General features: G+C 38.6%; 3 protein-coding genes and 4 pseudogenes across 4 annotated transcripts; 6 read left to right on the top strand and 1 right to left on the bottom strand.

Moving 5' to 3' along the window:
* Positions 1–3523: 3523 nt before the first annotated feature.
* Positions 3524–8695, bottom strand: LOC140925663 (uncharacterized; annotated as a pseudogene).
* Positions 8696–10531: 1836 nt separating this feature from the next.
* LOC140926650 (contactin-associated protein 1-like) lies at positions 10532–12678 on the top strand. The gene is made up of 2 exons (XM_073376368.1): positions 10532–10595; positions 12064–12678. The coding sequence occupies exon 2, from the start codon at positions 12174–12176 to the stop codon at positions 12672–12674; it is 501 nt and encodes a 166-aa protein (XP_073232469.1). The 5' UTR covers positions 10532–10595; positions 12064–12173; the 3' UTR covers positions 12675–12678.
* Positions 12679–47565: 34887 nt separating this feature from the next.
* LOC140925662 (neurexin-4-like) lies at positions 47566–58793 on the top strand (annotated as a pseudogene).
* Positions 53166–56920, top strand: LOC140927295 (uncharacterized; annotated as a pseudogene).
* Positions 58794–67684: 8891 nt separating the features above from the next.
* Positions 67685–68302, top strand: LOC140925661 (contactin-associated protein-like 2; annotated as a pseudogene).
* A 10995-nt stretch (positions 68303–79297) lies between these two features.
* On the top strand, positions 79298–124094 carry LOC140927774 (ficolin-1-like). Of its 2 annotated transcripts, none has more exons than XM_073377456.1 (4): positions 79298–79552; positions 80815–80929; positions 111244–111627; positions 123167–124094. In XM_073377456.1, the coding sequence occupies exons 1-4, from the start codon at positions 79316–79318 to the stop codon at positions 123430–123432; spliced, it is 1002 nt and encodes a 333-aa protein (XP_073233557.1). In that variant the 5' UTR covers positions 79298–79315; the 3' UTR covers positions 123433–124094. The 2 variants fall into 2 exon arrangements, with proteins under 2 accessions (XP_073233557.1, XP_073233558.1); XM_073377457.1 differs by lacking the exons at positions 79298–79552; positions 80815–80929 and adding exons at positions 89809–89891; positions 108049–108157.
* Positions 124095–138086: 13992 nt separating this feature from the next.
* LOC140925660 (ficolin-1-like) lies at positions 138087–143266 on the top strand. Its single transcript, XM_073375571.1, has 4 exons — positions 138087–138173; positions 139303–139420; positions 139755–140135; positions 142266–143266. Exons 1-4 carry the CDS (start codon positions 138087–138089, stop codon positions 142529–142531), a joined length of 852 nt encoding a protein of 283 aa, XP_073231672.1. The 3' UTR covers positions 142532–143266.
* The last annotated feature ends 913 nt before the right edge of the window (positions 143267–144179 follow it).

Raw genomic sequence — 144179 nt, 5'->3', positions numbered from 1 at the left:
CTGCAAGTAGAGTGCGTAATAGTCAGGTACAAAGATACCCGTAGAAACACATCCGTGACACATACGTAACGTTAGGGTGGATTTCCACTAACGCGTTTTTTGGCTCCGCACATTAACGCACTTAAATTATAATCACGTAAATAAAATAGAGGCACGATATTAAGTGTTTAGTTTAAACGTGAAGTTGGGCGAGTTTCTACTTTTATTTTTACGTGCAACCTTTCATGCATTGCCTCTATTTTATTTGCAAACGTAAATACTTAGTTTAAAAAGTCGGCGGATTAAGAGCGCAAATTGAATGTTATAACCGAGTGACTTTGCAACAATAAAGAGTAATTGAGATAAGCCTTATATTGTTTTCGTTTTTTATCACCTCGTCTCCTTCGTCTGGGCAAGAACAATGCAACATGCACGGTAGATTTCATGATTGACAGTTTTAATGACGGTCCTCCATTAAGTTACGCATGCTCTCTGTTAACTTTTTCTCTCCTTTGCATTTTCACGATCGACGTTTTTTTATCAATGGGCGCGTTTTTGTAATGACGCACGTAAAAATTACGCGGCAGTGTGGAAATCAACCATTAGACAGGGAGTTGAAGTTGCTTCAAGTGCAACACGACTTCACATCTTAACAACTGCAAAAATCTATCAATTAGATACATACAACAAAGTGAATCTATTTAACCGTACAGTTCGGTAATTGGGACAATGTTCTGCGAAACGTAACGCCTCAATACACCATAGAACGGGATTTCCCCGCTATAATATTTTCTCATCCTACGTGGTATTAACTTTAATGCGCGTGCATGTCATACATAATCACACGGAAATCAAGGGCCTCGGTTCGGGGAAAATTACATCATTGCCAAACTTACCTGCGTCATTTCAGTCATAGCCGAAAATAAACCGCATGCTCATCACGAGACGTATTTGCATACAATGAAAGTCGTCACGATTCTTATCCCCAGTTTCCACGGCCTCCGCTAGGAACACGTGGCCTACAAACTAGTGCCACACACCGACAAAAAAAAATGAGAAACGCCTGCATTTTTAGAGTCGCGCTCTGCTAAAGCAAGCTCGACTAATAAGAACCCGCAGTTGTTCATTTCATCTTAAAGATCCAATTTATTAGCAGTTCATTTGTGTAATCCACTCTTTTAGTTTTTGGTTCTCGACTTTCACGATTTTTGCAGGAAAGAAATTTGAAATAAATAAATGGCATAACAAATATTTAGAAATTTTGAAAGGCCTTGAAAAGAGAAAGTCAAATGATAAAAGCAAAATGTTTCTTGGAAATCACTGTTGAATAGAGTCAGTCTTTTGTGTTTTCAGTCAACATAATGTGAAAGCCCGATTTTGCCACCATTTAACATTTGTCCCAGGAATAATACCAGCAAATTGAGTAATTTAAAAATTACTCCCCCTTCTGAAAAGAAACGTAGAGCTTTATTTGCTTATGTCAACTGACCGTGAATGAGAAAATTTTTTGTCGCCTCTTGTCGATCGAGGTGATCGTTGTTTATCTGCTTTGTTCGCCTTGTTAACTTGTTGGCACGTACAATTTTCTAAAATATTTGCTTTTCCTATTTTTTTCTCCATAAACTAACTTCTATTTCTAGGCAAAATTGGTCTTGTGCGGAAATCCACAGTTCACAAAACAGTGAAAAAGCGGCCTCGTTTTCCTCTGCACGTAGTCGTTAACATTGCTTCGTCAGCGCATAAAAAGTCAGATACAGTGAATCATTTAAATTTCTTGTCTTGAGATATTTGTTATTTTATTTAGGCTCTAGTGTAAAGACTACCATTGATTATAAAAAATCTCTGTGAGTGCAACCTAAGATGATATGATATAATATATTGATAACCTCCATTAATGTCTTAAAACTGTTATAAAGTGATTTTTGTTTTGAAGTTTTGCATCGAATCTTAGCTTGACGCCTGTGTATTTTAGGTACTTTGTATCCTTTTTCAGATGCGGAATTTTTGCATATTAACTAGATGCAGTCAATTTTAGGTATTTTGCATTAAATTTACCAAATGCAGAAGTTTTGCATTTTAACTGGATGCAGTCGCGGATCGATTTTAGGTATTTTGTATTAAATTTACCAAATGCAGAATTTTTGCATCTTAGCTTGATGCAGTCAAATTTTGATATGTTGTATTCAATTTACCAATGCAGAATTTTTGCATCTTATATATAGCATGATGCAGTCAAATTTTGATATGTTGTATTCAATTTACCAAATGTAGAATTTTTGCATCTTAGCTTGATGCAGTCAAATTTTTATATGTTGTATTCAATTTACCAAATGCAGAAATTTTGCATCCTAGCTTGATTATTTTTTATTTATTTATCAGATGTAGAATTTTTCTAACTTGGATATAGTTTATGCAGAATTTTTATACACATATACGAATAATACGGCCTGTAAAATTTTGTTGGTAAAAGAAATACATTTTATGCTGTATTAGTTTTGTTGTTGTTGGGAATACGAGATCTACAATGAGTGAAGAATACACTCAGAGCAATTTCCATGAGGCTGACGGAAAATTGCAAGTTTGCAAAAACACATTTTAGTTTGGAAAGCGTTAAATTTTTGAAAATACAAGAATATCCTAGTTTTAATGATTTTGAAGGTACAGAAAGACTTCATGGTATTTAAACAGCATAATTTATTGTGAAGGAAGCTTCACACACAACGGTTTTTTTTTTTACTTTAGGCTGTTTTTTCTCTGAACATAACAAGATTGATTGACATGATTCTCAAAGCTCAAGGAACTGCAAGTCGGTTTTAAGGAATGGTTTTCAAGTCACTTGAAACTTTCTTGCATCGTTTTAACTTTCCGACTTTAATGAGATGTAAAAAAAATAAATTTAGATTTTACTTAGGCCTTCGCACACGTATCTTTGGTTAAGTAAAACTTAGCAGCTGTTAAGTCTGACTTAACGGCCTAGTGTAATATGGTTGTTGTCTTTGAAGAATTTAAGGTTATTTGTAATGTGTAGTTCCAAAAAATATCCATACCCCCCCCCCCCCCCACCCCCTTCTAGGGAGCGAGTTACACCTGCGAATCCTAATTTCTAAATATGTGCAGACTGATAAAGTGAGACCTCTAACCGCAAACCGCGGTTTTCCGTTTGCGGTAAGATGGCCAAACCTTGATCTTAAGGTCTCTAATAATGGTGATTAAACACCACCATTTTTTAGGGAAGCATACGTCTCCATAAGGTGCCTTCTTGTAGTGGCCTGCAGCTTAACAGTCCGTGAGGTCAAAGGAATGAAGGAGGACACAGGTTTTGGGAAGCTCCTCTCTGTCCATGGAACCTTTCTATAGGGGACGTTTTGAGGTGACCATTTTCCTCCATATGTTCCTTTCCAGTAATGGATTTCACAGGTGGTCTCACTGGTTATATTTTCATGATAACACCAATTATATAATTACTGGCTCATCGTGACAATTTGACAGCACCACTGCCACAAATTTTCCAACTGCTAGCCCCTCAAAGAAAGAGTCGACTTGTTCAACTGGATTTAGTCTGTTCCTTGGGGCAACAATTATGTTCCAATCTTCCAGTGTAAAACTAAAAAAGAGTTATGAGAAATTATAATGCAACTGATCTTTATGTCCCCTAGAGAAAAGAATTTGTTCCCCAGAGATATACCCAATCTTGAAGTATGACCTGGAGAAACAGACCCTTTTTCTATAATATCAGTATCAATTATTTGTTGTACACAAAGTAAAACTGACAGCTCAATAACGATTACAGTGTACTCAGTACTGCCAACTACACTGTCCGGTAACTATTGAAATCTTCTGGTGAAGCTGCTATGTATAAACTGATATCTCCTCAAAGTCCATTAACTTTAAGATTTTGAAGAATGCTATTGGGGTTTTAATAATATGTTCAAACTTTAGTAGTAATGCTGATTTATAAAGGGGTGAATATATTGTCTTCGGAGTACATCTGTACATGCAGATCCACCTGTGTGCATGTGTTACACTATGAACTATGTAAAATTTAATTTCAGGTGAAACTTGGTTTACCCACATGTGCTGGATTGCATCTTAATGTTAATAATTTCCTTAGTATTCTGAGGCTAGGGCAGGAATCACGAATCAACCTTACGGTAACCAGTTTGTCGAAATTGTTTTACCAATCACTCCAGAAGGGGAATGCCTGCTCAGTGTAGTGCTCTCTGAACTTATCGATGTCACGTTTTAAGCCTTCCACATCAATTTTGTTTAAAGCAGGTGTAACCAAACTACATTCTGTAGGTTTGTCACTTGGATGACTCCGATAAGTCAAAAGAAAAAAAATATGTATATATCATAAACTCCATAGCTGCACCTTTAAAATAACTACAGGACCTTTCCATGGCATGTGGGAATAATTTCGATAGAACATCTGACACTTCCCTGCAGTAGTACGAATGAATTTGAAGCACTTTGGCTGTGTGTGATCATGCAGCTGCTCTGCATGAGGTGCCAGCCACTCTTTTATGTTATAAACAGCATCCGCGCCGCCAACACAAAGGAAAGGACTCTTAGATTTTGAATGCAATTTTGCATTGCCTCTTGCATTTCTGTTAAGGGAAAAGAATAAAAACAAGAAAACAAACGTCAACAAAGCCCAATTTATAACAATAACAACGACATAACATAATTATTTATTGAATGTTTTTCACGACCATGTTAAAATTTTTGAGTATCGTTACATACTGAATATGGGAGGTTTGCTAAGCACTCAAGAAGCTAGAGTCGTACTCGGCTATCGCCTCGTGCGACTCTTACGCTTCTTCAGTGCTTAGCAACCTCCCGCGTGCATCCATAATTCCATGGTTGCACGCTGCACGTTTACCATTTCTTAAATAAACACAACAGGGTGTTGGAAGAACTCGCTCCAGCTCCCTCTCACTTGTATCAAAATAAATTTGTGTTATTATGATGTCTTGAAGCTTCAGTAAGATAGTTTCATCAGCACTGCTATATAAAACAAGTTTTAAAGTACTTCTTTTATACTAAAGCTATAAGCCCCCTCAGAATGATAATATAAGCACCTACTTTTCTAAGCCCTCCTGAGAAAGAATTGTTAGTCGTCACTGGACTCACCTTATCAAAAACAAGAAGCTCCACTAGAGGTGCAAACAGCCACATCATATACTCGTTCTTGTTCTCCTTCACACAATTGTCTAGTTGTAGATAGAAAATTAGAGGCAATTTGTATGATTGGCTCCATTTTTGAATCATTTTTAGAAGAACTGCAGCAGTCAAATTGGGATCCTGAGGCCACTAGTAAAAATCAAAGGAACCATAAATCTCTCTACCAGTGGTCGACTGATCAGAATGCACAATAGCGCCAACTAGGTGTGTGCCAGTTGAGGTCAAATTGCATGTTGCTTTGGTTTACCTAAGCACTCTAGGAACGCTGGTGGTCTTTTGATTCATTCCATTACACTGTTAAATACTTATTCGGAAATTTTCTTGCCTTGTAGCGGTGCTTGTAGTACACTCTTCTCTCTTGCCTGTTAAATTGAAAAGTGAGAAAAACCAGTGTGTTCTTATGAGCACTTCAATCATGCAGAAACAGGGAGTCAACTTACCCTAACAAGTAAAAAGTCTGATACACACATGTAATCTCATGAAAATGTACATGTAACTATATGGACTACAAGTTTCTAGCAACTTTAATTGTATAAGTGACTTTCCAACCTGTCCACAGAAATTCGGTTTTGTTAGACGTGCAGGAGCATACGGATTCACTGCTTGCAGCAAGGGGGGGGGGGGGGGAGGGTGGGGGTGGGTGAGAGTTAACATATAGGTAGTCTGTAGACCTACAATCGTGCCTTCTTTGGGAACATGCATGTACAGCTTTAGCACATGCACAGGTTATTTGATCATCCCCATCTCCCATTTGACAGAACATGGACATATAAGCGAGGGTGATTTTCAAAAATATTAGATTGCGATTGAAAATAATACTAGAATTTTATAACTTACTACAGTCTTACATAAACAATATTTCTTTCAACGTCATTTTACAAACACTTACTAAATTAGTTCTAAATGCTTGTTTAAGAGTGTATCCACCTCATTTCGAACCTTCTTGTCCATTGTTTTTTCCTTTTGTTCTTTGTACTTTGTACAATCAGTGCATTTGTGAACCGGTTCTCCTGTTTACAAAAGGATATATAATATAACTATATCATCATCATCATTTGAACCAATAAAGAACATAGTGCTTAAACCACAGTAAATGATTGATAATTGAAAATTATCCGATGGGCCTTATCTCAAGGTCTGGTTCCGGCACTGAAGTATTATATCACACAAATAGGTTGAAAGGTAAAAGTCTTTAATATAGCTGGGTACTTTCGCTGACAAACCTTAAGCTACAGTAGATCAAGAGAACTTGAGAAATCTAAACAACTGAAACAGGATTCATCACTTGGAGTCAACATTGATGGTTATAACTTTGTTTACAAAAATCGCTCTGCCAAAACGGGTGACGGTGTGGGTTTGTATGCGTCAGACAATCTTGATTTTAGAATTTGCACAGATATTTATGCTTATGAAGATGAGGTGATGGAATCATTGTTCATAGAAATCATTCGATCATTCATATCTCTCACAATGATCCTGTTTACCTAATTAATACATTAAATACAGAATTAAACAAATTGTCAACCTGGTTTGCCGCAAACCGGCTTTCCTTGAATTTATCCAAGACTAATTTTATGGTATTTAAGCCTTGGCAAAAAAAGCAATCGTTTGAATTTCAAGTTTCTATAAACGAGCAGCCTATCCTTCGTGTTTCTGAAACCATGTTCTTGGGTGTCTGTTTAGATGATAATCTGACCTGGAACCTCACATATATCTATTGGCCAGTAAACTATCAAAATCCATAGGAATCATTCATTAATCTAGGTTTTTTCTCTCAACTCAATCTCTCTGTACCTTATACAATTCAATGACACTTCCGTACTTATACTATTGCAATCTGGCTTGGGTGGCACTTATAAAGCGAACCTTCAAAGAATGCCTTTTTTTGAGCGACAGTTGTTCACTCAAAAAAAAGGCCTTAAACAGTGCATAGGAGGTCTGAAATGCAGTCAGAATACAAAGAAAAACAAGAAGACGCTAAAGGGAAGCTTCAAAGCAATATTCAATGTACATTTTGCTAATTTAGTGAGCAAAGAATATTTCTCCATACAACGTCTTATAATTTTCTTGCTGTATGAATAATTAATTAGCTAAGTAGGATAATGTTGTTCTGGGCTCTCATAGTGAGCTTGGGCTACCTGTGGATGAATAACCAATTTACTAAATAAGCTTTGCATGCAGAAACATTAACATAAATACAAACAGTGTGCTTTTTGAGAGTGGAACACTTTGTCTCCAAACTTGACGTCCCTCGGAAGATACTTATCTTTTAAGTGAACATTTCGACCTTTTTAGTAATTAACTAAGGAGGCATAAGTTTTCGTGGCTCGCTTTTGTTGGCAGATACACCCATCCTACGCATTATTATGTCCTGTAAACCTGTTATCAATGACATCAAACAAATAAATAGCGTGCCGCTAAGGAACTGAAGGAGGAAAAGAGTATGCAGTTATAGAGAGAGAAAGAGAAGAGAAAGAAAGAAGCACAGAACTGTTGAAGATCAATGAAGGTTAAGTTGAAGAAGAAAGCTTAAAAGCTTGTAATAAAGAGTTTAATCATAAGACGTATTTGGTTGAGTCACTCGCGTCAAGCGGATTTAGTTTATTAATCAGCGGTTTCCAAAATCTAGGGAGCTTGCCGTCTTGGTCGGTACAGCTGGACAGCCCAGGGACAGCTGCCCTAACAGTGGGTGGGTGGATCAGGCCTGGGGGGGGGGAGAGGGGAACAAAACTATCGGGCAGAGAGGGGATTTTGACACAACCCCTTCAGAAAGCCACAGTACGTGTTCACTAGAGGTTTTGACTGGCAAGTACCTTGTTCTTACTTTGCCCTAGCCAGCTGAATCAGGCCTCTGCTGAGGATAATTATCATGTTAATTGCAGAGCTCAGTGGGAGGCGCAGACAGGCACCCAGTGTCCTGGGTGAGGAGGGTCAAAGTCTTGGTACTCAGGACATACTTAGCATAGCACCTGTATACACTCACGTCACTGAAGCCATGTTTATATTACATAAATTCAGTCAGATATGCACTTGCCTAATTAGTTCCCCGTGATTAGGCTAGTGACATATCAAGCTACAATGAGGGACAAAAGTGTTTAGACGCTTCAATCTATAAAATGGCCCCTTTTGCATGGTAGACATAACTATCCACACGCCCTGTGTACCCCCACCCCTTCCCCTAAAATAAATGTTGTAGTTTAGACCCTCAAGTCTTATTTTTACTACAAACATTGATTCGGGGGTGGGGGGATTTACGGCGTTTAAATACAATGAAATAATTGAGGATAAAAGCACCCGTTTTAGACAAGTGTGTCACTCTACTTTTGTCCCTGATTGTAAGCTATTATGACTCTAATTTTCTTACCCTTTGCTTCATTTGAAGCTAAAATAACTTTCACGGGGTGTTTGAAATTGCAGGAAAATATTTACTCCTTCCCTGGAAGAGTGGCCTTTTTTGCATGTTAACTGGAAGATTTGTTTTTGTTTTCCGAATCTGAAGATGAGCTTTTTTCAAGACTTTGCAAAGATCCATAGTTCTTTTAATTAGTTAAAAAATAACTAGAATTGATAACAAAAAAATAAAACAGCGCCAGAATATTTTATGAATATGAATATTTTATCATTTAGCGATAGCAAAACAAGTAAATGTCCCACACCTGTCTTTCGGACCTGCTTTCGTTCTTGACCAAGTCTGATAAGATCGTTGCTAGCTGTCTAGCTATGATTGGCTGCCGTTTCTACTTGTTAAGGTACTTGCTAGTGGACGCTGTTTTGAGAGTTTGCCCGAACTGCATCGCCACTGGATATCAAGGTAATGAATGGTAGAGCTGGCGCAATCTAACCTTTATTTTTCTTTCACTGCAGTCCAACGAGAGAGTTTTTCGAAATCTAAGCAACACATTTCAATACTAACAAATAACAGGCTGATAGTCTCGCTGATCAAAGTTTAAGATATCATAAAATGCTGTTAATTTATCAGGCTCTTTGAAAGTGTAACAGAAAAGTTCCAATTTTGTGAAAGCTGAAATTTGTAAATACAGTTGTTATTCCAGCATTAGGCATTTTCAACGAAAACAAGCTCAAAATTTAGAGGAAAATGCTAAGATCACTGATAAATAATCTTTCAAACATTATTCATATGATCATATATTCATTCCATGTTCCCACTTAATAAGTGTTGAAAGAAAATAATAAAAACCGGTTATCAGAGCATTACAATTATGGGAACGTTTGTTTTGACGGAGCGGTTATTATGTGAATGTTAAAGTCAATGATTTACTAAGCGGCTAATATACAGAAGTAAAATCTCGCCGATGAACAGCGGTGAGTTAGTTCCTAGTACATAAAAATGACACGCCGATGATCAGCGGCGAGCTGGTTGTACTACACTTCAGATTTATGTAAGCAGTTGAAAAACTACGAATCATCATGCGTGAGGTTTAAAGTATGCTATAGATAAACATTTCGCCTCTTTTCATGCTATTTTGCCCCATTTTTTCTGTAGAGCAATTTTCTTTTTCTTTTAAGACAATAATTCAAAGTAAAACAAAGGAAACAGGAGCATAATAAAGTGTGTTTTTGTTTTCTTTTTCGCTTTTTCGCAATTTTTGAGAAACTAATTTGGTTTCTTTTAATGAATAAATTAGACTGAGCGTATGCGCAGTTTTTCGATATCATTGTTTTGATTTCTTTTTAGATTTCAACAAGCTGAACTACTGACCCACTTGTACTATTATTTTGTAGCTGGTTGTCGACGCCTTAAGTTCCTCCCACTGGGGAGTGGGTATTATTTGAGGAATCACGTGTTTTTGAATCTCACTATTGGAGTGTACACGCCGTGTCATCACAGGTGCGCTATAGAGAGTAGATGTGTGTCAGTAAACATTGGTCCGCTTGTGAACGACAAAGTTGTATGTGAGCTTAGTGATTCAGATCACATGCAGCACCCGCAAGATCTTAAAACGAGAGAAGGATGGACCTACAGGGGCATCGCAGAGGTAGGAATCACTAGTAGTGTTTCGCGTGGACGATAGCTAAGATAATAATGATAAAAATGATGCTGATGATGATTTGACGACGACGATTATGATAGTGATGATGATGATGATGATGATGATGATGATGATGATGATGGTGATGATGATTATGATAATGATGATGACAGGGAGACGGAAGAAGAAGAGAATACTAACAAACATCATTTTAAGATATTTCAGTGTTTTTGCCCTAATAGAACCGATGAAGTGGTCAAACATGTCTGGGTTGACCTCAGGAGATTAAACTGAAAAAAATTGAAAGAGTTTTATATTTTCGCTAGAACCCCTGTGCCAGTAACCCTTGCCTTAACAACGGAACATGTTTCACTGGATATACGAGCAAGAAATACCTCTGTCATTGCACTTCTGGCTTCACAGGAGAAAACTGCGAGACAGGTAAGAACACACACATAGGCCACTTGAAAAACATCAAGCCTCAATTTGAGAATATCATGGTATTTTTTGCAGTGGCCTATATAATGCCATTGTTTCGTATCGGTCTACTTAAAATATCTTTATTTTGGCAAAATAGGAATACTCATTGTTTATAATAAAATTGACTATCCATGAGTACCTCACGAACCAATGTTTGACGAAGCGAAAGGATATAGAACTGATAGAAACTATGAATAACAAAAGATTTTTCCAAAATCATCGCTGAATTTCGAACCTTCTAAAATGGGACATTTTCGCCGTAAAAACGGAAAAATATAATTTTAAAAATATCGGTTGTGAGTTCATTTCATTCATTAATTCGTTTATTTATTTTTGCCATTAACCACAAATACAACAACAATATACATACCTCTTATTAGCCGAGTTTTCGGTCCGTACTGTAAATTACGGACCGAGTTTTTTTCCATCGATTGATGGCGGCGAGGCTAATAAGATGTTTATTATATGGCTTCTTCCTGTTTGGGGGACCGGAAACAAGTGCAGGACGCACGATTTGACAGTCATTTGACAGGCGTCAAAAAATAAAGTTTTTATTGGCGCACGAAAACAATAGCACATAACAAAGGCTTTCTGAGAAAGTAAAAACAAATTCGCCATGTTGAAAAAGTTTATTCGGTCAAACCTAAGAGCACTGTAAGTTTTAGCTCTTTAATCTAACGCTGGAGTATTTTGGAAACCGGACACTGTCTGTCTAGAAGTCGTTTCCGTCTTTCCTCCGTTTGTCCTTGTAAACAAAACACTGCAAAAGGCAAAGAAGCTTTTCAAGGTAAGTTTGTTGTCATTGTCGAAGGATTCGCTCGTTAATAGGTTTTGGGAAAATCTCTCGTTCTGCCAGTTCATTCTCGTCTTCAATTGTGATCTGCGTTAAAATTTCCAAACACATTTTCTCTTCCTCGGTGAGGTTACGATTTAGTTTCACATCAGCTTCGTTCTCATTAAAACAAAGCTAGGTTAAAATTTGGAAAGGCAAAGTCAACATCCTAGTCCTCAGGGTTTACAGACATATTTCAAAGTTTATTCGATCAAAACTAAGAGCACTGTAAGTATTCACTCGTTAATGTGACGCTGGAGTCTTTTGAAAACTGGACATTGTGTCTGGCTCGAACTTGCTTTTATCTTTCTTTCGTTGGTCTTTGATAAAACACTGGAAATGGCAACGAAGCTTGTCCAGATGATCGGGTGCAGGTATGTTTGTTATCATATTTGCCGAACGAATTACTCATTTTCCCTTAGGCAAAACATCTCAAACTTTGCGGTGTGGCACCTGTATGAATTATAGGATGCTAATTATTTTCTATATTTTACGCAATGAACGAAAAGGGAAAATTCAAACACTTTTGGCAGGAATATGTGTAAAACAGGTGAACCGTAAATAACCGAGTATTACATGTTAGCATTTTCTTTTCAGGAAACTCATGCAGTTCTTTCAAGAAATTCTCCCTTGAAGCAGAAAGTGGAAATTACGTAATTGATCCAGATGGCGAGGGAGGTTTGGCACCATTTACAGTGTACTGTAACATGATAGACAAAAATGGTGTGGGTGTCACAGTCATCAGTCACGACAGTGAAAGCAGAACAAAGGTGCGTGACGGCTTCGGTTGGGGAGGCCGTGGAAGCTACAGACGTGACATTTATTTCACACGAGCGAGTCTGTCTCAGTTGGCCGGTCTGACCAGTGTCTCCTCACACTGTGAGCAGTTTATCAAGTATGAGTGTTATCACTCAATGATATTAAGAAGTGGATATGCTTGGTGGGTGTCACGTGATTCTTCTAAGATGAGGTATTGGGGTGGAGCATTACCTGACAGTGGAAATTGCGCATGTGGAATGAACAACACATGCGCAAATCCCATTTATGGCTGTAACTGTGATAAGAATGACCCAGTATGGCGTGAAGACAGCGGTCTCCTGACTGACAAGACAAAGCTACCAGTAAAACAGCTCGTGCATGGTGATGCAGGAAACAGCAACCAAGGATACCATACTCTTGGAAAACTGAAGTGCTATGGCATAGCATAAAATATAACTTAATTTATTCCTGCACTTTCTCACTAGGAATCCATTTTACTGGCAATTCGTTTTTTTCAATCCAAAAATTGTGGCACTCGGATCAGCAGCATGTCTGAAACTGCGTTTTTGGCCATGGGCTCTTGGTGTAAAATCGTATTTTACAGATGTTAGATAAACAAACTCGCCTATCTTGCTTAGTCTAATGGCTTGGTGCTTCCGCGCTTGGATTATACGGACACCATTTGGGGAGATCAGCCTGGCTTAACATTAGAAATGCAACAACTACAGGCTTTCCAAAATCGCTTTGCCAAGAAGATCGCAGGTGGCAAATTGTCCGTTGCGTCAGCCGAGGCCCTTACATCGTTGAAATGGTTTCCATGGAAGGCGCTTTGGACGTCGATATCTTACAGTTCAGAATGCAATCAAGAGAGATGTTCCAGAACACTTTGATGTTTTAGGACTCCCTCTGAGTCAGTTACATAACTATAATACTGGGAATAGGTTTCCACCTAGACTCGCCAACCCGCGAACGGAATGGGGAAGACGGACTACGTGTTTTAGAGCTTTCAACAATTGGGCTTCCCTGACTATTGAACATAAAAGAGACCAATGCAGGACATGTTTTTAAAAGAAATTTGGATAGGTTTTTAGGTACTTCTTCTTAGGTTAGCTGTATGTAAAATATTAGTAACGAAGTTCTTAATTTTCATGCTACTCACTTTTAATATTTCAGTTTAGGATTTTTAATGCTATTTTTAATTAGTTTTAGTATTCTATTTTAATAGAGGACCCCCCTGAAAACCACTCTTAGTGATGGAGGCCTCCTTTTAAAACATGTATTTTTAATTATTATTATTATTATTATTATTATTATTATTATTAATATTATTATAAACTACCTTTGTAGCGAAAACTGCAGGATGAAAGAACTTTGTTTTGCCAATATTTGTGTGATTCTGATGATACAGACCCAAGATACCCCATTCAGGCGGAGCCTCCCCGTATAGGTCATCATAGGGAGTACCCCCCTTCCCCCCGCCAGGGAAAGGAATAGCTTTCATCAATAGAAGGTACACCAAAGCGGTGCCTTCTCTGTCAAAATGGCATATAAATGGCTAAGATGTTGGACCTTGAAGCGAGCATCCCGGTATAAAACTCTGTTCATCAAAAGCAGTGGCGTTCTGTATATAGCGGCGCGCGTCAACCCGCCGAATTAAGGCTTTTTCCCGGGAGTTTCACTACGCCATGCCCGGCTACCAAATTTTTTATTGCTTAAGTTTCTTTTCTCTGACAGAGATGATCGGTAAATAAATATAAATTAAGAATTTGTTCACGCTTAGCGTGCGTATATCGAGTTATGGATGCACGCGGGAAGTTTGGAGAGCACGAAAGAGGCGTAAGAGTAGCTCGAGGCGCAGCCGAGAGCAATTTTAGCTTCTTTAGTGCTCTCCAAACTTCCCGCGTACACCCATAACTCGTGCATCGATATATGCACAGCTAAAAGCATGAGAAAATTCTTTTATAACATATATGACATGCTTGCTTTTTGATTAACTGCAAAATTCTCGTAACGCATGACACAGAAACACATACGCTTCTACTGGCTGGTTACAAACACACGCCAATATTATCGACTTTGAAGGAGTTCTTTGAAAGAAAATTATCTCTGTAAAACTGAGAAAGAAAATTTGCTTATTTATTTGTTAACGATCATTGGAAACTAAGCAGAAACAAAGGTAAAAGAGTCTTAAAAGTCCACCTAAAGTTAATTAAAAATACTCACATGTTCGTAAAAAGTCGTGGAGTATGTTTTGGACTCGACTCAAAAGATGTTTATGCTTTGCTCGGCGAAGAAAACTGTCATTTTAGGGAAGACGACTGTCATCTTACTTTATATTTATTCACGAACAATGACTGGTCATTACGGCTTCTTGAGAAGACCTGGCAGCAGTTGTTGTTTTTGTGAGTAATAAATTTATGTATCAGTTCTTGTATAATTTGTCTTGTTTTTGCAAGAGAAATTTTCCTGCTTCAGTCGGATTTTTCGACGCTTAAAGAAGTGCATAATTCTTCGTTCTAATTAACTTGTTTTGTAAAGGATAAAAAAACGTTAAAAACGGAGGACACTTTAAACAAATTGGATATTTCGCGACACAGACCAATTTGTGGTCTTTTTCTCACTCTTTACGGCAGAGTTTTCAACGAGTCAGGCTCTATTATTTGCGAAACATCTTCACCGCTTTTGCTGTTTGTTTGAGTCCGTAGATTTTTGGGTACTTAGTACGTACGATAAGGAGAAGAAAAACACAGCTGAACACATCATCATGAAAAAAATCTTTATTTACGCACGAGCGTTCGTAAATAAATTAACGATTTTGTTCATAGCGGCTCAATAGGACTCATGTAGGGCAAGCACGCGCGCCATGTTATAACGTTCAGTTCCGGTTGACGCGCGTCTTTCAAAAACGTTTTTTCTTAGGTCTCATAGGCTACAAACGTGCACTCGTGGTAAAAATTAAAAATGGCATTCACGTGAACCAACTTCCAACCTTGGGAAAAAGTGTAATAATAAACCCTGATATTACCCGAGAGGCAGCTGCTGAAAGTCATTAAGCATTCAAGCGCAAGGGCAGTATCCTTTATTAGTATATACACACTCAGTGATCTTGGTTATTCAAGAAATCTGATTGGTTCGCTATCACGGACTATGACGTTAAATTCACCGCGCTAGACCATGAATGTTAAGCAAAACAAAATCGCTGTCATGAACTGGGTGTTTTGCCAAAGTTTCAGAGTAAGAACTTTTTTAAATACAAGTATATCCCAGTGTTGATGATTTTGAAGGTAAGAATTGACTTCACGGTGTTTAAAGAGCGTGATTTACTGTAGCTGACTTTCATACGCTCGAAGCAATGTTTGCCACTACAGCGGAAAATGTAAGGCCACTTTGTCGCTGTTTTGTTAACTCGGAATTTCCTTGCGGACTAATTTTGTCTAGAAATAAGATTTTAATTTCTGGAGAAAAAAAGGAAAGCAAATTTTTTCGAAACTGATACTTGCCAGCAAGTTAACAAGGCAAAGAACACCGCAGATAAATTACGCTCGCCTCGATCAACATTAACTTCGCCTTCTGCGAATAATAGTTGAATATTTTCCTGTGTTGGTCCTCCAGCCTTGAATTCAAGTTAAAGTGGATTAGTGTATTTTTGGACTTGCCCGAAAAAGAAATACAGTAAAAAAAATGAGATTTATTTCTAAAAGAAATAAATGGTTTTATGCTTAATGTGACTGATCATTATTGTATTTCTCCAGCTACCAGCAAAGGAGGGTTTCCTGTCATCCGGGTGATTTGTCACGAAAGTGTCATTTATGTCACGGGTCATGTAGGTCACAGAACCGAGGCACAAGGCCTCCTTCCTCGCATTACAAGACAGTCAGAAACATTTTTGATGGCGACCGGATTTAGATGCAGGATGCTTGCGATTTATCAGTCTCTTTCGCTCTTCTTGGGTCTTACCTACCGAGCATCACCTCTTCTTTGAGATAAGTACTAGATTATTGCCCGATGGCTCACCGCTTACTCTCGGTGCTGTATTGATGTCCACAGTCATGTTCGTGCACATGATCGTCTTGTTGATTGCGGGAATTCATACACGTTGCGGTCGTTTATGCTAATGAAATGCCATTGCTTATTGGTAACATCGAATTTTACATCCGATCGACCATTAATTTTTTATGTTTTCAGTTACACTGGCGTGTATGCTAGTCCGTTCGGTGTGCGTAGCACAGTTTCGTTGTCCCTCAGACCGGTTGTGCCTCGTGTTCTTCAGCTACTTGTATCGCTGGTGCCAACTGGCGCTATATTTGAAATCAGTAACACTCGCCCGATCTTCAGTTGCCTGGAGCTGGGTCTCTTTGTTTATGATCTTGTTTTGTGATTTGGAAAGACACTTTATTTATTTATAATTATTTTGAGTTTACCTTTATGCAATTTGAGCATTTTTGACCTTTGGACGCAGCTTATATGTATAATTAATATTACAGTATTATAAAAATACAAAAAAAAAAAAAAAACAACAGCAACAGCAACAACAAAACAAAGCCAAATAAAACGATGCGTTATTAAACCCTACAGGCTAACACTTGCAACCATTCTAACAAAGTTACCTCAGAGGTACAGTGTACTGTATCAGCATATCAGGTTTATCGTTTGCTGTTCATATGTCAGTTTTGTCTGCATATTGTGTTTTTTATCCTGTTGCATTGTGTATCGTTGTGTTCTGTTGTTTTCCTTTAGTCGCTGTCGGCGACATTCTGTCTGCCAGTGCTTACTTCTGGGCCGTTTTTTCAGTGTGAGGCTTTGTTCCTCCACTTGTATTTGAGGCGTTGACCTCATTTTGTTGAGGTTTTGTCCTCATGTTGTATCAAGGCTTTGTCCTTGTTTTTTATATTGAGGCTTCGTCCTCATATTTTATTTTGAGGCTTTGGCCTCGTATTACATTATTTATTATTTTGGCATTTATAGGGGAGTTTTTTGCGTCGACTTAATGTCTGACAGACTTTCCCTGCCACATTTTTATTGTGTTATATAGTGGATTCGTCCATTATTTTTATTTATTACATTGAGGCTTTGTCCTCATATTCTATTTTGAGGCTTTGGCCTCGTATTATATTGAGGCTTTGTCCTCATATTTTATTTTGAGGCTTCGTCCTCGTATTATATTGAGGCTTTGTCCTCATATTTTATTTTGAGGCTTTGTCCTCATATTTTATATTGAGGTTTCGTCCTCATTATTTTATGTTGAGGCTAGGTTCCTCAGTTTGAGGCTTTGGTCCTCATTGTTCTAGGCCCCTGTTCCTTTGTTTGTACTGCTTATTTGATTTGTTTGCAGTGATATGTGTGTGGTTCTGTTGTTGTATTTTTGTCTAGGGTAACCAGATGCCAATATTATTTGGTTTGAATTTCTATTCACATTTTTTGCCTTTTTTGTCTATTTTTTAGTCTTTATTCATGCAATCCGTTATTTTGGTTTACATGCAGCTACATTAACTTTAATCTCCGGTTTTGTTGGCTCCCCTGTTTTGATATGTGTGGACATTACAGTCCTGCATTTATTGTGATGAGACACTGTTATACGTTGCTTTATGCTTTACTCTCCACGTCACATCAGTGCTTTTAGCTTTGTTGTTTCTGAGGAATTTACGGTTTATTTGTTTTGTTTGGGAGATCCTGATTGATTTATTAATTGGTTACACATTGTTCTTTAATGGTAGCACATTCTGGCTTTTTTAAAGAAGTTGTTTTTATAGTTTTTTTCATTTTACTGCAGGTGCTAAGGTATACACATGCAGCTCCCTTTCATGAACGCCTTTTGAATGAAGCCAGTCTTGAGCAGAGTACCAACCAGCTTTATCCAACCATCTTCAGCTTTCCCTTGGCATCTCTCTTAAGAAAGTCAATAGCTCTGCATTCTCTTTGGTTCCTCAATTCAGTTCAACATAGTATGCAAGAAATGTTCCAAAGAGTTGTACACATTCTGCTGATCAGTTTTCCAGGAGTTGCATCTCTAGTGTCGGGCTACTCAAGAGCAGCTGCTGCGTCCCTTGGCACGTGGCACCTACGTGTACATCTACTTGGGCAGAACTTTCCTCAGGCAACTTTGGCTTGCTGGGCATTGTGATTGGGTATACATGTAGCTCAAGTGTATAGGACATGTATGTCATTTGATACTTATGTGCAGGACATATGGGCAGTGACATTGTAATATGTAGAATTCTCACCACATGAGTCAGGGTCATTCGGCCATCTTACAGTATATTGATTTTTTTCACTTTTAAATTCACCTGTTAGTTTCCTAGGTGATTTCTGCTTACAGTATAGTTTCAAGGTGACTGTGTGAGCAGGGGCCATACAGCCATCTCACAGATTTTCATTTGAATCAGTTACATCAGTGAGTTACGTCAGACTTTTTATTAGTATCATTCAGGGTGACTGTGTGAGCAGGGGCCATACAGCCATCTCACAGATTTTCATTTGAATCAGTTACATCAGTGAGTTACGTCAGACTTTTTATTAGTATCATTCAGGGTGACTGTGTGAGCAGGGGCCATACAGCCATCGCACAGATTTATTGTAATCAGCTACATCAGTTAGCTATTTCAGACTTTTGATAAGTATAATTTTGCATGACTGTGTGAGCAGGGGCCATACAGCCATATCACAGATTTCCAAATTTAATCCGTCCATTATGTCACTGAGCTATGACAATTTAGAGTAAATTGTTATTATTTAAATTCATGTTTACTCTGTGAGCAGGGGCCATACAGCCATCTTACCGATTTCATTTTAATCAGTTACATTAACAAGCTATTTCAGCTTTTTGATAAGGGAGCAGGGGCTATACAGCCAGATCACAGTTTTTTAAATTAAATCATTTCATTATGTCACTGAGCTATGACCATTCAGCCTAAATTGTTATCATTTAAATTCCTGGTGACTGTGTTAGCAGGGGCCATACAGCCATCTTACTGATTAATTTTCACTTCTAATCATTTCAACCTGGTTTAACTTTACAGCTTTTAAACACGTTTGAGCTTCGTATCGATGTGGCATTAGTGAGGCCGATATTATAAGTTGACTGTGTGAGCTGACAGGCTATGCAGCCATTTCCTTTATTCTCGCTACAGTAGTCCATTTCTGTTGGTTACATCAATCCACTTCTGTCTCCAAGACTTAGGAAAACGTTACTTAAAACTCATTTGCTTATATAGGCCATTTTATTCCCATCTAGTGTCCAGTGCTTAGTGAATAAGTGCAATTTATGATGGCTGTGTGAACACGGGCCATACAGTTATCTCATTCATTTTCACTTTTAAACTGTTAGTTAACTTAAGTGATTCACACTTTTTAATCTGTATCAGATTCAATGACAGTGTGAGCAAGGGCCATTCAAACTTGTACATTTCTGTTGGTTACACTGATCCATTTCAGTAAGCAGGGCTTGGTAAACAGCCTTACCATTCTATTTCTATATGTTTACGTGCATAACCTCCACTGAACTAAACTGGTGGAACTAAGCTGTGAGTGACAGTGACAAAGAATGTATACAATGTCCTATTGCTATGGACACACATGAGCCGTTATGGCGCTAGTTGACGCTATTGTTGTAAGGTGTACACGGTTGGATGATTATAATACATGTATATTCATCTCAGCTCTCGCACATTGACCTTTTTTATTTTTAATGTGGTATCTTTCTTACCTTTAACCCCCAGAGGTTTTGTGTGACTGCATTGGTTGGGGGATACGTTCCCAATTTTTCCCATGTGGTTTTTCGGGTTTTCGTATCAGGCGGCGCACACCTTTTTCCATTGTACATTTTGATTTGTAGGTACCAGTAGTTTCTGTTGGCGGTCGTCTTGCTTTGGCCTCGGGTGGGGCGGCCCTTTCACTCGTTCCTTGCTCTGGGCTGTGGCGGGTGTGCCCTCACCTTTGCTGGTATTATGTTCTTATGTATCTGGTTTTCCCAGCTTTATATGCTTTAATTTAATAAACGGCCACTCCCGTGGCCAAAATATCCCATAATGGGTTTGTGATTATTTGTGTCCCAGCAAACAGAGCTCACCCAAAGCGAGACTCCGCCAACATCAATAACTTTTGTAATATGTAAAGGAACATGAAGCATAAATGAGATTTATTTCTAAAAGAAATAGATGGTTTTATGCTTAATGTGACTGATCATTATTGTATTTCTCCAGCTACCAGCAAAGGAGGGTTTCCTGTCATCCGGGTGATTTGTCACGAAAGTGTCATTTATGTCACGGGTCATGTAGGTCACAGAACCGAGGCACAAGGCCTCCTTCCTCGCATTACAAGACAGTCAGAAACATTTTTCCCTCCCTTCCCTCCCGTTAGCTTTATTTTACCCTAGGGAGTGGCGGGTGTGCCCTCACCTTTGCTGGTATTATGTTCTTATGTATCTGGTTTTCCCAGCTTTATATGCTTTAATTTAATAAACGGCCACTCCCGTGGCCAAAATATCCCATAATGGGTTTGTGATTATTTGTGTCCCAGCAAACAGAGCTCACCCAAAGCGAGACTCCGCCAACATCAATAACTTTTGTAATATGTAAAGGAACATGAAGCATAAAAAAAAAATAAAATAAAAAAAATAAAACGCGGGTAAGAACCTGCATTTTTCGTCCAAAATAAACTAATAGTAATTGGCACAAAGTTAGGCTATTTAGGTTCTTAAAGTAGGTCCTTATTTGTGAAGACAAAGAAAAATACATTGCAGCTAAAAGTATTTAGTTTGGTATTCAACTCATTCCCTGGGTAAAACCTGCATACCATTACATTGCAGTTGGAGTGATAGGGTACCTTTCTTTTGTCTCTAAAAAGGGATCCACACGTACAGAATGTTTTTTTGTAGATTTTAGAAAATAAGAACCTGATTCAGATTTTAGGCTAAACAAGTTCTTACTCGCGTGCGATTTTTAATGTATGCAATCTGCTTGAGGTGGTTTTAAAAATTCATGTTGCCAAGCTTATAAGTTGTCGCAGTCATGACACGACAATATCATGCACCGGACACTTATCTGGAAGGCTGAGCATGAAAATCGTGCGAAACAAGATAGACGAATGTAGAGAATCGACTTTCCATGGGGATATATAGTTACTACGGTGAACAAAGCGCATCAAAGATAATTTTGTTCCCTTAACTGCACAAGAATAGAACGAATTCATCGCAGAACGTTGATTAAAAAATGTTAATGTGTTTACATGGACCCCTGAAGGAACTTGAAAGGCAGGTAACAAAAAAAATAATAATAATTAACGCTTTTGTGACCCTGATTCTAATACCCGCGAATGTATGTTGTCTTTTCTAGATTACTGCCTTATTACGTACAGTGGTGAAAATTAAGACGTCTCTTAATGCTTAAATTAACATTCCTCACTTCTTTTTATTTTTAAGCCAAAGATCTCTCAGGATCCGTAGAATCACGCTGATGTTAGCTGTGTCTTCCCTGAATTATTTTTAGTTGAACCGCGGGGTCAAAACTGAGATGAAATTACGTAATAAATGTTGATAAAGAAGTTGTTTGTTAATTTACAGGACCAGTCCATAACAACAGGCGAGTTGTACCCTCAACGACTAACTCGAATTGGGAAACATGGCCTTTATTACAAGGACTGTAATTGTGCTCATATGGCTTTCATTTGGCCGTATTGCCTCAGTGGTTTATGCTGGTAAGTGACATATTTCAGGGGAACCAAACGACGTTTTCCTCCTATATAATTAATACATTGAAAACACTCTTTAGGCTATCCTGAGTACTTTTAGATCCCTAGAATAAATTCATTCTAAGCGGAGCTATAAAATTTGTATCTGTTCGGTCACCCTTGAGTCTTTCGGAAATTACAAGGGCTTCAGTTTTATTTTACCGAATTACTAATAAAGTGATAATTTTACTTATTCTTCTCTTCATCATATTTTTGAATCCGAAAAATTTTAGGTTTCCTTTTTTGTACAAAAAAAAAAAACAAAAAAAAAGCTTAAACTGAAAAGTGAAATGTAAAAAATTATACTTTAGAAAATCGTAGGGGACCGGATTTATTAGATAAACTTCGAAAATTGTACGTGAATGGAACTGTCACCTATAACTAATTTTTAGCCGTCCTAAAGTAATCGAAATTTCTAGGCAAAATCGACTTCGCCAAACAGATATTTCACAGAAAGCAGTCGTCGGGTGCCCCTGATATATTTAGTGGTTATTAAGTAAGTTGAAGTATGAACTCGAAACTTCAAGACAGGAATAATGGCATTCGTGGAGAGAAAATGATAGGCGTTACAAGAAATGACTTAAATAATCTTTTTATCTAGGCATATTCCAAAAATAAGCATTCACTGAGCTAAGCTTTAACCGACTGAAGTGTTAAGAGATTGAGACAAATGAATTAAGCAACAATTACCAGTGATTTGGATAAATCTGACTATGGTCGTGGCAGTTTTAATTGAATCAATGGGTTGCATAACCTACTTGCCGTTTAATCTATAGGCTGCATTGGCATAGGAATTAAACATTTTATAGTCTCCGTGTCGTTGAAATTAAATTATTGGAAAAGGAATCATGAACACGTAGATACTTGGTGGCCGGTTTTGTACTTGCAGATGTACTATTTCTTTAAATGATCTCTTCAGCAAAGACTTCTCAAGGCACTACGGGCTCAAAACCGATTCTCACATATGCAACTCGATTGCTATAATATAGTATGTTGCAGCGTAATTTAATAACATAGCATATAACTATTCAGCCAATAAATTGGTACGACGTTGTCAATTTCATAAAAAAAGTTTAAGTTAACGGTTTACTTAAAAAATACAAAAAGTGCTTGACTGGAGAATAATTTGGGGAAAAAAATTCCCATACAAAGCAAATTCTCCAATATTAAACATACTAAAAATTAAGAAGTAAAATTTAACGCGGCTCAAAGCTAACCTAATTAAATTGCATACTTGTCACTCCTGGTTATACGTGCTTCAGTAAAACAATAATTGACAACACTACAAAATTGACTTGCTATTGTTACAGCTTTTGCTTAAACTTATGTATATTCTTCAATTTTTTCGACAGAGTACTCTCGGATATTAAAGTTCAAGGAACCAGTATATGGGAAAATAATCCCGGGTCACGTGATTATGGCTGAGAAAGTAGCCAATGAAGGAAGTTGCCGCGTAAAGTGTTTCATGGAGCCTAACTGTGTGTCCATAAATGTGGGTCCTGCTGATGAGCACGGAAAACGCATGTGCGAGTTGAAAAACTTTACGGATGAAAGTTCATCGCAATCTGGTTTGGAGGAAAAGGAAGGGCATATTCATTATACAATTGAGTTATGACTCTTTTGGTCTCTGTTTTCAGAGGGGGGAGGAACAGAGTAGGGAAGAGGGAGAAATGGCCCAAAAAATAGGAGGGAGAAATCGGAGCGAAAATGTGGGGAGGAGCCGAGAAAAGAAAATGTTGGAAGTAGAGACATATGATATCATGGCCTTTTTCACTTGCCTGTGCAAGACAAGACAAGACAAGACAATGCTTTATTTGGAGTCTTACACGGTCCTATGTATATCGACTTTATCCAAATAATTTAAAATCATAACACAAATTGCACACTAGTGGAACTATAATCAATGTTAACCTAAACAACTAATGATCTTCCTTTCTCATAGCAGTCGAATACGTATTTTGCAATTAACTTTTGCACTGGTTTGTTCTTGCTCGGAGGTTTTATTAACAACAGAAAAACATCATCTGGTGCCATTCTGTTTACTGATATTCTGTATTCTTTGTTTAAGTATTCAAATAAAGTACTTCTTTTTTCTTGATACGCAGGGCACAGAGTTAAGAAAAGTGTATTTCATCTTCTACGTCTTTTTTACAGATAGGACAGATCCTCCTTTCCGGTTTCTTACAAGGTCTTACATACCGACCTGTCTCTATTGCCAATTTGTGATTACTTAGACTGAGTTCAGTTAGAGTTATCCGGTGTCGGACGCTGGTGACCTGACGGAGATAATCTTTACATTTATAATTTTCTATTGTTTTAAATTTTCGGAAAGTTCTTAGTTTGTTCTTTTGGTTGGCGTCTTTTCTTGCGTCATTGTTTACGTCACTTGACCATCTTTGTAATTCGATGTCTTTCAGTCTTTGTTTGATAATGTTCAAGATTCCTATGTCATTTTCATGTGCTTTTGTCCAGAGGTATCCCAGCCCTATTTGGTCTAATACGCGTTTGATTTTTTGGCTCCTTCGTTCCTTATTCACTCTCGACTTCATATCATTATAAACCACCTGTGATAATTTGTGTTTTGGGTGTTTGGTTAGGAGTTAGCCAAAACTTAAAATTCCTATAATTATTGTGCTTCGATTTTCATTGGGAATCTTCCTGTTTCAGCCCTACTTGCATTATTGCTGCAGTATTTATTTACACCTAGCAACCATTTCAAGAATTTAATGTGAACTAGTTCTGCGGTACCTTTTTCTATTTGGTCGTTACAGTCAACACCCCAAATTTCATTTCCGTAGAGAAGTATGGGGTTACCAGAGCATCGAATAGCTTAATCGTCAGGTGAGCATAATATTTTCTCTAAAGTTGTCACCCATCTCTTTTCTTAGTTTATAAAGTGCCTTAAGCCCAACTTTTTTTTAACTCTTCTCTAGCTAAACTAAAATTTCCATACGGGTTCAGTGTCATTCTTAGATATTTATAAGATTTAACATCGTTTAGTTTATTTACTCCATAAGACAAGTAGTTATTTAAGGACTTGCCACAATTATTAAAGATCTAGACTTTTGTTTTGTCTAGATTTACAGTTAGTTCAGTTTTCTCAGAGTAGAATTCCAACTTGTTGAGGGGTGTTTGTAGGCCATTTGCTGACCGCGAAAAGATCACTAAGTCATCCGCCTTCTTTTCTGAGTTTTTCGAATGATTTTTGCCTGGGTAGCGATCAAAGCTTTTCTAAAATCTACAGACACGAGAAAAGCAAGTTTCTACGTTTTTGTGGTTTAGATTTAACAAACTTATCTATGAGTGTTTTTAAGGTAAAGATGTTACCTACTGTAACGTGCCTTTTTTAAAGCCGCCTTGTTCTGCTTTTAGAATTCCTTTTTTGGTCAAGTAATCATACAATCGATCATTTAGAATGGATGTGAAGAGTTTACCTAATGCAGATAGCAACGTGATACCTCGGTAGTTTTCAGCTTTTGATCGACCATCCTTTTTATGTATAGGTACGATGAGGCCAAAACTCCAGAGCGTAGGATATTTACCTGAACTTAAAATACGATTGAATAACTTTAGTAGATGACCTTTTATGATATCTTTCCCTGTTTTTAGCACTTCATTTAATATTTTATCACACCCTGGGGCTTTATTTAATTTCAGTTTTTTGATTGCGAAATCAATTTCTTCTTCCGATATTGCATAGTCCAGGGGGCCTGCCTCTTCCTCAATAACTCCAGCATCTTCTAGATCTGTCTGGTCGCCGTTCGTTGAAACGGCGTTTTGTTGTTTGAAGTATTCATAAAGCTGTCCCGCACTTACTGTTTCGGTTCCATGTGGTTGCCGTTTTCTAATATTAAAGATTTTACCCATCTGTTTCCAGGTATCTTGTGCAGGACAGTGGATGGGGGGGGGGGGGGGGGGGGGGAGGGGGGAAGGGGGGACGGGGAATTTGACGGACACTGCGATTCAAACTTTGACACCTCGCAGGTTTAAAATACCAAGTTTAAAAATTGACGAAGAGCAACACATGACTCGTGTACTAAGTCGTAAAGGAAGTTATCTTGTTCTTCAGAGATTGTTGTTGGTTTTGCATAAGGTGCCATTGAAGTTCGGACGGTTGAGGGTTATCAACCTTGAATCTTTGAATTTCCTGTTTAGATTATTCTTCAGGCTGGGTAAATCTGGGTGGTGCTGTGCAACAAACGGCAGTAGTTTTTTACGTCTTGAAGGGCTGTTTTCCTGTCGGATAATTTTACTCGTGCTCAGAGAGGTACTTTCTCACAATTATAGCGTCAGGGTAGTCTCTTTCTATCGGGCTATTTTCGACATTTTTGATATTTTCGTAAAAGTTGGTTTGAGAAGAATTATAGTACTTAGAAGCCTAAGCGCTTCTCCTTCAATGAAGAAGAATCTGGTAGGTGACGCGAGTAGACGTTCGTACACTTAAAGGTTTCTGTTGGTTTCCCATGTCTTTGCACGTCTAGAGTTTCGCTCGATTGGGAAATCCGGATCTAGATTTTGAAATCCGGATTTCGGATTTTGCAATAGAACGAGAAATCCGAAAACGGATTTCGCCTCCGATGAATCCGTCCTCAGGGTGTGGATTTCAATTAGGAAATCCAAATCCGGATTTCATGGATTTCCTTTTTACCTTTCGATTGGGAAATCCGAAAACGGATTTACAAACTTGATCTCGGGAACAGCGGTCTACTCTTTGCTAATTATGAGTGCGAGTGCAGGACTGCTGTTCTTAAGCACAGTTTCTCAAATCCTTTTTCGGATTTCCCAATCGAACGGTAAAAATGAAAATCCAAAAACAGATATCACGGCGTAGAAATCCGTTTTCGGATTTCGCGTTTGATTGCAGATCCGAAATCCGGATTTTAATATCTAAATCCAGATTTCCCAATCGAACGCACCCCAGGATAGATTCCTTGTTGAATCTGATCTAACCCCTTTGTACACTTTTGTGTCCAAGAAAGAGATCTCTGTTTTTGACATCTCAGCGGTGAATTTTATAGTACAGTGAAAGTTATTTGCCTTTTCCACAAAGCTCTCTATTTTGTCTAGACTTGTGTTCCATAGGCCGAACACATGCATCGTCAATATATGTTCTCCAAAACAGCGGTTCAATCGGTTCATCAATCATCAATCTGTCTCAATATTTGGTTTACTAGATTCTGGCCTTGAAGATATTAGCAAAAGCAACGGCTATCTCGTTTTCATGGCTGTCCCATGGGCTTGTAAGTACTTGCTACGTAGCAACAATATTGGAATGAGTTTTCTGTTAATAGAAGATAGAGTATTTCTCTTAGATACTTAGTAGGTGTAAGGGCTTTCCCTTCTTAAAAATCTTCCTATGCGTGACATACGTTCGGTAGTTGCGCCCTCTTCGTTAGTGTCAAGAGGCGAAGCTCTGAAGGTCAGATGCTTCCTTTACGATTAAGTGCGGGAGTCGTATGTTGCCCGTCGCCAATTTTTACACCAAGTTTAGGGAGGAGGAAGGAATTGGATGAACAAGTAGGGAGTGAAGTCATGTTCCCCTCAAAAACTATGAAAATCGAAAAACAACAACAAAAACATTCGATTGTTTGGAATAGAAAGGAGGCTCAAATGTACAAAAACTGTAAAAGTAGTTCCTTGCAATTGGCTTCAGTTCAGCGACCCAACATACGGGGCAAGACATGTATATATATAACGTAAAATTATGCTTTGCAGCAGAACCATTGCCACAGTAATCCTTGCCCAAGAATGAACTTCCTGTGTCAGGTAGGCTTCACGGATAAAGGCTACCGCTGTGTTTGCCGTAATGGTTTTGAGGGAGAAAGTTGTAAAGGTATAGAGCCTTACACTAATTGCTTGACTCCAGGGGTGTGGCGGGTACTCTGGATTTCAAGAGATTATGGGGATGATCGAATTGGGGCGAAATCCAAAAAATCCCCTACGGCTTCCAATAAATTCAAAAAAAATTCAATGGACTTAGAATTAACCCACCTCTACCCCGGCCAAAAAAAAAATACCATCCAGAATTACGCGGTCGGCGGTCGACATACGAGGGCACCTTGAGATTGCCAAACCACCCAAGAAAATATATGCAAAATTTTCCTACCCCCAAAATTCAGGAATCGAAAATTTCAAACCTTAAAATATCCTCCGAGTTTCCCCGTCACTTAAAATCTAGAGTAACCTCTCCCGCTCCTCCCCCCCCCCCCCCCTCGCGTGCTTGACTTTGATACTGTTGTATGCGTAAGTGCAGTGTTTAAGCTACGGCATCTGAACCCAATGTTTTCTTTTTGTATTTATTTAAGGCCACAGAGGTTTTTCATACGACGTCTCGGGGGCCATATTGGTGTCCCAAAACAATGAAACGGCGGCCATGTTGGTGTCTCAAACCAATCCTCTGGGAGTTGAACGCTTTTCTTATACAAACGCTTTCTTTTGTGCCAATAAATTTGTATAGATGCTGGCCACGTGAGTGAAAACACTAAAGGGGACACCTATTCATGAATGAACTCATGGAGAAAGATTTTTCCTATGCTATACATCTTTTAAAATGTAACTGAGTTTATCGCAGCTGTTTCAAAGGCTAGTTAGATACCATTTTACTGGGGCATTGAGGAATAAAGGAAGTTTAGGAGAGTTGCTTTCAATTAAAAGATTGCGCTGTACATAAGTGCAAATTGGAAAAAACATGACGTTATGTTGAAGTTTGCGAATCGAACTCAGCTGAGCAGCCTGTGATTTCATTAATAAATGATTAGTTAAAATATCCCAAAACCTCTGGTGTGTCATGACAGCAAAGATTTTAGATGAAACATATGATTATCGTTTGAAAATGAGCAAAATTTGTTATCCCATAAATAAATAGCTAATACCCTTTTCTAAAAGCGCTCTTTTAGAATACCGCTTCGGTCATGTATGAAGAAACACTGTCTACACTCTACATATAATTTACCCTCTGTAATGCCAGCTTGTGCAGTTCTGTATCTGCGCTGAATTCTTAGACACAAAAATTCGGGAAAAGTCAAAATTTGAGACTCCCGAAGTCCAAGCAAGATATGTACATTTGTAACTATGGTGATAAAATTCCATGCTTTAAGTTTGGAGATCTCAGATTGAGAAAGAACAATGCGTTAAAAGGAACACGTTTCCTACCTTTGAATAAACGTTTTGCTTGCGGTTTTCTCCGTGCTAACAGTTCACATGAACACCTACTTTAAAGTTTAAGTTAGCCGCCCATATCTTATACAGTCAGGAAATCTCGGAAATTTGTCGATGTTAGTCGTTGAACTTCGTGCACACGCCTATTTAAGTGATATGAATGAATGAATAAAACGCCACCAATTTGAACATTCACGACAAACTTTTGCTAAATGGAATACCTTCTTTCTACAGTTGCGTCATGCAGCCATTTAAAGAAAGCCTACTCTACAGCAACAAGTGGAAATTACGATATTGATCCAGATGGCGAAGGAGATCTGGAGCCATTCTCAGTGTACTGTGACATGGCAGACAATAATGGAGTTGGCGTTACAGTCATCAGTCACGACAGTGAGAGCAGAATTTTTGTGAATGGATTTGAAGATGCAGGCAGCTAGTCACGTGTCATTCACTACACTGGGGCGAATCTGTCTCAACTGGCCAGTCTTACCACAGTCTCGTCTCATTGCGAGCAGTTCATCAAGTACGAGTGTTTAAATGCAGTGATGTACCCGTGGAGTATAGTAAATTGGTGGGTATCACGTGATTCTACTATGATGACTTACTGGGGCGGGGCAAATATCAGTCATAAATGCGCATGCGGGATGACCGACTCATGTGCAGTCTCCAATTATGGCTGTAACTGTGATGCGAATGACAGTGTACGGCGTGAAGACAGCGGTCTCCTGACTGACAAGACCAAACTTCCGGTTATACAGCTCAGGTTTGGAGATGAAGCGGTAATGCTAAAAAACCGATAAAAGACAGGAAACAGAGAGGAGAAGAGTGACGTCAGGTTACCATGGTGGCAGTATTTCTGGATTGCAACAAAAACAACGACGACGGCGACGGCTAGGAGAACAGCAAAAAATAACATCTTTATATTAACAAACAACAACTTTACATGAGCATCACGCTATTTTATACATTCCTTTGCAATCGTTGCAGCACTACGACATGAAACTTTCTAATTTCAAAGCCCGCTTTATGGAGTAGGTGAACACACAGCACAAAAATTTTCGCTTTCATTTTTCTAAACTTAGATTACGATAGATAGGGTCCCAAAGAAAATTTCACCAAGATTTGCCAAAATAAACGAAATTGAATAAGGTCGGTGAAGTTAATTTGAAATGGTGCGAATAGACTTTTAAGTGACTTTAACGGTTTGTTATCATCCAAAATGTGGGTACCATGGGAAGGTGACGTAACGACTTCTCCTCTCTATTGTAGTATAGGGCCAAAAAGACCATTTTTGGCGGTGACGATATTTGATTACAACTGCTGTTGAGCCTCCCCACAACGGCCACCTTGGGGGCAGAAGAAAGTGGCCGTTTTATAGGAGCTTGAACAAGAATCAATGTATGGACAATCCGCCAAAAAAGTAGCTGTTGTTGTGGGTAGGTGGCTGTTGAGGAGAGGTGGCCTTTAGTGGAGGCTAGACTGTGCAAGAATTCATTTCGTTTCTTCTTTTTCATCTAAATTAGCCAATCCCGATGAGGTTTAACAGACAATTGCCCTAGTCTACACAAGAAAGAAAACAAACTGAAAGATTCTAGTAGTTTTCATCGTGCAAGTGTCCCATTAACTTTACCACTGTAATTTAGACACGTTCAGTATACCTACTCTTAGCGAATGACTACTAAAATAAATGTTTGACTGAAGAAGGATAGGACTGTATTATATAACTAAGATAGCCATTAATTACTCATACCATATATCGACATATACTGATAAGCACTTGGTTTCACAGGGACATAATTATTCTTCTGTCCTTGTTCTCAGCCCCCAACTGACACAATGAATTGTCTCAACGAAAAAGCGAATTTCCCTTCAGCCTGATTGGCAAATTGACAGTGGCATTTTTTGACAGGTCAATCATAGCTTGTACTTAAATCCTGATACATATGTTGGGGCCCAAAACAACTGAGGATTCCAGCGCCGTTTCACAGCACCGACTTAACCAGAAGTTTAGTTCCGTCTGTGGCGTTGGCTACCCTATTTTAGACCGGACCTGATGTTTCTAAGTGATTATTATGTAGCAAAATTCTTACACAAATCTAGATCCTGGTTTCAATATGCAGAGAAACTTACCCCTTTCAAACCTAAAAGTTTGAAAATTGGCACTTAGTTTCAGCCTAAGAGGGGTAAACAAATACATCCTTTGGCCCCGCACATACCGATATGGTTTATCGGAGTGATACCCTTTTACGGACCGAAAACGGGGGAACTGAGTTTTGTCTTTGTTTCGTCTGACTTTTCAAATCATAGGACCCAGCAGGGGTCCATTATATTCAAGGACAAAGAGATGTGCAGCCTTTTGCTTAAGTGACTGTTTTGGCCAAGTAAAGAATAGACAAAAGGAAGACAGGAACACAGCAGTGGAAGAGTGCCGAGAAATCACGGGTGTGGCTTCATTTTCTTAAAATGTTTTTGAAGTTTAATACCAGGTTTTGCTCCCTCATCGTTATATGATTTAGAATAATTCAAGTCTTTATTACTTAAAACTATAACTTTTGGTCTTCCGTCTTAAGGAAAGTATGTGGAAAGAATACATTGTTATATGTCGCTAGACAAGGTATGGTTTGGGTCACTTTCTCCTGAACATGATCTGAACATCTATAGGATGGCAAGGATGTTGCTAAATTGCTACTGCTCGATTGGAGCTGTTTAACTGTGCAAATACAGTGGAACCTAATTGTACGGACGCTCGCATACAACTGACAGCACCGTTTGTCTCGACGAAAAGTTCATATCTTTCTTTGAAATTAACCCGCCTAGATTGGACACGTGTAACGTTTTCGCGGTTCTTGAAAACTCTCTTTGATTACGTCTCTCACTTCTCCCAGCCACGGTGCAGAAGGGTCTCCACTTCTTTCCTGTTCCCATGCCATAACAGCTTTCAGAACTTACTCGCTTCCTTAACCGTCTAACACATTCTTTGTTCCCTTTCACCTTTTTGAAGCATTTCCTGGTCGCACCTCCGGGATCCAGCAGGAACTTCTTGTTTAGCTTTCTCGATTCCTCATTTTTCCTGCAACGTTTTGGTTCCTTTTTCGGTTTTCTCAATTTTGACTTTTCACTCTCATTTACAGGCTCGGCAGCAGATAGCCGTTTGCAAACTGCTAATAACTTTGCTCGGTTTGTCTTTCCTTTCTTTGTCAATTTATTCTTTGTCTTTAACCTTTCCATCTCAGCCTTGGCGACTGATATGTTCTTCCTAATTTTCGCCGGCCTGTAGCTCATACTTTCTGCATGTCATTTTCAATTTTTGCCGTTACATTGCGAGCGTTCCCTTTTTTCTTCCCTTAATGCTCTTAACCCATAACCCCTTAGATAAAAGCAAGTAACTAGACCAGAATTATTATGGGGAAAAGGGGTAAGGGATGAAGTACTCCAAATATGCACTGCAGGTCACTTTTCTCTACATATTGGTGTAACAGTCCGAAATCTACAAGGGGAGAGGTGATAATCCTCTCTAGGGGTGATAATCCCCCAGGATAGTGAGAGGTGATAATCCTCTCCAGAGGGTGATAATCCCCCAGGATAGTGAGAAGCTAGGTGATAATCCTCTCTAGGGCTTGTTAATCCCCCAAGGTTGTGACTAGAGCTGATAATCCCCCTTTGGTACTGGAGAGGTGGAAAGACTTCTCTGATGTCTATTGCCCCGGTTTAAGTAGTAACAAGAGTCTATAGGGCAAAGTGTGACCTGTATGGGAGCACTTCATCCCCACAAATACCCCAAAGGGGTATTACCCATAGACGAACAACAGGAATTGTAGGGCTATTTCCAGAGTCAAATGTCACTTGAAACAACAGCGTTATTCCAAGGAGCAGTATCCCCCAGGGGACAAGACTAGCCCCCCTGTTGTTTGCAATCCTCGTCAACAACCTAGTGAAGGACTGGGAAACTAGAGTTAAGTATCTGGACGATCTCTCAGTCTTAGAGATTATTCCTAGATGTTCAACCGGCATGCTGCCCTTTATAGCTAGGGATATTTGTTCTTATGCTAGTAGTCATGGTATGAAGCTAAATCCATCCAAATGTAAAGAGTTACGCATAGATTTCTTACAATATAAGCCCTCCGACCTACCTCCCTTACAGATGTCGGGCAGTATTATAGAGCAGGTGCCATCTTATAAGTTGCTCGGTGTCCATCTGTGGCACAATTTATCGTGGTCTATTCACTGCGACTATATTGTGAAGAGAGCACGCAAGCGTCTCTACGTTTTGCGTGTCTTAATGAAATCAGGCCTCCCACCAGCTGATCTCATACAGGTTTATTGTAGCCTTGTGCGGCCCATTTTAGAATATGCATCTCCGGTGTGGGCCGCGTTACCCAACTGTCTGGTTCAATTGGTGGGAGCGTGCAGAAGTCTGCACTAAGAATAATTTTTCCGGATTGCTCTTACGAATCGGTACTCGTGCGCTGTGGCTTGCCTACACTTTTGTCGTGCCGTGATGAGGCTTGCAGGCGTTTTATATCTAACATCAAGGAGTCCGGGTTCCTTTCACACCTGCTGCCGCAGCCCACGAATGTCGCTCATGGGTACGGGTTGAGGTCGGGTTTTTCTCGTTCTGAATTCCGCTTTGTCAGCACGGACCGCCTTAGTAATTTTGTTACCCACAGTTACAATAGGATTTAATTGTTTTTGCCCTCTGTGCCATGTGTAATTATGTGTTCTGCGTATTCTTGACCTCCCTTGTAATTTAGTGTTATACACTACCAAGAGGGGTTTAATAAACTGATGATGATGATTATTATTAATGGTCACATGGTACTTGAACATTGCGTGTAAAATTAGACTGGGATAATGTCCCATCGATTAGGTATCAGCAGAGGACTTAACCAGGAACAGCAACAAGTTGGTCAGAAGCCTAAGACTTCCTCCACAGAAGATGAGGAGATATGCAATAAAAAAAAAAAACAAAGGATAAGTCTGTAAATTAAGCCCAATTAATTGACTAATTACACAAACTGGATGCAACTGGTGTATCTATCAAGTCAGGGCCAGATACTGAGATGTGAGAACCCAATATATATTGACAAAATTTTAAACAATTCCTTATCGATAAATCGGAATACACATGCTCATGGTTGTTGTTTGTAAGCTACTAAAAGTAACTGTATTATTTACGGTTTCAACCCAATTATTGAAACAATGACAACAGTACATGGCGTAAGGCAAGGAGTTAGGAACAAACTTTACGCCACAACATGCATACTCTTTAGGGCTGCGATCAGACCCAGAAAAAGGTCTTCACTCCTTTCCAGGGTTACCTATCCCCTCAAAAAGGTCCTTGGTAGATTCAGAGGACCTGCAATCCTACACTCCATTTCCTATTTGGGGTAACAGTAATTTCCCTGGGAGAGGCCCTTAGTCCTTAGGCCGTTTTAGAGCAAAGAACAGGGCAAATGAGAAGGCTCGGATTATAATTTGATTACAAGTAATAGCTAACAGTTATGCACTGCAAAAAATAGACTCGGCTTTGAAGCGAAAACGGTGTACTGATCAAATGAGCATGTGAATCTAAATGTGGGAATGCTTTAAAGAAGTACACTGTTTCCTACGTCCTTAAAGAAACCTCAAACAAATAAATCACTCACTTTATTCCTCTATCCTTAGCATGATATAGAGTTGGGGAAATACAATGCACACCCAAACAGATGAACTGAAGTCCAAACAGCACAAAATAAATGCTTACAATGATCAGTAGCACGGTTCACATGTGCAAGCGAAGTTAGGCATATGAATTACAATAATCTCCAAACATTTTACAGCTACAGAGCTGTCCCTTGGCACAAAGAATAACAACATGTTAATGAACTATAAATCTGCCAAAAACCATGCATATGTATTGAATTCTAAATTTTTAAGGAAATTATGTTTTGCAAAAACGTGCATAATTAGGGCCGTCACGCGTAACATTCACATGCAGCAAGTTATCTTTTCGGCAGCATCTCATGTTTTTAAGTTAATAACCCTATACATCAAAATTATTCATAGATTTCAGGTATATAGGCAAACTTGATGAGAAAAAGCCGTTTTGGAGAAAAATGAGCTTTCTTGAACCAGTGTCACGCTGTACGTTTCAAACCACAAAATCAGAGATGCGTCCAACATTTCAAAATATAGATTGCTTTCAACCCCTGAAAATATCAAAGAAGAACAGCAACAACAGATCTGTGGGAGAAAAGGGAGAAGGGGATGAAGTGCTCGAGTTGCCAATTGGAATCTTACAGGATGACACAGGTCAGGTGGTTGGGAACAAGAGGACTCACCCAATAAGAACATTATCACTCAACAACAACACAACAACCAGGCTAAAGAGATCTCCTAATCCTCTCTCTGGGGTCTTGACCCCCAGGCCCTGAGAGGTGGTAATCCTCTCACTCCTTTCCATAAGTCCATCAAGTCCCCGGGCTACAGAGAGGTCCTAATCCTCTACCACCGCGGTCAAACGTCTAAATCGTTATTTTTGTTTTTTATTGCTGGGATTTCATTTACCAGTTAGAGAAAAATGGGCAAAGATGTATAAATAAGTTATTCAACATAACTATCTTTCCATTTTTCTCAAATTTTGAGCTTTTTTCGCTGAAAACGCTTCGCGCTAAAACAGAATCATGTTTGAAAATGGCGCCGATAATAACGTCAGCATCGGTTTTCAATCTCTTAGAACTTTTTTAGTAAACTTTTAAAAAGCTTAGTAAACTAACAGGATGTTGGTAATACCCTAAACTTTCGATAGTGAAAGAAGTAACCTTAACTTTGAAGTATTTCGCTTAACTTTTGCAAATTTCACTCGTTTGACCGCTGTGAGTAATCCTCTCTCTGGGATCCTAATTCCCAGGCCCCGTGGGGACAACCACAACAAGCAAGGTTAGCTCCTTGTTACCATGGCAACAAGGCTTCTGGGGGGGCCCATTCTTCCACAATAGCTGACCATGTGAGTCTATAGGGCAAAGGGGCGACCTGGATGGAGCACTTCATCCCCACAAATACACGAAGTGTATTCAATAATTGTTAACTGTTTTTCAACAGTTAATCCTAAAAATTTTAGCTTATTATTCCTCTTTATGATCCGGAGAACGAAGAAAATTTCTGATTCTCAAATACTGTGAAACGCGCCTTCGCAAGGAGCAGTCTGCACGTGCGAAGCATGAAACCGACTTTGATGATTTTCTGTCACGTATCATTCGCAACTCATAATATGTTAGATGTGAATAAACAATTGAAACTGAAATTCAATCCATTATTTGAAAAACCTGTAAGACCTAATCGTCACAGATTTGATTTTAACAGTCCGTATTCGTTCTTACTCCATGGTAAGAGCATAATAAACGCACGGACATGCATACTTGAATCCCCGGGACTTGAATAAGGTGAATTTCAGAGGCCGAGGCGCCAAGTCCTTCTTCTTAATACAGGAAGTGAACTCAAAAATAACTTTCCATGTCTCAAAGCGCTCAGTACAGTCACATGCACACAATATTGCAAAACCAGATGTCGTTCGAGGCACAATATAATAAGAATATTAAGTTAACTATCGATAAACGAGAAAAATAACGTACCTGAATGATGAGAGAGCAACTCTGATCCCAAATGAAGACATACTGGCCTAAGATGATTTCGTGCGGAGGAACCTTGACTCTGAAGTGCCAACCGAGAGAGTCGAAACGCCTAAAGTGCGGGTACATGTGAGGGGATATCGAAAGTTCAAGAAGAGGAGAAAGCAGTGACATTCAAGACGAGGTTTGCAGTATTGTAGATCAATGTTCCAAGGACGGAGTTTGACCAAGAGCGGTGCAACATCTCTTCGTGGAAGATCTGCCAGAAAACTCGAACGCGTAAGGCTTGTATCAGTAGGAAGATCAAGGTAGCCCTTCCTAAACAGTGATCTAGTCACTACAGCTTAGCAAAATTCCAATTCTTGAAGAAAAAATCAGGCTATAAGTAACAAGCATTTTGTTCCACGAAGAGAAGAATATGAAGTCCTATTTTGCTGAGCTAGGCGCGAGAATATAGGCATCAACTGTTCATGTGATAGCTGGCATCTAATTGGCTGAGCGAAACAATTAGCGTGACAGGGGGCGCATGCAGGAAGTGAGCTGGTTCCATTGCTGGTAAAGGCGGGTTTATGGTTATCACATTAACTTTAATTTATCCTGTTCTATAAATTAGCTACCATAAGAATCCAAACGAATTTTCGACTGGGTTGTTGGCATTGTTGTGAGAAACCATCACTTCGTTAATCACTTTGTTGACGCTTTCGATGTCGCTCTTTGTAGGTCTTTTCTTTGTCCTGGTGTGCATATTTCAATTGTTTAAGTCCCCTGGGGTAGCCATCACTTTATGGAATATTGTTAGCGGTTCTTAATTGTACAATTTTGCTTGTTTCGGTGTTAATTGCGGTACAAGAAGGTTCCTCTAGGATTTGCGATTTGGGTGACTCAATCTGCAAATCAAGTTCTTGAAACTCACCGTTTATCCCAAAATTATCTGCTCCATTGTCTTCTTGATTTTGCACAAATTTTCGTGTTTTTTTTTTTTTCATGAATCGTTCGGAATTTCTTTTTTTCAATCTTTCTGCTTGATACCTGAGATTTTAACTTGTCAAACTCAATCCAGCGGGATCAGTTTCGTCCCAAAACTCTTTCATTATTTGCATAAAACCCTTCTTTTTTCCATTCAAGTTACGCGGTGGATTGTCTGGAGCAACCATTCCTTTTACTTTCCTTTTGCAGTCCAATAAGGCTTTTTTCATCTTCTGCTCTCTCCACTTTAACCGAGTTTCTTTTTCGTTTGGCCTTTGTTCATGATCCACATCTGAAACCCTCTCTGTCATCAGTCTATCCACTCTAACAAAACAAAATGCGAAACTACTGAGTAAAATCACGTTCTAAGATGCCCATAGCTCTAAAGCTGTAGTGCTCTAAACTTAGCTAGCTCTGGAAAATCAAAATGCACATTGCGGAGCTATTCTGAGACGTCTACTCTTCTCTTACTTACTTCTGCTGTGTTCCTCCAAAACTGCTCATGAAGTTGTTTCTCTTGGAGGCACTCTTTTCTTTGTTGCTGGAACGATGCGGCTTCACAACTTTCATAATAACATCTCAGAAACTCTTCCTCTTTCTTGTACACCGCCTCCAACAGGGGCGCATTACAACTCTCAACATACCGGCTAAGACTATTGATCTAATCTTCTACCTTCCTCTGATCTAGTAAAGTAAATAAACCTGTCAACACCAGCCTGCGGATGCAAAGCATGGTGTAGAGTAATCAATTGGCGCGCTTTCCTGATCTACCCCTGTATAATCTGTAGCTCTTCTTTCGTCCACTCCACTATTCCTGCCGCATATCGCACTACTGCCACTGCCCTACAATTGATTGCTGGGACTATATTTGCCAATTCATCTTAGACTATAAGATTTTTCGTACACAACGAAAGTATCCCTTCTCAATTCTTCTTTTCATCTCGGTGTGTTTGATTTTATGTCCTTCAAGCATCCCTAGGTATTTATAAGCATCCTCATCAAAATCAATGATTGCTCGACTCAGTCTTTTACCCGGGATTACAGTTCCCTCTGCCATAACGAGCCCCCCCCCCCCCCCCCCCCCTTCCCCCCTCTTGATTAGGACTGCAGTTTTTTCAAATTGTAAAAAGCATCACAATTTTTTTTTTGGAATAGACACTTCAAGGGTGATTAAAACACTTGATTCACATTAATATTTTGTCAAAGGATTAATAGTTCCACATAATTAAGGATGTTGAACTCACGTTACGTGAGCCTGAAATTTCAGCCCAATTTTTCTTGGCTTAATTATGAATTCCGTTTTTCACAAAGCCAAGTGAGTGTGCATTGGTAAATGCATGCTCTTAACCCTTGGACGTACACGCAAAATCATACCCCCACCGAGGTACAAGGGGGGTGGGGGGAGGGGGTTGATGGAACCCTCCGCTTGAGGTTTGATATGTTGCAGTATTCCGAAGCGATTTTGCCTTAAGTGGAAAGCCTTTGATCTTCTCTACAAGATGAGGTGTATTTTATGGTTGGTGGCGCTGCTAGAGGTCTGTTACGTCACCAAACATGTGCTCTCTTGGTCGCCATCTTGTATTTTATTAAGAATTAGAAATCTTATAAAAACAGTGATAATAAATAACTTTTTTGCGCTTAACTTGTAAAATAACACATAGATCACTACTTTGCATCATTTTATCCACAGGTTGTAATTTTATTGTCGAAAAAAGTTGAAAAAACATGCCTTTTCACTCGAAAATGGCTTGACCGCCTGCTACGTATGACGTCATATCTCGTAACCATAGTATCTGACCATCACTAAACTTGTCTCAAAATGCGCGCGAGGGATAAACGAACACGAAAAGCTACAGAAAACTTCAGGTGCTGATGTTTTATCGTCTAGAAAAAAAATTGAAAAACCTTAGCGGGGGGGGGGGGGGGGTTGGCAAACACCCCCCCTACCACTCTCCTTGTACGTCCGAGGGTTAAATAATTAAACATGAAGTTTCAGCTTATATTTCTGATAACAAAATAAAAATACTGTATAAATGTATTTTAACAAATAAAAATATATTTTTGCTATATTTTCTCGTGAGAATTAGTGAGAATTATTTTTGGGTTTAAATGAACCGAAATTCCAAACCCGTATTACCACAGGTTCTATATTTTCAACGGGGGTCTTACACAAAATCTTAGTTCCACTAAATATACATTTTTGTTCTTTATTTTGTGACGGTTAAGCGCTAAGGTTGTACAACCGTCATTCCATTTGCAAACATTTTTGAGTCATTAAAAATGATCCACTCCGCCATTTCGCCATTTTTTTTTTATCAAAGCCGACAAGCCAGTGTAACAATTGCACATGTTTTATTAGAATATAAATGTTGAAAGTTGTCAATACTCAAGGTAATGTCTTGCCCAGTTGACCCTTTACTAAATTAAACTCTTCATCTTCTTTTCCATATTTTCGATTACTTACTTAATATCTCTCATTTTTTAGTTAATTAGAATCCTCTTTTTGATAATAAGAACACCCAGCTCGGAAAGTATATTTTGCTAAAACAGCAAAATTATTTTTACCCCACCCCCTTCCCCCCCCCCCCCCCCCCCACCTGTTTGGTTGAAGTTAATAGCAATAACAATAAAAATAGTAACAATTCTAATAGAAATATATAACTTTTTCAAGCCTTTCTTTCATATCACCAACATCATAAACTTTAACGCTTTGGGTCTCAGACTCGGTTTCATTTTGTGAATATTACAGACAGCCTCTACCTAAACACGTGCTAAGGGTGTTTTGGACCTTTGGTGCGGAACATCCTCTCTTGAATACACCTCTTACCGCCATACTCGACATTGCCAAAGAAATAAAAATAGTTTATACTTTATACCACTTCCTTCGTTTGAAATATCCGCAACTTCTAGCTCATAACATATCAATTAGTAAAATTATACTAGGTAGTCCTATTTTAAAGTGCAAATGTTCGGAGCTAATTTTCCAGCAGTATAAATCATTTATAAAGCGGCGCATTTTATGAATCAAAGTGATAATGATATAGTGACCCAGGCAATGACAGTAGAATCAATCATTCATGCGAGTTAATAACCAAGTGAACTAATGCTAATTGTTGATCATAAACCTCAATTTAGAAAACGCCATAATTTAGAGCATCCTAACACCCACACTCCGCAGTTGAATACCTGACGCCCAGGAAGATATACGTAGAAGAGCCGGAGAAAATGATCAACTCACTTCAGATTTTGTTTAGTATCGCCTCTATAGTTTTTGCAATCGAAGAACACTTCAAATCTGCTTATTTCATTGTTAAAGAGAATAAGCGTTCAACAGACCAAACAATTAACCCTATTCAGACTGGGGGGGGGGGGGGCTTTTCCAACCCCCCCCCCCCCTCCGGCAAAATCGTGATAACTCCTACACCGAAAGAGCTATGACGTTCAAATTTTCTGTTTTTTCCTAAAATTTATCTAGGAACATTTTGGTATAATTGTCCATGTCCATGTGATTAATCATGTTGCCATGGCAACCAGTTTCTGACACATAGGTTTTGGAAAATTTAAAAAATGGTGATTTTTTTGTTTTAAGATCGCGTTTTTACACTTATAGTGCTTTTTGTTGTTAAAATGGTCTTTGCTTGGGACCAGTTTTTGAATTACATCAAAATGTTTCAACATCGAATATTTGGGGGGTAGGGGTGGGGTAAAATTTGTCACTTTTTTGCTTTGACAAATATGCTGCTCTATTTTCCAAATAACACTTCCAAAGTCATTTGTTTGGGTAATAAACATTAGTTTGATACTTCTTTTATACATTCTGAGCTTTTTCCCCTTTGAAAGTTGCTTTAAATTATAATTTTAACAAAAAAACGGAAATCTAAGATGGCGGATCCAAGATGGCGGACAACCATTTCCAATTTTAAATTTTATTGCTTCCTATTGCTTTTTCTCGCTGTACAAGTGTTTCCTTGTTACTAGTTCATAAGAAAGGATAACAAAGAGATAGCTTTACCAATATTATTGATATTTTACGTATCTAAGTGGAAAAATAATAAGAAACATTGAAAAATCGGAATATGACGTCACTGTGACGTCATCATTGGGCGTGGCAAGTCAAAACTGGGTGTGGGGCTTCTTTGTACGGAGACGATCATTGTGTGTAAATTTCATGACCCTAGCATTATTGGTTCCAGAGATGCAGAGGGGGGGTCCGAGGAGCCCCCCCCCCCCCACAGTCACGGATTGACCAAAAAAGCCCAGTCTGAATTGGGTTAAAACAGTTTAATTTGTTCTTCTAGTTTGATGACCTGCAACCAGGCGTGCATGAGGCAATCATGGTGTATCTTTACTAACTCCCTTAAGAAGAGCAATGAAGGAAATTGTGAACTGAAGAAACACAAGTTCTCTCCAATCACCGATGACTCTAAGTTCACTGATGAACCAGGCTCTACTTTCACAATGCTTCTAAGGTAAGAAAGGTTATTAACGTTTGCTTGCCGGGACTATAGGTCATTTATGTTCAGAATTGAACGCAGACGTACAAAATGAACGATTTCGTGATGAACTTGCAAAAATTGAAAAATTTACAAATTTGTCGGTTTTTCATTGAGGTCTTAGGAAAATCTGACCAAAAATTGTCTTCTTATTTTAATTAATAGGAGCTGAGGATTTTTTATTTTTATCACTTAAGGTCGCTGAACGCAGTTTTGGCAGTTTGTGAGTATATGTCATTTGTCAAATCATGGAAAGAGAAAGGTTGAAGTTCACAAGCTGAAACTTGGCAAGTGAAAAATATACTGATGAAAGATTTTGATCGACAGGTAAAATGGGACGTTTTCGTTGTCTCCATGGCAACATGAACAATTGAAAACAACATTAAAATTTCACATTTGCTCAGTTTACATAAAATTCGCTCATTAGATTTTCCTATAAACTTGCGCACAGCTTACTATAATTAATCATTACCATTTGAAACTTATTTGACCAAATTTTAACAGACAGGTTTTCAGATAATCAATAATATAATTGTATTGTAATTATTAAATCTATCACAAAATCCGTCTGTTCAACCTTCATTTTAAAGTTCTCATTATTTAGAATACGATAAAAGTCAAAATTCTGCCAAATATCACAAAATTTTGATGATTAGATTTTGAGAAATCGTCTCCTGTGTACCATTGCTTTTTTCGCCGCCAAGTTTGTTTGTCTAATTTAAAACACGCACCCTCACGCGAGTTACCGCTGTCTGCCCGCAAAACCGTGTTCAGCCATCTTAATGGCCCGGGGGACATTACAAACTTAAAGATTTTTCATTAAAGCCTTCTGAGAATTTTTTAAAGTGTGGAGTTAGCAACATACTCGTATAGCCGTCCGTCCCGTTAGAGTTTTTTTCATTGTTTTTAGACTTGAAAACAATGAATAAAAACCTCTAACGAGAAAATGCGCTCGGGGGACCTGAGTAAACCGCGCGACCTCATAGTAACATTGCCTCTAACCCACCTGTTCTTGGGAAACCAACCAGTATAATTAATTGCTTCGTTTTATTAACATGAGTGCACTCTGTTTTTCAAAGCAGAATTAACTATTCTACTACTTTGTTCGTTTTGTTTTGTTTCTTGTTTATTTATTTGTTGTTGTTGTTATTTTTTTTTTTGATTTCTACGAAAAAACCAACACGAGTGTTTCTATTATCATGCATTACAATAACGATAGCAAGGCAAGCAATTCACCGTTAATTACTTACTCCTTACTCCCGAAATTCACTATTTCATTGATCATCTTGTTAACTAAACAGTTTCTTTTTGTATACCGAGCACACTCCATTGTGCTGCCTTATTTCAGTCGTTCTTATGTAACGCGATGCGATTTGGTTGTCGATAATTATTTTCAGGGCTGTCTGATGACCGAATGCCTAAATGGAGGCTACTGCTCTTTTAATAAAGAAAAAGCAAGTTTTTCCAGCAGTTGCAAGCAGCCATGGACTGGAGAAAAATGCGACAAAGGTAAGCCTAAATAGTTCTTTGAGGGTTTTTTTTCTCGCAGGAGAAGGGCCTAAACAAAAAATTCACTTTTAAAGAGGAAGATTGCATTTGACATGCGCACTGGGATTCACGGATCAAATTCCTTGGCCACATTGGAGGCAATTACTCTCACCTCTGCCCCTTCCCTTGCTACCCATAATCCACTTGCACTTGCAGTCGACTCATTTCTAGTGTTGAGGCTGCAGTACAATTCTTATGCGGAGTACAGGACATGTTGTAAAAATTATAACTCTGAAAATAGGTTTTATATTAACGACTGGGAATAACGAATCAAAGTAATAACTGGGATCCTTAATTCTTATTGCAGCTGCGTCATCATGCAGCGATTTAAAGAAAGGCGACCCTGCAGCAGCGAGTAGAAATTACAGTATTGATCCAGATGGCGAGGGAGATCTGGAGCCATTCTCAGTGTACTGTGACATGACAGACAAGACTAGTGTTGGCGTGACAGTCATCAGTCACGACAGTGAGAACCGATCACTTGTGATAGGATATGAACCTTCTGGGAACTACTGTCGTGACATCCACTACACTGGCACGAGTCTATCTCAGCTGGCTAGTCTCACCAGCGTCTCTTGACACTGCGAGCAATTTATCAATCTGACAAGACAAAGCTCCCAGTAAAACAGCTCAGGTTTGGAGACACTGTCCATGAAAATGCGAAGGGATACTACACCCTGATATCTTTATCACATAGTCACACACCCATTGATTTCATTATAATTAATGTATTGATTGTACAGCAAAAGTTAGAAAAAAAGACCTTTAAGTTGCTTGTGCATGTAACAATTTACAAGCAACTGCTGCTCAGGTTCAATTCAATAAATTACGTCTGCAAAGGCAACTCAATAAAAAACTGATGCGAATTAAAGTGACGCACCAGTCGTGTGTATTTTACGGGCTAAATAAATACACAACAACTCTCTTTGGGGTTCTCTGGGTCTTTATTGCCTAGACCACCGCGCGGTACCCTCCAAACCTCCAAAGAGAGAATAGGGGAGTTATTGAGTGATACCCTGGCTCATCTGTTTAACATCCTCTAAGTTGTAGCCCAGTGAATGGTCTAAGTAACGCTCATATGCAGTCAATTTCCAGTTATCTTGTAGCTTAATATAATCGCTAGGCACACCGTAATGCAAGGCCAATGAAGCACCCCCCTCGCCTGAAGGAGTGTCCAGAGAAACGCGAGCCATCGTAGCTGCAGAGATCCAGTGTTCGTTTCAGTTTAGTTGTGAATGTGGTGTATGTCAGTGTTTTAAGGACACCGTCCTCTAGGTAAGTAAAGGGGGGGTTTGAAGCAGATTTATTACTTTAATAAACACGTCAAGCTTGAAAGCGCAAGCTACCGCTGACCAAGGACACAAAGAGGAGTGAGCAATCTTAGAACTGGCCAGGAGAGTGCGATCTCGGTATTGGATCGTTTTTATAGACCAACGAACAACAAGAATGATGCGCCACGGGACCAATCGAACATTGCATTTTCGCAGGTGGTGCTTGGTGTGGTGGAAGGTGGCAGTAAGCTTGACTAACAACGGGAGAAGAAGAAAAACGCTACCAAACATGCTGCCCAAAAGGTAGCGTCAAACGAGGAATCAAGATTTAACTGGCATTGCATTTTGTGAAGAACTTCGGCTGTAATAGGTAGCTTTTGCGTCACAGGTTGTCCATTAATTCCCTCAATGCCTCCCATGAGGAGAGTTTTCTGATGCCTGAACAAGGGGTCTTCAAGTGGGTTAGAGTAGCCATATATACTGCAGGTGCAAAAGACGAACAACGTTGAAATAATTGGGAATGCTGCTAGTAGAGCGTTCTTGAGAGGAAAACAATGTAACGGAGGAGGTGGATAGCGCGGCAGGGAACTGTGGTATAGCCGAAGAAGAGACAGAATTTTCTCTGGACACTTTTGAGATGCCAGTTGTACCAATTTGTTTCGCTGACAGTGTCAAAAAAGATATTTTTTTAGTATATGCTCTTGGGCTACAGAGATCCCAGCTATTAGGCGGGCTTTTAACATTTGTAGCCTATATATATTTTCTATTAATTAGTTTTCCGTTCTTTGGAGACGTTCTAAACAAAATAGCAGGTGGCAACGCAGCCAAACCGTTGAAACACAATTTCACCAAAGAACTGTATAAATATTTCGCAGACATTGCCCCAAAAAAGAGCAACTCTGAAAAAGTCCTCAAAACAAGGAAAAACCGATATTTTTTCTCCGTAAAACGCGCCCCAATCAAGAAAAGCAACCCTACATTATAAACATTAATCAACAAAACTGATATACAATCTTTGTATTACACGCGCCAGCTTTCTATATAAGCGAACTAACAAAAATTGTCATAAATAGGAAGTTCTTTGCAGATGAACTTGTTTGTTTGTCATCGCCCGGCAAACCCCCAAATATTTTGTTTAGGCCACGAGCAAAACATCTTTTTTTTAAACTAAAAAAAGTACTGGAAGTCTTATTATTTATTATTCATTTGATATTATTTGCATAAAACGGAAAATCATTTTTTGAGTTTGATAACAAATACAAGCTAATTCACACTGATAAAAAGAAATATATATTGTCGAAAGCTGCCGCAACACTAAATTTTCACGATTCTACTGAAGAATATACGAAAATCCTTGATACTCATTACACAACAAGAAATCAATGAGTTTTATACTGGGACTAGAAAATAAACAAGAAAGAACTTCACCATCTCGATCATAACTGAAGACCACTCACTTTGTCTGGCCGGGTACTATATAACTACTGGCTAATGACCCAGATGATATTTTCTCCTTTAATAACAAACTCCAATCCCAATCGATGGCCAGGTTAATTACGCACACTGTATAGCAGGTCGTTGCTGCAAAATTCTTCAGACCGCTCCGACCAAAAGGCATTAGTAGCTAACAGCGAATTCTTTTGTTGGTCTAGTATACAGAAGGATTGCAAACTATAGAAGAGCTGTCTGTAGATAACTTAATACCGAACAAACATTTTAAAATTACGGGAGAAATTTTTAACTGTCTTTATACTCTAGTACACCACATCTAGGAAATCTTGCCCTTATCCAGGCACTGGAAATTAAGAGACTCGCCGAGCAATAAACATTGCCACTCGTTTTCGAAGCCGAAACCTCGAACTGAAAATGCTTGCTTACTTAAGAAAAATCTTCCCTTATAAAACCAAAATGACGACAGAGTATGCTGTTGAACTTTGTTCTATTTAGGCACTAAACGGTAATAACATTACTCAAGTCGCCTCGGAAAGAACAAATAATAGGAGTCTAAATTTATGGCACCAAGAGGCATAACATGGCATCCCGGCTTTAGAAAACAAATTAAAAAAAAAAATGTCGGACAAATATATATAAAGCACATCGCAGAAAATAACGGCTTGCTTAGCCTGTTTATTATCATTATTATTATTATTATTATTATTATTATTAGTTTTTTTTTTAAGAAAGCTTAGGATTCATCTCTGAAAGGTAATAAGAAAAACCGACAACTGCAAGTATTATCTTCATTATTTTTAAGTGTGATCTTTTATTTTTTTAACCTTTATTTTTTTGAGCTTCCTTTTTTTTTGTATAGCGGACCCCGAGAACGAGAATACACAGTTCATGACAAGTTTACAAATGAATTTTTAGAGCTGACGAAAAGCTAGTTAGATCTCACAAGATAGGTAAACGCTAAGAGTTCCTACTTCTTATGAATAATTTACTACATTATAAAGGAAATTTGTTTAACTGTCGTCACATTGAAAAACTTAAACGAGTCGCTTGCGGTTTGCATGGTCATTTCATAGCAACATGCAAGTCGTACCTAGGGACAACTGAAAGTGAAAAAAAGAGACCATGACGGCCTCTGCTACCAGGACAATCACTTTTCTTATGTGGATTACATTTGGAATTTGCACATTGGTTTATGCTGGTAAGTGACATACTTTGTGGTTCATATAAAGGCTCAACTAATGTTAGCTAGGAAAATCGGAATAATAGCATTCTTGGGAATTTACACTATAAATTGACTTAATAAGCTATTTATCGTAGCTACATTGAAACACCTAGGTATCTTTTTCACAAGCTTATTGTTAAGTCATAGAAATTAACTAAAACATCTTAGACACCTCCGCCTGTATTCTGAACTTAGAATTAAAAATGTCGCTGAAGGTATCATGAAATAAAACGAATCAGTGGGCTAATACAAAAAGTTTTTTTTTTCTTACGCAAAATGCATCTTTGTAGGTGTGCTATTCAAGTTCTCGGGGATGCGTTTTCTAGTATAGTATTCAATTACACCTATGGCTACGTGCCCAAAACTGATTCTTTAATATAATTGCTCTATCCGAGGAAGGCGCAAGTTTTCGAGTTCAATTAAATACAGGTTTTACTGTACTTAAAACTTTTCATTTTACAGGCCAGTTTAGGAAATCCTAAAGCTCAAATATGCTCTTTAAAATTTCTATCTGTGGGAGGCAAGACAAGATAAGACTGAAACGCCTGAAGGCGAAAAATGTCTGACAATGCAAACACAAGTTATAGCACCACCCGCAGCTAATTGACAAAGATAGTTCAAGTGCGCTAACCTGAGACTTTTTTGCTATTTGCACATCATAATACAACTTCTTGTTTGCACCCTCTCCCCCTAATTTTGCATATTATTTCTCTTCAATTTCTCCTGGGAAAACTGAAATACTCAGTAGAAATAAAAACCAAACGTTATGAAAAACTCTGTGGGGGAGGGAACAAACAAGGTGTATTATAGACCATGCGCAAATGGCAAACAGCCAATTTCTTGAAATTACGAAGTTTGCATAATTGTCTTTAATTTCTCCTGGGAAAACTTAAATACCAGTAGAAAAAAAAAACAACAACAAAACAAAGGTTTTACAAAACTTTGTTGGGCAGGTGGGGGAGGGAGCAAGTAAGGTTTATTATGGAAGATGCGCAAATGGCGAACAGCCAACTTTTTAACATGGTTTACATGTTCAGCCGGTAAGTAACAGGATTTCAGCTTTGTTAATCTCTCCCCTCCCCTCCCCCCCGAGAGCGACAGCACAAAATTTACTTAATATTAAAGCCTTCATCCCACTGTATTTATTTTCTACAGTGTATGCCACAGGATACAATCGCATCCTGATTTTCAAGGAACCAGTAGACGGGAAAATACTTCCGGGTCATGTGATAAAAACTGAGAAAGTAGCCAATGAAGGAAGTTGCCGTGTCAAGTGCTTCAGGGAACCAAACTGCGTGTCCATCAATGTAGGTCCTGACGAGCACGGAGGACGCATGTGCGAGTTGAAAAACTTTATGGATGAAAGTTCATCGCAATCTGGTTTGGAGGAAAAGGAAGGGTATATTCACTATGCAGTTGAGGTATCAGAACCCTTTTTTTTAAAATAAATTTGGTTATTAATATCAAGGGGTAAACAACTTTCGAAGTAAAGACATGAAAACATTGATTATTATTATTATTATTATTATTATTATTATTATTATTATTATTACTAGCGGAGCTCTGGCGCGCGAAGGGCGCCTGCGGAGCACCATGGGTAAGTAAATCTACCCATCGCAGAAAATTTGGTAATCACGTGACCGTACACCGCCCGCCCGCCCGCCCGTCCGTCCGCAACACAGGGCAACCAATGTTTAATATCTCACTTTCTAGCTATTTTGGGAGCACAGGAAGACTGATATTGCACACATAATGTACATCAATGTTGTGATCAATTGACAGCTGTCAAAACAGGGTATCCGCTGACCAGTATCACCTGACTGTATCGCAGGCTCAGGTATCGACCCATAGAGTTCAAGTATCTTTTTGAAGTTATCCGCTGACAAGTTACTAGTTTTCAAAGGATCGCAGGCTCAAGTTTAAGTTTTTTAATATGTGCCGCACAATTAAAATTTTGATTTCAAACTGACCTCGGAAGCTAAAATTCAGCCAGTTTTTACAGGAAGGGAAGACATGCCAGTTGCTTTTGTCTTTTCTCACCAAGTTCACGCGTTGGTCACGCTTTACGTCCAATTTTTATGCTCTGATTGGTCAAAATTCGACAGGTGAGTTCATGCGGAAAATTTATGCAGTATCTTGAAATTTGTTTTTTTTTTTTGATAGCTGAAGATGACAGAGTTTTGTATCAACTTGTGATGTTTTTAACTGTCTTTTTCCACTGAATGTACAAAATGAAATTCTGCTGCTATCAGAAGTCTTCTGTTATTCATAGCCAGTTCGTTTATTGGGTTTTGGTTGAGAAATACGTCGCTTGTCAAAGTCGGAAATCTGATTTTGGATGGCATCGTTTTCGTTTTTCACCTTGCTTGATGCGTAAGAGGGTTGAAAAGTCTGAAGCGATTCTGGCCTTACTTGATAGTTTTCAGTGCATCTCGAATGGTAAGCCTAAGTAATCATTGTATTTGATGTTTGTTTTTTTTATATCTAATTTAATGAAGTTGGGCGTAGTTTATGCGGCTATTTAGTTTATGCACGTTTTTAAGACTGATTTGAGACAATGATCTGACCGAGTATCAGGTGAGGTTTGATTACAAGCTTATAGAACTTTAAAAAGCCTTAATAGACATCTTCTCACCGCAAACAGAAAGAAAACTTTCCAAAGAATAGTTAGTTATAATTCTGGCTGTAAAAAAAAGCTTTGAGCGATTTTCTTGCCTCGAGTTCATCTTTGAAAAAAGTAAACGCCGGGAAGCCGGCTTAAAACATAAACAAGGATTTTCAGAGACACTTTAATACTTGTCTTCGTAAATGAAAATTGTTGTCTCTGTATATGTTTCACCGAATTATTTTCCTTTTATTGATTGTTAGTGGCCCGCTCTTTTGCAGTTTTAATCGCTGTGCCGTTTGTTTTCAGTCGCTCATGAACAATACATCGCTTGCAGGAGTACTCAAAATGCCGCGCGTATCAAACGCCATCGTTATAAAATCATTAGATAAAAAATAAACATAATAGATTCTTTATCATGTTGAAGCGTATAACTCTATTAATCTTGATTTAAACAGTCGACTTTGGCGCTTGTCAAAAGACTATCGAGAACCGGCTAGCCGTATAGGTGATCTCGGAAATATTTTTAACGGTTTCGGTAAAAGCCCATAACGCGTGCTTCGATCGTCCTGAATATTGAATGAGTGCAAAATGTATTGAAAAATTGTGAAATATCGCATTCTGTCCGAGGTCTGTATGATAAAACAGCGCCTTATGGTACTGTTTCACCTCAGATGTGATGTATAAAAAGTATGAAAGGTTGGTTTACACCTTCCCAGACTTGTTGGCAAGATTTTGCAAAGTAAATGATAAACTTGTCGAAAGCAAAAAAAATCGGCCTGATTTGTTTTCCAAGGATTTGTTTTCCAGGCCTAATCTACTGTGATTAAGAGCCATTATGGCTCTTAAATGTGATCGAAGATGATTGCTATTCTTTGGGTGTACATATAAGGCTATCAACTTGATGTAGATTAATTTCACTCTTAACTTGGAATGTTTGCAAATTATTTTTCTCTAAAATCACTTAACCTTTCCCTCAAAAATCACACGAATGTGCTCTAAAGTTAACTGATTTGTGGAATACAATTGCAAGTTTAGTGTTTGATTTAAATTATAAATTCGAGTTAATAGGAGCTTCGCTTTTAGCCCTGGCTAAATCTATATTATTATTATTATTATTATTATTATTATTATTATTGCTAACGGGAAGCCTCGCGGCCTCCTAATACAGCAGTGCGTGATTGTCCTAGGGGCAGAAAAAACACGAACGCGAACACGTGATACAGAGCAGAGAATCCACGAGCCGTGTGTATGATTGTGAGTCCCGTGTTCATCTCGCCTTATTTACATTTGCATTTGCGGTATTTGCTTATGGCAGCGCATTTGCCTGCTGGAATTTTTTATTGCATGCAACTAAGAAAAATAATAACGCCTCGGACTTTTTTGAGTTTTTTAAGCAAAAGAATTCGAAAGGCTTCATTGACGCACCATAATTTTCCTTGCTTTAAAAAGAGACCAAGTATAATTAAGTCTGCACGTTGAATATTCGCGGACTTCAATATGATTTTTCGAGGATTTTAAGTTTGCTTATAAGACCACTAAATTTTACGCAAAATGACTTGTGCGCAACTTCGGACAAAAACACAAACTTCAAATCTCGAAAATTTTTTATGTAAAGTCGAGATTTCAAATTCTTTATGTAGTGAACAGTTTAGGTCACTATTTTCAAAGGACAAATTAAAGCAAGGGGCACACATACACCAAACCCATGATCCGTCTTCCCCTCGCATCTCTTGGGAGAACTGCCGTGCGGTTCCCAGCCGACAGCTTCCACACGTGTTGTGTGGAGCTGTCGCTTGATAGACTGATTTGCACTTACGTCGGCAGTAGGGGGTTTTTGAGACGTGGGATTGTCCCATTCACTAGCCCCGTCCATTGTTTGCAGGTTGTTTCAATCTCATTACAACAATACCTCTAAGGAAAAAACCTTTAAACAAATCATGGAACATTTGTCTCCTCAGTACATTTATTTAAGTACGTGGTAATAAGGAATCGTCTTAACAAAGGCAGAAAAGATCACCCCTTTAATTTCCTCCTCTCCTGCGCGCGCGTGTCCTTAAAATTTCTCCAGTTTGCCCTAACAAAACCGGCGCCTGCTACGCAGGCTAGTGCTAATACAGAGGTGACTAGGTCAGGCTTTGGTTTATAAGGGTTTGTAGTACATAGTAAGAGGACGCTTTTATGTCGTATATAAAATTAAATTATCCTCAGGAGAGAACTTCCTGTGTCAGGTGGGCTTCACGGATAAAGGCTACCGCTGTGTTTGCCGTGATGGTTTTGAAGGAGACAATTGCGAAGGTATGGCTACCCTATTTAACTTTGCCTTTTCTACTGTTGTATGCTACACAGTCGTATGTGTTACACAATCGACATCCCGTTACTTCCTTGCTTTTATAACAAAAACGTTTTCACTTATTCTATGCGACTGCCAATTTAACTTTCATTGAAAGCGTAAAGCATAACAACGGTATAATGGGCATTGTTTCAGCACGAAGGAAAAATAATAATAATGATGATGATGATATTGCTATAACAGTAACTTTAATGCTATTTTTTCAAGTTCTTTTATTTAATCCTTAGGATTGAATATATACTGGAAGGCTAGTGAAAACTGAAAAGGCCTTATTAGGCTTGCCGGCTGTCTGTATCCATCATGGCTGCTCTGCAACCACGATCAGTCACTTATACTCTAATAAGGAAAAGTTAGAAGCGATGATTTAAGAATAAATCAAGAATGTTTTCAGCCTAAAATCAGCAAAAATAAAATATTTACCCTAAGCCGGAAAAACAGCATTCGTCTAAAAACAAATTATTTGAAATGAAGTTTATTATAATAATATCCAGTTTTGCTTTTTACTTCCTGTCTCATCCCGCGGGTAGACATCGATGAATGTAATGACGGATCACACAGCTGCGGGGATGCGCCGAATTGTGCAAATGTTCCTGGATCTTTTTTATGCATTTGTAAACTTGGTTTTACCAACGACGGAACACAATGTGAAGGCAAGTAATACTAACATTAATTTTAATTGACTTTATTCTATCATAAATTCGTAGTGTTTTCGTTATTGTTTTAATTCTATTGATTGTTGCCTTTTTCTCTTTATCTTTTACGCGTCAGAAGAAGTTATTTACAAAGGAACCTCGATTTAACGAACCTCTACATAACGAAATTCTCGGTATTCCCCGTACCAGTAATAGTGAATATATGGCACTCAAATTCGATATAACGAAACCCTGTTATAGCAAACTATATTTTGTCAGACCCTTGGCCCTTCGTTTGGTTATATCAAGGTTCCGCTGCCACTGTATTCAAGATTAATCTTCACTTTGGAATATTCAATATCTTAAAATGTTGGCTTTTTTTTATAAATTTAATTAACATCTTCTCCCTTAAAAGCATCGACGTCGCCAGCAACAAGAACCACTACTTTTTCAGCAGGGCCATCTGCGTCAAACCTACCTACTTCTTTGACAGGTTAGTATCTCGGTGCTAAATTTAACTGAATTGTTTTCTCCTTTAGTTATCATTATTTTTGTCATTGTTATTTTTGTTTTTCGTTATCGTTATCACTATCGTCATCATTATTATTATTATTACTATTATCAGTATCAGTATCATTATCATTATCATCATATACATTCCCCAAAAGTTGTGATAGCAACATTTCATGTTAAAACACCGTAGTTTTCAATTGCATTTTTGTCCTTAGTATTGTTAGGCCGTTTCTTGCATGAGGAAAATTTCAGAGTTTGATTTTAAGTGACGCGACACGAAGAAACAACTCTTTTTCAAAAACGTAGTGTTCCGCGCGTTTTTGCTTTTTGTTCCTTTGATTGGTTTAGGAACAACCTAGGATCGCACACTAAAGGAACTTTCTTTGCACAATAGGAACAGAGGTCGGCAAATTTCGGAACGATCTGGTCCGTTAGCAGCAAATTGGAACACAGAGTTCCTTTTCATTTTTGTCAAAAGGAACAACTGGTTCTTCTTTTATCCTTTCAGGAACAAAAGGTTCTCTTTCAACGGTTCCGATTTCGCTTCATGTTCCTTTTGAAGGGATTGGGGAACAAGTGTTCCGAATCTAACTTCTTGCTCGACACAGTAAGGAACAAATTATTCCTATTTACTGGAATATTCACTGCTGTTCGGAAAGCCCTGTTCCCTTTCGGTTCAAATTGTTCCTGTTCATGCCCAACAGGAACGGAATTGTTCCTAATCGAGGTGTTTTTTTGTTCCTCGAAATGAGTGTTATGTTCCGCGTATAAATGGGAACAGGTTCCGAATTTGTGACAAAAGAACTAGCGTTCCATTTTGTGCAAAGTGTAATTTAAAAGGAATAGGGACCAATAGTTCCTATTTATCTTAGGCTATCTGAAACTACTGTCCATCACCTCCGCTATAAAAATTTATCAAAACATATATCCTTCTACAATTAAGTTAAGTACGAGACTTGCCCGCTACATGTTCAATCGCGTTCAGGCTTGCCCGCGCAAGTTCAGGCTTGTGTCCTTGTTCCTTTTGATTAATTGTGCACCAAATACGAACAAGACAACAATGGGGTAAGGGGCATGAATGACGAAGTGTAGGCAGAGATGGGCTAAAAAATTTCTCATTGGCGAATAGGACGATCCCTTGGGGATCCTTTTGCTAGTATAAGTGCGTGCATACTTTAGAAAGATATCGATTTCAAGCTAATGCTTAAGATGAACAAACGAGGCAAGATGTCAACAGGTCAAAGTTAGCAAATGCATCGCCTAAACCAAAGAGACTTCCCATACGAGAGGATGACTGTGATGGTCTTTTTCACTGCCCAGTGCAAATTAATTTGTAACCACGAGAGATTCACTACCCAAAGGGGCTGTAGAACACAAGTAAAGAACAAACACAGTTGGTACTATTACTTCGACGAGAAGCCAAACAGTGCTCATAATCAATCCAAGAAAATTGAAGCCAATGATCGGACGATTCCACGTACAACAAGAGCAATTGTACCCTGCGAGCAGAGGCCCTTCGATCTTCCCGACTTATCTAGGAAGATCGAAGGGCCTCTACTCGCAGGGTAGAGCAATTGCCTCTTTCGCCTTGAAAAACAACATTGCAAAGATGTTTTTTCTCATGGCTAACTGGCAGCGGCGGGGGTTGTAAAAGTGATCGACAAGCACAGCAAATTGCCAGCAGGTGTTTAAAGTTTCTCAAATTCTGTTGCGAAGACGAAGAGGAGCTCACGTTTGGCATTGTTGATTTTAGCCTATGTTCACTGAATCTCCTATTTAAATTCATTGATATGATGCAGGATGAATGGAAACTCGGACACGCGGGACGCATAGGTTACTTGGAGACCATTGCAGAATTGGCGGATTTCAGAAAAGTAAATGGTGTACCAGAAACAGTATGGAGAGGCCTGTCCACAGCAGAAATGTACTTAAAAAGGGCACGAAAAACCGTCTCAAAGATGATGAGGTTGCAATGAACCAGCGAACTCGATATTGATGCTTTAGAAGCCAAGGGGCACTGGGCCACCATGGAAGAGCTTTTAGAGGTGGTGGGGCGTTACTCGCCGCGCTATTCTTAAAACCTGCTGGGATAAACCAGATACTGTTTCGCCACTGTGAGTATCGTTTGTTACCAAATTTCTGGCCGTCTATTTGTTTATCAAGGTTAAAGGCCCACACCCGATGACATACCAATATCTAACCGTAGAGATGGTCGACAAAGCTAGGACGAAGGGCGGATTCATAGACCAAAAACTGCTCAAGACAGCTGGAAGACACCATTGTGCTAGTCCTAGAAGGCTACATCAACCACATTTGCCCACTTCTCAAGCCTAACTGTGATTATGTTTTAGCCACGAGAAATGGTAGACAACATAACAAGCTAGGAAAAGCAATGAGTAAATCGAAAATTCTGATAATTTGTCAGAAAAACCCCTTTGGGGAACTATCTTCGAAAAAAATATTTTCAACTTTCAAGAATCTATAGTGTTCGAGAAAATGAGGAAAAACGAAAATAGCGGTTTTTACCTAATTAATTATGCAAAAATGAGAGTAAAAATGGCCTACTTTATCGCGTCGGTACCGAGGCAAGATTAAAAGCTATAAAACAGAAATATGTTTGTTCAAACGAATTTTATCTTTTCTTTCTATCCATGGTATGTTTTAAACCATAAACACGATTTTGAATTTTTTACGGTTTTTTAAAAACTACCACCAAGCGCAAAAATGAAGCAACTTCAGGGGCAAAAAACTCACCTTGATATGTGTGATACCTAGCCAAAATGTATACTAGGACAAAGTTCAGCTGTTATATTAACAGAATATGAAATAAAAAATCTGGTTACTCCAGATTCGCCTTTACAAAATAAACAGTTTCGTGACCACCAGCGGCAAAAGGTCACAAATTTGCATAAGTCAAATTTGTAGAGAAATGATGCCGCCTGACTTCTCTTTCTAGTTTCGGTTCATGGTATATTCGAAACGTAGGAGAAAGGATGAAAGCGTCTTTAAATGAAGCTAAAATTAAGTAAAGGATCAGAAAAAGTTATATCCCTAGTAACAAATAGCTGTGAAGGTTGGTGACACAATGTGGCAAATTTGCATAATGTATCTGCATATTCCTATCGTAACTGTCAGGATCACGCAATATTTAATTAATCGAGAGAGTGCTTTTGATTAAAAAAAAAAGAGAAAAAAAAGAAAAAGAAAAAGAAAGCCGGGTTAAAATTTAACCGCCGGTTAGCACTAACCGGCGTTCAAACAAGTAGGCCCAGTTCGATTTTGAAAAAGTTTGTTAGCATGTGCTGAAAGAGCATATAAAATTTGGTAAGCTGTGAATTTTCAGCCCTATATATCAAAAGTAGCAATTGCAACAGCCGCCGAAAATTAACGAGATTGGTATGAGAAAATCAACTTTTGCCACGCCAGTTTTCCCACGTTTACCCCGTTTAAGCATGATTATACCAGTTTATCTACGTTTTACCCACTCTAGCCATGCTTTACCCCGTTTTCCGTCTTTACACCAGCTTTTCCTGTTTGCCCATGTCTACCCTAGTTTATCCGCATTTCACACCGTTCACCCATGTTATACCCCAGTTTATCCACTTTTATCCCTGTCACGCATGTTTTACCCCGTTGCAGATACCCATGTTTTTCCCAAGTTATCCACGTTTCTTCCCGTTCTTTGTTTAGCCCAGTTTATTCACGTTTTTTTAAATTTATTTACCTAGTATGTTGACCCAAGTTTATTTGCGGTCTTACCCGTTTACCCATGTTTACTCCTTTTTACCCATGTTTCACCCCGTTTACCGATGTTTACGAAAGCTTACACGTTTAACCCAGTTTACCCATGTTTACCCCAATTTTTCCACGTTGCACCCCGGGGAAATCAATCGTGTTTACAGCTATTTGGAGACAGGTTTCCAGAGAAATGTGCACGCGAAAATCCTGAAAGGTAAGATGGGATATGATAAATATACTGTTCCTGACACTGCAGTTGTCGAACCAACTTTTTTGCTTTCCTTTAGCTTTCGCTTTCGCTTTCGCTCTTTTAGCTTTTCCATGGCCTCTCGTGTCATTCTTTCAAATTTCTTTCAAGAACATTGACAACACCTTTCAATACCTTTCCCACAATACTTTTCGGGATTGTCGCGTGCACATTTTCCAACAACCTTTCTCAAAATAGCTGTATATCATCCAAGCATCGTACTCTCCTACTTTCTGTGTGACAGCTATTGACGGCTTGATTATCGCTCAGTTTACATAGTAATGTCTGTAGCATACTATCCTTTAAGCTTCCTTAATAGTCAACACTAGTACTTGACCTCTGTCTAAGACTAAGTCTGTTAAACAGGTCATTTTAGGACCGGAATAACTAATAAAAAGAATAATCGGGATCCTTCTTTGTACAGTTGCGTTATCGTGCACCAACTTAAAGAACGGCGACCCTACAGCAAAAGTGGATATTACGACATTGATCCAGATGGTGAAGGAGATATGGCACCATTCTCAGTGTACTGCGACATGAATGACAAGAATGGAGTTGGCGTGACGGTGATCAGTCACGACAGTGAGAACAGGGCTCGTGTGGAAGGATTTGAAAGCCCAGGCAGCTACTCACGTGATATTCATTACAGAGGAGCCAGTCTACGCCAGCTGGCCAGTCTCACCAGTGTCTCCTCACACGGCCAGCAGTTTATCAAGTATGAGTGGCGACACTCAGGCTTCTGGTTTGCCAATCCATACGGATGGTGGGTGTCACGTGATTCTGCTAAGATGACTTATTGGGGTGGAGCATCGCCTGGAAGTGGTAAGTGCGCATGCGGGATGACCAGCTCATGTGCAGGCTATAGCTATCGGATTGGCTGTAACTGTGATATGAATGATTATGTATGGCGTGAAGACAGCGGTCTCCTTACCGACAAGACAAAGCTTCCAGTAAAACAGCTCAGGTTTGGTGACACAGGTGAATGGTGGGAGCTAGGCTACCACACTTTGGGAAAGTTTATATGTTACGGTACAGCATGATCACCTGGATATCACTCATAAAAAAAAAAAAACTTGTCGTTGTTGTCATATGATTTATTGTTATTGTTGTGACAACTATTAAATCAATAACGTATGTTTAATTGCAAATGAGTTGATGACATTTCTTTATTTTGTTTTTGATTTTCGTGTTGTAGCAAAATAGCAAAAGATTAACACTGAATTTGTATAGGATTGACTCTGAAAAGCTTCAACTTGTTGTATTTCTTTACTTATTTTGTTATAATTTATACTTTAACTTTGGTTAACTTTGTTGTCGAAAAAAATCAGTCAGCAGTTAACATAAAGAAAATAAATTTAAACTAATTAATTTTAAACTTCTATGTATATAGTTTTGAGTAGCGATATAAATGAGCGCAGTACACTTTGAGTTTACTAAATGTAATAGCAGTAGCTAAATGGTACTCTTTATTTTTAACGCTGCATCAGAATATCTTTCATTTTCAAGCAGCAATAGTTCAGTTGCTGTGAGTTGTTTTAATTGTAAATCATTTTCTGACAACTTTTATTAAGTTCGGTTCTCTTCAATAAACGATTTTCCCTCGTTGCCCACAAGCCCCCCATCTCTCCCGGGTCTCACTGACTGTATGATCTGTATAATTATGCATATTTCCCAATTTGTTTTCCCTGAGCAATCGGATCATTTCACTCGAGAGTGAGGATCGATACGAGGTTCGCGTAGTTAGCTAAGTCAAACGTCAGCATTGCACATATCTTAACCTTGTTTATATTTAATTTGTGTACGACCTCACTGACAATTATCACGGATCTTACGGAGACGAAGGAAGGTCCTTTAATTGATATGTAACAGTTGTGTAAACAATACATTGTCAAACGTTTCTCGCGTTCGCTGTAGAAAAAAAGGAACGTCTGTGTGCAGGCAAGGTGGGGCCACGGAAACGGGAGGAAAGCCGAGCTGAGAGCAATAGATGGGCTTGCCCCTGAATTTTCATACTCATATCGGCTTTTTACGTCGATATATTTAAATATTTATTAGATATATGCATAGACGCCGCTCGCGTGCGAACATGGACGCAAAAGGACGCATAGGGCTACGACCTTCTCGTTCACGGAGCTTCCATCCTTTTGGTCAGCGTCGCGGATCAAAACTGGCGATACGAATGGTTCCCAGGGTCCTCCCCTACTAGTCCCCAAGCCCCAGCAAACAATTGCAACGTTCCCTCTTTGCCCCAATTGGAAATCACTACCGTCATCAGAATAGATCTCTTTAGCTTTTATGTTTGTTTACCCAATAGAGGCCCCAGCGAAACTTTACCCTTTGTCTTTTTTATAAGTTATCCGCTCATATGCACGTGAATAACACGAAATTTGAAAGGAACAGTTCTCAATTATCACATGTCCTGTATTGAGAAAATGTAGCATTCAACCTGTAGAGGTCTATTGATTTGGGTAATTTACAGCTTGATATCCTCTGTCAATGATCTACAATGTATGCTTAGTGATTACGTGAGTTCTCGGTCAGCTTTACAACCATGCACTTCCCAGTTTATTTTAGCGGACAAGATTACATGCTAAAAATGTATGTCAAAAAAAAAAAAAAGAAAAGAAACTTTGAACTACAATTCCATTCTTCTTTCATGCATTTTGTCGGCAAGAGCACTCTTCCACTAATTTTAATTTTCGAGTCGCTGAATGAAGGGCTTCTTTCTCCGTTTAGAAGGTAGATCGGACAAGTCCACTTAAAGGTCGCTGCAAATTTGATTCAACTCGTCAATGGTCAACCTCTCTAATTTGTCTGAACGAACTAGATCGCACAACTGGATGATTTAGAGAAATTTCTCGTAGTACCTTTTCACACAGATCAGACTTTTTCTTTACTGCCAGAAGATCAAAAAATCCAGTTACCTTTTGTGCACTCAAAACCTCATTAGGCTTAAACCTGCATACCTCCTCTGTCTTTCGCTAAGGCCATCGCGCCTCGCCTTGGAAACCTGCTGAGGGTTGCTTTCACGTCCTGTGTCCTGTCCCTTGTTAAAATCCTCTGTCAGAGATTGTTTCTGCTTGTCTGTAAATCGAACTTTCTTCTTTAATATTGTTTTCAAAGCCCATCCCATGGGAAGTAGGGGTCCTTCACTTGCAACGGCAAAATCACTTTCCAAAATGGTAATGCGAGCGCTTCCCTTCCGATAGCTTCCTTGCATACAGTTTTCCAGCCTTGTAATGCAAATTTTCGTGTTCTATAATCTTTTCATGTCGCCCTGTATCAAGGTGTGCTCGAAGATGCCAAAAATGGCTATATGTTTTCAAGCACTCTTTCTCGGGGCAAGGGTGAATCATATACTGAGAACGGCTCTTTATGCGCAGAGGTTTTTCAGATACCTCTGCCTAACAGATCTGAACGTTGGAGCGTTACTGGCGTCATAAAAAGGTGGATCTACGGATGTCTAACTACTCAAGCGTCTGCGTGCTTCCCTCAAATGTATCCCACGGAATTAATTTACCTGGACCCCATCGAATGCTCTCCTGGCTCGTATGCCGCTCTCTTCGTACTCAAAATTATTCAGCAAGCTAATGCCATACCATTTTCAAGATTGAAGGAATGTTTGGCCTTTTGACGACAACAAAGCTTGCATTTACTCCAATTGTCCCTTTACCAGATTCAATGGCTGTCTTAAGCTGTTTTGCGCTGGTGACGTTGTTCCCCTCTTTGATATATCGTCCAACGTCTCCTTTTATTGTCGCTGCTTGACGATCACACCCTCTTTTTCTACTTTGTGGATCTGAAAAGTCATTTCGTACAACAGACGCTCCAGCCACGTTAATTACCAGCAAGCGTAGTCGACCCGACTGTGCTGCCAGCACACGACATTATCGTGGCTGAAATAAGCTCGTTGAAGCTCCGGATTTTCGTTCTATTAATACTAATACTACTACTACTACTACTACTACTACTACTACTACTACTACTACTACTACTACTACTACTACTACTACTACTACTACTACTACTACTACTACTACTACTACTACTACTACTACTACTACTACTACTACTACTACTACTACTACTACTACTACTAATAATAATAATAATAATAATAATAATAATGCACTTGAAGGAAACCTCCCCTTGAGGTTTGATATTTTGCAGTATTTCGAAACGATTTGGCCTTAAGAGGAAAGCCTTTGATCTTCCCTACAAGATGAGGTATATTTTATGGTTGGTGACGCTGCTAGAGGTCTGTGAAGTCACCAAATATGTGCTACCTTGGCCGCCATCTTGGATTTTATTAAGAATTAGAAATCCAACCTCGTCCTGGGGACACAAATAATTGTTTGCGCTTAACTTGTAAAACAACACATAAATAAGTACTTTGCATCATTTTATCCACAGATTTTACTTTTATTGTTGAAAAAAGTTGAAAAAACATGCATTTTCACTCGATATAGTGAACCATAGTAACTGACCATCACTCAACTTGTGTCAGAATGGGTGCGAGGGATAAACGAACAGCTACAGAAAACTTCAGGTGCTGATGTCTTATCGTCTAGAAAAAAAAAAAAATAGAAAAACTTTAGGGGAGTGGCGCAAACACCCCCCCCCCCCCCCTCCCCACTACTCTCCTTGTACATCCGAGGGTTAAATAATTAAACATGAAAATTCAGCTTATATTTCTGATAAAAAAAAATAATAATAATAATAATAATAAAGAAAGAAAGAAATTTTAAAAAATGACTCTATCAATGTTTTTTAACTAATAAAAATATATATTAGCTTATATTTTCTGTTGAGAAATATTTTTTGGTTTAAATGAACCGAAATTCCAAACCTATTACCACAGCTTCTTTATTTTCAACAGGGGTCTTACGCAAAATCTTAGTTCCACTAAATATACATTTTCGTTCTTTATTTTGTGACGGTTGAGAGCTAAGGTTGTGCAACCGTCATTCCATTTGCAAACATTTTTGAGTCATTAAAAATGATCCACTCCGTGCGGCAACGGTTTGAATGTTCGCCACATTTTTTCACCAGAGCAACAATTGCACACATTTTATTATAACATAATATTGAAAGTTTTGCAATAACTCAATGTAATGATTTGCCCAGATGACCCTTTGCTAAATTGAACTCTTCATTCTCTTTTCCATATTTTCGATTAATTACTTATCTCTCATTTTTTTTAGTTAATTAGAATCCTCTTTTCATAACAAGAACACCCAGCTTAAAAGTTATATTTTGCTAAAAGTTACAGCAAAATTATTTCTATCCATCTATTTTGTTAATGATTAATAATAATAATAATAATAATAATAATAATAATAATAATAATAATAATAATAATAATAATAATAAGAGAATGTGGCATATGAAAACCGTAGTGATCCCTGTGGTTGTTGGTGCGCTTGGTACAGTGAAAAAGGGTATGGTAGAAAACATCAAGAAAGTATCAGAGAGAGCTACTATGACAGAGATTCAAAAGATCTGCATGCTGGGATCTGCACGAATCCTCAGAAAGGTGCTCAGTGTATGAACAGAATGATTGACTTGAGTGACTGACGCTCTAGGTGCATGGTTTGCGCCCGGCTGATGCACCAAAAGAACACCAGCAAAGAGTGTGATAAAAGAAATAATAATAATAATAATAATAATAATAATAATAATAATAATAATAATAATAATAATAATAATAATAATAAGGAAACAATCATTGTGGACATAGCTGTTACCGGAGATAGTAATTAATATACTGCAGAAAGAAACTGAAAAGTATGAAAAGTACCAAGACCTGACAAGAGAGATTCAAAGGATCTGGAAATCAAGGACAAAATTGGTGCCAGTGGTTGTAGGTGAATTGACCACTCCAGAAAATACCATAACATACCATAATGCTCTTTGTTTGTCACTCCAAAATTTTGCATAAGCATTGTCTTCAGTTTCTCTTGGGGCCTCTTTACCTCCCAAGAGAAATTGAAAACAATGCTTATGCAAAAAATTGGGGTGACAAACAAAGAGCATTATGGTATCTTATGGTATTTTCTGTTCTGTTCAGTGTCAAAGAAGCTGGCAGGCCACTTGGAGCAACTAGGTTTTAAGAACCGAACAAGAACGATGCAAAAGTCGGCACTCCTCGGATCGGCACATATCCTCAGAAAAGTGCTGGAAGTCTGAGGTCTCGGGATGAGACTTGACTGGATATTTCTCCCCAGAGAAAATCCCCGTGCTAAATTTTACATAATAATAATAATAATAATAATAATAATAATAATAATAATAATAATAATAATAATAATAATTATTATTATTATAATAATTATAATAATAAAGGTATAACTTTTTCAAGCTTTTCTTTCATATTAGCACATCATAAACTTTAAAAAAACCCTTTCGTTATCAATTGTGCTTTGGCTCTCAGACTCGCTTTCATTTGGGGAATATCACAGGCTCCCTCTACTTAAACAGATGTTGAGGGTGTTTTGGACCTTCGGTGCGGAACATCCTCTCTTCAACGAATACACCTCTCACCTCCATATTCGACATTGCCAAAGAAATAAAAATAGTTAAATACTTTAAACCACTTCTCTCGTTTGATATATCCGCAACTTCTAGCTCATAACATATCAATTAGTAAAATATAGGCTGGTATTCCTATTTTAAAGTAAAAATGCTCAGAGCTAATTTTCCAGCAGTACAAATCATTTATTAAGCGGCGCATTTTATAAATCAAAGTGATAATGATATAGTGACCCAGGCCATGACAGTGGAATCAATCATTCATGTCAGTTAATAACCAAGTTTATTATATGGCCGATTCTCAAAAGGACTGGAAACTAACAAATTCAAGAATTTGATTGGCTAAAATCGATCTTGACCACGGTCTAGATTTTCCCATCTAGACCGTCATCTATACCGATCTTGTTGTAACTGTTGTCCTCAAAAAGTTACAAACAGAGAATATGAAAAAAAATTGGCTTGTTCCTGTTAGTAATACTAAATGGGAGAACCAGTGGACCTTCACGAGGAAGCAAGTAAAGAAAACGTGCAAACGTTGGCATATTTGAGACTTGCCGAGGAAGCTACGAGCAAAGATGAAGTCGAAATTAAGAAATTTTTGCAGGAGCAGAAATAAAAAAAAACACTCAATACAAGACTAAGAGCGATTTAAACGCATAGAAGAAATTTTGTCAGTCACTGAAAGAGTCTAGAGCAATTGAAAACATACCTGCCAATGAGCCCGACCTTCTTTTGTCCAAATTCTTCATCTCCGTTCGTAAACAAAATGACACTGAGTACGAGCCGAGTACAAAGAAGCGTTTTCTGCAGCCAAACTCGATGACACATACAAGAAGAAGGTTTCTAATCTCTCCGTCACAAAGACCAGTGTTGGACGACTTCTCGAAGCAGACGTTCAGCCAAACTTCGTTGCACAGCTAATCGGGCACAACAATTTGAAAAGCCTCGACAGCTACTTTGCATTCAGCATCTCTGAAGCGACAGCGAGAAATGTCTGCTATCCTGAATCGTGAGCCAGGTACATCCGCTCAGTCCCAAGAAAACTAAGTCAGTACCTCCACTACAACACAGCAAAATGTCTTCACAGTCCAACAAATCCGGCCTCAGGCTTTTTTTGCCGGAGCGCATATTGACAAGTTCAAAGGCTACACATTTAACATCAACGTTTTCTGTGGTGATCAGTCGAAAATCGCAAGGCTGAATGAGAACTGACCGCTGAGCGATCGAGGCACAAACAGGCATTACTTACATTGCAGTTGCACTTTTGGTCACTTTTCATAAATTGTTGTTTCAACCACAAGCTTTTTCATCGAGCCTGTGTGAAAAATTTTGTCTTCATTCATTGACGAAGTTTGTACAAAGCTGCATGAACTTTGAACAGCTATTTTTTTGTCCCGTTTGGACTGGAGACCAGTGGCAGAAGAAAGCCAGCTAAATGCATGAGCCCGCGCAAGGAAGCAAATAGAATTATCTATGTTTTTGTTCCCTTGCTTTCTTGTTTGGCCATATAATAAACATCTTATTAACCGAGCTTGGTCGGTCTGTATGGGAGAATCTTGACCTCGGTCGCCGGTACAGACCTCACTGCGTTCGGTCTGTACTGGCGACCTCGGTCAAGATTCTCCCATACAAACCTCCTGCTCGGTTAATAAGAGCTAAGAACTAATGCTAATTGCTGATCATAAACCTCAATTTAGAAAGCGCCATAATTTAAAGCATCCTAACACCCACACTCCGCAGATGAATACCTGACGCCCAGGAAGATATACCTAGAAGAGCCGGAGAAAATGATTTACTCACTTTTTACTCAGATTTTGTTTAGTATCACCTCTATAGTTTTTGCAACCGAAGAACACTTCAAATCTGCTTTTTTCATTGTTAAAGAGAATAAGCGTCCAACAGACCAAACAATTAAAACAGTTGGTTCTTCTAGTTTGATGACCTGCAGCCAGGCGTGCATGAGTCGCTCATGGTGTACCTTTACTAACTTTAATTTAAGAGCAATAAAGGAAATTGTAAACTGAACAAGCACAAGTTCTCTCCAATCACCGATGACTCTAAGCTCACTGATGAACCAGGCACTACTTCCACAATGCTTCTTAACGTAAGAAAGGTTATTAACGTTTGCTTGCCGGGACTATAAGTCATTTATGTTCAGAATTGAAATCAAATGTACAAAATAAACGATTTCGCGATGAACTTGCAAAAATTGAAAAATTTACAAATTTAGCGGTTTTTCATTAAGGTATTAGGTGAATCTGACAAAAAATTGTCTCTTTATTTTAATTAATAGGCACTTAATGGCCGGGGGAAATTACAAACTTAACGGATTTTAATTAAAGCGTTCTGAGAATTTTTCAAAGGGTGGAGTCAGCAACATACTCGTATAGCCGCCGCTCCCGTTAGAACATTTTTTTTAATTGTTTTTAGACTTGAAAACAATGAATAAAAGCATCTAACGGGAAAATGCGCTCGCGGGACCTGAGTAAACCGCGCGACCGCATAGTAATATTGCTTTTTAATCCACCTGTTCTTGGGAAACCAACTAGTATAATTAATTGCTTAGTTTTATTAACATGAGTGCACTCTGTTTTTCAAAGCAGAATTAACTATTCTACTTATTTGTACGTTTTATTTTTTCTTGTTTATTTGTTGTTGTTGTTATTTCTATTTTTATTTTTGCATTCTACGAAAAACCAAAACCCAAATTTGTATTATCATGCATTACAATAACGATATCAAGGCAAGCAATTCACCATTAATTATTTACTCCTTGCTCACGAAATTTACTACATTAATCATCTTGTTAACTAAACAGTTTCTTTTTGTTATACCGATCACACTCCATTGTGCAGCCTTATTTCAGTCGTGATCATGTAACGCGATGGGATTTGGTTGTAAATAATTTTCCCCTTTTTTTCAGGGCTGTCTGATTACCGAATGCCTAAATGGAGGCTACTGCTCTTTTCATAAAGAAAAGCCAGTTTTGCCTGCTCTTGCAAGCCGCCATGGACTGGAGAAAAATGCGAAAAAGGTAAAGCCTAAATAGTTCCAAGAGGGTTTTGTTCTCGTAGGAGAAGGACCTGAACAAATAATTCACTTTTAGAGAATAAGATTGCATTTGACATGTGCACTGGGATTCATGGATCAAATTCCTGGGCTACATTGGAGGCAAGTACTCTCACCTCTTCTCTTTCCCTTGCTACCCATAATCCACTTGCACTTGCAGTCGACTCATTTCCAGTGTTGACGCTGCAGCGCGTACAATTCTTATGCGGAGTACAGGACATGTTGCAATGAATAATGAAGCACTCGTATCTTGTGAAAATTAGAAGTCTGAAAATAGGTTATATATATTAACGACTGGAATAACGAATTAAAGTAATAATTGGGAACCATAATTCTTATTGCAGCTGCGTCATCATGCAGCGATTTAAAGAAGGGCGACCTTGAAGCAGCAAGTGGAAGTTACAGCATTGATCCAGATGGCGAGGGAGCTCTGGAGCCATTCTCAGTGTACTGTAACATGACAGACAAGACTAGTGTTGGCGTGATAGTCATCTGTCACGACAGTGAGAAGCGAACACTTGTGATAGGATATGAACCCTCTGGGAACTACTCACGTGACATTCACTACACTGGCGCGAGTCTATCTCAGCTGGCTAGTCTCACCAGCGTCTCTTCACACTGCGAGCAGTCTATCAAATAATTATGAGTGTTATCGCTCCATGCTATTCAGAGAGGGCGGATATGCTTGGTGGGTGTCACGTGATTCTACTAAGATGACTTACTGGGGCGGGGCATCACCTGGAAGTGATAAGTGCGCATGCGGAATGAACAACTCATGTGCAGACCCCAGTTATGGTTGTAATTGTGATGCGAATGACAATGTTTGGCGTGAAGACAGCGGTCTCCTCACTGACAAGACAAAGCTTCCAGTAAAACAGCTCAGGTTTGGAGACACTGTCAATAATACCACACTCTGGGAAAGTTTAAGTGTTATGGTATTGCACACTGACTTGTTTATCACATAGTCACACACTTGTTGATTTCATCATAATTAATGTATTGATTATACAGCAAAAGTTAGAAAAAAGACCTTTAAGTTGCTTGTGCATCTAACAATTTACAAGCAAATGCAGCACAGGTTCAATTCAATAAATCACGTCTGCAAAGGCAACTCAATAAAAAAAATCATACGAATTAATCTGACGCACCAGTCGTGTGTATTTTACGGGCTGAATAAATACGCAACAACTCTCTTTGGGGTTCTCTGGGTCTTTATTGCCTAGACCACAGCGCGATACCCTCCAAACCCCCAAAGAGAGAAAAGGGGAGTTAGTGAGTGATACCCTGGCTCATCTGTTTAACAGCCTCTAAGTTGTAGTGCAGTGAATGGTCTAAGTAACGCCCATATGCAGTCAATTTTCAGCTACCTTTTAGCTTAATATAATCGCTAGGCACACCGCAATGCAAGGCAAATGAAGCACTCCCTCGCCTGAAGGAGTGTCCAGAGAACGCGAGCCATCGTAGCTGCAGAGATCCAGTGTTCTTATTTGATGCTGACTGTTCGAGTAAAAACCTTAATGATCTTGAACTAATCCTAAATCAAGAGCTCCATGCAGTGGTTGAGTTAGGGATGAAATCTAATAGACTAGCTCTCAGTATTTTGAAAGAGGGGGAGGCAATTAATCTAGGGACGGCTATTATTCGAGGGAATACGGCAATTGACTTGGAGGAATCATGTTAATGACCTCTGCTTAAAACTATCGAGAACTGTAGGTATCTTTTCCACATTAAGGTATTATACTAATGTTGATATATACTTATTATGCTTTACCATTCCCCAATTTACCGCTTATCAACTTATGGTATTCAAGTTTGGGGTCTCGCATAACCAACCTACCTAAAACCAGTAACTAATTTGCAAAAGCGAGCCGTCAGAATAATGACTTTTTCCGACCCTAGATCACATTCTATGCCATCGCATTAGTCTCTCAGACTCCTAAAATTCTCTGATATGATTCACTTTTAAATGATCTGTTTTATTTATCAGTGGTACCATAGTTTAACCCTTCTTGTTTTGTTGATTACTTTAATCCAGTATCTTCCATTCATTCATATTATACATGTCAATCACAGAATGATATCTGTTTGTTAAATAGGTTCATTAACCACTCAATACGGCGTTCTTTCTCTCCGCTACACTGGTACCAACCTTTGGAATTCTTTATCTATTGATGTTAAAAAAATCAAGGCGTTTTCCAGTTCCCGTAAAATAATCAAGAATCCTATGATTGATGATTATAATACTAGGTCTCGTTTAGGGTTGTCTGTGTTTTAACATGGTCTCTCTTAGGGGTCAAAAATACTTGGGCCACGCCCAGATCGGTCTCCTTTAGGGGTTTAATTCAACATTTCCACCGAGCATCCCCACCCCTTTCATATGCGGGGTTCCCCCGAGGTTCAGAGTCATGTTGCACTCCGCATTCTACATTCAGCGTTCTGCAAAATACCCCTGCCGCTCTTGTCCTGGGATGAATATGCAGCGGCTTTCGGACAGCTTTGCATCACTGAACATAATAATATTAAAGTTTTGCTTTGTTATAAAATATCGCTACTGTGATGGAACACTTATGCTTGGTCGTCAGTTCCTTTCAGCACAAGTTTTCGATATTTTATAACAATATTTTATTTAGTTCAGCGATGCAAAGCTGTTCAACAGCAGCAGCAAATTCATCCCAGGAATCAATGTAAACAAAAATTGTTTTGTTCTTAGTTTGAAAAATCAAATTTCACGTTCAAACCACCACTAAGAATTTTATCAGTGCTTTTTTGGGGAGCCTTCTTTTTATTGGACGGTAGGTCCACTACGGAGTTACAATCACGTACAAGTACGTTTTGTTCTTAGGGTAATTAGTGCCTCTCTCTCTTCCTTCTTAAATGGCGCATTTATCGTGCTTTCATCGTACTTAAATGGCGCCATTATCGTGTTTGATATATTAAGAGGCTGTCCGCGTAAGAACCGATAAGGCAAATTTCGGTCCATCACGGATTTCCTTGATTTTTTCAGTGGAAGATAACTATCCTATCACATGAAGAAATATCACATTTATTTGGACCAACTCAAGTTTTTCTCTATTTTAGAGGAAGATTTTCTCGGTCACCTAAAACTAGCCAGTTTGCCGTCGGAAGTGGTGCGATTTTGGTGAAACTTTAGGGCTCTGTCAAACCTACCTTACATAGCCGAATAAACTGATTATTTTACACACAAAAGTTTTAACTCTGATTAATAGTTTCAAGGTTTAATAGTTGCATTTTCTAGAAAGTTGACTGAGATATGATTTTTTTAAAATGACCTTTAATTTGCTCAGCAGGAAAAGTAATTTGCATAACTAGAGCTGAACGGTAATTTCGCAAAAGTGGCACCTGACCCAGACTCAAGTCTATGATAAATCAGAAGTACTAAGACCAGTCTACTTCTTAATGCAATAAAATTTGTGGGCACTCTTCTCTGCGCGCTGTACAAAGTTCCGTTAATGTTACAAAATTCGCCATTTTGACAGCAAGGCTGGAATTGTAACGGTCCGCCTTTGATCGACTAATTTCCACAGTTTTAACGTTTCTAGTTATCACTAAATGTCATTAGACCCTTTAAATGTTGGACTTTAGAAAACATGAGGAGAAAACCTAGTTATCGCTTTTTCTTGGTTGTTTTTCCTTGTCGACGATCAGAACGCGACTTCATTCTCCGTATGCAAATTAGCCATAGATGCGTCGTTTCAACAAATTGACTGGAAACATAACTGCTTATATTTCACATTTTTAAGGGAAAAACATCTCTTCTTTCCACGAAAAAACACGAACGATATATGTCTTAGAATCCCCTTAGGTGTGTTTCTTTTAAGGGAAGAAGCAGTAAAAGAAGATATGTTTACGCGAATTAAATAATTTAATTACTTTGGCCCGTCACGCATTCCCCGAAAGTGACCGTGTATATATCGATCAGTTCTTTTATCTGATGATATTTTTTTTGAATTTAACCACTGTTACTTCCGATTCTTTACTGGGTGGGAAATACCATGCTGTTGTATTTATTCATTCTACGACCGTTTTAACTGAGTCAGTGTCCCCGGGCGCCACCGTGAGGATAGGGTTTAATATGACAGCCATGGAGTAACACACGACAATTAGCTACAAAGTAGTCACTTGGACACGGCCACTCTTATTCACGAGCACTAGCACAATATTTTCAATTACAGAATTAACAATTAATATTTTCGAAATAGCTCGCAAACAACTTCAGAAATACCGTGCGACACCACACGACCACAGCTGCAAAGTCCTTTAGGCCCCATATCCTAGATCCCTAGCTAACTATAGGCTACCCTACAAACTTTAAGGTGGTATTAACAGAGCTTTGTGTTTATCGCCAATTAACAACATTTCAGTAAAAATGAGGAATGGCATGTAGAAAAAGGCATCGTTATTGTTTGCGGTCCTTCTCCTGTCAAATCCCAAAAGTTTTTGCCGGCTGTTAATCACACTAGATTAAGGATCCCTATGTTCACTCCTGAGCTGACGGAGAAAAGCACGTGCAATTTTGTATGAAAGACGAAAGTTTGTCAATTTGGTCTCCTTTTCTTTCCCTGGATTTGAATGGTATTTCAAAGTGACACAATTTTTTGAGTAGTACCTCGTTGAAATGACCAGATTGTTCTTCCTTTGACATTACACATAGATTGAAAGCTTCTGGTTGAGGGTGTTGTGGTCTCAATTCTTCAGCGATTTCTGCAACAAGGTTTTCCCTTTCGAACTCCTCGTCTTCTTGCAACAGATCTCTATGGTCAAGTTCAACTTGTATACACTTTAATAGGACTATGTTTACGTGTTGACTCAAACGGGCCTTTTAGTCCAACATGGCCTGGCAATATGTGAGCACGGAATTGGAATGGGGGTGGGGGGAACTCACTATGATGGCCTATACGGGGAGGTTCCGCCCGAAAGGAGTATCTTTTTCAGGCTTCAGGCATATGAAAGGGTGGGCATTTCACTAGATGAAGTACATAAAAGGGCGAGTGCGCTTATTGCAGCCTTAGCAGCATCTTTGGCGGTTCTTAAAGAAAAAAGAACTAAGTTTAAGAATTTAAGGAAAAAGTAGACGGACTAAATTTTTCAGAAATTAATATACACGGGAGAAATTTCACCCCCTTAAGTACAAATGCTTGTAAAAGTAGAGGTGGAACAGTGGGGAGAGAGGGTGGATGGTAAAGTAGGTTAAAAATGGAGAGATGAGATGGAGTAAATTTTTCAAGAGGGTATAAATACAAAAAAAACCCAGCAATCTGGAGGCATTTTTGAAGACTTAATGAAAACGTTATCAAAACAAGAAAAACAGAGAAATCTTGTCCAATAAACCTCTCCGGCAAATGTGTGGACATGGTTGCTGACTGTTCAATCGTACTCTTCTCGACCCTTCGGCGTAAAGTTTTTTCAAGTTTCTTGCGACAGGAGGAGCAAATCGGCTATATAAAGTTGAACTGAACACTAAGGTACTTTTAAGTCTCACTAATTGTTACAAAACCAGAGACATGTTTTAAACACTGTTTAAGTTCAAAAAAATTATTGTTACTGCAAGAATGAAATACTTGTCATACACGTGAACGACACCTCGACCACAATCACTCCTAGTCTCGTCCCCAGGACATTCTTCTTAGAAAATGGCAGGGGCGGGAAAGCCCTGGGGATGAGGTTGAATCCTGTCTCCGTGCAGAAAGTTCTTTTTTCCCATTTATAACGCTCTTCAAACAATCATCAGAAAACTATCTTTTACAACACACGGATTAACCGGTATGTATAGTATTTTAAAGGTAAGAATTGATTAGGGCAAGATACACGGCTGTCAAAAAAATAGAAATAACAAAAACTATCTTGCAAGCTCAAATAAACTGGAAACGAACTTCAGAAAACATCGCAAGATAAAATGTTAAATAGAGAAATTAGAATATCTCTGTACGTTAAGAAAATTTTTTGCATGAAAAATAAAAAAGAATGATACTTACGTGATGGAACAAAACTTTGACTTATTTCGCTGGCTATCTGGAAATTTACGACACGTCTTCCTGCCACAGAAGTTATTTTGCCAGTATAATCCAGAGTGTGATCGGGGTATTGACAAGACCTTAGGCTCGATTTCCGCCGTCTCCCCGTTTATTCACTGAAAAAAGTAACTATTTTTCCCGTTTCATTCTGCTACCGATAAACGCTTTAAAGATCTTTGAATGAAACTGAAATTTACTGATAATTTAAGATAGGAAAAGTGTGGGGCATTTTTTTTTTATCGTAGTGCCATGTACAAAGATCTACCTTATCCTGATAAGCAAATATCATAATAAAGCTTTCGACGTTAACGCTATTTTTTAAGGCACGCAAAAAAGAGTGCCCAAAAAATTTTCGTGTGCTGACAAGAGGACTTACCTTGCAATTGAACTCTTATTTTTTATTATTATCAATAACTATCATTTAAAAAAAGATGATAATATTATAGAATTGATCAACACAACGGTAATTTCTAATCCACCACCCCTCTTTAGGAATGCGTGACAGGCGACAATAATTGAATTATTTTGAGCTACGCAAACATATACGCCTGTATCATGATATATTACTCAGCTGCTTCTTCCTCGTTAAAAAAAAAAACAAAACAAAACAAAACAAAACAAAACAAAACAAAAACAGACCTTAAGGGGATTTTAACTCATGGTTTTTTGTTTTTCTGTGGAAAGGAGAGTTATTTTTTCCCTTAGAAATGTGAAATGTAAGGATTATATTTCCTGTCAATTTGTTGAAACAACGCACTAAGGCTAATTTGCATACGAAGAATGAAGTCACGTTCATCGTCGACAAGAAAAAGACCCAAGGAAAAGCGATTACTAAGTTTTCTCCAGATGTTTTCAAACGTCCAACATTTAAAGGGTCTAATGACATTTAGTGATAACTAGAAACGTTAAAGCTGTGGAAATTAGTCGATCAGATGCGGACCGTTACAATTCCAGCTTTGCTGTCAAAATGGCGAATTTTGGAACATTAACGGAACTTTGCACGGCACGCACAGAAGAATGCCCACAAATTTTATTGCGTTAAGAAGTAGACTGGTCTTAGTACTTCTGATTTATCATAGACTTGAGTCTGGGTCAGGTGCCACTTTTGCGAAATTACCGTTCAGCTCTAGTTATACAAATTACTTTTCCTGCTGAGCAAATTAAAGGTCATTTAAAAAAAATCATATCTCAGCCAACTTTCCACAGAATGCACCAATTAAACCTTGAAACTATTAATCAGAGTTAAAACTTTTGTGTGTAAAATAATCAGTTTATTCGGCTATGTAAGGTAGGTTTGACAGAGCCCTAAAGTTTCACCAAAATCGCACCACTTCCGACGGCAAACTGGCTAGTTTTAGGTGACCGAGAAAATCTTCCTCTAAAATAGAGAAAAACTTGAGTTGGTCCAAATAAATGTGATATTTCTTCATGTGATAGGATAGTTATCTTCCACTGAAAAAATCAGGGAAATCCTTGATGGACCGCAATTTGCCTTATCGGTTCTTACGCGGACAGCCTCTTAAATGGTGCCTTCGATCATCGTGCTTTATTGGTGCCTCAAGGTCAAAGGCACGATGCACAAAATGACCGAGAACGATAATCGATTCTTGATGCAGGGATATGTGTCGTGCATTGTCAATTTTTTGCTTTAAAAATTGTTGGTTATGCAATGACCATGATCTTTCACCAGCCAATGTCAAGCTTAGAAGAAACTTTGGTATATGTGCATCTCTAAAATATTTGTCTATTTCGGTCAATGCAATTTGATACTTTATGTTTTTTTTGGTAAAAAAAATCACAAGGGCAAAATGGCGTCTTAATACCACATTTCGTTGACAACAATTCTATTTCTTCATATCGAAGGTTCGTGCAGAAATTATGTACTCGCTTTAACGCACATTAATTGCACAGCAATCGTTCAGAAAATCAAGAACTGTAACAGCGAATTTGGCGCTAGACCTTTTGTACTAAGGGACCGGTCATTACTTATCGCCGGGGGGGGACGGGGGACTGGGGCGGAGGATTTGGGGCTAAACAAGGTGAAATTTAGCCGATCCCCCCTTTGAATGTTACTTCACTAAGGTGATCCCCCCAATAACTTTGGATGACTTTCGCGATCCCCCCCCCCCCCCCCCCCCGCCATGTCTTAATTTTCTAAGACAATTTGAGTGTTCCCGCTTCTGAATCCTTCCAAAGTTTCCAGCTTTACCCCCTTTTGGGTTCTCAATTACGACTGATCCTCCCTTTTGTTCTCCTAAAAGTCAAGTGATCCCCCCTAAAATCCTCCACCCGCCACCACTAGGCGATAAATAATGACCGGTCCCTGAAAGGCGGTCACAAACATCGTACGCGAGGCCACAGTGAGTGTCTCTGAAAGTAGGCGCAATGTTCGAAGTAACTTCTTCGATTGATCAACACAAAAATGGTCTGATTTATATGGTATTCACGCGTAACTCGAATAGTCCATTTTCGAGTTCGCTATGACCGCTGAATTAAAGAAGTGAGGACGGATTTATTACAGCCTTAACCTCCATCTGAGGTAATATATTCACAAATTCCAACGAGAGAAAGACCTGTTTACTACTCTGTCTATTGTGTATATTCAAATTTCAAACACTTACTGGCTAGAATTTCTGAATATTTTACTTTACGTCCAGGCTAACCCTGTATGAATGTGTCGTTAATGTTTGTGTTCAGCGGTAATTTTTAATTCGAAACTGGACTATTGAATAGAATAGAATAGAATTGAATAGTGTTTCATGGGTTTTTCGATCGGATTCTCTTATCGTCATAATTTTGTTATTTTACTAAACCAGAACATGATGTTTAGGCAACCAAAACTGAATTATTAAAACGTTCCCGGTGTAAAACGTCATGAGTATTGTCTGTGGTGTCTGTTTTGACAAACACAGCAAAATAAAGTAGTTAACCTTCTTGTTAACAGCAAGTGAATTTTCTCTGGAGACTTTTGAGATGCCAGTTGTACCAATTTGTTTCGCTGACAGTGTTAAAAAAGATATATATATATTTTTAGTTTATATATGCTCTTGGGCCAAAGAGATACCAGCTATTAGTGCGGGCTTTAACATTTGAGGCTATATATATACTTTTTCTATTAATTAATTTTCCGTTTTTTCGGAGACGTTCTAAACAAAATAGCAGGTGTCAACGCAGCCAAATCGTTGAAACACAATTTCACCAAAGAACTGTTTGAGTATTTTGCAGGCATTGTACCAAAAAGGAGTAACTCTGAAAGCAAAAGAAGTGTATAGCAGGTTGTTGCTGCAAAATTCTTCAGACCGTGCCGACCAAGGCATTAGTCGCTAACTGCGAATTCTTCTGTTGGTCTAGTATACAGAAGGATTGAAAACTAGGGAAGAGCGTCTGTAGATAACTTAATTCCCAACAAACATTTTGAAATTAAGGGAGAAACTTTTAATTGTCTTGATTTTTTAGTACACCACATCAAGGAAGTCTTTCCCTAATCCAAGCTCTGGAAAGAAACTTGCCGAGCAATAAACAGCGCTACTCGTTTTCCAAGCCGAAATCTCTAACTGAAAATGTTTGCTTGCTTAAAAAAATCTTCCCTTTTAAAACCAAAATGACGGCAAAGTATCATGTAGAACTTTGTTTTAGTATATTGAGGCACTAAACGGTAATAACATTACTCAAGTCGCTTCGGAAATAACAAATAATAGGAGTCTAAATTTATGTCACCAAGAGCCATGACAGGCATATACCGGCTTTAGAGAACAATTTAAAAAAAAAATCATGCAGAAATATCATATATAAAGCACATCGGAGAAAATAACGCGGCTTGCTTAGCTTGTTTTTTAAAAAAGCTTAGCATTTATCTCTGAAAGTTAATAAGAAAAGCTGACAACAGGAAGTATTATTTTTATAATTTTTTTTAAAGTGTTATCTTTTGTTATTTAAGCTTTTTTTTTTTAGCTTTATTTTTTTGTTTTGTATAGCGGACCCCGAGAACGAGAAGGAAGGCATTTGAATACACAGTTGATATGACTAGATCTCACAAGATAAGTAAACGCTAAGAGTTCCTACCTCTTATGAATAATTTACTACATTCTAAAGGAAATTTGTCTAACTGTCATCACATTAAAAAACTTAAGTGACTCGTTTGCGGTTTGCATGGTCAGTCCATAACAACATGCGAGTCTTAACTAGGAACAACTGAAACTGAAAAAAAGAGACTATAATGGCCTCTGCTACCAGGACGATCATTTTTCTCATGTGGATTACACTTGGAATTAGCTCATTGGCTTATGCTGGTAAGGCCCAGTTCAGACGTCGTGCTTCTGCCGTGCCGAACTTAATGGTAATTTGGTTGGACTGTAGCACGGCAGGAAAACAACTTTGATTCACACGTCGTGCCAGAGTCGAACCAAATTCAGGATTTACTGATGCCTCGTAACAATTCTTCCCCCAACTCCCTGTGGGAACGCAATCTCGCCAAAAACATTAATATAATTTATGAATTTTGTTTAGCGCGGCAGAAGCACGACATTTGAATCGCTGCCGTGCCGGAGCCGTGTAGCACGGCAGCGCTTGTCAAAATTTATTGCTTGCCGAACTTAATTCAAAAGTTTGATTCAGACGCCGTGCTTCTGCTTTGCTTTTGTCGAACTTAATTCCTGAATTTAGTTCGGCACGGCAGAAGCACGACGTCTGAACTGGGCCTAAGTGACATATTTTGTGGTTCATTTGAAGACTGAACTAATTTTAGCTAGAAAAATCGAGATGGGAATAATAGCATGCACTCTTGGAAATTTACACTATAAATTGACTTAATAAGCTATTTATATATCGTAGATAGATTGAAACATTTAAGTGCCCTTTTCACAAGCTTATGTTTAGATATAGGCATATCATGCCATATAAATGAAAAACTAAAACATCTTAGGCACCTACGCCAGTATTCTAAACTTAGAATTAAAAATGTCGCTTCAGGTATCATGAAATAAAACGAATCGGAGGGCTAATACAAAAAGTCTCTTTTTTTTTCTTAAGCAAAATGCATCTTTGTAGATGTGCTATTCAATTTCGCGGGGATGCATTTTCTAGTGTAATATCAATTACACCCATGGCTACGTGCCCAAAACTGATTCTTTAATATAATTGCTCTATCTGAGGAAGGTGCACATTTTCGAGTTCGATTATATACAGGTTTTACTGTATGTAACCTTTTCATTTTACTGGCGAGTTTAGGAAATCCTGAAGCTCACATATGTTCTATAAAATTTCTATCTGTGGGAGGCAAGACAAGATTTGACTGAAACGCCTGAAGGCGAAAAATGTCTGACAATGCAAACTCAAGTTAGACTACCACCCACAACTAATTGACAAAGATAGTTCGAGTGCGCTAACCTGAGACTTTTTTGCTATTTGCACATTATAATACAACTTCTTGTTTGCACCCTCTCCCCCAAATTTTGTATAATTGTCTTCAATTTCTCCTGGGACAACTGAAATACTCAGTAGAAATAAAAACTAAAGGTTATGAAAAACTTTGTGGGGAGGGAATAAACAAGGTCTATCATAGACGATGCGCAAATGGCGAACAGCCAATTTCTTGACATTACGAAGTTTGCATAATTGTCTTTAATTTCTCGTGGGACTATTTAAATACCAGTAGAAAAAAAAAAACAAAGGTTTTACAAAACTCTGTTGGGGAGGTGGGGGAGGGAGCAAACAAGATGTATTATGGAAGATGCGCAAATGGCGAACAACCAACTTTTTAACATGGCTTTCATGTTCAGCCGGTAAGTACCAGGTTTTCAGCTTTGTTAATCTCCCCCCCCCCCCCCCCCCATCCCCCGAGAGCGACAGCACAAAATTTACTTAATATTAAAGCCTTTGTCCCACTGTATTTACTTTCTACAGTGTATGCGACGGGATACAATCGCATTTTGATGTTCAAGGAACCAGTAGACGGGAAAATACTTCCGGGTCACGTGATAAAAACTGAGAAAGTAGCCAATGAAGGAAGTTGCCGTGTCAAGTGCTTCATGGAACCAAACTGCGTGTCCATCAATGTGGGTCCTGACGAGCACGGAGGACGCATGTGCGAGTTGGAAAACTTTACGGATGAAAGTTCATCGCAATCTGGTTTGGAGGAAAAGGAAGGGTATATTCACTATGCAGTTGAGGTATCATAACCTTTTTTTTTTTTTAATAAATTTGTTTATTAATATTAAGGGGTAAAGAATTTTCGAAATAAAGACATGAAAACATTTACTATTATTATTATTATTATTATTATTATTACTATTGTTATTATTATTATTGCCAACGAGAAGCCTCGTGGCAGCCTAATAGAGCAGTGTACGATTGTCTCAGGGGCAGAAAAAATCTAGAATCGATGTAAAATAAAGTAATGTAAGGCAATACTTATAACGTAATGCAGAACAGAGAATGAATATTGTTTTCGAGCGAACACGTGATACAGAACAGAGAATCCAGGGGCAGAAAAAACACGAACGCGAACTCGTGATACAGGACAGAGAATCTACCAGCCGTGTGCAAGCTTGTGAGTCCCGTGCTCCTACTGGAATTTTTTATTGCATGCAACTAAGAAAAATAATAATGCCTCGAAATTTTTTGAGTGTCTGAAGCAAAATAATTTGAAAGGCTTCATTGGCGCACCATAAATTTTCCTTGCTTTAAAAAGAGACCAAATATAAGTCTGTACGTTGAATATTCGCGGACGTTAATATGATTTTTCAAGGATTTTAAGTTGGCTTAAAAGACCACTAAATTTTACCCAAAAAGCAACTTCGGACAAAAACACAAACTTCAACATCTGGAAAAATTTGCTATGTAAAGTCGAGATTTCAAATTATTTATGCCGTGAACAGTTTAAGTCACTATTTTCAAAGGACAAATTAAAGCAAGGGGCACACATGCACCAAACCCATGATCCGTCTTCCCCGCGTATCTCGTGGGAGAACTGCGGTGCGGTTCCCAGCCAACAGTTCCCACATGTGTTGTGTGGAGATGGCGCTTGATACACAGCTTTGCACTTACCACGGCAGTAGGGGGTTTTTGAGACGTGGGTTTACCGCGTTCATTACCCCATAACCCCCGTTCATCGTTTGCAGGTTTGTTCAATCTCATTACAAAAATACCTCAAAGGAAAGAAACCTTTAAAAAAATCATGGAACATTTGTCTCCTCAGTACATTTATTTAAGTACGTAGTAATAAGGAATCGTCTTAACAATGGCAGAGAAGATCACCCCTTTAATTTCGTCCTCTTCTGCTCCAGTTCGCCCTAACAAAACCGGCGTCTGCTACGCAGGCTAGTGCTAATACAAAGGTGACTAGGTCAGGCCTTGGTTTATAAAGGTTTATGGTAGATATTAAGAGGACGCTTTTATCTCGTATATAAAATTAAATTATCCTCTCCAACAGAATTTCTGCCACAATGACCCTTGCCCAGCTCGGAACTTCTTGTGTCAGGTAGGCTTCACGGATAAAGGCTACCGCTGTGTTTGCCGTGACGGTTTTAAAGGAGACAATTGCGAAGGTATGGCTACTCTATTTAACTTTGCCTTTTCTACCGTTGTATGCTACAGAGTCGTATGTGTTACAAAATCTACATCCCGTTACTTTCTTGCTTTTATACCAGAAACGTTTTCACTTATTCTATGCAACTGTCAGTTTTAGCTTTCATTGAAAGGTAAAGCATAATACCGGCATAATGGGCAATGTTTCAGCATGAAGGAAAAATAATAATGATGATGATGATGGTGATGATGATATTTCTATAACAGTAACTTTAATGATAAATTTTCTCTTTCAAGTTCTTTTATTTAATTCTAAGGATTGAATATATATTAGAAGGCTAGTTGCATGCTAAGTTGAAAACTGAAAAGGCCTCATTAAGCTTGCCGCTTGTCTGTGTCCATCATAGCTGCTCTGCAATCACGACCCGTCAGTCATATTCCAATACGGAAAAGTTAGAAGCATCCTCTATCGTTAGTACATCCTTTATCGTCAGTGTGATGGTTATGAAAGTTTACAGCTGATACAATGTGCCTGTTACAATGTGCAGTATACGTTACATTGCGTTGGAAAAGAATACGCTACATATATTTTAATTTCACAAAATAAATAGATGCGCGTCCACGCATCTATTAATGAAAGGAAGCGTTAGATTGATGTTTTTAACCTGTTGATTAAGGTCAGGCTTTTCCCACTTAAGGTGCACGGACTCCTTAAGCTTAACCTGATACCTCAGGTAGGGACAGAGTCTAACATCTTAAAGCAGTCTAGGTTACAGGAGGTACGACAAGATTCTGAAGCCTGTAAGTGTTTATAAACGTGAGATGAGATTGTACGCTCCAAGTTGGCTATAATCATCCCATAACCATCAAGCGCGAGTGGAAAAATTGTTTTATTGAAAACGCCCACAAAGTATCAAGAATTCTTCTCAATTTCATTGTAAAAACAACCGATTTTCAGCTTGCCATTTTTCAGCAGACGCGAACGGTTCGGAGAGCATGGTAAAGTGGCTCATATAATGATGGCTAAGCCAATCAGAGCTTTAGAATTCCATTATCCAATTATTCAGTTTTTAATACATGGTAATATCTCTAGCATACTATCCTTTCAGCTTCCTTTACTGTCAACACTTGTACTTCTGTCTAAGACTGTCAAAAATAGGTCATTAACGACCCGAATGACTCAAAAAATGAATAATCGGGATCGCTTCTTCCTACAGTTGCGTTATCATGCACCTACTTAAAGAAAGGCGACCCTACAGCAAAAAGTGGATATTACAACATTGATCCAGATGGCGAGGGAGGCCTAGCACCATTCTCAGTGTACTGTAACATGACTGACAAGAATGGAGTTGGCGTGACAGTCATCAGTCACGACAGCGAGAATAAGACGTTGGTGAATAACTGTAAACGGAGTGGATGCTACACACGAAACATTCGTTACAAAGGGGCGAGTCTGTCTCAGTTGAACCATCTTACCAGAATCTCCTCACACTGTGAGCAGTTTATAAAGTATGAGTGTTTAAGATCAAAGCTATTCAAAAGTGGAAGGGGATGGTGGGTGTCACATGATTCCACTAAGATGACGTACTGAGGCGGAGCATCACCTGGCAGTGGTAAGTGCGCTTGCGGGATGAACAACTCATGTGCAGGTAATGGTAGCTGTAACTGTGATAAGAATGACAAAGTATGGCGTGAAGACAGCGGTCTCCTGACTGACAAGACAAAGCTTCCAGTAAAACAGCTCAGGTTTGGGGACACTGAAAATGAAAAGGAAAAAGGGTACCACACGCTGGGGAAACTGAAGTGCTATGGCACAGCATAAGCACCTGGATTTCTCACAGAAAAAACTTGTTTTTGTTATCATAACTTACTGTTATTGTTGTGAAATCAATTACGTTTGTTTTATTGCACATCGATTGATGACATTTTTTTGGTAACTAGTTTAACAACACGAGAGTCATTAGCAAAATCGCACTGATTAACACAAGATTAACACTGATTTTGCATAAGGTTGACAATGAAATTAGCTTCAACTCGTTGTATTTCTTTACTTATTTCGTTATAATTTATACTCTAATTTTGGTTAACTTTGTAGTGGAAAAAGATCAGTCAGCAATTTCGATAAAGAAAACGATTTTAAATTAACAAGTTGGTTTTAAGAAAACTTGTTTAACTTAGGTTTGAAAGGGCGAAGACTTCCATGCATATAGGTTTGATCGAGTAACGATATAAATGAGTTTAGTACCTTTTGAATTTACTAAATATAACGACAGTAGCTGAAAAGTATGTATTGCTTTTTAACTCAGCTACAGATATCTTGAGTTATTCGAATAAGCTTCATTTTCAAGCACCAATCGTTCAGTTTGTTTGGATTGCTTTAATTGTAAATTACTTTCTGACGGCTTTTATCCATTTAGGTTCTCTTCAATAGATGCTTTTCTCTCGTTGCGCACTAGTCATCAGTAGTATAGGGCGCACAAAATTAACTGTTTTTGCGGATTTAATTAACTTTCGTGTGGACTAGATTAACGCCGAAGACGTCATAACCTTTTAAAAATGGAATCTCATTTAGATAAAGTCACTCCTATTTTCAGGTGGATGATGTCATAGTTTATTTAACCTCGGACGTACATGCAATTTCATACCCCCACCTTGGTATAAAGGGGGGAGGGGGTGGATGGAAACCCTTCCCGGAGTTTTTGATACGTTGCAGTATTTCAAAACGATTTTCCCTTTAGTGGAAAGCATTTGACCTTTTTAACAAGATGAGGTATATTTTATGGCCGGTGGCTCTGCTGGAGGCCCGTGACGTCACCAACAATGGTCTTCATCTGAGCCGCCATCTTGTATTTTACCAAGAATTAGAAATCAGGTTAAAACCGCAAGAAATAGTAATTTTTTGTGCTTTACATGAAAAATAACACATAAATAAGCACTTGGCATGATTTTACCCACAAGATTTACTTTTATGATTGAAAGAACTTTAAAAAAAAACATGTATTTTCACTCAGAAAACTGCTTGACCACCTACTACTTGTGACGTCATATCTCGTAACTATAGCAACTGACCATCACTGAACTCGTCTCAAAATGTGCGGGAGGGATGAACGAACAGCCACTGAATACGTCAGGCGCTGATGTTTTATCCTCTAGGAAAAAACTCAAAAAACCTTACGGGGGACCGGGGGGGCATCCATCATCCCCTTGTACGTCAGGGGTTAAAATTATGTGCGTCATGTCCTTATTTGGGTATGATATCATGTAGTTTATACAATCAGACCAATTTTATGAAACGCAACTCACAAATTCGCCAGGGGCGTAGCTACGTCGCTTTTCGACTTATGTGGTAGGCCTGACCTACTTTCATTTCCACATATCCTGAAAATTGCACGCGTGACTAGTACGTACTGACCTAAGCAACACTTATCTCACCTCAACAACGCATAATTTGTTACAAGTGGTAGAGTGTTAAAACCTAAAATTTGTAGGCCTGGTTATAAAGGTGTATGGGCTGGCTGCACCCCTGTTAACCATAAAAACTCTTTATTTTAACCTTCAATACATTACAACAATATAAAAATCAATCAACTCCTTCGTTCTCCTCTTTAGAAGTGGGATAAAAAGTGGTTCCCAACGTCTTTGCCTTTTTGTGTGTAATTGCTCCACAATCGTGACACCAAAGAAAGCCCTCTTTGATGTAAATTCTCTCCTCAGGGTTCTGCTGATCACATATAGGACAAATCTTGTAGTAATATCGTGCTAGGATCATTTAGGACATTTCATGATCAATGCCCCGTGCACATTAGAGTTCGCACAAAGTTCATAGGGATTTTCAATGTGAAAGGTAGTGGACGTTTCAGGGCTATTACTTTTTGTTTCCTTACTGTCGTTTTCAATGTCGTTGTTGCTCTCTTGGGTGTCTTCGGCTTTACTTCCATTCACAGAACACATTGCTCTCGTTCTCGTTCTCCATTTCGGTAGCCTTTTTCTTTGTCTATCTAATCACTTAGGACCTTTTCTTCCTGATTAAGCCCTTATCGATTCCTAACTCCGCAAGTCAATCCAGGAACGTATTCAGCTCACGAGGTTTGGTCACGTCATAGTTATGTGGAAGTCAATAAGTATTATACTCAACTAGCTCTGCGATGTTTGTCACGGGAATTATTCGTTTATTTCAAAGTAACTGTCCGCGAGGAGTCCAGAACAGAAAATCTCTACAAGTTGCCATGCTAGGTAACAAATCAGAAGCACGCGTCTTTAGACAACGCTTTGGAAAGATTACTCAAAACATCTTTAATCCGTGGTTCTTCATCCTCGCTCTCATCAGAAGAAATTTCGCTCTCTTCATTTTCACTCTAGTGCTCTTCATCAACCAAATCAATTTTTTGTCTCCATCTCGATCAGTGCAGGTGGAAGCACTAGGCTTCAAATGAGTAACTTATAGTTTCGTTTCTTCTTTTAGAGCATCAAAAAACCCTAAAGGGGTCCTGAATAAAACCACCACCCTCTTGTACAAGAATTCGACGAATTCGCTTCTTTGTTTTGTAAGGGAGGTTTGTTTCTTCCAGGTTTACTACCGAGTATCTTTATATGACAACAATTTCCGCTTATTTTCTTTAGGGACGAGAATGTATTTCTAAGTAGTATATTAAATGGGACTTGGACTAATGCACGTAGTCGTTGTGGAGTGGCTCTCTGTAAGAGAAACTGGCGCTGATGAGCTGGAGGAGTAGCTAACAGTTGAAGTAGATAATTATTGTTCTTCACTACGCAAGACATTGCTTCAAAATGAACCAGTGGTAGTACATGTAACTTGTGTTTTCACACAGAATGACTAGTAGGGAAAATGAGGAGGAGAAGGAGGGAAAACACTAAAAATGAGGAGGAGGAAGAGGAGGAGTTAACAATGGGCCGGAATTTCATGACTTGCCAAACCTGTATAAGTTCGAAACATTCGAGCTTTTCTCAGTCTGCATTCTGCTGCTGAGGAGTTGACATGTTCATTTTGCGACAAAACGTTTAGTAGAAAATATAATATGCAAAGGCACTTGATTTGATTGGTGTTTCGAGTACACATAAACCTTTGACTTGAAGCGTCTCTTCTCTGTTCAATGATCCTTCAATGACCAGTAACACTTGAGTCTTAATTATGTCTTATCTTTGAAACAGTTTGTATGGTAGTTTAATAGGTTTTCGTTATTTAATTTGGTCTGGAAGAGTTCCAAGCGTTTATTAGTTAGTACCCAGCAGCTGAATTTTTTATTTACTTTCTCCCGTTTTTATTGAAAGAAACAAAAACAATGAAACCACCAGCTTAATGTTGTCTAGTTCTTGTAGTGCAAAACATACATTGTAAAAGAACATTAGTTTTAATTCTTTTGGCAGGTCTCCTTTGCCGTGTATAAATTACAATTAGGGAAACGAATATTAATAAACAAGACTCTTAGATTGTGAGCAAAACCTTGTCAAGTTTTCCAATTCACGTGCCAACTTGCTCGCGTATAGAGCGGTTTTCACTTGACTGTCGAAAGGGATTGGTTTTGGTTTTGGTTTTGGTTTTACTACGCCCTTTGGTTGGCTAGTGTATTTACTTTGGTTTTGGTTTTACGACAGTCAAGTAAAAACCGCTCTATGAGTATTGTTGAATTTACTTTTACGCCTTATTGCGGGATAAATTTCCTTGCTTATATTGACCAGTGAGACATTATTTTCTCACATTCAACTGACACTTCGTTCTTCATATATCTTAATGTCTTTCTACCTAATTACGAGAGCTATTCCATCTGAAATCTAGTTTGGTACTTCAATAAAGTAACGTAAATCTAATTAAGCAATTTATGAATAAATATAGAGCCTAACGCAATGTAAAATGCAACATGTTTATCAACAAGGGGAAATAGCTCTCAGATTGATAAACATTAGATCTTTTCTTATTGCCCTGGAAAACAATTTCGATGATGATATAGCCAATAAGAAAAGAGAAGAAACAATATCGTTTTGCATGTGTCATAATATTGGCAGCTCGAAGGCAAATTAATATAGAGGCCTAGAGATTTTAAATCACAAAAACACCAAAAAAAAAAAAGAGGTTGACGAAACTCGCAATATCATTGTACAAATCTATAATGACTGATTATTTGAGGAATTCACTAATTATATTCGATTATGATTTGAAAAATAATTTCTGGTGATGGGAACCTTTTTAACTTATTTTAAACTTTCCAGAAATTGTAGCAAAGTAAAAAATCGACAGTGTCTGACTCCGAAAAGTAAATTTTCATTATCAAACAATACTTATCCTTTTCAAGCAAACCAACAAAAATTAACAGCGGATTAGACTGCAGATTTTAAGAGGAAACGGGAAAAAATACCTTTTCCTCTTTCTTGAAGCGAAGATTGTTTGTCACCAGTGACCTTGAGGGAGTGTCTAGATATTTAGAGACCTTCCTTTGTACCGTGCTCGTGCCTTCACCACAGTCACGACCCAAGACGGTTAGGACTATCTACCAATACGCTCCTAAACAGGACTGCTAGCTCACAAGACTGGCTCCAAAATTAAATTAAAGTTGAAGGAAAAAAACTGACTTTCTAGGGGTAACACAATAACTGTTAAACCAGTAGTTTTTATCGTGGCCCACAAGGTTAGGAATTCCCCGAACTGGCCCGAGGCAAACTCGGGGCTTAACCGATAACAAATGCAGCTAGCGGTCAGAGCGGGGATTGAACCCAGGGACGCCGGATTACAATTTCAGAGCTCTAACTGCTGGGCCATGCTACCTGCTCATTCAAAACTTGAGATTTCATGAGTTATTAGGATTCCATTCAGTTGCAGATTGAGGCAATGTTGCCATGAGTTGTAATTACGAATTCCATTCATTTGCAAATTGAACGCTTTTATTTGTGTCAAAAGTTTTTAAAATCAAGTTAATAAATAATGAAGATAAATTATTATGTAGAAGGCAAGATATTAATCTGGTCAGGCTATCCACTAGTTGCAGCGATAAACCAAGCTATTCAGGGAGCAGTTTTTTCACGGTTTCCAGTATGGCAGGCCAGGGCAGCAGGTCACTGTTTTTGCGTGTTGGCAATCGCTGGTTGTGGTTTTTGGGGGGGCTTGTCTGAGCTCCATTGTGAGCGCTCCTGAGGGCACGAACAAAGCATGTAATAAAGGTAAACGAAATCAACGCAATGATCTCGTTATAATTAGATCCTGAGTTTGGAAAAAGCAACATATGGCTCTGCATAGCTGCTAAGAACCGCCGAAAAGATGAGCTATGGAGCAGTGTTTTGCTGCAAACCTTAGGAAAGTTAAATTCGCTTCAAGGTACAGATCTTTCAGTAGTAGTTGTGATTGTTTTGGGATCGTTTTGAATTTTAACTTTGGATTCAAGGTGTTGACTGATCGAAATAAACGAAGTGAAATGTTATGAAGTGTTAATTTTTATTCAGTTATGATATGTAGAGCAGTAAGCTCATTTTTATAATGCTCTCTTGAATATACTTGCTTTCGATAAATTGGACATTTCAGTACCCAAAGACAAATACGATCGATATGCAAGAAAAACGAAGATGAATGATATGATTCTTTTTAATTTGTTAAGAATTTCTGATATCCTCTGTCGGTTCGCTTCTTGCTTCTAAAAAGTCTAAAAATATTTACTGTGGGAAAAATACTGTAATTATCCGCTGACCACCACGCTGGGTGACCGCTTTGAAAGTTGTGAGAACCTCGTTTCTCGGTCCCAGACCTCGTCTCCTACCCCCCCCCCCCCCCCCCCTGCTTTATACCCCATTCAAAACAAGAAAACATGTTTAATTATACCAGGTTTTAAGACATGAAAAACAGACACGGAAAGCTATACTAGAACAGATGTTCGTAACCAGCTTTTGAAGAAAACAAGTTTGAACCGTGTTTTGAATGAGGCCATACACTCTCAAGTTTAATGTGATCTTTACGATGCTGATACTGATGATGATGACGATGATGATGGTGATAATAGCGTCCACATTTCAAAAGAGGAAATTTCGCAATAATTGACGAATGTGATATCCACTTTTAGCATGTTTATAATATTTGTTAACCGTCCACAGCAGGTGGATGTTTGCTCACGGTAGACACGTTGCGGATGACAGTTTAATTACGTTAGTCACGTTTCACTGCAAACTGGCGGCAAACGTCACATATAAGTTCTTAATTTCTAAAAAAATGCTAAAGTAAGCAGACAAAAACTCCCTCAAACAATTCTTGTTTGTTACAGTGGCGTTTAATAGCAAACACGTGTGCAGATTAATGAACAATTAACGTCTTAACGTTTGCCGTTTGGCGAAAAAGTGATTCTAATTCTTTCAACATTGTGTCTCTTTGCCATGCAATCACCCTTCTCAGTTTTAGTGATGTGCCTTGCAATTCACAATCCGGTTTCGAAACGGTCAACGCTCGTCATCATTATCGAATTTTTCAAACAGTAGTTATAAGCCTCAAATCGTAATTGACGGTGGGCTTGATTAGAATAGACTAAGCCAATTATTTACTCAGTTGACTTAATGCTAATTGCTACCCATGGACCTTTGGAAAGCGCTTTAATGTAGAACATCCTCCCCACAGTCCACATGAACATCACCTAACGTCGCGCTCACAGATAGAAGTGCCCGGCGGAGAAAATGATGTTTTCACTTCAGATTTTGTTTAGTATCATCGCCTCTGCAGTTTTCGCAACCGAAGAAAACTTCAACTCTGCTAATTCCATACTTAGAGAGAATAAGCGTTTAACAGACCAGACGGTCAAAACAGTTGTTTCGTCTAGTTTGTTGTCTTGTAGCCAGGCGTGTTTAAGGCGCTCGTGGTGTACCTCTACGAACTTTAACTCCCTAAAGAAGAGCAATGAGGGAAATTGTGAACTGAATAAGCACAAGTTCTCTCCAATCACCGACGACTCTAAGCTCACTGATGAACCAGGTACCACTTTCACAATGCTTCTTAAGGTAAGAAACTCTTTTTTTTATTTCATTTAAACATTCTGACAATTTTTCAAAGGGTGGATTCATTAGCCGTCGCATTTCCCGTTAGAATTTCTTTTTGGTTTTTAGTCTTGAAAACGCATTACGGAATCGCGCCTGTAGATACACGTCGCTAGTAAATGCAAATTTTTCTGTCAATCAAATGTGTCCTATTATTTGTAGGTGGAAATTGGTAAAACATCGTTATTGTTTTGGAGACAATAGAAGAACAAAAGATAACAGAAAGATCAAGTTATGCGGTCTTAAAGCGTGTTGCGTGACTTAAATCAGTTGGAGCATTTCTCCTAGCTTTCCCGCATTAAAACGTTGGAATGAAAAGTCTGAAGCTTAGCTTTTAAAATCTTGATAGCCAAAATAAAAGGGGTGCCCCAAAAGGCAAGCATTTGGGAATTCAAAATCGATATTTTTGTCTCCAGCGAAATCCGGCGGATGAACAGTAATTTGCATATAAGCGTAAGTGAAGCGAAATAGATACAAATTGCCGTGGTTGTAAACACAACGTTTCCTCGAAGTTTTTTTCCTTTTGAAAGCGTAAATTCGCATGAAAGAGCTCAGCTTGCACAAAATAATATAAAATGAAACGAATCAAATCGAAAAGTGGTTAAAAAAAAGTCAGGATATTTCAATTCGATGGAAAGTAAGTGATTGCCTGTACCAAACCAAACACTATTTTTAACATATTTTTGATATATTTTTAAAACTGTTTTAATTGTATTTGAGAACTTCATTTAAACAGGTAATAAATACTATTTTTAATGGTGTTTTAACCTGTTTTTAAAGGTGTTTTAATCTGCTTTTAATGGTGTTTTAAACTGTTTTTAAAGGTGTTTTAACCTGCTTTTAATGGTGTTTTAACCTGTTTTTAAAGGTGTTTTAAGCTGCTTTAAATGGTGTTTTAACCTGTTTTAAATGGTGTTTTAACCTGGCTTTAAATGTTGTCTAACCCTGTTTTCAATGGTGTTTTAGCCTGTTTATAATGATGTTTTAATCTGTTTGTAAAGGTGTTTTAACCTGCTTTTAATGGTGTTTTAACCTGTTTTTAAAGGTGTTTTAAGCTGCTTTAAATGGTGTTTTAACCTGTTTTAACCCTATTCAGACTGGGCTTTTTTGGTCAATCTGTGACTGGGGGGGGGCTCCTCGGACCCCCCCTCTGTATCTCTGGAACCAATAATGCTAGGGTCATGAAATTTACACACAACGATCATCTCCGTACAAAGAAGCCCCACACCCAGTTTTGACTTGCCAGGCCCAATGATGACGTCACAGTGACGTCATATTCCGATTTTTCAATGTTTCTTATTATTTCCACTTAGATACGTAAAATATCAATAATATTGGTAAAGTCATCTCTTTGTTATCCTTTCTTATGAACTAGTAACAAGGAAACACTTGTACAGCGAGAAAAAGGAATAGGAAGCAATAAAATTTAAAATTTGAAATGGTTGTCCGCCATCTTGGATCCGCCATCTTGGATCCGCCATCTTGGATTTCCGTTTTTTTGTTAAAATCATAATTTAAAGCAACTTTCAAAGGGGAAAAAGCTCAGAATGTATAAAAAGAAGTATCAAACTAATGTTTATCACCCAAACAAATGACTTTGGAAGTGTTATTTGGAAAATAGAGCAGCATTTTGTCAAAGCAAAAAAGTGACAAATTTTACCCCACCCCTCCCCCCCAAATATTCGATGTTGAAACATTTTGATGTAATTCAAAAACTACTCCCAAGCAAAGACCATTTTAACAACAAAAAGCACTATAAGTGTAAAAACGCGATCTTAAAACAAAAAAATCACCATTTTTTAAATTTTCCCAAACCTATGTGTCAGAAACTGGTTGCCATGGCAACATAATTAATCACATGGACATGGTAATTATACCAAAATGTTCCTAGATAAATTTTAGGAAAAGTCAGAAAATTTGAACGTCATAGCTCTTTCGGTGTAGGAGTTATCACGATTTTGCCGGAGGGGGGGTTCGAAAAGCCCCCCCCCAGTCTGAATAGGGTTAAGTGGTGTTTAAACCTGCCTTTAAATGTTGTCTAACCCTGTTTTCAATAGTGTTTTAGCCTGTTTATAATGATGTTTTAATCTGTTTTTAAAGGTGTTTTAACCTGTTTTTAATGGTGTTTTAACCTGTTTTTAAAGGTGTTTTAACCTGCTTTAAATGGTGTTTGAACCTGTTTTGAATGGTGTTTTAAACTGCCTTTAAATGTTGTCTAACCCTGTTTAGCCTGTTTTTTCATGATGTTCTAATCTGTTTTGAATGGTGTTTTCATCTGTTTTTGAAGGTGTTTTAACCTGCTTTTAATGGTGTTTTAACCTGTTTTTAATAGTGTTTTAATCTGTTTTTAAACGTGTTATAACGTGCTTTTAAAGGTGTTTTAACCCGTCTTTGATGGTATTTTAACCTGTTCTCAATTACAAATAAAATAAAAATTTAACCATTTTCTTTGTAACAAAAATTGAAAATAAAAGCAAGTTTTCAAAAACACTCTTAAAAGCCAGCTGAAAAACCCTTTAAAAATGACATCACTTATATCTGGAGTTGTCTAAACCACGTACATGTATGTCTTGGGAATTTTCTTTGAAACTCACCATATTCACATACAGTTGTATGATTGTTTGTTAAAAATTAAAACACTACTAGAAAAGTGTATTCTAAAATTGTCTAATGAAATCACTAACTAAAGGTTTAATAAAGATTTCTTAAGGAAGATATAGTTTATTTTCTTTCCTACTATAATACAACTATTAGCCAAATTCATTTGAACAAAACAAAGGTCACAAGTTGTTGGTACAGTAATAACTGCCTAGTAAAACACTAAAGGACCCAGGGTGCAAAGAAAGTCAGCTTTACAGCCCGCCATTCGGGCAAGCTGTAGCTAGCATGTACTACAGCCCACAAGTCATTTCAACTAGCCCCAAAACCCTTTTTGATTAGCAGGATTGATTACAATCCTTCTCTAATATGAATTCTTCCCCCCCCCCCAAAAAAAAAAAAACAGCACTTGCCTGTCGGGCAAGTTAAGAACAAAAATCACTAGCCCGACGGCAAAATCCACCAGCCCTGGCCTATCAGACACTCATTTCTTTGGACGCTGAGGATCATTCAATGAAACAACAGCTACAGATCTGGAAACAGATAGGCCAAATTAACAAAAACTAGAATAGACTTCACTGGTATAACTGAAAGAAATAAGAATGCCGGAAAGACATAATTATATTTGTTTGTTCTTCATGAAGCTTGATTTAATATTGCGTAGAGGTAATTTCTTCTCTAAGGCAAAGTTTCATAATAACAAGTATTATTATTCATTCAAAATATTTCCCTGACTCTGATTGGCTAAAAGCACTCGTTTAATTCACCATAACCAGTTACTGATGACCAAATTTGGAAGAATTTTGTCTTTAACGAGGAAATGATGTCAAAAATGCAGCATTTTCGCAGGTTAAGGCTCCGTTAACCGAGAAGACCTGGGGACGGGGTTGAGTTGTTTTGATTGTCAACTTGAAAAATGGCGGACATTTCACTCGTTTCAAGAGTAAGAACTAGCCGAAAACATAGCTAAAAACAAGGCAAGAACAGCAAGAAGACAACTCGAAGGGTGACATCTGCTATTTGGAGAATATTTGTGGAGCTGGACAAACCTAAACGTGCACTATCGAAGATGAACTTAACATCGATGGATCGATGGAGGTTAGCATGTTTCAGCCATGTTTTTAAAGTAGGAATTATTTTGAATGAATAATAAAACTATTATTGAATTCGGCTTTCGTATCATATGACGAATTATGGAGATCGAGGAGGGTGTTATCCGTCGAGGCGGATAACACCCTCCAAGATCTCCATAATTCTTCATAAGATACTCCGCCTCATTCATTAATTGTTAACTGTACATGTAATTGGCAAAACTAAGCGAAATATAATAAGATGCCCTCTAGCTGCCTTATCCAACAATCATTAAGTAACTTGCACTGTTGCTGGGACCGGCAATTTTCCTCCACCATTAATTCAGGAATGAGGGTTAGGGTACAGAATATATAATCTACACTGTATTGATAGCATCTGAGTTCTTAATTGTACATCACAGGACACTAGCATCATTAAACATAACAATCTGTGAACATTGACATGATGTTTCAATTAAGTAATAGTATTATTTTTTTCAATTTGAAAACAGCACATGTACACTGCAGGTCTTATTACAGCAAACAGTTGATAAGAAAGAAACCGTATTAGTATGATTAACCAAGATTAGTTGTGGCAGAATCTGTTGACTGAAAAAAGGTTTTTGTATTCCTTAAGTTATTATTACTAGCATTGTCCTAATAACTATTAGTCAATGGGTGTCTGTATAAAATTGTTTGAATTTAGAGAAAAAAGTGAGGATTCACTCTCATCCAGGTGTAGGTCCTAAGAAAACGTTTTTTTTTAGGACTTGATAAATTACTGTTCTTTAATGCATAAGGAATATGAACAAGGCAAACAGAATTGATGCTAGATACACTGAAGTACAGGCTATACAAAGAAACTGGCAGGGATATCTGCGTAGCTTAAATAAACAACAGTTCTTTGGGATTGTCAGAAAAGGACATTACTTGTCTATTTTCAAAGAGTTAACTACAAGAATGGTGCAACAAAATGTTTGGGCGGTATTGCTTTTCAATGGAAAAGTTGGAGACGTGAATATATATTCAGTGATTTTGGTTACAAATAGTTATGGTTGGTCCTGGGACTCATCTTGTGAAAAATATTGAGTCCCAGTCCAGAAACATCGAGTCCCACGTAAAAAAAAAAAAAGTCTGTAATTGAAAATGCTTGGGTCTTTGTGTAACCAGACAGTTAATCTGACTTATTAGCTTGACAGTCTCCAAAACTCTGTATTACTGCAGTACAAAAGAGCAAATCAGGGCAAATCTATGCCTTCTCAGAGCAAATCTATGCCTTTCTTTTCTTATTTCATTTCAACATAAGAAGCCTTTCTGCTAACCATGATGGTTTGACAATGCTGCTATCAGATCTACAGCATTAATTTGATGTTATTGGCCTTTCCGAAACAAAGGTAAAAATTAACTGTGATCTAGCTAGTTAGTTTAGATTTTTAGTTATTTTGGGTGTCCCACTACTGCATGTTCTGTTTATTTATTTATTTATAATTATTTTCTTGTAAATTCTTCTAGTTGTCTACAGTAGTAGAAAATAAACTGTTGTAAACTGAAATTAAAATACAGTCCTTCTAAAGGCTAAATAACTGCCATAACATAATAACTGCCACAGAATACACAGACGGGATATTTCTACAAATACACATGTTCAGATTTTTTATGGACCTTTGCATTCATTGGAATGCAACGCCATGAATATTATTATTTTGCATCTTTGGGGATTTTTATGCATCAGGAATACAGGATGCAGAGGTTAACAAAGTCACTACATATTTTTTTGTATGGACAAGAGATTATTAGAAGATTTTGGTTTAAAATGTAATCAATGAAAATACTGGATGTCAATTATAGCTTGTGGTTGTCGCTTCTCCAGAAGCTACACTGTATATAGCTGATTAAGTAAAGGTTGGATATTGGGCATTTGGGCATACCAAACAATGCAATATGATTTCCCTGAGTCACCACCAAACAATAGCTTACTATTACTCAATTCCCGATGCCCAAAGCAACCTTTAATGAACCAGCTGCACATGTGAGTGTATGTATAAGGTCCTGATTGTTTACATGTAACAAACGAAATGTCAAAATATCATGTTCCTGAAACTTTTTAGGAATTCCCAAGCAGAAAAATAACCATTTTAGGCTTAACTGAGTCAACATAATAAGTTAAATGTCTATAATATATAATTTTATTATTGAATTTTACTTGCCAACTATACATACATTCATTCTCGCAAGACGTAACACAATAATATTTGATTCCACTAAAATCATCATGAAGCTTGCAAGGCCTAAGCCAGAGCATTCACTGTTGGTTTTCTGGTTGGTATTGCTATATGTGAGCGAAAGAGGACGGACACAAAGCTTAATCTTAAAGGAACAGTATCCCGTTACTGCGCATGCACCAAACTTTGATTTTTGGACAGGATGTCGCGAAATCAAAAGATGCGAGGAGAGTAAGAGAACCTTGAAAAATCCGTTTGCATCGCGCTTGACCGGGTTCAATACGACACTAAAACTTCTCAGGATTACAGATCAATGATATAATGTTCCTGTTAAGTTTCGATTTGGGCAAAATCTGGATTTTTTGGCGTTACTTTTATTGCCGTTGGCCGCAGAACCAAAACATTGGAAGCACTTTGATGCCGATTGAAGACTTATTTCTTCTGCTAGCTTCCATACAAGCTCAGATAATTGTGAAAAGAATACGCAGAAATGAAACGGCAACAATAACGACTGTAAGAAAGAAACCATTGAGACATTGATGTGACTGAGGAGATCTTGTGGAGGGGAGCTTCGTGAAGCAGAATGTTTGCAACGACGCGTTAGTAAACTTTTTTAAATGAATCTCCCTAACGTTCGACAAAATCAAACAAACAGGCGCTACATGTTTAGAAAAACTCGTGCCATGAAATCATAATATAATTTTTGACTAACCTTTCTGATGATTCATAGCGTTGAGATTGCATTTTTATTTATGTCTTTCAAACGTTTGAGGCTAGAACGCGAGCAAATTAGGCAGATATTACTAGACTTGGATCGGAACAACTGACCTCTGACACGAGTTTCAAATTAGAAAATATGTTTTTAAAGCGAGCGGAACGAGATTTTCGGGTCGCGAGGCGGCCCAGCTAGCGATAAAATCGCCATAAGTCTTCGAACCGCGAGCCAAATTTTTATATAAGACGAAAGACGTCTTTGAAAGTCTAAAATATTACTTGAGAATATAAACAACAAATCTCTGTCGGCGGTGCGGTCCGGAAGGAAATCTCGTCGAGTCAATATGACAGTTCTATTGTCTTTTGAAGAAAAAACAGATGACGCTCGCGCGTGCGCATAATCGGGACACTGTCCCTTTAACGTGACACATTTGGCGTGAGAGCAAGAATGTAATCTGATCAATTAACTGTAATGGAAAAGAGTCATTTCGATACGATCTTAAGCAGTGAAACTGCAAAAATATTGCCTGCGTGCAGACGTCTCCTATTTCCTTTGTTGCACGCGGAAAAGGGACGTCTGCGTAACGCCGTCGCCAATCGTGTTCCAGCGTCCCGCTGGCAGGGTATTCTATTTCGCATAAATTGTGAAATAATATCCGGTTAGAAATAAGAGTTGACAGGCCAAACAAAACATCATAAGCTCGTGATACGGGCGAAACGTGACCTTGAGAGTCGGCTTGAACAGAGGTTTTTCTTCTTTTCTCTCTCGCGCGAAGATTACTAGCACTACACAGTGCATGTAGCATTCTAACCTTTGACTGAGTAAATCTCATTTTTGCCGCGCTAAGTCTTCCATTTAGAGGTCATGAAGCAGGTTTGTTACATGCATACTGAGTAATCATTTCCTGTGGTTTATGCTTCTGTGGGTGTTCCCGATAGGATTTGATTTCAGATGCAGTTGTAAAGGGTTTAAATTTTCTTGACCTCTGTTTGTTACAGCTAAATAAAGATTTTAGTTTCTTTGGCTGGCTTTCTCCGAAATGCCTGCCTGGTGCGAAGTTCACGCCGCTTTTGTAGTTTTCTCAGACACTGTTTACAAATATGATGTGATGTGTCGTGCACAGTAAATTGTAAAGAAATAATTTCCTCGTACACGTTAAATTTTCCGCGTCCCCGCACAAGATTTCGATCGCTCTGCTTTTCGATCGACGAAAAACACAGCACACAATCGCACATGTTTTGATTTGAAAACCCCGCTTACATAAATCATTTAAATCACCGCATACATTATCAGACCACATTCGATAACAACCAATCAGCGTTAAGTCAAACAATGCGCACTGTGTGTCAGCCTATCACAGCGTGTTCCCAAGATCTTGGGAACCCAGCAGGACGCTGGAACACGATTAGCGACGGCGTTACGCAGACGTCCCTTTTCCGCGTGCAACAAAGGAAATAGGAGACGTCTGCACGCAGGCAACAAAAATATTGCGATTACCTGATATATAGTTATTGCACGTGAGCAAGAAAAACAAATGTCGCGAACTATTGGTTGTACATCTCGACTGAGTCAATTTGTATCTGAACGAGTTGCATCGCCTGGTGTATCGAAATTACTTTGTATCAAAACGACCGGTATGCAAACACTGCATATAAACAAATCCAAAATGGCTCTTGGTAATAAATTAATTGACAGCGCTCTTCGAAAGGCCAGATATCCAACTGTCCTTTTCATAACACGTATGCCTAGACGTTCCAATAACAGATTATTCTAAAATAAGGAACAATCGTACTCACATTTATTCGCATCGCGAAGACTCAAACACCGGTACAGTACGTGTATTCACCAGTTGAACTTAGATCCGTTCCTTTAACAGTAAAGGCCAGTCGCTGACAACTCGGAGACATTTTGATTCGTGATTAAAACAAAATCTGCGCGTCTGGACAGTCCACAGAGTTGACAAATACTCTTTTTGCGCAGTAAAGAGCAACGCAACGCACGTTGCAACCATCAACAGCCGTCCGCCATAATTTTAAAATACATAGATGCTTCGTTCCTTAGCACGTGGTTTTACCACGTGACTCTATTCCGCGGGAAGTCCCCGGGCGCGTGCTATTAAAGTCCAGCAAATTTTATTCATCCAGCATGATTTATAAACGTACGATAACAATGTGGGAAATTTCTTCAGCGTTTGGTTCTTCATGCAACACGGGAGGTGAGCGTTTATTTATATAATTTTGTTCAGGGCTTATTTTATCTTTGTTCACCGTAACTGCGGTTCTGTCCCAAAATCGATTGCCGGATTTTTTTTTATAATACAGTATTTAGATTACACTGCATGGTAATGTTACGTTATGGTTGATGCGAATTTTGGAAGTTTCAAAACTTAGTAACTGATCAATGATTGATTTAAAATCTGGCTGTGTAGAGATATACACAGAGAGATTCGATGAATAGTGATTGGGGATCGATAGATCTTTACACTGTCACACACTTTGACACAACGAGCGTTATCAAACCGGTCGATGCGCTCGAAATGCATGCATATTTCGATACTTTACTTGACTGATGAAGTTTAAAGCTGATTGTTCGTTTTTGTTGTAAGATTCATTAGCTCCCAACTGTATGGCAGCTCAATGTCTTGGTTTGTTAGCGGATTTAGGCTTAATAATTTTGTGGCGTTTATACTTACCTGGTTACTTATTAAGTACGCGCATGATTAGAAATCGGATGTGTCCAGAATTGAGAATTCTCATCAATTTTTTTTTGGATTGACGACGAAACACTTCTGTCGAGATGGCTTATCTATATGAATAGTGCCTTTGTAGAATGGGCTGTGTCTAGACGACGAGTTCTTATTTCTTTTGGCAGACTGTATCTGCATGTCTATTGCATTTTGTTTTTCAAGTCCGTGACTGCGGGTATCAATTTTTAAAAATACCCCGAAAACAGTATTTAAAATCTGTTTGAAAATAAATTTAGTTGACTTTTTTTCCTTTGAAGTATATTTCTTACCATAAGACAGCCGGTTTTTTTCAAAACACCCTATAGACAGCCTGTTTAAGTTAGGTTTGGAAACAGGTTTCCATTTAAATACCTTTTAAATAAGGATAGTTTGTGAAAATACAATAAAAACAGCTAGTTTTAATCCTGTTTGGAGAGATTTCAAGATGTTCGTCATTTCAAATCACAATTTAAATTGAACTGCCTCTTAAACCTTCTTCAAACATGTTTTAACTATGCTATTTATGAGCTGTTTAAGGTCGTAGACGAGGAAGTATATTCAAAATAGTCTTTAAACATCCTAATTAAAACCTGATTTTGAACTTTACTTGTAAAAACTACTTTTTAAATCTTTGATTTTAGGTTCTTCTTTCCAAAATGCAGTTTAAATACGGTATTTAAAAAGATTTTAGCAACTCGCCAGTACTCTCTTTCCGAAAATATAGTTTAAATACTGTATTTAAAATGTAGTTTTGATAGCAAATATATTTCAAATACAAGGAAAACCGGGGAAAATGTTATAAATATTATTCAAATAGATGTCAAATACAATTCAAACTTTTAACGCTATTTTGGTTTTAGTCGTGAAATATAATAAAAATACCTCAAATTGTGGTAAAAATAGTTCTTAAATAGTTTAAATAGCTTTAAACTACTTCACAAACAGTTTTAAAATACACTTGATTTGGTGCGGGTGGGTAGGTGATTTGCACTGATAAAAATAACGTCTAGCGCAGTTCAAAACCGTTCGGCTTCCTGAATTGTTTTCCTGGAATTCTATACATTCTGCTGGCCTAAATCGTTAAAATATGTTATGAAGTCAAAATATTTATCAAGTTGAGCGTTTGCATTTCCTTATAAAAGAGAGTAGCGCGAAAGCTTGGATCTATAGATTTTCTTAAGTTAAATTACCTTTGTATCGTGGAAACAATACCCTAACACTTGAGTCTTGAATCAAAGGACGCAACATGCGTCGGCTCCCTTTGTGAGCGCGCAAATAGTCATGGGACCCGCGATTTTGCGGCGGAAAAGGATCTACAGGCGCCGTTCCGTAATGGATGGAAAAAAGGAAACCCGCATGTTGAATTCGACCCCGTTAGCAATATGTTTTTTTTTCATCCACCTGCTACTGCCATGGAAACAGACACTTGAATTGCTTCGTTCTCGATTAACATGAATCCATCACAGGTGGTTTTGAAAGTGGGATTATCTTTTCTCTTGACATCTTTTGGGTTTCTTTGTACGCTTAGTTTTGATTTGTTTTGTTTATTATAATTTGTTTGTTTGTTTTTTTGCATTGTACGAAAACCAACTCGGTATTGGCTCAAAATGAGTTTTGCAACAAAGGGCAACAAACAGGAAAGGTAACACTTGTGTGTTGGGCTTCTGTCTATAAAACGCATTGTCTCCGTGGTATCGAGGCAAGCACGATTCACTGTAATATTTTCAGTATTTTTACTCTTTGCTCCCGAATCATTACTTTATTACTTTATAGCGAGGCTCCCGCGCGCGCGAAGCGCGCGTAGGACAAGGCCCATACTCATGGAATATGGTCAACCTCTTTTCGTTTGGTTGTCATGTGAATGACCAAGCGTACGCGTCTACAGATTGTACGGGTGGGGTAGGGGAGGCTATCAAAAGGAAGGGAGGGGTGTCTCAGGCGTGTCTTGGCAAGTCCACATATTTTATATAGGTCATTCACAATATGGTCAATTTACAGCTGTCAAAACAGGATAACCACTGACCAGTATCCCAGGACCATATCGCGAGCTCATGTGTCAACGTATCGAGGTGACGTGATTTATTAGGAAGCGGTCCGATGACCAGTTAATTGTTTTACTAGATCGCGAACAATGTTCAATCTCAAACTTTCTGGCTAGCGCATAGCACAGGAAAACTGATAATGCACACACAATGGACATCAATTTTGTGATCAATTGACAGCTGTCAAAACCGAGTACCCGCTGACCAAAATCACGTATCGCGGGCTCAGGTGTCGACCCATCGAAGTCACGTTTCTTTTTTTTTTAAGTTATCCGCTGACAAGTCACTAGTTTTAAGTGATCGCAGGCTCAAGTTAATTTTTTTTTTTAATTCGTATGAAATATGTTGTGTCAGTTATCGGCCCCTAGTTGTGTTTATGTGCCGCACAATTAAAATTTTGATTTCAAACTGACCTCGGACGCGAAAATTCAGCCAGCTGTTACCGGCAGGGAAGACAGTTGTTTTTGACTTTTCTCACCCTGGTCACGCGTTGGTCACGCTCTACGTCCAATTTTTATCCTCTGATTGGTCAAAATTTAACAGGTAAGTTCATGCGGAAAACTTATGCAGTATCTTGAATCTTGTTTACTTTGACAGCTGAGCTGACATACATTTGTGTCAACTTTTGATGTTTTTAACTGTCTTTTTCCACTGGATGTACAAAATGAAATGATTATTATGTTGGAACACATCTCTGTCAATGTTCATTCAAACTCTCGCCATAGCTTGCACTACAAAAGTCAGAACCGGATGGACGTATAGGTGATTTTGTAAATTTTTTTTAACGGTTTAGCTAAAAGCCCACGCGTACTTCCACCGTCCTTAATATTGAATGAGTGCAATTTGTATTGCAAAATTGTGAAATACTGCTTTCTGTCCAAGGTCTGTATGATAAAAACAGTACCTCATAGTACTGTTTCACCTTAAATGTGATGTATAAATGGCATAATAGGTTGGTTTACACGCACCCAGATATGTTGGCAAGATTTTGCAACGTAAACTTGTCGAACGCAAAAAATGCGGCCTGATTTTTTTTCTAGGCCTAATTAATCTACGGTGATCAAGAGCCATTATGACTCTTAAGTGGCTGTCCACCTAAGAGCGGTCCGGCGAGTTTGGGATCGCCAGTAAACCTTCCCTTTATTTTTTGTGGGCGAAAAGGACTTAATGAGGAAATATTAAAATCGAGCTAATTTTTTTCAAAATCTTTTTCTGTGCTTCGCTACAGCACAAAACTTCTTTCCTGTCTGAGAGCGCTTTTTCAACTTTATTCAATGGCCAAAATTCAGTAATTTTAAAAGCCGCGCTTCTTCGTAACGGATAAATATCGCGAAATTCTACATAGTACAATGGATTTAGCTGCATTTGACTTGTCCTATGACGGAATCGTGGATAACTTGACGCAAAATAAAATAAAATTAATAAGATCAAAGACGAGCCCCCCTGCGGTTTTTTTGCTCCCTTGACAAATTCTTCCAAAGTAAAAGCTAAAATCTCCAAAGCGGTACAAAAATGACAGGCAAAATGCACTTCACAGCAAAGATCTTACCTTATTCTGTTAGAAAATAAAGTCAAAGGTGCGGGTATCATTCTGCGTCGGACGCGAACAAGCGTTTTTGAGAGCTGCTTTTGTCAATATTTACCTAAAATTGCACTTTTGGCGCCTACACTTAAACTCATATGATAATTAAGGCTGATAGTTTTCCCACGGGGCAGAATCTTGGTATGCTTCGTCAAAATAACGCACATTTGTTGTTTTATAAGCCATCTTAGGCCTGTAAACCGGCATAAAATGTCATAAAATACATGTAGGAATTCTTCATCTACTCGACGTATATTATGCAAATTTAAAGCTCCTTTACAGCGGGTTGTAGATTTCAGCAATTTTCAAAATCGTAAAGAATACAATTCACTTCGCTCAAACGAAGCCCTTTTTGAGTTTGGAGTCTCAGCAACTAAAAGGCTCTTTAATAAAGACTGAATTCAGCTCAATTTCCTGTTGGGTTTTCTTCATGGTCATATATATGCTAATTAGGATTGTTGTCACGCAATGAAAGCGGATTTGGAGGAAGTGAGTTGGTGCCTCTGAGTCGATGTAACAGGTGAGCGTTATTACGGCTCATTCAAGGTGATGTCACTTAACGAAAGAAATATTACAGAGAGCGAACTTACTTTCCAGCGGGCTGGGTATTTTGGTAAAACTGCCCAACAAGGTGAAAAAATGTTTGGATGTCCGATACATCGTGCGACCCTAGGGAAGGACCTGGGTAATCCAACTGGCCGCACAGAATGCCGATTATCCAGACCATAAGGGAAAACAGACTTGTGCCGGTGAAAAGTTACAGAGTGTCGGGGTCAGACGGTAAAAATTGCCGCCAACCGAGAAACTTCCAAAATCTCCTGATGGTGTCTGCAAATTCGAGGCTACCGGATGGGAGGCTGCAGAAGTTAAGGGGAGGCGGGACAAGGTTTAGCGAGAAAGTCAAGTCTTACCTCACCGCACGATTTGATGTTGATACACAAAGAGGCAGGAAACCAGACCTTTCTGAGGTCGCAAGGGACATGAGAACGACCAGAAACACAGGTACTTCAAGAACGTTCCAGAGACGAATGGCTTACAAAGAGACAAGTTCAATCATTCTTTTCCAGACTGTCTGCAATCAGCAGGAAAATAAGGGCTGACCAAAGTCGAGAACGTTGAAATTTGTGACTATTGAGATTTGCTCTCAGTGCTCTTGCAAGAAGAAATTGCGTTTCTTATTGATGAACGTAGAGATGCAAGGAGGTCGAAGATATTTTCAACAAGATGGGCGTAATACAACCCATCAGGTACGATGGTCATGATATCTGCGAGCAGACCAACCAAGAAGTAATCTCAAAATTCAATGTGAAAACATCTGCGAATATTTTGAACTGTCGTTCAAATCTTAAGATACAAATACTGCTCTAATAAATACAATCACAGACATGGTGAAAGAATGCAGTTACTGCTGCACCACCCCGTAAATGGCCAGGGACTGGCAAATTGCCACATTGCATTGGGGTGGGCCGAGTTGCCTAGAAAATTCCTATTGTTTCTAGGTCGAGTTCGTGAAAGTGTTTTCTCAGGATTTTCGCATACAGTTTGAAAGTTTAAATTTCAAGGTATGTTGTATGCTTGTATAAGACGATAAATCTCAAGTAACTCATAACTTGACATCAACCCTTGGAAGTACTGTATGTGACCTGCTTTTTCGTTCAGTACTTTATTTACAATACTAGTTAAAGAGCAGGCCCCAGTTGTTCACTAAGTTGGGTAGGGCTATCCATCGGATGAATCTCTATTCAATTGATAAGTATTAGGGAAACCAATTGCTCTATCCAGTGAATAGTGGTTTACACGGTGGATAGCGCTATCCACCTATTGAGCAACTGGGCCCCAGTAGGATAAAAGTTGTCCGCAGGACATTTTTTTTTTTCTTTAATAGATTGAGTTAAGATCATTATTGTGACACTTTACTTTTTGGCAATAAGAAATAAATAACGTAAAAGAGTCACCAAATGCATATTAGCGGCACCCAACGACCGTTTTCTCCGAAATATCTGTTCGGAGAAACAAAATTGCCTCGAATTTTCTATAGCTTGAGGAAGACTAAAAATTTATTAGATGACCGTGCCATGCATGTACAATTTTCGAAGCTAATCTAATAAATTCCCTACAATTTTCTGAAGTTTAATTTTTCCTATTTCAAACCCCAGGTTAAGCTATTTTTCGTAGAGAAAGGAAACCTAAAATTACCGGCACCGAAAATGCGATACAGAAAGGAATCAGAAAAATCCTAACTTTCGTAAAACTTTAAATTGCAGCTAAAATTTTCGGGAAAAAAGACTCACGGTTACCCTAGTATGACCCAACAGATAAAAACTTTTTTAGCGCCACTTGGAATACATTTCCAGAGATCTAAAAGTACTCTGGATAGCCTAAAAAGTGTTCTCAATGCATTTAGGAGGAAACCGTCGTTGGGTGCCCCTGGCATATAATAGGAGCTAGGGATTTTTTCTGGTAATGAATCAATTTAATTACAAGCAATGTGGCACTTTACGTACGCGTAGTATTTACTGTTCAGTTTTATCTATATCTTTGATTGTAACCATTAATTTTGGCAGTTGCCTGATGATTGCCAAGCAAGAGGCATGAGACTGTGGGTAGCAACAAATGTTCAAGATTTAATCTAGTTTCATCAGTCTACTTCTATTCTGTTCAAGGTTAACTATTGATCAGGACACCACTCTGGCACTTCGTTGTATGTATAATATATATTATCCTTCCAGCCCTGTAAAATTCTTTTTTAATCACGGTGTCCTTGTCCTCCCCCCACCCCCTATTAATAAGGTAATGGTTTAACCTTTATTTGTTTATGCAAAGAAAGGGATCGATACTGGAGGTATATTGCGTGACAAAAATGCAAATTAGCATATGTCTGATGGCGTGTGGGACAAACGTTCAATATTACCCGCACTCGGAAAAATATTACAACAGACATACCCTTCGCCAAACTTAAAGTGATTCTTAATAATTTCTCAAGAACTACACGAGAAAAGTCACCCGAGGTGAGAGAATCCGACATATTCATGATAAATGAGGGATAAACAGGGATGTGGGAATTCAACAATGATTCAAATCATGTCAAATGCTCGAAACGGAAAAAGAAATGGAATATGAGATAAATTTCTATTTTAAAAAGGGTATCCGGTTGCTGAGTTTCCAAGCTGAAGATTGATTACTTTTGAGAAGAAGTTAATAACCGTACAAAGTTTGAGATTTTAACATAGCTGAAATGGACAACCTGGCTGTAAACAAGCACGATTTGCATATCCGACGGGTTGATCAAGAATGTCAGTTTATGGCATTTTTTTCGGCTTTCATTTATGCAAACTTAAAAAGACTAAAGAAAAGAAAACACATGTTCGTTATTTTGAGGATACACAACAACATTCTCAGCTGCTGAGAAAATATCTACTAAATTAAAGTCGTGGTGTGTGAGCCGTTAAGCGGGCAAATCTATGCAAATAATGTCGAAAAGAGGCTCTTAAAAACGTTTGATCGCGTCGAACCCAGAACGATACCCGCACCTTTGACTTTATTTTCTGACAGAATAAGGTAAGGTCTTTGCTGTGAAGTGCATTTTGCCTGTCATTTTTGTACCGCTTTGGAGATTTTAGCTTTTACTTTGGAAGAATTTGTCAAGGGAGCAAAAAAAACTGCAAAGAGGCTCGTCTTTGATCTTATTAATTTTATTTTATTTCGCGTCAAATTATCCAAGATTCCGTCATAGGACAAGTCAAATGCAGCTAAATCCATTGTACTATGTAGAATTTCGCGATATTTATCCGTTACGAAGAAGCGCGGCTTTTAAAATCACCGAATTTCGGCGATCTAATAAGGTTGAAAAAGGGCTCTCGGACAGGAAAGAAGTTTTGTGCTGTAGCGAAGCACAGAAAAGGATTTTGAAAAAAATTAGTTCGATTTTAATCATTCCTCATTAAGTCCTTTTCACCCACAAAAAATAAAGGGAAGGTTTACTGGCGATCCCAAACTCGCCGGACCGCTCTTAGGTGGACAGCCACTTAAATGTGATCTAAGATGATTACCAGTTTTTGGGTGTACATATCAACTCGGTGTAAGATTTGGTTCACTCTTGGGCTGTTTGCAAATTATTTTTCTCTAAAATCAATTAGCCTTTCCCTCAGGGGAGAAATGAATGTGTGACGAACGAACAAAGGACGTCTGCGTGGAGGCTAACCGAATTGTGGAATACAAGTTTATTGTTTGATTTAAATTATAAATTTATTAATGGGAGCCTCGCTTTTAGCCCTGGCTAAATCTATATATTATATAATACCAATAACTCTTTATTGTCCAGCCTTTTTTAGTCACGCTTATGTAACTTGGTCCGATTTGGTTTTTGAAATAAGTTGAAAGGCGAATAGGTGACTTGGCCATACTATATTAGCTATTAAAAAACTACTGAAACCATGCTGTAAGATAAGGAAAACAAAAAGAAAAATTGTAAACAGAGTTGCAGAAATATGCTTCCCGCGAGGAAAGATACTCAAACAGCCTATTGAAGAATATCTCATTGTCAAGCCTTCCTAGCTTAGCTGATTGGACCCCCATAGATTTCATGTCTTGAACACTTCTGGATTCTTTCAAATTCTTTTCCTGAAGATGCGCAGGCTTTCATCATTTCTTCACGTTTGCAACTAGTCCAACTTAAGAAATGCTGGTCTAGAAAATAAAGGAGATGCATTGTTGCTGCGATATTCTCTTAGCTTTTGCATTATTTTGATTCAGAATTTCTCTCTTATCAGCATCAAAACAACTTTCCCCGGATGAAAACCTCAGGGGAAATTATTGCTCTTGACGTCATAATTTTTAAGCTCATCCGCCACGCGATTCATGTAAGAGCAACATGTATTGACGACTTCATCACCCCCACCCCCTGAACAGAGCAAAAGCAACCTTGCACAAAAATAGCCACGCCCACATGCTTTTTTTGATACTACTGCGCGTAAACTGCGCGTACGAGGTGAGATGCAGAAGCACGATGGACTCCCACTCGGAAATTCCAGTACAAACCACCTCAAGTAAAATATAAAGTAAATAAATATTTTTAAAAAGTCAGTAAATATGAGTAAAACAAATCTGGCGAAGGCGTCAGTTGGAAAATATTTATTAAGTTGGTGATGATACTTTTACACTTTTTCAGGGCTGTCTTATGAGTGGATGCCTTAATGGAGGCTCTTGTTCTTTTGATGAAAAAGACGGTTTTGCCTGCTCTTGCAAACCGCCATGGAGTGGAAAAAAGTGCGAACGGGGTAAATCTAAATGGTTCTTATTGTCAAGAAGCCTTAATTAATATTTTCTTGTTTGAACTTTATTAATACCACACATGAAAAAATATTTTCATGTTGATCACGCAGGGAGCACTTGTGTTACGGCGTCTCCAAACTTGGTAACAAAATCACAAAAGTATGCAAAATCACGTAATTTCTAAGAAAAACTAATCACAAAACGAAGTGTTGTTGTGTTAAATATCGGCAACGTGTTTGTGGATGTTTAGAGAAGCATTCGGCGGGAAAACGGAGGAAAAAGTTAAGGACAGCTAGTCTACAACCTATTTCACCACAGAAATACGTCACTTTCTTCACACTTTCGTCGTCTTAAAACTATTCTTGCCACTAGATCGTTATTCCATCTGTTTGAATATGGCGTCCTGTTGCTCGCGCTTTGTACCAGCCACGAAATGCTGCTGTGTTGAAGCATGGTCTGGACCTCTCGATTTTTCTTACGTTGTGTTGCACAACAGCTTAAAACGAGGGTCTGGGGGGTCTTCGTTCCGTTGTTCCCTTCTAAAATTGCCCTATGTTCCCATGTTCCCACACGTTTTCCTATTTGTTCCCCTTTTAATTTAATAAATTTGCTTATCACTTATCACCTCCATCGATTCCCTCCCGCAAAAAAAACAAAAAAAGAAAAGAAAAAAGACACCAAAAACAAAACTCATGAAATAAGAGAATAGATTGTATGTGACGTTCAATTTGTGTGACACATCATCTATATATTAATTTATTAATTTATTATTTTCCCACACACAATGAATTACAAGCAGAATAAAATCGATAATAAATAAGTTAATTAACATTAAATTTAAAATTTGTTCATTACTTGCGAGGAGTGACTGTGGCGGGGAAACCTCCGAGAAGCCGAGCTTATGAGGAATAGAGATTCCCCCCCACGGGCAATTTAAACACTAAGGCGGCATTTTAAGAACTAGGGAAAAAAATCGTTTATTTACGTATATATGTGTGTTTAGAGGAAAATATAGATATAACTTGTGTTAAGGTATTTAGGTTGCATTCTGTCTAACCCTTAAAAATGGTTTGATCACACGCTTGAATATACTAAAAGACGGGGCATTTTTGATGTCGTTCGGTAGTGAATAATAATAATAATAATAATAATAATAATAATAATAGTAATAATAATGATAATAATAATAATAATAACGGTTTAATATCAGTACATCCATGGTATGGCTCTTCGCCTGATATAAGATTAAAATAAGGAATTTAAAAGGAAAAAAAATACATAAATCTGAATTATGAATTTGTAAAAAAAAGCTAGGCAGTAAAAAGTAAAAATAATTAATACAATATATACATTATTTAAAGCTATGCAAGAAATTATTGCGCCCTTTTCCGGCAGCGCTTCCTTAAAATACATAATGTTTGCTTAGTGAAGGATTTAAAATTATCACAGCATTTAACATTGGATGGCAGAGAATTGAAGAGAGCTGCCGCGCTATACTGAAAAGTGTCCGAGGCATAAGGAATAACTCGATTTATGGTACTTGATGACCGTAAATTTCTAGCACGTCTTACTTGCTCAAGCTGAAGGTTTCTGGGCCAATCATGAGAGGATATAGCTTCGTACGCGGCCTTTAGAACGTGCCATTTTCTACGTTCTTTCATGTCTTTCGGTGGCTCTGCTGGAGGCCGTGACGTCACCAACAATGGTCTTCATCTTAGCCGCCATCTTGTATTTTACCAAGAATTAGAAATCAGGTTAAAACCGCAAGAAATAGTACTTTTTTGTGCTTTACATGAAAAATAACACATAAATAAGCACTTGGCATGATTTTACCCTCAAGATTTACTTTTATGATTGAAAGAACTTAAAAAAAAACATGTATTTTCACTCAGAAAACTGCTTGACCACCTACTACTTGTGACGTCATATCTCGTAACTATAGCAACTGACCATCACTGAACTCGTCTCAAAATGTGCGGGAGGGATGAACGAACAGCCACTGAATACGTCAGGCGCTGATGTTTTATCCTCTAGGAAAAAACTCAAAAAACCTCACGGGGGACCGGGGGGGGGGGGGCATCCATCATCCCCTTGTACGTCGGGGGTTAAAATTATGTGCGTCATGTCCTTATTTGGGTATGATATCATGTAGTTTATACAATCAGACCAATTTTATGAAACGCAACTCACACAAATTCGCCAGGGGCGTAGCTACGTCGCTTTTCGACTTATGTGGTAGGCCTGGCCTACTTTCATTTCCACATATCCTGAAAATTGCACGCGTGACTAGTACGTACTGACCTAAGCAACACTTATCTCACCTCAACAACGCATAATTTGTTACAAGTGGTAGAGTGTTAAAACCAAAAATTTGTAGGCCTGGTTATAAAGGTGTATGGGCTGGCTGCACCCCTGTTCACCATAAAAACTCTTTATTTTAACCTTCAATACATTACAACAATATAAAAATCAATCAACTCCTTCGTTCTCCTCTTTAGAAGTGGGATAAAAAGTGGTTCCCAACGTCTTTGCCTTTTTGTGTGTAATTGCTCCACAATCGTGACACCAAAGAAAGCCCTCTTTGATGTAAATTCTCTCCTCAGGGTTCTGCTGATCACATATAGGACAAATCTTGTAGTAATATCGTGCTAGGATCATTTAGGACATTTCATGATCAATGCCCCGTGCACATTAGAGTTCGCACAAAGTTCATAGGGATTTTCAATGTGAAAGGTAGTGGACGTTTCAGGGCTATTACTTTTTGTTTCCTTACTGTCGTTTTCAATGTCGTTGTTGCTCTCTTGGGTGTCTTACGTGACTGTGACCGAACACAGCCGATGGAAAGGGGGGGAGGGTTGAAGGGGGAGGGGCGGATGGACACTCTAAAAATGACTTGATGTCTTGGTACTACTGCACACCGTATTAGCGATCTACTACAATGCGTTTGTTTATAAGAGATGTTTTATTTAAATATAGTTGGTAGTAAATATATGTGGCTGCTAAGATCACGGCTATCATATTGCGTTAAAGTGATAAAGCTTGGAAACGCTACGACGGTCATTCATTTAGTTAATTCAATCGTGCTTTACAGATGTTTGCAGAAATTGTGATGAGGTCTATGAAGCCGGTTTTCGAACCAGTGGTGTCTACACTATCGACCCTGATAATGCTGGAGCCTTTGATGTGTACTGTGACCAAAAAACAGCCGGTGGGGGATGGACTGTGTTCCAAAAGAGAGTGGACGGCTCGGTAGATTTCTATCTCGGCTGGGACGACTACAAACGAGGCTTTGGAAATCTGAATGGTGAATTTTGGCTCGGGCTAGACAAGATTCATCGCCTGACAAAAGGACGCAGCAAGCTTCGGGTTGATCTGGAAGACTTCAACAACCAAACAGCTTACGCTGAATACGACTCATTTGCTGTTGGTGATGAACAGAGCAAGTACAAGCTGGAAAGTCTTGGACAATATGCTGGTAAGACACAACACCACAGTTAAAAAATTAAAGAAATAATAATGAAGTTCCACGCCATCGTAAGATCAGTGCAACAATTTACAGTTTATATTTTACATTCCAATTTTAAGGAGGCCTAGCTTCAGCTACATGCTCAATAATTTCTGAATTTTCATAATAACCACCAGCATTTCCCGAATAATGTTCCAACAAGAGAGAATAATCGGTCAGAGAGGCAATCTTAGCCCGGTGGCCGAGATATGTGATTTTCACTAAAGTTATATTTAGAGGCTGGATTAAACGCACATTTAAATCAATTTTTTGAAACGTCACCACCAAGTCCACCACGATTAACGCCTCGTCCAAAATAATTCGTTTTCGTTTGAAAATGTGTTTATTTCGCTGTGTTAAGGCCTGCCTTCCACACTTATACGCTGAGCGTTTTCAGCCAAAACGCATGATTTGAGAACGCTTTTGAAAGTAACGCATCGCGTGGATGGTCGAAAACGCATCAAAATGAAAACGATGACGTCATATGTACCACGTGGGTCGTAAAATATCGCATGGGCGTGTATTTGTAGCATACGCGTAGGGTTCAAATTACGTCACAACGTGCAATTCTACCGTTTAGTGAACGTTTTAGTTTGGACAGTCAAAAACACATCAAAACGGTAGCTTTGGACTCGAATCGATTGATGTGTTTTCGCTGACAACAAAAACGCATTAGTGTGGACAGGGCCTTATTGCGACACACCAAGAGAGCATAATAACCTCCCTATCCGACAACACTGAATAAAAGTTTGTGGACCTCTCCAGAAACCAACTTCCGATAAATTTGAAGCGTTTAATTGGTGTAAAAATAATTTAGTGAAATTGGCATATTCCAAGGGCGAGAATGGGTGTTTCTGTAATGAAATCAGTACATTAACAGTAAATTATGTAGGTGTAATTAGTCATCATTATGTACGCCACTAATCAGATATTCTAAGCCTTGGCTGAATGGAATAAACACAAGATCATACACAGATCAGTCTGATTTATATCTCCGAAACTGGTGCCGAGACCCGGGATTGAAGCAGGGACCTTCAGAAACTGGTGCCGAGACCCGGGACACGAATCGTCCACTTTCATTAACAAAACTTATCAAGGAAACTAACAGCACAGACAAAAGTAGTATACTATGTTGAAAATTAACGTCGTTGGTGCCTTCCCTTGCCTTCCGTATGCCTTCCCTTTATTAATATGCATATGGTCTAGTCAATGACGTCACCCATTGTTATAACCTGGGGAAAAAGTGCCTTCCTCCATACTAATTAAGTGCCTTCCTCCATATATAATGAAGTGGATAGGTTTACTAATGAGCGTTTCTCTACTACAATAGGAACAATAGGCTTGCCTAGACTTGCCCGGTAAGTAACTTAATTAAAAGGAAAATAAGAGCGATCACCTAGCAACGCGAGAAACAGCTTCCTATATCTTATTTAGCGCTAAAACTCGGATATATATAAACAAGACATACACAAAGGGGAGCTGAAAATGCTTTCTTTCAAGTTTGTCTGACTATTACAGAACTGTTGTCTCCGTTTTATCTCGAGGAAATGAAAAACTATTGAAGTCTTGTCATTTTCACGCGTCGTTAGTTAGGTAATTATGCGAGTTCACAAGCCCAAAGTTGAATACAAATTAGCTCTACAGGAAAAACCTCAAGGGAGCAACCTTGACGTATTATTATAAAACAAATAACTTAACAAGGATCAATTAAAACACGCGACTCATAATTGCTAGCAATAAAACCAGACAAGAGAGATACCGTTTTAAAAAACTTTATTGAAAACCAGTGACAAAAAGAGTCAAATACACAGCGATTTGGAAGGAATGGAAATTAATTAATCTTCATCTTCGCCCATGGAATACTTGTACGGTTTGAATTTCTTATGCCGACGTTTCTTCAGCTGTTTGCCATGAGATTTATGATCATCCAAATAATTTAGAAATTGAATCCGACGCCTCTTGCGCTTCGGGCCTTGTTGTGATGGGGTTTCTACTGTGGGAGGAGGGGTCAGGAAAGCAGGATTTAAGGGTGGTGGAGGGGTGAGGCTTTCTTTGTCAGATTTTTGAGCGATAGCCGCTTGTGTTAATTCAGGTGTTACATTAAAGGGGTTGAGGGGAGTCGAGAATGCTGTCGTTGCTGTCGAAGAATCTTGTGTCCTTGATGATAAGTCTGGAACAGTGCTGATTATTTCTTCCGGTCGTGTTCTTGTATTTAATTGTTCTTTAAAAGCCAGGTATCTGTTTTGCAACTGAAGGTATCGTTTAGCTTTTTCATCGTCCCGAAGATCGTTTCGAGAAAGCACGTCATCCATGTTGCCTTGTATTTCTTGTATAGCTGGAAGAAGCGGGACAGGCGAAAGAGTTTGCTGCTTCAGATATTTTAGAAGCTCTTGAGGAATATTTTCTTGAAACCCTGCTTGGTTAAAGCCTTCTTCACTGGGCAGGACGTTTGTTCGCAACCGACAATTATCTTGGGTAGTAGTTTTCAGATCAATCAGAAGATAACCAAAAGGTCTTTTTACAGCCTCTTCGTACAGATTTAAAAAGAAGTCAGTCTGCCCGGGATACATTTGATTCGTTAGAGTCAAGATTTGCAATTTGTCTCGTGGATTCTTGAATAACACCAGATAATGGCTGTTTAGGCTTATGCTGCGGCTACCTTTCCCCTGATGAAATAGATTCTGCACGATATAAATCACGCTTAGATTGCGATGATGAGAACCACGAGTAAAGAGGTTCACAATTCGCTTGTCTTTACTGGCGTCGATCATCTGATCATCAAACACGATCAAATTCCGTTTGTTCACATCAAAATAGGAATCCTGCTCTAAAGCCGTAGGAATTCTCTTGACGAATTCAATGTTTGGCATGGCGACTAACATTTGTGTATACGCAGGCTGCCATTGTGAATAACACCAAACGATCCTCTCCGGGGGAGGGTAAATGGTCTCTGAAGCTTGTTGCAATAGAGATCGAACCCAGGCCGTTTTTCCTGAGCCGGTCATTCCGGCAATCATGGAGGTAAAAGGATGCTCGAAGCAAAACCGCTGACAATTCTGTGAAAACGGAACTGTTTGAAATGGTGTGAGACCAACATTGTGGTGTTTAGACATCACGTGCCTTTGCATGCTATCCTTTCTACTAAATGATTTTTCGCAGACAGAACAGAACCAACTCATGTCAACTCCTCAGGAGCAGAATGTAGACTGAGAAAGAGGTAGAATGTTGCGCATTGATATAGTTTTGAAGGCTATAAAATTCAATAGTTTTCCTCCACCACCACCACCACCGCCACCACATTTCTATTGTTTTCCCTCCAACACCACCACCACCACATTTCTATTGTTTTCCCTACACCACCACCACCACCACATTTCTATTGTTTTCCCTCCACCACCACCACCACATTTCTATTGTTTTCCCTCCACCACCACCACCACCACATTTCTATTGTTTTCCCTCCACCACCACCACCACCACATTTCTATTGTTTTCCCTCCACCACCACCACATTTCTATTGTTTTCTTTCCACCACCACCACCACATTTCCATTGTTTTACTCCACGACAGTCAATAAAAGACTGCAAACTACTATCATAAGTTCAGTTCGTCGCAATGTCTCAAGTTGTCAAGAACAATCGTGGTTTTCTTCAATTCTTAGCTGTTTCTCCAGCTCATCAGCGACAGCTTCTTTTACGGACAGCCAGTCCACAACAACTACATGCATTAGTCCAAGTCTTATACAATATACTTAAGGAATACATTCTTATCCCCGAAGAAAATAAGCGGAACGTGTTGCCATATAAGAATGCTCTAATAAACCTAGCAGAAACAAATGTCCCTTACAAAACAAAGAAGCGAATCCTTGTACAAGAGGGTGATGGTTTTATTCAAGACCTATTCGTACCTGCTGTTACAAGTCTAGGATTTTTGATGCTATAAAAGAAGAAACGAAACTATAAGTTACTCATTTGAAGCTACGGTCTGTCACGGTACTCATCAAAATGAAGAGAAAGATAGATTTGGTTGAAGAAGAACACGAGAGTGAACATGAAGAAAGCGAAAGTTCTGATGATGAAAGCGAGGATGAAGAACCAAGAATAAAAGATGTTTTGAGTCATCTTTCCCGAGCAGTGTCGGAAAAGCGTGCTTCTGAATTGCTGCATAGTATGGCCGCGTCCAAAGATATTCTTTTCTGGACCCCCAGTGGACAATTACTTCGAAATAAACGCACTATTCCCGTCACAAACATCGCTGAGCTAGTTGAGTATGTGTTACTCCCTCATAACAATGAGGTTACCAAGCCTCGTGCGCTGAATACGTTTCTAGATGGACTTGCAGAGTTAGGAATCGATAAAGGTTTAATCAAGAGCAAAAAGTTGTTAAGTGATTTAATAGAAAAGGAAAAAGGCTACCGAAATGTAGAAAATACTTCCGATAATGAGAGTAATAATGAGGAGAGTTCATCGGATATTGAAAATCAGGAGGAGGAGGAGGAGGAGGAGGAGGAGGAGGAGGAGGAGGAAGTGGCTTCTGAGAATGGCGTTGAAGCGGAAGACACCCAAGAGAGCGACAACGACACTGAAAACGACAGTCAGGAAATAGAAAGTAGTAGCCCTGAAACGTCCACCACCTTTCACTCTAAAAGTCGCTGTGAATATTGCGAAAACTCTAATGTGTACTCCACATTGATCATGAAATGTCCTAAATGCTTTTGGCACGATAACTACAAGATTTGTTCTATATGCGATCACCAGATCCCCGAGGAGAGAAAATACATCAAAGAGGGCTTTCTTCGGTGTCACGATTGTGGATTAATTACACACAAAAACGCCAAGACGTTGGAAACCAATTTTTATTCACCTTCTAAAGAGGAGAACGAAGAGGAGGTCTAATTTCCATTCCTTCCAAATCGCTGTGTATTTGACTCTTTTTGTCACTGGTTTTCAATAAAGTTTTTTAAAACGGTATCTCTCTTGTCTGGTTTTATTGCTAGCAATTATGAGTCGCGTGTTTTAATTGATCCTTGTTAAGTTATTTGTTTTATAATAATACGTCAAGGTTGCTCCCTTGAGGTTTTTCCTGTAGAGCTAATTTGTATTCAACTTTGGGCTTGTGAACTCGCATAATTACCTAACTAACGACGCGTGAAAATGACAAGACTTCAATAGTTTTTCATTTCCTCGAGATAAAACGGAGACAACAGTTCTGTAATAGTCAGACAAACTTGAAATAAAGCATTTTCAGCTCCCCTTTGTGTATGTCTTGTTTATATATATCCGAGTTTTAGCGCTAAATAAGATATAGGAAGCTGTTTCTCGCGTTGCTAGGTGATCGCTCTTATTTTCCTTTTAATTAAGTTACTTACCGGGCAAGTCTAGGCAAGCCTATTGTTCCTATTGTAGTAGAGAAACGCTCATTAGTAAACCTATCCACTTCATTATATATGGAGGAAGGCACTTAATTAGTATGGAGGAAGGCACTTTTTCCCCAGGTTATAACAATGGGTGACGTCATTGACTAGACCATATGCATATTAATAAAGGGAAGGCATACGGAAGGCAAGGGAAGGCACCAACGAGGTTAATTTTCAACATAGTATACTACTGACAAAATCTCCAAAAGATCAGTATTAAGCTTATCCTCAAAGCTATACGACCCCTTGAGATTTGTGGAACCAGTGACAGTAAAAGCGAAAATAATGATGCAGGAACTAATGGAAACACAACCTAACATGGGACAAAGAACTTCCGGATGACTTTAAGGAGAACTGGGTCAGATGGCTGAATGATCTACAAAATCTGACCCCACTGGAAATATCCAGACAATACTTCAATAATGTTGACAGTGAAGTTCAACTAGCGGTGTTTTGTGACAGCAGCCAACTAGCACACGGAGCGGTGGCCTATCTGAGAGGAACCACCCCCAAAAGTGGGACATTCGTAATGTCCAAAAGCAAAGTAGCACCCATAAAACCACAAACAATGCCACGATTGGAACTACTTGCAGCAGTGCTCGGAGCAGAATTATCTAAATACCTGTCAAATACCATACTTCCAAAGTTCCATACATCTCAAATTATATTGTGGAGTGACTCACAAATTGTGTTATCATGGATATCTTCATCAAAGCATCTACGACAACAGTTTATCCAACATCGAGTACAACTGATTAGAGACATGACCTCACAGAGTACGTGGAAGTACTGCCCGACCACATCCAATCCTGCAGACCTCATTACCAGGGGAATGGACGCTAAAGCTTTCATATCTAAACAGCAGTATTGGAACCAAGGGCCCTCATGGCTTATGAAGCCAACACAGGGATGGCCATCAGTCACCGAAACCAAGTTACAAGACAGCACAGAAAATTACACAGAGAGTCAATCAATAAGCGTTAATCTCGCAAGCCCACAAAAGAGCACAAATTTACTGAACGCTATCGATATCACCAAATACAGAACCTTGAACAAGACACTACAAGTTACCGCGCTCGTCATCCATTTCACCGCAAAACTGAGAGAGAAAACAAAGTCTAATACAGTTACTGCCATACACATGAAACACACTCGCATCGTTCTACTCCAATCTGTACAACAATTCTACTATGGAGACATCCTATCGCAAATCAAAGACAAAGCTAAAGGCAAATGGCCAGCAATAATACACCAGCTTGGCCTCTATTTAGATGTTGATGGCTTGATACGATGTCGCGGAAGACTACAATACGCACAACTACCACACAACACCAAGTTTCCAATATTGATACCTAAGGAGAGTCACTTGTCAACCCTTATTATTGTTAGAGCAACTCACTGCATGGTTTTGCACGGCGGCGTACGTGAAACTTTAACGGAACTCAGACAGTCGTACTAGATACCGAAAGGCAGACAGCTGGTCAAAACGGAAATAAGGAAGTGTGTGACCTGTAGAAAAGTAGAAGGACCACCATTTCGCTCAGTTCACTCTCCTCCATTACCAGATATATAAGTCACAGGATCCCAACCCTTTCAAGTAACGGGAATTGACTATGCCGAACCATTATACGTACGTAACGCTAACAAAGAAGTCTCAAAAGTCTACATCTGCCTATTCACCTGCACAGCAATACGAGCAGTCTACCTTGAATTAGTAGAGGATCAAACAGCCAGCGCATTTTTGAGAGCCTTCAAAAGATTTGCAAGTAGAAGAGGAATTCCAGAATGCATAATTTCAGATAACGCGAAAAGATTCAAAGCAGGTTCACAAGATCTACAAGCCCTCAAAACACAAGTGATAGAAGCAGCCGAGTCTCAAAGGTTCTTCGCTAACTATGGCATCAAATGGAAATTTATAACAGAAAGAGCGCCCTGGTGGGGAGGCTTCTATGAGCGACTAATAGGACTAGTCAAAAGAAGGCTAAAAAAAGTGATTACAAACACGTCACTGAATGCTATAGAATTACAAACTATACTTACAGAAATCGAAGCTACACTGAACAGTCGCCCACTTACTTATCCATATACAGACATCAATGACGGTCCACCTCTTACCCCATCCCATTTCCTCTGCGGACACAGACTTCTAACACTACCAGATACAGAAGAAGACGCCAACTACATCCCTCAAGAGTCGACCAAAGATTTATCAAGACGAGCGAAATACCACCAGAGAATAATGCAAGCTTTCTGGAAACAATGGCAAAGGGAACACTTCACCGGTCTCAGGGAACAACATTCATCGCAGAAGAACAAAAACATATCGGGAGAGCGTTTGGCTCGAGTTACGGTTGTCCTGATACATGATGAAACACCGCGAAATCAGTGGAAACTCGGAGTCATCATTCAACTACATCAGGGGAAGGATGGATTGGTACACTCTGTCACTCTGAGAACAGCAAAGGGAAACCTAATCTCGAGACCTATCGAGAAGCTTTACCCTCTTGAAGTGTTAGCCGAGGAAGATAACCTGCAAGACTCTAAAGATAAATTTAAGAACCCTGAAGAAATAAGGCCCACAAGCGAAAAACGAACACAACGAGCTAGTGCTCTACGATCCGCACTAAAAATAAAGGAACTCCCCTAACTTAATGAACTTTGAATACTACTACCTTATACCTGTGTAAATCTCTATAATCAACATTTTATTGCTGGCCCGGGAAAGTGTAATGAAATCAGTACATTAACAGTAAATTATGTACGTGTAATTAGTCATCATTATGTACGTCACTAATCAGATTTTCTAAGCCGTGGCTGAATGGAATAAACGCAAGATCATACACAGATCAGTCTGATTGATATCTCCGAAAGTTTCCCTCTCTGTTCCATTCACTCTTGGTTTCTTTGGTATCTGAGTTTTAGCGCTAAATGAGATATAGGAAGCCGTTTCTCGCGTTGCTAGGTGATCGCTTCTCTTATTCCACCTATTTTCCTTTTAATAGACGGTCCGAAAACCGGGCTCAAGTTACTTAACGGGCAAGCCGAGGCAAGCGTATTGTGCCTATTGTAGTAGAGAGACGCTCATTAGTAAACCTATACCGAATTAGTATGCAGGAAGACACTGACTAGGCACTAATTAGTATGGAGGAACGTAATTTTCCCTACGTTAAAAACAATGGGTGACGTCATAGACTATCCCTAAAGCGACTATCCCTAAACTATCCTTAGCTATCCACCAAAGGGGCTTATCTCACAACATAGTAGACTACTCGTTTAGTTACTATTTGAGAGGTCCCAGTTATTCAAAATTTGAAAACTTAGAATTAATTTAGAAAACTGGCAACTGTTGTTCGGTATTCCTGTACCCGATCTTTAACTCAGACGTTTCTTGTTTTCACCGATCTACTATGTTTCAGCGATTGCATTGTTTTAACGCGATTCTTCGAGGGTGTTGTAAGAATAGTTTGTTCATAGTAGCTTGCTATAAGCACGCGTGATTATTCCAACTCGCTTTGTTTGACAGATATAGGCGAATTTCAGGGTCGTAACGAGTTATGATAAAAGGCAAAAATTGGGGTGGAATCAGGGATCACAGACCCGTTATCTGGGATCCTTAGTCGTGGGATCGAGATCAGTAGTGCTGTGAGGTGATCAGGGACAGTTTTCCGACAGAAAATGCTTTAATGGGAAGGACCTGCTCTCGTTTAAAAACTCAGTTGTATTTTTGGCGTAACAATTTGTTCCGGTACTTAAATGTACGCAATACGACTTTTTTAGTACGCCGCTGACTCTCGGCTGGGAGTTGCCTAGCTATTGACTCATTTTGTTTTGACTCATTTTTTGTAACTATACCTTACATTCACTGAAATATCGAATTGGTCTGGGTTTTTTGACTGCCAAATAAGGACTTAATAAGAAAAATTCATACAAGGGACATTACCTTTTGCCAGTGATTTCCTTCTACACCCCAGACAATGATTTTATACATGCTCTTTCGACAATGACAAAACCCTGTTATCACAGCAATTTTTATTGCACTTGTTACTGTAACTTGTATTTTTCTGCTGACCATGCTCAACAGACAATACATGGTCCCTTGCAAGCCTTTAGCAGCTCCCGATTCCAAGCCTCTGATCAACGCTAATATATATATCAAATGGCAACTGTCGGGAGAAGACGGAAAATAACGAAGCCTGTTCTTATTATGCTAGGGAGAAAGTGTGCGAAACTGATCTTGACCAAACTTACAAAGGCGAAGGAGTAGTCGATCCTGGCTCTTTAAAATAATGTAGTTTCTTAGCTCGTTGTTCGGCAGGCCATGCAGTGGCCTTTATCTTTGTCCGAAGAGGCTCAATCTGATCTCGTTTTGCTACATAAAACTTAGTCAAAATTCTCAAAAAGTCGTGCATTATGCAGGTACCTTTTTTGAATAGCTTTCCCAGCTTACACCATCCGCAGGCGGTGAGCTGGTAAACTGCTTACAATTATTTCATGGGGTAACTCAACCGAATATAATCGAAACTGATCTACATCAGTAAGAGGATTAAGGGAGATGGTGAGGTATACAACTAGAGGTCATGTGGCTGAAAAGAGTTGGTCAACTGGTGCTACCAAGGCGACGACTGAGAAAAAGCTAGCTAGTGCAAACCCCACTTATTCTGAGTCGAACAGCCAATATTACTGACATTTCTTTTTGTGTGAATAAAATTTGCTAAATGGAATTGATCTCGTTTTAAAAGGAACAAGGCAAAAAACAAAAAGCGCTTGGTTTATTACGGAAACGTGACAGATAATATATAGATTTAGTCGGGACTAAAAGCGAAGCTCTCGATAATATTTATAGTTTGTTCAAACAAAATATAAAATCGTGTAATGCTAAGCGGCGAAGGCAACACCGGTGAACGGTGAAAAAACAGCAATAGGTCTTATTACTAAAAAAGCAACTTTGCACGTGTAGCACACTTTTTTTGTACATTTCTTTGCCGTTGTTTTGCACGACTACAACGTCAAACGTCCAGAAACTTTTTTATGGAGGAAATGTCGTACGTGTTCTCGTTCACTTTTTTTTTTCACTCTCCTCATTTTCTCCTTGCATTGGTGGCCGCTAGCATTGTCACCGCCGTACAAAATTTTCATGTTGTTCTTCCAACAAAAAAATTTCTCCTTTGTTTTTTATCTCTCGCTCTAGATCTCTGTCCCCCTTTTTCTCTTTGCGTTTCGCTGGCCTGTCGCTTTTTCTCTTTTTCGCTGTCTTTCTCTTACTCCATATCCAAATTTGTAGACATGACAATTAATCGAAGCTTATAACCTTAGAAAACACGGATACAGAAACAATTTCCGCTTTCCGTTTTCTTCTTTATTGACTCTTTAGCTGCCTCTGCTTTACAAGACGCGGGTGGCTACGCGATTTCCCACCAAAATAACCTCAAGCTGCATTTGAGTTGCCATACCTGTTGATTGAGTTATTTAACATTAGTATGCCTGTGGTGAGGACGGACGGTCGGGCGTGTGGTCACGTGATTACCAAATTTTCTCGGATGGGTAGATTACCACATTTTCTTACCCATGGTGCTCCGCTGCGCGCTTTTCGCGCGCGAGAGCTCCGCTATAAGAAACTTCCCGTTTCCGTCGAGTTTACAAAATACGGAAACACGTTATTTCGTCCTGTGTAAACGCCGTCTAAAGAGGAACTATTATTATAGAAATGATGATAACTAATGGAACTGACTGGAGTAAAAAAACTCTCCAGTCAGTAACTTGGCTGGGACTCGAGAGACACTTTATTTCGCATTTTTTTCAGGTTATATCCGGAGCAGCGGTGTAGACTATAAAATTTCACCTGTTTACCTTTATTTACAACGAAAAATTATGCCAAGTCAAAGTTCAGTTAACATAACTAAAGATTAAAGAGTGTGATAGGTAGACTGTAACATAGTTAAGTTTACATGCCCTATTTGTAACGGTAAAAATGCCCGTTTTACTTATTTGGAGTGCTGCTACTCTCTCACTTTCCCGCCGAAACGTCTAAAGAAAGGTTATTTAGGAGCATTAATAAATTAAGAAAGAAATTAGATTTGTGTTTATAATTTTAGGAACTGCTGGTGACTCTCTAACAGAGCATCATAATATGCCATTCTCCACCAAAGATCAAGACAATGACCAACATTCTAACAGGAGTTGTGCCGTTGTATTTGAGGGAGCCTGGTGGTACAATAGCTGCCACCACTCCAACTTAAATGGTCGCTATCTTAAAGGGAGTCACTCCTCTTATGCCAACGGTGTAAACTGGTTGGACTGGAAAGGCTATCATTACTCTGCCAAACGGGCTGAAATGAAAACCAAACCAGTAGAAGCCTAATCTGTACTGTTGAGCCCTGTATACAGACACCGAACGGAACAAAGCAACTACCAGGGAGATTTCCGTTTTGAAGAGGTCACCACGATACCACCAGTCGTCACATTTAAGACTCCGCTGATAGTTTTATGTAGCCTGAACATGCAACAAGCGTTATTGCGGGCGCTCAGAAGGGCTTTGGTACTCGCAACCCAAAACCCACCTGGATGACCCAAATAACGTCTGTTGCGTCCAGGTTAGTCTTAGTGTTAAGCAACCAAATAGTACGTAGTTCCACAATTGTTTATAACCTGAATCTTAATTGATTATTGTACAGTAGTGAAACACTGAAGGCCATTTATACGAAGCGTTTCGGATAAAATGCGTCGCTTACATGAGACACACACTGCCGGTATAAAGTGACACATGTTGTCTGAAATTATACGTTATTTATTAGCTAAGGCGTTTATTATTATTACTAGTAATAACCAAAGGTTAGGGCTGTGCGGGCGACAACGATCAGAGGTCAAAACGCTTTTACTCCAACGCTGTGCTTTGCGTAAGTTTCACGTGACAGATGGTCAAAACACGCGTGATCAGACTACGAGGGGTAGAAGGTCGAAATGCTCGTGATCAATTTGCGTTTTGTGCATTCCATTCATTCTTAGTAAAAGTTCAAACGAATCCTGGCTACATACATGCGACACATGCATAATATCAACCTGGAGATTAGGATTGCGGGCTCCTCTTGTCGCCCGCAATTATTATTGTTTTTGTTATCATTATTATTGATTTATCTTATTTATTATAAGCTCGTACAGCTCGTACAGCCTGTGCTTAGATAATTTCCGCTTTAGGAGCCGATTACCTCCTAGTCGCGTGTTACATAAGACGCGATTGTGTGGTAGGCCGGTGTCATTTTAACACTCACCTTGTTGGATAGGCAGCATTAATTCACACAGAAATGAGTCCGTGCCAAGAAATAAGGCTTGAACCAAACGTGATTCATTTATACGAGCTGTTTGCGTCTTATGTAAGACACTATCCAGTTCACGTCTTATTTAAGACGCGTATTTTTCCCTGCATAAATGACCTGTATGAGTCTATAATGATCATTGGCGTTCTACTTTGTGTCTGCGCTGAAAGACCAATTAGCGGTAATCCGGCATTAAAATTTTGTTCCGTTTTTGTATTCACCTTCCTAATGTATGGCTTAGAGTTACATTCTGAGTTATTATTACTGTATCTCCGAGTAAAGGCTTAACAGTATTTTGTAAACACGAGTTACATGTTCATAGACAAGAAAACCTTTGACTTAATCCTGGTTAATTTTTTTGTTGTTGTTAAAACCATCTTTCGAGGAACCGGGCCCTGAGCTACGGACTGAGGTTCCAAGAGAAACGATCAACAACGCACAAAGCTGTATGCACACTTTCTCTTTGGATGTGCATTTTGCTTTAAGTTGAAAACAATCATAATCGTTTTCATTATCATAATAGTCATAATCATAATCTTATAATAGTAAATTAAAGTAGAAGAAAAAGAAGAAGATTGGAAGAAAACGACGACGACGAAGAAAAAAAGAAAGAGTAGGAATCCACATGGCGGCTCTTCACTTGCCCATGGCCGCCAACCATTCTAACCTACTGAATATTATAATGTCTGGAGAAATAAAAAATATGTGCAATATGAATAAAAGAAAAACAGTGCGGCATTAATATAACCGAGCATGTATTGCAACTACAAAGAGTCATCACCTGATACCGCAATGTCAATTCTAGAGAGGTTAGTTTATATGAATGATCTCTCCTTTCTCTCTTGGGTAGAGACTATACTTGCCACAAGTCGACTGCGTGAGCGCTGAAGGCGCGAGGGACGCTTGCAAAGCGACCGACGCCCAGCAAAAACCGGAAACGGGATGAGAAAGTATAGGTATAGACTCGAGGCGCCTCCATTGGGTGTTTAGTGAAAACTCTCCCAAAAAGCAAATTTCATTTTCAAGTTGATCGTTCTAGTCGGTTTGAGTCCTGACTTTTCTGGTAATCGCCCCCTTCCTGGTCCTTTTTCTGTTCATATATGGAGTCTTTTTTAATCTCTTCAGAGGAAAAATTATGAGAATTTTGTCAGAAAATTGTCCGTGATAAAGAGGTGTTTTATTGAAGTGGTTCGACTGTATGTAATCTGCAGGTTTTTTTTTTTTTTGTAACCATATATTTTTAGGAATTGTCAGGTGCAAAAGTGGTGCAGTACCTTTATATAAGAGATCTTAACATACCGTAAATTATATAATTGACCCCCCCCCCCACCCCTCCTCCCAAAAAAAACGTCTCTCGTCTAAAAAACGCCCCTATAGCTACAATGTTTGTATTAGACGCCCCTCTCTAATAAACGCCCTTTATCTAATAGACGACCTCCACGACAGTTATTTCAAAATTCTAGGGAAAAGTAAAAAAGAGCAAGATCATTTAATATACTGTTTCTTACTTGATCAACAAGGGTTTTCTCATTGCATCTCGTTTAATGTCAATTCAATGTATATGTAAGGATAGACTAAAGATGAGCCTGAGCTAGGATTCTGACATCGAAGTAGCAAATATGGATCTCTGAATCTCTAGACGGCCAAGATGTATCAATTGATTGACTGGATATTTCACTGTTTACAAACGCTCATCATTAGTTTTGGGGTTCCAAAAATGAAAATAAACGCCTCCTATCTGTTGAAAGCCCTCTTTTGGACCCCTAAGATTACATAAACGCCATGGGCGTCTATTTGATCATATAAAGTACACTTTTTCCGTGTACGGGTACGGTACGGGTAGCTTACCCGTACCCGCAGCAAAGAATACTGGCTGACTGTTTCTTAACGGGCGAAACGGAAAGGCTACTGCGTAGAATGGTGTTAGCATTATTATCGGCACTCCTTGATAATCATGATTGCCTACTGCGTGACAAACAGGTTCGCTTACCGGCGCCTGTAGAGACTGAAATGGTGTATCTTAAGGTCCCTGCAGCTTTCCTTATACTGTGATGTACTGCAAGCTGAATCACTTGACCTAATTTACTGATGATTTGAATCACTTGATTGATTTCCTTTCATTACCGTCTCTTGAATATTTTCATTTGATTATGTATTTTCAAGGCATTTATGGCAATTAGTTTTTTTTTCTCTCAAGGGACAAATTCGGGTCAGAGTGTTTTTTTGTTGTTTTTGGCGATTGTTAAAGACTGGTTGTTCTGCTGGGGTAGCCTGCATAGCTGGCCCAGCGGGATCGTCAGTGCGCGCCATCTTTTTCACAAAGGAGTCACAGACTGTTTTACTGGCGTTCAGATTTAAGATGGAACCAAAGAGATGTGAGCCGGAAAAGCAGCAAGAGGATGGGGTAGGGGGTGAGAGCTCTCCCTCTCCCTTAGTTTCTCCTTTTTAGTTATTGTTTCCCGCTCTCTGATCTCGGGCCACACTCCACATGATCTGATCGTCGGGAACAGGCTAGAGGTTGCCTGATGTAACGGAATCCGCATTCCGGAATCCAAGAATGTTTTGCTTGTGGGATCCAGAATCTGGGAAAATTTGCTTTCGAATCTCAAATCCTGGACTTTGGAATCCGGAATACAGCTCAAGGAATCCGGAATCCCACCTACAATTGCAATCTAGAATCCAAGTACAATTCCACTGACAAAGACTGAAATCCACCACCTGGAAATCCTGAATCCACAAAGTGGAATCCAGGATCCAAGATTGTCTTGGATTCTCTTACATAGGGCGTACGTGGTTACGAGTTGCGAAGCAGCCTAGAAACTGTATGCAATGGACATTCTGCGATCATGACAGGTGAATTAACATGCACATATGCCAAACCCGTAATTCATTCAATTACAAATAAAAACGCCTTGCTTTAATGTAATTCCCTTAAGGGGCTTAAGGTTTTAATAACATCCATAGTTTTTGCTATAAAATAAGAAATTTCGACGGTTGTCTAAGTTTCGAACATTTCGCGCGCAACAAGGAAAAAACACTCAGAATTACCGGAACGCAAGGCGAAAACAAGCACGCCTTCGGTGACCCCATCTTTTTATTGCAGTTTTTGAATGTCCTATATGTTTCTGACATTTGTGCCAATGCAAGTTTGAAAAAGATCTGGATAGTACATCATTTTCAAGGGAAGTACCTTAACGTGGATGAGTGCGGTACTTTAAAGTCTTCATTTTACAACGGTATATTAAGTTAGTGAAGAAAACGTTTTTCGGAAAAATGTTTGCACTTTGTTTCGGCGAGAACCCGTAAACATTCAGTGCTACAAGGTATCTATTTTTTGTTTTAAGTTAAGGTACATAGGGTGGAATTTGGTACTGGAACTCTCCCGTGTTTGCCTATCATCTCAGCCCTTACCCTGTGGTATTGAGAGGCCGATATACCGTTAATCAGTTCAGTTATTGTGCAATCGTTGCAGGATTTTTAGATTTTTTCGGATCGGCGATGTTTTGGGAAATGTTTTAACGCTAGTTATATGGGGAGTACATTTTTGTGTTTATGTTAATGGTTATAATACAACCAGTATGCAGGTGAAACAACATTCAAATGTATATCCGCAATATTCTAAGTCGCTTATCTGTATTATTTGCGAGGTTGACTTACTTTAATTTAGGCCTATATATATTTCACGTCTTCTTCAAACTCTGGGGTAAATTTCTAAATTGGCCGTCACGTGAAGAATAATGGGCAGGGCCAGAAGAACTACAGACAGCTGGAAAAACCCTTCCAAGTAATTATTACGTAGGATTCATTTATTGCTGAAGACGAGTATTTCAATGGGCTTCACGTTTATCTCTTAATCCTCCCACCTCCTCCTTGCAAGGTTGTGCCAAAAAACACCCATTTTGCCGAAAATGGAACATTATTTGGGGTTGGAGCCCCCCCCTCCAGCTTCGTTCTACTATTGCCTCGTTCACAAAAGCAAGTCTCAGGCACAGTTTGACAACTTTGATGGGTTCCGAGAAAATGACAAAAAGATGTTAAAGACTTCAATGGCGGCAAGAGCCATGGCTCTTGATGGCGGCTATAGATCTTCAGGTAACAAGAGATAAGAGGGCTTCTACATACAGACAAACAAACAAAACACACCTAAATTCGAAATGCGACTGACTTCTGACTGACTAATTAACTTGGATCCTTTTATATGCTTCAAATGTCACCATAGAAAGAACAAAATAAGTTGTTACTAAAAAAATACTGTTGTTTCTTTTTTCTTTAAATAGATTTTCTCTATTAGAAAAGGAAGCTGAACTGTAAACAATTTTTTTTTTCTCTTAAATATTTTTTTTTCCTGTTGAAAAGGGAAGTTAGACTGTAGAGACACATTTATTTAATTGTTTTCGGATTTCTTAACGAAATCCATGCCATTGTAAAATTAACGATACATACATCCATGACTAGTACATTTCAGTATGAGTATTGTCAATGTTTTACATTCAAAAGATGCGATAAACTCAGACTAAAATGTACCAGGACCCCTTTGATAACAGTGCTCTTGCACTGAAGGGTTATCCTGTATAAATATTCGTTATTATTATTATAATTATTATTATTATTATTATTATTATTATTATTATTATTATTATTATTTCAGTCACGGAGGTATGTATAGTGCGCATTATTTTGGAAAAATTAGCATCACGTCAAAACAGTTAATATTGTAACGCAGATTTTTGACAGGTTCGTAGGATAGGTTTGTCTTGAAATTTCAAGGTGTTGCAGTGAATCAGTCTTAATCAAAGTTTCAGACTTTATTATACACATTATAAAAATTCTGTGAGAGGTTTAAAAAAAATTCGTTCGAGTCGTTTCAGAGATATACAAAAAAGCGCGAAAAGTCCAAATTTTGAATGAAGTTGCACTTTTTCAGGCGGTGCCGGAAAACCGGTTAGTTTGCAAGATCCCAAGAACGAAAATACACCAAAATTCCCTAGCATCAAAATATGATATTAATCAGCATTCTGACGCTACTTAATAATAATTTGCCAGGGAGTCATTTATAACGTTTTTATTAAATAATCTATCACGGCTATTGAAAATTTAAGGTTTGAAATTTTTTCGTTTTAGTCGAATTCAAACATACCCAATGTTTTACTTCTTTCGGAAATTGTTTGCTAAACACCAAACTTTAAGTTCCTAGTTTTGGATTTTCACTAGTTGGTCTAGATCATACAAAATTTGGCTTTAATCAGTTTCAAAGTTTTTTGTTTATTGTTGTCATAGTAATATCGATTGTACTTCAAACTACATTTTCACAAATTTCAATCCATAGCTAATTACTGGTGAAAATTTTAAAAGAAGATCGAACAAGGAAATAACTACTTTTAGGGCGATTGAAAAATATCGGTATGGCCTCTGAAAAACTGTTTCGAAACACCATAAGACACACACTGATTCCGTGTACGGCTAAGGGTAGAACAGTGATACCATTATCACCGGAACTCCTTGGAAATCAAGATTACCTACTGCGCATGTGTTGCAAACTGGTTCGCCTACCCATAGACAAGGCATCCATGAAAAGCAGTTTTTGAGTTTGTGAAAGACTGCTTGTTCTTGGTGGGGCAGCCTGCGTAGCTAGCGGGATCGTCAGTTCGCGCAAAGTTTTGACGTAGGAGTTGTAGACTGTTTTATGCTTTAAATGGACGTCATACTGATTGCAAGCGCTATTGTTGTTTGTTTTTACAATGTTTAGCATTTGCAGTCATTATATTTCTAATTAGGTGTCTATAGGGGACAAATGACTGGTACCTACGTTTGAGTTCAAAATAGTCATTTTCACTGAAAGAGGATTCGGCTGGCGTATTTTTTTCTAAAACGCTTTACGGCAACCCTTTCCTTAAATAAACAGAGTTAAAACACTGGTTTTAAATTACACGTCAACTTTTTCCATTAACCTAATTACAGAAAATAAACAAAGTTAGTAAAAGGGAAGTTCGAGAAGCCCTACTCGTAGAATTAATGTTCTGTTATTTCATCATCTGCTCGACCTTATCCGCCTTGGTAAACTAATTTAAAGAAAAGGAGAAGGAAAAGATAACTTAATTCCTTTTTAATCAATCCACGAGCAAAGCATTCTTTTTTTCGGTTTGAACTCAGATGCTACTGAATTAGGGAATTATTTAATACTAATTCATTCTTATCAGGCATTGAAAGCGGAAAATCGATCTTGAATTTAATTATAAATTCTCTTTTCAAAAATTGCAACATCACATTTTCACGATACTACGAAAATACGAAAATTCATGTATACCACAGTGCACAAAAAAGGTAGTTACACTTGAAAGGAAACGAGAAAGAACATGAAGAACCCAGTTATCATCTCATTTATAAGGATTGGGAGCTCAGAACGTATCATCTACCTTAAAGCTTAAAGGATGAAATACGAAATTAATAAATTAAAAAAAAAAAAAAAAAGAATTAAATGAATAAAAAGCGATAAGCTTACATTTATCTGTAGATTTATCATATTTATTCTAAGGGAATCCTACAGTTGTAGCTGACTTGAACAATTTTGAGGACATTTTGAAGTATGCCAATAAATAATTAACTATCTAATTAAGACGTCAAGATGTTTAACTAATGACTAAAATAAGCCCGGGTCACATTTCTGCTTTTCCATAATAACTGTCCAATCAAAATTGGGAGCGGTTCATTCCCCATCAAGACCTTCAGTATGGCAAGTCGTTTAGCTGTGTTAGCGCTCTTACTGGTTTTTGCTGTTTGACGAGCTTGGCTAAACTACGTTGCAACTGCTGGCGTTGAAGGTGGGGCCGGTAAACAGATTTAGCTATTTTTCATTTTCAGGCGTTTTCTTCGCCAACATCAGTTACAACCTTTTTATTTGCGTCTTTAGCTGCGAAGATCATCTTTGTAATTATTTCAGCTGTTATATACCTACCTGGAGTTTTGAAAACCGGGTTGCCTGAAATCTTAAGTCAAGTCCAGCACATTGCAGGCAATCTTTTAAAACTTAATTTGCTTAAAGCCCTGATACTTTTAGTGTAAAAATAACAATCTCGCTCTTCAGGACTAACCACCCTCACCTCTTAACCATGGGCTTCAAATAACTTCCTGGAAGTGACAGAAATCAGTGCAAATTCCAGAAAATTTGCACGAGGGGGGCAACAGTCCGTCCCGTAGGGACGGGCTGTTGCCCCCGTTGGCCCAGATAATATTTTTTGAGGGGGGCTTCCGTCAAACTAAGTGTCATGTTGTTGCACAGACACAGGGCTATCATCTGGTATGCATTTGGGGTAGCCTGGTTAAACTCCAGGGGGGTGGGGTTGTTGTAAAGACTATGCTTTGTGCTAGAGTGCAGATTCGCTGGGTTTTTGTACCTGGGCTTACCCCTGTCTTTCAAAGCCCAATGTCTCCCTCAAATTAAGGGGGGGTTGTGTCTAGCTGGGTGTCATGTTGTCGCACAGACACAGGGCTATCATCTGGTATGCATTTGGGGTAGCCTGGTTAAATTCCAGGGGGGTGGGGTTGTTGTAAAGACTATGCTTTGTGCTAGAGTGCAGATTCGCTGGGTTTTTGTACCTGGGCTTACCCCTGTCCTTCAAAGCCCAATGTCTCACTCAAATTAAGGGGGGGTTGTGTCTAGCTGGGTGTCATGTTGTCGCACAGACACAGGGCTATCATCTGGTATGCATTTGGGGTAGCCTGGTTAAATTCCAGGGGGGTGGGGTTGTTGTAAAGACTATGCTTTGTGCTAGAGGGCGGATTCGCTGAGTTTTTGTACCGGGGCTACCCCTGTCTTTCAAAGGTCAATGTCTCACTCAAATTAAGGGGGGGTTGTGTCTGGCTGGGTGCCATGTTGTTGCACAGACACGGGGCTATCGTCTGGTATGTATTTGGGGTAGCCTGGTTAAATTCCAGGGGAGTGGGGTTGTTGTAAAGTTTGATGTGTTTTTGCACTCTTATGCAGTTTGTTTGTGCTGTTTGCATGCAAGCAATGACCCACCCTGTTGATAATGTTCCTAGTCAGCAAGCAGTTGAACTGCTGGTTTTAGGACTTGGTATTGTTGAGCAGTGTTGGCTTAGATTGTTTTTGGGAGACCAGCTTCAATTAAAAATGGGGTGAACTGGGGAATTGGCTTTGCAATCGGTGACACCGACACTAAAAATTGCTTCTTAAAATGCCTTATTTTCCAGATTAATGAGGAAAACTTCACTTTTGTTACTTTCAAGACAGATGATTCTATCAAATGGAAGCTCATGTATTCAATAATTTCTTTTTGAGGTGAGATTTTACTTTTCAAGTAACAAGGGCCATCAAATTAACAATCAGTGTGAGAGACTGACATTTTTTAGTAGCCCGGTTTTCAAAAAACCAGGTATATACACAAAAGACCTTGTAGGGTCGCAACTCTAGGAGACTTGAAATTGAAAGATTTTGTCCGGCGCGCCGACAACTGTGAAGTGAACTGTGCCACCTGAACCGTTAGCCTTAGTCACATACAACTTAAATATGTCACGAACGCGAACTTTTCAGTCAAGCTTAGGTTAAATTGGGTAAAATCTGTAGATATTGAACTAACACTCCACGGAGATTTTGTAATCACGAAACTTATCCAAGCAGTAATTAAACTGCATTATCACCGTAAGAACATCCACTGTGCAAAGGAGATCGAAATTTGAGTTATAAAACTAGTACAAAATTTCCAAAACAAGCAAAGCTTTTTGTTTTCTTTTTTCTAAAAAGCCTTACTAGAAAAGCAACCCTTGCATTAAATTTTAATAAAAAATTGGAGGAGAAATATCATTTGTGAATTATGTTAACGTTAACTTTCTTTAAAATCTATAACAGAGAGTACTGGTAAATAAAAATTAAATCGTCTTTAAATGGGAAGCTCAGAAAAAACACTTTCAGTCTGTAAAAAGGCCCGTGTTAGTGACATTTCGAGTTGCGTTACATTATGTAAGTACTGAGAATTATTACGTGTTTATGTCATGTGACGTCGTTGAACTCGGACTCTTCTATGGAACTTGACTCGAGACTTGTCAAGATTTGTCGAGGTAGTTTTGTTTTGTTCTTCGCAGCTGATATTGCGCCTTTTCAGAAATTCTTTTGTCCTACTATAAAAGTGGCCGTTCACCAGAGGACGGATACTCACCAAGAAGCTATAGGTTTCGTCCTTCTAGATTTTACAAAATTAAGGGGAGACGGGCGATGACAAAAAACATATTTCCGTTGTATCTGTGATAAGTGCATAATAAGACGCTGTGGGAGCGTATATTTGGGCGTGGTCGTATTATCGGTACTACCTTGAACATGCCTTATTGCAGCTAAACAACTGTCAACATATCTTACCAGAGAAGATAAATCCTTTACTCCACTTGTTTGCTGAACCACACAGCTTATACAGTATGTCCCAATCCACAACAAAAATCGTGTCATTTATATGACAATGTTTGAAAATATGCGCATCTTCAATGCAGACATGCTTGGAGCCAAATTGCAACATGGGACATAAGTGGTTACAGCCAGGGGAGTAAGGTTTATCTCAGCTCCACTGATACTGACACTTTGAGGAAGATTGACTGACAGATGTGTTTTCACACCCATCACATTGTACAGTGTATTCCAGTTACTAACAGGGGCAAATAAAGTTCCTTAAGTCCAGTATCCACAAGGATTAATAAGAGAGTAACACATTGCATAAACTGCTATGGGGCAGCCCTGTTTACAGGAACATTGGTAACTATTAACATTTGATATACTACAATGTTCAACATTGCTTGAGAAAAGATGAAGTTCAAAGGTGGCAGTATGTACACCTTTAAGTTCATATATATCCTCATTCCTATGTGAGTCTCGTAAAAATCGCTTATTCTGCTCAAAATTCTGGTCGGACACCCTTATTCTGCTCGAATTCTGCTCGGTATCCGAAAAAATTTTAGGCCCTCCGGGCCGTATTCAGTTTTTTTCCGCAAATGTAGAATGGAACCTGGGCATTACTCCTAAAAACTAATTGGATAAATCATTATGCGTAATGTGAGTTTAACGTGAGTGCGTTGTAGCTATTAAATAATCAAATTATTCACAAGGCTTATTTTTCCATTTGTTTTTTATTCTAGGTTTAAATTTTTCTTACCACTGTTATGCATATCATTAGTGCCGCTGATTTCCCTTATTCTGCTCGAAAATGCCTTATTCTGCCGGCAGAATGCTCGCCTCAAAAATCGCTTATTCTGCCAGAAATTCTACCTGCAGAATTTATGCAAGAAGCCTAGTGTGTATGTGCTTCTATTGTTGTGTATGTCAGAAGTCGCCCCACGTAAGGTAATCTGGAATCCGGGAAATTCTTACTTATGGAATCCGGAATATTGGAATTCGGAATTCAGTTCAAGGAATCCGAAATGCCGCTAATGATTGGAATCCGGAATATAAGTTCTATTGACAAAGAATCCGCAATCCAGTTCCTGGAATCCAAGATAGTCCTGTATGACAAAAGCGCTCGGTGACCAGCGGATTACCACAAGACTAGTGAGGTGTTGTAATGCCTGCCACAAATCTACGCCTTTTGAAAAAGCTTTTGCTACAAAAGGTTTCATCTAATAATTGGATTGCCAGTTTTACAAGTAAAGGGCCTTACAAGAATGGTCTTAGATGGAGAAGGCTTGCAGAGCAAAGTCACTTTAAACGATGGCTATAAAATGCTTCTCTTCGGTCTTGGAGTGTTCAAGGCTTTGGGTGATGATGGAAAAGACGCCGTGAAGTTTGCTCTGCAGAATGGATACGGAATAATTGATACAGCTGCTCTCTACGGGTAAGCATGTAACATTCAATCAAGTGATTAAAGAGAAAACTGAAACTAATGGACGTCGTGTAAATCGTCCGAGAACATCTGATTACCGTTGCATGAAGTACCCTTAGTATTGCCTATAGTGAAGTTACGCAATAGGACGGGAGAGAACCGTGTGTTTAATACAGTACCGTTTAAAAGTAACTTGAAAGTCTGTGGCGAGTCTCGATTCTCGACTCGATTCGCCATTCTCGACTCCATCCTCTTGCGAAAGTTTCGAAATGGTCCCATTTCATGTTATGACCAGTTGACGTAGCATGGTCACGCGCTTCTACATTTAAATTCTTGTTGTTATTCACACGGATATTCAACGGTTTACTCAAGATGTATGTTGGAACATACGAAACGTCGAAGTAAAGTCTTTTTTCTTTCCAGAAATGCGTGAATGTTTCTTCATATTTATCACCGCAGTTTACTTTACGTTTCTTCTTTTAAAAACTAAGATGGCCAAAAAACAAAAGTATCTACGATTAAATTTTCAAAAATCACAATTTCAATCCGAATTAATCTACTTCTTCAAGTTCGTCTATCCGAGCTTTCTTTTGTATATGTCACCATGTGTATGATTTTTGTATCTTCTTTGAATGTTTTGAGCTGTAATGTTTATCTTTGTCGCAATTTAGTGGTACTGTTCCCACTGACTGAATTTCGATAAATTTCTTGACACAGCCCCGCTAAGAAGTACATTATGTTGCCCAGTATCCGGCCACTTCAGTTAGAGCATTACAATAACTTTCCTTTCCTAGCCGCAAGAATTCTGAAATTTGGCCCAGAGACAATTTATTTAGTCCTTAATATCATAATAACGAAAGACAGGTTAGAGTGTTATGTAGGGTGCGTCAAGTCTGTGTTGAAAGTTTTCCAGCATCACTGGCGAACTTACACCGTAATTTTTAGGGAGTTATTATGACTCCAAAAATGGAGTAAAAATTTTAGGTTCAGGATAACCCCTTTTTTGGGGTTATTTTAACTCCTAATTTAACTCCGAATTTGGGGTCATTTTTACTCCTGAAAAAGAATTCTTTTTACTCCCAGTCTGGAGTTAAAATTACTCCGAAATGGGGTTATTTGTACTCCTTACATGGGTTGTTTTTACTCTTTTTGGAGTTAATTTAACTCTGAAAGTGGAGTAAAAATTTTAGGTACAGGATAACTCCTTTTTTGGGGTTATTTTAACTCCTCAATATCTGGGGTCACTTTTACTCCTGAAAAAGAGTTCTTTAAACTCCTTTCTGGAGTTAAAGTGACTCCACGAAAAATAACTCCACTGTAAGGAGTTAAATTAGCCCCACTAGAGGAGTTATTATAACTGCCTGAAAATTACAGTGTAAGGACAATTCACTAACTAAGTGAGAAAGAATTTAAGCCAGATCTGTAATTTCATGAAAGTGCGATAGTCTTAGACTTACACTTCTAGGCCGTGCCAATTATTAGCATTGTTATGCTCAGAAAATAAAACTCTTTTCTGTTAATTGTTTCTTCTACTCCGGCCAGTGTTGTTAAAAATTAGTGCCAGTTTAGCAACAGAACGCTGAAGAGACCTCCTCAGCGAAATAATTAAGCACCTGTCTTCAGCTTGTAGGGGAAAGCCAAAATTTTAAAGAAGTAAACCGGAATAAGCTCCGGCAAATTGATAGAAAAGAGAGCCGTCTTTGCTCGGTGGCCTGAAGCATCAGATTTACGACAATATCAGCCTTTTCCGTCTCACGCTAAGCATAGTAAAACGAAGAAAAAATTCTTGTTGATTTGAGAAATGCGGAATAATAAAGTATTTTCGAAAATGGGCAGATTATAAGTAAACATGCTGTAAGGAACGTGTCCGTTTAATTAACACAAAATGTATCGTTCTGATCTGATAAGTAAACCCAACTCAAAATTTCGCGTTTTAGTCGAGTTTATGGAGCTTTTTCAGCGGTTCTCTCAGATTTTGTCGTCGTATTTTGGTTGTTTAACATTAGGCAAGAAAATAAATGAAGAAGACATGCAGAGAATGAGTTTTAACACGTACTCGGAAAATACAAACAATATAATTGTTGTGTCTATTTTCACTAAAAGACCAAACTTATAAACCTTAAACACCAATGCAATTTGCATTGAAGATTAATTTTATGCTTCAATGGACGTCATACTCATGCCAAGCGCTATTGTTGTTCGCTGTTATGTACAAGGTTTAGCATTTGCAGTCATTATATTTGGTGCCTGTGAGGAGAAAAATGACTGGTATCTACGTTTGAGTTCAAACTAGTCATTTTCACAGAGAGAAGATTCACTCTACAATAAAATTGAAGATTAGAATTTGAACAACTATGACTGACAAAACTTCCAAAACAAGCTAAAATGGTTAATCGTATTTTTTCTAAAAAAAACTTTCCAGGAAAAACAACCTTTACCTTAAATGTCAATAAACAGAGTTGAAAGATCCGTTTTAAGTTAAAGGCCAACTTCTTTTCATTAACTATTACAGAGAATAAACAAAGTTTAAACCGAGAGTAACTGGGAAGTTCGAGAGGCCCTACCGCGTAAAATTAATGTTTTGTTACTTCATCATCCAACTGACCTTCTCGCTGGCAAACTAACTTAAAGAAAAGGATGACGAAAAGACAATTTAATTCCTTTTTAAAAATCCACGAGTGATTCTTGGATTAAATTATAAAATAGTTTTTTGAAAAATTGGAAAACACAACCGACGCATCACGTTTCTGACACCAGCCAGAGGGTTTTACCTTGAAGGACACGTGATTTCAAATCATTCTGTGGAACTAAACCTTGACTGCCAAGACCAATGCGCCCTTGCGAGGGAATGTGTTTCATATAATATTGGTCCAAAGATCAACAACAAGATGGCCTGTGAACTCAGTAATTCAGATCACTTGCAGCACCAAGAAGATCTCAAACCAAGAAAGGACTGGATTTACAGAGGGACAAAGGTATGATCTGTAAATTTGTAATGTATATAACTTTATTTCTTGTAATAATTGCAACTCTATTAAAGCGTGCTACGAGTCAATGAAAAGATTGTTGTTGTTGTTGTTGTTGCAAATAATGTTGTCAAGTCAAGATGAATTTTGAACCATTTCCACCATCACGTAGTGGTTGATTTATGATAATTCCAAGCTTTACTGATGATAAAAATGTCGGTGTTGGCGGTATATGCAGTTTCGTATAATTTATTTAAAATTCTAAATCTCCCTTTCGGATTAGCTGCAATCCGCCCTTTGAATTTTCATAATTACACTTTAATTTAAAAACCCGGATGATTTATATCCATTTTTCCGCTATGCATAATTATGTGTTTGTATTATTGGACGCTGGACGACGGTCGCCTAACTTACAAAAAAAAAATTACATAACGTCGCACATTAAAAAGAGAACAGTTTTGGGAGTAAAGAAAAGAGTTCAAAACTAAAGGCACTAAAAAAAGATAGAGTTGAACTTCCATTAAGTGCCCATTATTATTATTATCGACTTTCGGTTTTTGTTTTCGAGCCTTTTTGGACTGCCGGTCGCGCGGGATATTTTTTCGTTCCAAAAGCGGTATTTTTTTCCTTTCGTTTACGTTTGGATTAAAATTATTGCATAATTCCAGGGAAAGAATAACGGAAAGGTTTTAACAGGAACAGGATTAATCGTATTTATAGCGAAACGTCTTGTCTATAGTGAGTTTCGACCATTGCGAGACTGATGATAACCTTATCCTCTCGTGCAGTCCTTGCTGAGGCAAAAGAATGTATAATAAATGTTTAGACTGTCTGCGAAAGTTAACCACATACGTTTTTTATAATATTAATAAAAATGTAGATCTCAGTCTTCGTTTACGGCAGGTAAAACCCTCCACGATCTGCGTATTATAATTCTTTACGGTTACAATTAAAATTCTAATGACTGATGATTTTGACAAGAAAGAAGATCACATAGATGATGACGCAGATGATGATGTTATGATTGTGGGGATGATGGTGATTTCGATACGACGGCGGTGACGACTCAAAAGTTCATCATAACCAGGGGTTAGCTTATTTACGTAAAAATTCATTGAAGCTGCGTTTCTTTTAACAGAATCTTTGCGCCAGTCAGCCCTGCCTGAATAACGGAACGTGCTACATAGGGTATACCGAGAAAAACTACGTTTGCGCTTGCACAGCTGGCTTCAAAGGTGAAAACTGCGAAATAAAAGGTACTCTCATCCCATAGTTGTCACCTCTATTAAGCAGCCATCAGGCACTTGACCGACTATTTTTTGTAAGTTTGGCTTTATTTCAAGAATATGATGAAGGAAAACAGTCCGAAATAGAAGTTGACGACCGATTGTTGACCACTAATGCTGGCCGGCCCTGTCGAGTTTTTTTTTTTTTTTTTTTTTTTTTTTTTTTTAATAAGGTAACAGTGTCTGCTAAAGATTATGCTAATTTATGACTAGGTTCTATGACTAACGTCTTAGTCACACGCCTTTCATATCGCATTAAAGCGATAAGGCTTCGAAACTCTGTCACTACATTCGTGTTTTCCAGTCTACAGCAATTGTGCTGAGGCCTATGAAGCCGGTTTACGCACCAGTGGTGTCTACACTATCGACCCTGATAATGCTGGAGCCTTTGATGTGTACTGTGACCAAAAAACAGCCGGTGGGGGATGGACTGTGTTCCAAAAGAGACTGGACGGCTCGGTAGATTTCTATCTCGGCTGGGACGACTACAAACGGGGCTTTGGAAATCTGAATGGTGAATTTTGGCTCCGCCTGGACAAGATTCATCGCCTGACAAAAGGACGCAGCAAGCTTCGGGTTGATCTGGAAGGCTTCGACAACCAAACAGCTTACGCTGAATACGACTCCTTCGGTGTGGGTGATGAACAGAGCAAGTACAAGCTGGAAAGTCTTGGGCAATACGCTGGTAAGCATAATACTACACAGGAGCCTATGATGGGCGCCTGTACTGCATTAATGATGAAAACCATAAAAAGGGGTAACGTTTACGTTACTATTTGAGAGGTCCCATTTTTTCAAAATTTAAAAACTTAGAATTAATTTAGAAAACTGGCAACTGTTGTTCGGTATTCCTGTACCCGATCTTTAAGTCAGAGGTTTCTTGGTTTCACCGATCTACTATGTTTCAGCGATTGCATTGTTTTAACGCGATTCTTAGTGTTGTAAGAATAGTTTGTTCATAGTAGCTTGCTTTAAGCACACGTGATTATTCCAACTCGATTTGTTTGACAGATGTAGGCGAATTTCAGGGTCGTAACGAGTTGTATGGGATCAGGGATAAAAGGCAAAAAATGGGGTGGGATCAGGGATTACAGGCCCAAGATCTGGGATCCTTAGTCGTGGGATCGGAATCAGTAGTGCTGCGAGGTGATCAGGGATAGTTTTCCAACAACAACGACCTGCCCTCGTTTAAAAACTCAGTTGTATTATTGGTGTAAAAATTTGTTCCGGTACTTAGGTGAACGTAATACGACTTTTTTTTTAATAGTACACCGCTGACTCTTGGCTGGGAGTTGCCTGGCTATTGACTCATTTTGTTTTGACTCGTTTTTTTGTAACACTATACCTTACATTGACTGAAATACCGAATTGGTCTGGGTTTTTGACTGCCAAATAAGGACTTGAGAAAAAAATTAATACAATGGACATTACCTTTTGTCAATGATTTCCCTCTGTACCCTGAACAATGATTTTATCATGCCCTTGAGTCTTCGACAATGAAAGATGAAGTTTTTCAATGGACAAAACCCTATTATCACAGCAGTTGTTATTGCACTTGGTACCGTAAACTACTATTGTACTTTTCTGCTGACCATGCTTAAAAGACCATATATGGTCTCTTGGGAGCCTTTAGCAGCTCCCGATTCCAAGCCTCTGATCAACGCAAATTACTTTTAAATATCAAGTGGCAAGTGTCGGGAGAAAACGGCAAATCTGACGAAGCCTGTTCTTATTATGCTAGGGAGAAAGTGTGCGGAACATCTTAACCAACTTACAAAGAAAGACTCGTCGATCCTGGCTCTGTAAAATAATGTAGTTTCTTAGCTTGTTGTTCGACAGGCCAGTGGCCTTTATCTTTGCCCAAAGAGAACTCAATCTGATCTCGTTTTGCTACTTAAAACTTGATCAAAATTCTCAAAAAGTCTTGCCTTTTGCAGGTACCTTTTTTGAATAGCTTGCCCAGCTTATTCCATCCGCAGTGAGCTGGTAAACTGCTTACAATTATGTCATGAGGTAACTCAACCGAATATAATCGATCAGTAAGAGGATTAAGTGAGTTGGTGAGGTATACAACTAGAGGTCATGTGGCTGAAAAGAGTTGGTCAACTGGTGCTACCAAGGCGACGACTGAGAAAAAGCCAGCTAGTGCAAACCCCTTTTATTCTGAGTCGATCATCCAATCTTACCGACATTTCTTTTTGTGTGAATAAAATTTTGCTAAATGGAATTGATTTCGTTTTAAAAGGAACAGGGCAAAAAACAAAAAGTGCTTGGTTTGTTACGGAAAAGTGACGGATATAAGAAACTTCCCGTATTTCCGTCGAGTTTACAAAATACGGAAACTCGACCGTTATTTCGTCCTGTGAAACGCTCTATATGTGAGCCGTCTAAAGTGTAACTATTATGATAGAAATGATGATAACTAATGGAACTGGCTGGAGTAAAACACTCTCTAGTCATTAACTTGGCTAGGACTCTGCTGAAGAAATCGAGAGACACTTTATTTTGCATTTTATTCGGTAATACCCGGAGCAACTGTGTAGACTAGAAAGTTTCACCCGTTTACCTTTACTTACAGGGTAAAATTACGCCACGTCAAAGTTCATATAAAATAACTAAAGATCAAAGAGTGTGATAAGTAGACTGTAACATAGTTAAGCTTAAATGCCCTATTTTTAACGGTAAAAATGGCCGTTTTACTTATTTGGAGTGCTGCTACTCTCTCACTTTCCCGCCGGAACGTCTAAAGAAAGGTTATTTAGGACCATTAATAAAAATTTATGGTAAGAAATGAGGTTTTTGTTTATCTTTTTAGGAACTGCTGGTGACTCTCTTACATTGCATCATAATATGCCATTCTCCACCAAAGATCAAGACAATGACCAAAATCCTGGCGAGAGCTGTGCCATTTCATATGAGGGAGCCTGGTGGTACCATAACTGTCACCACTCCAACTTGAATGGTCGCTATCTTAATGGGAGTCACTCCTCTGATGCCAACGGTGTAAACTGGTATCATTGGAAAGGCTATCATTACTCCGCCAAACGGGCTGAAATGAAAACCAAACCAGTAGAAGCCTAATCCGGACAGTTGAGCCCTCTATACAGACACCGAAGGGACAAAGCAACTACTATGGAGATTTCCGTTTTGAAGAGGTCACCACGATAACGCCACTTGGCACATTCAAGACTCCGCTGATAGTTTTATATGTAGCCTGAACATGTAACAAGCGTTATTGAGGGCGCTCAGAAGGGCTCTGGTACTCGCAACCCAAAACCCGCCTGGATGACCCAAATAACGTCTGTTGCTCACAGGCTAGTCTTAAGTGTTAAGCAACCAAATAGTACTTCCATTATTGTTTATAAACTGTATCTAAATTGATTAATGTACAGTAGTGAAACGCTGAAGGCCATTTATACGAAAACATAAATGTAAAATAAAACGACGCGTCTCGGATAAGATACGTCGCTTACATAAGACGCGCATTTCTAGTTTCAGAAACCTGCCTCCCATAATGAAATAAAGTTGCGCCGTTAGCATATAGCGTACTATAATGATAGTTTTTTTCAAACTTTATCGTTTGCTTTTAGCTAAATCTTTTCTGCTGGTAATCTCTTGCCAGACCTGGTGATAGGGATAGATCTGCTTGGTCAGTGCTTTGAATTGTTGCTGGTGAGACTTTCAAATTTTTCGGGTGGAAGAATTTTTTTTTTCTTTTCTCGCTAGAAATTCGGTGCACTATTTGCGCTTTTCAGCAAGTTGTATATCACATATGTGTTCATTTTAAGCTGAAATTACAATAAAAATGCAGGTGAAACAGCATTCGAATGCCACATGCGTTTCTGTCTTACCTTTATTAGTTGCGTTTATAGTAAGGCTGTTGTAAGCCCTATTGTAAGGTTACAGTGTGCTCATACACCTTGATTTTACATCTTCTTCGACCACTGAGGAAATTTCTGCAAGCTCTTATTTAATAGATTTCCTACGATTTTCTGAAGTTTAATTTTTTACATTTCATTACCCAGGTTAGGCTATTTTTCGTGGAAAAAGGAAGCCTAAAAGTTTTGGATTCGAAAATGTGATGGGGAGAGGAATCAGAAAAATTTTCACTTTTGCATGTAAAACGTTTTAACGTTTTAAAATTGGATCTCAAATTTTTGGTAAATAAATATTGAAGAGCTCAGTAATTTCTAAAAGAATCAAGTTTCCCTAGGATGACCGAAGAGACTAAATTTTATAGCTTCGCTTAGAATGCATTTTTAGACATCTAAGAGTACTCTGGATAGCCTTAAAAGTGTTTTCAATGCATTTAGGAGGAAACCCGCTTTGTTGGGTGCATATAAGATGTTCGTTAACTATACAGGGGTCGGACGCCATAGCAGGTTTAAAATCCAGTAGATTTTGCATATATTCAGCTTTAATAGTTCTTGCTAGAAAATAATCGGTTCCATTTATCTTTAAGGCAACTGAAAATACCCTCTTTGAACGGTCGGCATGCCGTTAGGAAACGTCCTCCAAAGTGGGGGTGTTTAAAAAGGGACCTTTTCTTGGTAGTGGAGGGAAAACGGTGGCTTCATCTTTGGGATGGAGACACCAGTGCTGGAGGTAATTCTTGGTCTGCAGTGTTTTTTCTGCCCTCTTTTCCCTCCTGAAAAAGTTCTTCTAAGTTGGCATAAACAAATAATGAAATTTTGTCAAAATAACCCGTACTCCAGTCAATGATAGCCTC

The sequence above is a fragment of the Porites lutea genome, chromosome 2 (genome assembly GCF_958299795.1).
Source record: "Porites lutea chromosome 2, jaPorLute2.1, whole genome shotgun sequence".
NCBI lineage: Eukaryota > Metazoa > Cnidaria > Anthozoa > Scleractinia > Poritidae > Porites > Porites lutea.
The sequence above is the reverse complement of the archived record's forward strand: the minus strand, read 5'-3'. Positions and strand labels throughout refer to the sequence as shown.

What these genes read in the sequence shown, in the direction of transcription:
- LOC140925660 (XM_073375571.1), top strand. Translation starts at nt 138,087, where the DNA reads ATGGCCTGTGAACTCAGTAATTCAGATCACTTGCAGCACCAAGAAGAT. An exon ending in TGAAAACTGCGAAATAAAAG is followed by an intron (nt 139,421 to 139,754) that starts GTACTCTCATCC and finishes CGTGTTTTCCAG; the next exon opens with TCTACAGCAATTGTGCTGAG. An exon ending in AAGTCTTGGGCAATACGCTG is followed by an intron (nt 140,136 to 142,265) that starts GTAAGCATAATA and finishes TTATCTTTTTAG; the next exon opens with GAACTGCTGGTGACTCTCTT.
- LOC140927774 (XM_073377456.1), top strand. Translation starts at nt 79,316, where the DNA reads ATGTTCAAGGAACCAGTAGACGGGAAAATACTTCCGGGTCACGTGATA. An exon ending in TAAAGGAGACAATTGCGAAG is followed by an intron (nt 80,930 to 111,243) that starts GTATGGCTACTC and finishes CGTGCTTTACAG; the next exon opens with ATGTTTGCAGAAATTGTGAT. An exon ending in AAGTCTTGGACAATATGCTG is followed by an intron (nt 111,628 to 123,166) that starts GTAAGACACAAC and finishes TTATAATTTTAG; the next exon opens with GAACTGCTGGTGACTCTCTA.
- LOC140926650 (XM_073376368.1), top strand. Translation starts at nt 12,174, where the DNA reads ATGATAGACAAAAATGGTGTGGGTGTCACAGTCATCAGTCACGACAGT.